This window comes from Pelmatolapia mariae, linkage group LG6 (genome assembly GCF_036321145.2).
Source record: "Pelmatolapia mariae isolate MD_Pm_ZW linkage group LG6, Pm_UMD_F_2, whole genome shotgun sequence".
In the NCBI taxonomy this organism is placed as follows: Eukaryota; Metazoa; Chordata; class Actinopteri; order Cichliformes; family Cichlidae; genus Pelmatolapia; species Pelmatolapia mariae.
Genome location: NC_086232.1, coordinates 4,321,421 through 4,465,599, shown reverse-complemented (window position 1 = coordinate 4,465,599; position 144,179 = coordinate 4,321,421). Strand labels below are relative to the sequence as shown.

General features: G+C 39.5%; 3 protein-coding genes across 4 annotated transcripts; all 3 read left to right on the top strand.

Moving 5' to 3' along the window:
• Positions 1 to 2,673: 2,673 nt before the first annotated feature.
• On the top strand, positions 2,674 to 23,308 carry slc22a7a (solute carrier family 22 member 7a). The gene is made up of 10 exons (XM_063475675.1): positions 2,674 to 3,118; positions 10,381 to 10,484; positions 16,372 to 16,526; positions 18,369 to 18,537; positions 18,623 to 18,746; positions 20,682 to 20,791; positions 20,880 to 21,094; positions 21,237 to 21,345; positions 21,490 to 21,696; positions 22,056 to 23,308. The coding sequence occupies exons 1-10, from the start codon at positions 2,753 to 2,755 to the stop codon at positions 22,135 to 22,137; spliced, it is 1,641 nt and encodes a 546-aa protein (XP_063331745.1). The 5' UTR covers positions 2,674 to 2,752; the 3' UTR covers positions 22,138 to 23,308.
• A 29,484-nt stretch (positions 23,309 to 52,792) lies between these two features.
• On the top strand, positions 52,793 to 82,547 carry tpcn3 (two pore segment channel 3). The gene is made up of 19 exons (XM_063475057.1): positions 52,793 to 53,131; positions 55,857 to 55,939; positions 56,513 to 56,627; positions 59,838 to 59,966; positions 60,801 to 60,917; positions 62,267 to 62,385; positions 63,168 to 63,269; positions 64,304 to 64,430; positions 65,790 to 65,997; positions 70,000 to 70,144; positions 70,228 to 70,413; positions 72,992 to 73,056; positions 73,794 to 73,881; positions 74,051 to 74,120; positions 74,634 to 74,853; positions 75,798 to 75,888; positions 77,627 to 77,740; positions 81,786 to 81,901; positions 82,149 to 82,547. The coding sequence occupies exons 1-19, from the start codon at positions 53,042 to 53,044 to the stop codon at positions 82,280 to 82,282; spliced, it is 2,319 nt and encodes a 772-aa protein (XP_063331127.1). The 5' UTR covers positions 52,793 to 53,041; the 3' UTR covers positions 82,283 to 82,547.
• Positions 82,548 to 85,078: 2,531 nt separating this feature from the next.
• On the top strand, positions 85,079 to 139,410 carry ttbk1a (tau tubulin kinase 1a). 2 transcript variants are annotated; one of them, XM_063475668.1, is made up of 17 exons: positions 87,711 to 88,310; positions 94,505 to 94,663; positions 95,586 to 95,733; positions 97,840 to 97,913; positions 98,528 to 98,668; positions 99,183 to 99,287; positions 102,111 to 102,203; positions 109,453 to 109,518; positions 110,235 to 110,327; positions 110,671 to 110,796; positions 110,877 to 111,031; positions 111,270 to 111,474; positions 112,767 to 112,939; positions 113,683 to 114,023; positions 115,085 to 115,266; positions 136,542 to 137,950; positions 138,056 to 139,410. In XM_063475668.1, the coding sequence occupies exons 2-17, from the start codon at positions 94,556 to 94,558 to the stop codon at positions 138,465 to 138,467; spliced, it is 3,831 nt and encodes a 1,276-aa protein (XP_063331738.1). In that variant the 5' UTR covers positions 87,711 to 88,310; positions 94,505 to 94,555; the 3' UTR covers positions 138,468 to 139,410. The 2 variants fall into 2 exon arrangements, with proteins under 2 accessions (XP_063331737.1, XP_063331738.1); XM_063475667.1 differs by lacking the exons at positions 87,711 to 88,310; positions 102,111 to 102,203 and adding an exon at positions 85,079 to 85,175.
• The last annotated feature ends 4,769 nt before the right edge of the window (positions 139,411 to 144,179 follow it).

Here is a 144,179-nt window from a genome sequence, read left to right as displayed (position 1 = left end):
GTCTCGGTCAAGTAGCCCTTATATAGTCTATTGGTCATTGTCCTGTTGAAAAATAAATGACGGTCCAATATTTTTTTTTTTTATAAAGAGTTGTACAAAGAGTCTTATTTTGACTTTTAATTTTGTTAGGCCTGATTTGTCAGTTCTATGCTTAGCTGAGACTAGGAAAGTTTAACTGAACAGCACCATTATATCCTGCAAATAAATAAACACAATGCATCAGTTATTTATTCTGGACCATAAAGCTGGAAGTTAGGTGTAACATACTGTTTTCATATCTAAACATCAAAACAGAAATATACCCAAAGATACTGTTAGGTTCCATTCAAAGATAGGTTCCATTTTGGCAAATAAATTAGTAAAGGTCATGCTCAGGACTAGTGCTTGACTTTCTGTGAGAAATGGAAAGTAAACAGTAGTCTTCACTGTCAAAATGATGAGGTCAGCTGGTCTTTTTTCTATTTTTTTTTCTTTTTTTCTTTTATCTCATCTGTTCTTCCCACTTACACACTTTCAGTCATGTGGTATTCAGACTTGTGACTAAAAAACTTCCTTCATCAATAAATGAAGGATACAATAAAGAGTAAGAGTTGGCCTTTAGGAAAGTTAATTTTCAAAGTCAGGTGATATTTTTTAGGCATGTCTTTCATTCACTCTACTTATGTGTCTCCTGGGTTTTGACCAACAAATTAGTTCATTATACTTTGAAATCTCCCATGACTGTCTTTTCGTCACCTGACAGACATCATCGTTTTCCTTGTTTTCTTATTGCCTCTGGCAACAATGCATCTATCCATGTCACACTTTTTATAAAGTGAAAGCAAAATGTGAATATTTTATCTTTTCATGTTTCATCATAGATAATTTAACAGTGTTTCTGATGATTACATAAAGACTTTGAAGATCGTACTTTAAGAGGTACCAAAAAAAATGAATAAATGAGTATATCTGACATGTTTAAACCAACACAAAGTGACAAAAATAGCAGTTCCTCTAGAGTCCACTTCAGACAGAGTCTTAAGTGTGAAGTCAGTTCCCATTGACAGAAACATTAAGATACCAAAATGAACATAGAATAGAACATAAAACATAGATTAATATGGGTGTATTCACAGTTGCCAGTCTGTACAGTGCCTTAAAGTCCAGTTCGTTTTGACTAATGTGATCACTGCACACTGTAAACGGGTCTGTTTTTTGTATTATAGAGTCTCTCCCCCCAGTGTATTTATGTTCCGAGTCCCATGCCGTGAAGCGCTAATTAAGCGCTAGTTAATTGTGCTCTGCTTCAGTCACAATAAATCTGTAAACCTTATTGCTGTGTGTTTTGGTATCTGCACTTGGGTCCATCTGTTGGGTCAGCCTGTGGGCCTCATGACACTGAATACATAAATGTGCAATATGTAAAAACTTACTGTGGATTAAAGAGCAGGTTCCAACAAGCAGATGAAGGGGACTCCTTTATTTTGTTATGTACTCCTGATAAGGACAAGAATATTAAAACAAATTCTACTGTAAAAAAAAAACAAGAACCATGAATTTCAACCTTGATGCAGTTGTTTAATGATGTTAACCAGTCAGAAAAGGGAAAACATAAATATTTTCATGAATGGAAAGCATGTAGACACTGAGCAAGATATAAACTACCATAAAAGGTAGTTAATAGTGGTAAAATAACTACAGCAAGACTAATGTGCTGATTCCAGATTAAATGCACTCCCCCACCCCACCCCACCCCAAAAAAACACTACTATGCAAACTATTACAAATAACAACTTAATTAGAAGGTCGCGTTTTATTTCTCTAATACTTTTTACATTGAAAAGTTAGGAAGAAGAGATTAACCATGCACATTCTGCCTACTACAGTTTTCAACAAAACATGCATATATCTGCAACTAACCAGACATGTTCCAATATTTTCTAGTAGTTTTTTCCATTGTGTAGGTATGATGTTTAGAGATTTTTGGTACCATTTGATGCATTAGCTGTCATTAATAAGGAAAATTTGCTGTGGAAGAAGAGTCATATGATCTGTGAAAGGTTCCTTTGTGATTGGTCAGATTCTGCCAATGCCAGCCCTTTGATGTGAACGCGCTGGGGAAACTCTGGGTTAACTTACTGTGTTGATAACCAGCTTCATGTGACCGCTTATCCTGATTGCCAATGTTAGGGTAAGTGAACTGGATATGTTGAACTTGCTTCATGGTATAGGGCCCAGATCAGTGTGATTCATTTATTCTTGCAGTAATATGCAGTAACATTTATTCATTGCAGAGAAAATCAGGGCAATCTTATTCTAACTTTGACTTTGACGTCACATAAAACAGAAACTAATCTTTACCTAAACTTACAATAAGCTAAACTTACAACGTACATAAACATAAACTTAGCCCCTAAGTGTGCATTATCCTTAACCTAAATATAACTTCACATGAACCTAATTTAAACATATTCTAATGTTAACAAAGTTTTTTTCATTTTTACCAATAGAAAGACTTGCTTCTTCTCCCTGCAACAGTGAATGATTTTACATGTGATAACACACACACACACACACACACACACACACACACACACACACACACACACATACACACACACACACACACACACACACACCATTCTTAAAAAAGCTCTCTCTGTGCTTCATCACCACACGAGAGAGAGACACGGCATTAGATGGAAAGCAAAGAATAACACATTAATTTGATAACTCTGGAGACACAAACCCTCAGCCCTTCTGTCTCACCATCATGAGGTTTGAGGAGATCCTGGATAATGTTGGTGGGTTCTCCAAGTTCCAGTTCCTGGTCCTGCTTATCTTGTGTCTTCCCCGTGCCATCCTTCCACTCCACTTTCTCCTGCACAACTTCATCTCAGTCATACCATCTCACCGCTGTTCCCTTCAGAGTACACAAGAAAATGAGAAGGACAGCTGGGACTCAGACCCTGAGGTGCTTTCCCTTAGGATTCCCCGCCAGGACGATGGCTCCTTTAGCTCTTGCAGGATTTACAGTCCCCTTCCAGCCTTTAACATCAGCCAAGGAAACCAGTCTGCACCTTGTCCACAGGGATGGGTCTACGACCAGTCACAGTTTCTTTCTACAACTGCCACAGAGGTAAGGATGAAAATCTAAGCTCTGTTAGAGTATTCTATCACAAATGATTAGCACAAGAAAATCTCTACTAAGAAAAACTTCTACTAATAAGAAGAAAAACATTGATTTTTTTCTCTACACGCTGCACTTCATAACAACTCACTGCATTATATTACTGAGCATTCAGTAATTCTGAATGAATCCAGAGTCTGTTTCCATTCAAACTTAATCAACAAAGAGAGACAAAACATTACTGATAACACACTAGCTGTTGGTTATGATTGACCAAATCTCACTAAAATCAAATTAATGATGTCTGAATAGAACTAGTAATGATCCAGTCTTATTATTTTTAGATTAACACATTTGAAAGGAAACATTGATTATTTTGCACCACTGTGCCCCTCCTGGGCATCAATTCAAACTGAGCGTATAGTGTCCCAGATAGTGAATTTACGCATCATTCATAGCACTATACTAAACTGTTAACATTTCTATTTATTTCTATTTAGGTGTGGAGGCAAAATCACCTGTCTACAATATAGGGAACAATAAATAGAAATATTTTTTAAATTTCCTTTGTTTATCTCTGCTATAAATAAATAAATAAATAAATAAATGAATATATTTAATATATATGTTATATATATATTTAATATATATTTAATATATATATATATATATATATATATATATATATATATATATATATATATATATATATATATATATATATATATATATATATATATATATATGTAGTAGTGTAGGGTCTTTATCTTACAATATAAGGTGCCTTGTGGCAACTGTTGTTGTGATTCGGGGCCATATAAATGACATTTAATTGAATTGAACTGAAAATTAATATGGCATGACATTAATTTAGCTGGTAGAAATAGCTACTTCCTATTTATGCTTACACTTTTATACTATTATACTGTACTTTCATGCTTTTACTTGAGTAAAGAAGCTGAGAGTATCTCAGTTTTCTACTTAAATGAAGAATATCTATACTTCTACTTAAGCTAATATCTGTAGTTTTTCTACTGCTGGTTTTCAGAGATGTAATGAGTGGTTTTTATGAGCCACTGCTGACTTCCTATTTACTACAAGCTAATAGGAACCCAGGTTCACCCTTAGGTTTCCTTAGCCAGTGTCAAGTAGGCCCATTTAGCAATGGCAATGCCTATTTTATTTACTTAACACATTTCATTACATGTAAGTTCAATGTACTCAACATAGAAGACAAAAACATAAAACCTCTGTAGGTTTACAGTGCCTTAATGCAATGGAAGCAGAAAAACAAAACGAAAAAACCCCAAAGCAAATCAACAGCACGTATGAAGTGTAAGCCTGGTTCAATAAAAAACATTTTGAGTCTGTTTCTGAATATGTGCATAGTCGTAACTGAGCTCATGCCTACAGGCAGCTTGTTCCAAAAGAACAGGACCACAATAACTTAAGGCACCTTCAGCACACTTAAATCTGATTTTGGAAACCTAATTCTGGAGATCTGCACCTCATGACCTGAGATGTCTGACTAAACTGTAAAAAGTGTGCAAGTCAGTCACTAACAGGATTTTAAAAGTAATTCTATATTGTACTAAGAGGCAATGAAGTGACTTAAACTCTACGGTAATATCAAATTTAACACTAGAATTACTGAGCCTTTTTTCCCTGGTGCAAGTCCCTACTACTAGATTTACTAGCCTGCACAAATCTGCGTAAATTCCCCCCGACCTTAACACCTCTTGGCACCCCGCTGAGATTTTCACAGGTCTTCAGCTCCATTGTTCTCCTGCTTTTGTTGTGCAAACATACCCTTCCCCAACCCCTAACCATGAGAGATTCAGTTCTTTCCTTCCCTGCAAGGCTACTTTCCTTCCTTACCTGCAGCGTACTATACACCTTGGTAGTTTCTATGTGCAATATTTCTCATATGTAAGATTAGTTCTTGTCAATCCTTGTCACTATATTGGATGCCTGTCCATAAACATATATACACAGTATATATATATATATATATATATATATATATATATATATACATATATATACATATATATATACAGATAGATCTGTGTGTGTGTATGTATGTATGTATGTATATATATATATCTATATATATACACACACACAGATAGATAGATAGATAGATAGATAGATAGATAGATAGATAGATAGATAGATAGATAGATAGATAGATAGATGTGTGTGTATACATACACCAATATTTTTGAATACTCGTGTCCATATATATGTTTCCAGATTGTTTGCATAGTGCACTTTCTATACCTTGCTCTGTCCACTTTTTTGCAATGACAATGCAGATTTTCCACTTGTGGGACAAATAAATGCAGATTTGCTGTGTGTGTGTGTGTGTGTGTGTGTGTGTGTGTGTGTGTGTGTGTGTGTGTGTGTGTGTGTGTGTGTGTGTGTCTGTTTGTGCAACAGTGGCATTTGTTTACTCAGATCCAAGGCAGGCCAAACCTCTGTGTTACAACCTACATACAAAAGACACACATTCACAATATATGGGTACACAAGTCTGTTTGATTTCAAAGTGTTTCAAACTTTACAGCGTTTGCAGACCCAGTGTCCATCATCCCTGCATTTGGCACAGGTGAATTTCTGACATGTTGCACAGGTAAACCTGCTGCGATTCCTGTTGCAGCTCTCTTGCACCTGGCACTGCGTTGTCTTTACAGTCCCTGGCACAGGAGCTGCAGCAGCTTTAGCAGCCTGCCTCTGTGATAATATTTCCTTGTGCTGCATGAATCGGCAACGAAGTTGCTGAGCTAGAAGACTCATAAACAATCTTCTTTTGCCTGTCCACCCTGTAGATGCCTTGTACAAAATGTAGGCATTCACTGCCGCCAGGTCCAGTATATTGTAGAAAACCGCTACTGGCCACCTGCGTGTTGCTGATCTTACAGAATACATCCGTGCCATTTGGTCCAACACGTCTACACCACACTGTAAAAGCAGAGAGAGAGAGTCATGAGTATATGTTTTTTTCTATAGGCCTGTATAGCACACATCAGAAAACATTGTAGCACTGGTGTAAAATTGTACACACATTCACATACCTTCATGTGGTTATAGTCTGTTATCGTGTTGGGTTTCCTCTTTTTGCCGTCACCGATCGTCACGTCTTGGTGCATGGAACTTAGAACACACACAGTCTTGTTTTTTTTTTAGGTGCATAAATTGTCAAGGAGACACTGCCACTTCTAAGCACTGAAGTGGAGAATACCTCTCGCTTTGCAGTATCTTTTGCAAGTTGAGGAAGTTCACGCCGGACTTTATTCACCGTGCCCAGTAACGTTGTTTTGCGCTGCAGCAGTCTGTGTGACAGTGAAGTAAAGAAATTGTCCGTTGTGACATTTCTCCCATCATCCAAAAACGGCTCCATCAGTTTCATGACCACGTTCTCTGCCAGCCTCTCTCCCTTCTGACGACTGGGGTCCTTTCCCAAGAAAGGAGATGCACTACAGACATATTTGGTGTCCAAATCCGTGGCCATCCAGAACTTGATCCCAAATTTGTCTGGCTTGGTTGCAATATACTGTGTGAATGGACAACAAACCTTGTTCTTTGCTTGGTAGGGAACAGCTGTTCCCTACCAAGCATTTCTTGCAGCTGGCAACAACGGTCGTGCATTCAGTACAGCTGTGACTTCTGCAAGAAATATGGTCAAAATCTCATGAGTAAGTTGAAGCATTTCTACCAGGCATTTCTGAAAGTTGTAACACAGAGGTTTGGCCTGCCTTGGATCTGAGCAACTCTGAGTGAGAAAATGCAAATGTGCCAGGCCTCAAGGATAATGGGTGGTTTGCACAACAAAAGCTGTAGGAGAAACAAGCTGACGACCTGTGAAAATCTCAGCAGGGGTGCTTAACACCTCGGGACTTGCACCAGAAAATAAAAAAGCCAGTAATTCTAGGGGGTGTTGGGTTTAGGGAAGTTACGCAAATTTGCGCAGGATAGTAATTAAACATACCAGTAAGGATTCTCTGTGTTGCATTTTGAATGCAACAAATATTTCTGTCTTGTCAATATTCAGTTCTAAAATGTTTCGAGACATCCAGCAGTTAACATCATCATTGCAACTAACATTTGTACACAAATGAGGAATTTGTCTTGGTGTCTTGGTGTAAAAATGTTGCATCCTTTTTCATGGTGTGTTCTATCAGTCTGTTTTGCCTCTTGTTGTTTTTTTTTTATTATTATTATTATTATTATTATTTTTGTTGCTGCCAGCTGCCAGTTGTTTTGACTTTCATCATCTATGATGAGTTTTGAATTTGGGCCACTCTCTAACTGCCACACATCTATTTTTATGACATAAAAAGACAGACGGGGGGAAAAATGGGGATTAATGGACCAATGCCTGACCTTGAGGAACTGACTAAATTTTGTAATGTAAAACTGAAACAAACACTTCTGTATTTAGATAAGATGAAAGCCAATAAAGAACCTGACCCCCAAACCAACTGAGTCATGGAGCCTTTGAAATATAATTTTATGATCAACAGTGTTAACAGCAGCTGTAAGATCAAACAGACCTAAAAGTGAAACTCTCACTGTTGATCTTTAGGTTAATGATGATTTTAGGAAGAGTTGTTTCTGTACTGTGATTGGACCTGAACCTTGATTAGTACTTAAGACTGTGAGATGAAAAATACTAATTAAGAACAGAATATATATAAAGTTCCCCTCTTGCCCCTTTGGACGGTCTGTCCTCCAAGCTCAGGTCTTGTGCCAGAGGCCTAGCAGCTTGAGGCTCCTAGGCCTGCACAGCATCCTGCACAGCATCTTTGCTGTTCTTAGGATTGCGCTCTTCTGGACAGATATCCCAGTTGTTGTTCCTGGGATCTGCTGGTTACACTCGCCTCGCTTGGGGGTCACTGGGACCACTGTTACCTTCATCTTCCACATCCTCTCAAGTTCTTCTCTCAGCCCTTGGTACTTCTCCAACTTCTCGTGTTCCTTGCTCTTGATGTTGCTATTGCTCGGTATAGCTACATCTATCACAACGGCAATCTACCTCTGTCTATCCACCACTAGTCTGTCTGGTTGGTTAGCCATCACCAGTTTGTCTGTCTGTAACTGGAATTCCCATAGGATCTTGGCTCGGTCACTGTCAACCACGCCGAGGGGCGTGTCCCATTTTGATCTAGGGACTTCCAGGCCTACTCAGCACAGATGTTCCTGTGTACTGTGCTGGCCACTTGGTAATGGTGTTCCCTGTCTGTAAGCATCTTGCCCCCTGCTGTTATGTGCTGGATTTTCTCAGGGACTCATGGATGCTTGTTGTCTCCTCCTGGACAGTGGTTCTGACACTCACCAGTCCTTGGCCTCCTTCTGCTTAGCGTACAGTCTCAGGGTGCTGGACTTGCAGTGAAACCCTCCATGCGTGGTCAGGTACTTCATTGTCTTGATGTCAGTGGCTCTTCTCCTTTGGCCAGCTTATTATTTCTTTGGCTGCTAGTTGGATAGGACCGGTCCCTTCTGGGGATTCTTGAGGATCAGCACTGTTCGGCCTTCAGTTGAAGATTCTGGGTGTCTCTCATTGACCACCAGAAGGTTGATTTGTGCTGCCAGACGCTCATAGAGAGCAGGCAGCTTCTTCAGCCAGTAGGCATGAATAATGTTGGTGCCTGGTGCTGTTCACCTTCTCATATTAGAGACCCTTTCTTGGATGTTGCACTCAACGCTCCTTCTGTCATTCTTGGGGCTTGGTACCTAATCTCGGATGGGTATCTGACCCGACATCTTGGTTCCCCCTTGCCATAGCATTTTTGTTGTACCTCATTGATCTCCAGCTGTGATAGCAGTTCTATTGAAATGTTGGAACACTGAGCTACTAGTTGTTTCGCAGTCCCTCTAAATGCTGGATATTGAAGATTCCATAGGTCCCACATCTTCTTCATGTAAACGCTTCCACTGGGGTTTTATGCGTAGTAGTTCTCCAACAGTGCCCTGTTGTCATGTCTTGCCCATTTTAAGGCTTCTTGTTCCAGTAGTCCACTTCTCATCATTGTGTCCTGGTTCCTCAACAACTGACGCAGACCTTGTTAATCTGAGTGACGATCAAGCCAGTGGCTTCAATTACCTGTCTCTCACGCATATCTGAGGTAGGCTTGGTTAGCATGGGCGGTTTATCCTACGGACCCTTATGGTATACAGATGCCCTGGTCAGGAGTTGAACCCCGAGTCTGAAGTTCTAAAGGTGTGTAGTGTTACCAGTATATCTATCTATCAATCTATATGAATGTGGTGGAATTAAGGCACGGCGGGACCACAGATTGTACTTATGAGCCATTTATTTAGAGGCGTGATTAAGGATGCCGTGCAGGTGCGTCCACCCTCCCTGCACGGCACCGCAGACCACGCCCCACCACATATCCCCATCGCCAGATCGAGGACGGGGAGCCATTCGGCCGGACCCCCGCGTGCCTCGTCCCCCGCCTCCGGCTGCCGAGGTGCCCCACACAGCTCCTCCACCGCTTCCCCACCACCAGGTTCCACCAGTGGGGTTGGCGGCAGTGGTGTCGACCACGCCTGGAGCAGCATTGCCAGCTCCGCGATTCACCCCAGGTGGCGCCCAGCCTGGTCCCGTAGCTCTTCCTGCCGGCGGCGCGCCTCCGCCGCCTGCTCCCGCTGGGTGGCCGCCATTTCAGCCAGCATCTGGGCCAGCTCCTCCCTTCCCTGGCTCCGGTAAGGACCCACCGTGTCACCTCCTGGGTTTCGGCACCAGTGTGGTAGAATTAAGGCACCGCGGGACCACAGATCGTACTTATGAGCCATTTATTTAGCTCACATCACACCACAGCACACACCAACACTCAGCGGGCGTGATTAAGGATGCCGGCACCACAGACCACGCCCCACCACAATGAATTATTTAAAATTCTTTTTCTTTTTCTTTTTTTCTTTTTTCCAAGTTGTCAGCCTTGTGCTTGTGGCAGGGATTTGATCAGATGTGAGGACGTGCTAAATAAATTTCCAGGAGAGGCTAAGGAATTACCTCTAATATTATATACGCAAATAATTGTTTAAGCAAAAAAAAAAAAAAAGTAATTTACAACAGTGTACTACTGATAGGTTTTGGACAGCCTCTGAAGAAACAGAAATTAATATAGACTCTTGACAGATAAATGTAGTTCTCTTGGTGTCATTGCTGCCATAATCAAAGGTACTTAACCTATCATTCTGTGATCACAACCTCAGTTTTTTATCTGCTTGCTAACTGCCTGTTGTATGTTGTATTTCTGCAGTGGGATCTGGTGTGCGACAACAAACACCTGAATCAAGCTCTGGCTACTTATTTCTTTCTTGGGGTCACATTTGGAGCCATTCTGTTTGGACAGCTTTCTGACAAGTGAGTTCTTCAGTATTCATTGTTATTTTAAACCCTCAGGATCATCTGGCCCTGTAATCCAAACTGCAGGGGAATTTATACAGTCTATGTCTGAGAAAGAAGTATCAACATGCTTTAAGAAAAGCAATGTGAACAACATACAAACAACAAGCAAAAATGTAGAATATATCCCAGTCGGTGGTTTCAAAGCGTATCATCAGATCTGTAGCAGTATGTTGTAGACAGTCCAGTGAAGAGAGGGGCTGAGCTATCAACTGACCACTGCCTATTGGTGAGTTGGATCAGGTGGTGGGGAAGGGTGCTAACCAAAACCCGGCGCACCCAAATGTATAGTGAGGGTGCACTGGGAATGCCTGGCTGAGGCCTCGGTCGGCCATGATCAGCACCTCTATTGCTGAGGCTTCTGCACTGAGCTGTGGCCACAAGGTGGTTGGTAGGGATGAGAACTTGGCGATTCTGATTCCATTATCGATATCACTTATCGATTCAATTCTTCATTGATTCCCTTATTGATAAGTAAAGTAAAAATGTTATTATGCATGTTAAAAAAACATTTTTTCTTAAAAGTAATGCAGTACATTACACCCAGACATACGTTATACTACTTGTTAAGTTGCTTTCATGTTTCTCTGTAAAATGATCTGCAACACAATGTCTCATAAATACTATTTAACAATAAAAAACAACAAGCTACAGCCCCACACATCAACACAAATCCCAACACACATCTTTCTCTTTGTATTTAGGTATGAACACAAAGCCGACAGCACAAAGCAAAGATGAAAACCAGAACAAAGACACTTCAAAGCAATCACCACAGTGTTTCTACTTTGGACACTCGAACATGTAAAAACAGAGGCTGTAGCCTGACTGCTCATCAGTTTGTTACCTGTTTAAGTTCAGCAGCGGCTTTGTGGCAAATGACGGCTCACTTTATCACAGTGCTGGGCTGGGCTCAGCATTTACTCAGCTTTAACATCACTCTGGATTCTTGGCGTTAGCATGCTGTCTGTGCAGGTGCTTGTGAAGAGCCGAAGTTGTGTTAACAGTGTAAGGCAGTTATTTCTGTCCTGGAGTAGTCTCCACTTTATCATCCCCCTCTCATCCTTTTGTGCAATAAAATTAAAAGTAATGTTATTGTGGTGCAGGGAGCAATCGGGCAGAAGAAGCAGTCGTATCAGGCTTGGTTAGCCTGTAGGACTTCAGAGGCAGCTGATAGGCACCAGCAGGCCAAGCGGAACACAGCTCAGAAGGTTAAAGAGTTGCTCTACCAACTATGTGTGCGAGTGGAGTGTCGCTGACTTCAACTGAGGATACTGTGGAAGGCGGTGGAAGGAACACTTTGAGGACCTCTTTAATCCCACTGACAGAGGGAGGAAGCAAAGACTTGGGACGAGGGGGAGGACTCAAACATTACCTGGGGCGAGGTCCCAGAGGCAGTGTGGCGGGGTGTTTTGTGGCTCAGCTACAGGGGAGGGGTTGGGTTCCCTATTTCAGTAGCTGACAGTGCCCAGAGGAGAAAGCTGTGTGGTGCGTGCGAGCTGAAGAGGGCAGCTGAAATGCAGATGGTGGAAGATTTGGCGGTGATGCACCATGAGCAGGCGCCTGTGCATAGTGAACAGCTAAAGAAACTGCAGGTCCAGGCAGATGCAAACGGTTTCATCAAACCTTTTTGGTCACTCTGGCTCCTGCCAGTGGTGCTCCAACAAATAGAGGAAAGTGACGATTCAGAGGCTTTACTTGAGATTTTCCAAACCAAAGTGAGAGGTGTTCCCATGACTGGGCGAGGAATGGGCCTTGACACTGCTGTTGGGGGAGGTCCAGGTGGCCGCTCTTAGCCTCCCTGTCATGGTTAGGGCCTCGTTTGAAGATATTTGGCAGGCAATCTTGGGCTGACTGGATCTCTCCCTGGAGGTCCATCGCCGCTGCTTCCGGGAGGATCAGACAGAGCCGGGAGACATGCCCCTCGCCTACGCTAGGTAGCTGCATGATGTCGCAGGCAGGTGGGTGCAGCCAGGCTCCACACCAGGAGAGGTGTGACTGCTGGACCTGGTAGTACGAGAAAGGTTTGTTGAGTGGATGGCCATCCGGTGATAGCAGACCAACCCTGCCCTCCTGGCCGGGAGGCCCTCGAGATTGCTGTAACCCAGTCAGAAGATCACTTGGCAGCGCAGCTGGCACGCGGCAGGAAGTCAACTAATTCCAGCCCCAAGGAGGAGGTTCCATGAGGCTTCCCCAGCCCAGCCAGCTGCTGGAGCACCAACACCTTCCTTCTCCGGTAGAGACCTACTCTATACCTGGGCTGCATGCAAGACCTGGTCCACCTAACCCTGGTTCACCTGGGGCAGACAGTAGACATAGTACTGTTTGGTCATGGTACTTGTCACGGTATGATAGTAGGCACGGTAGTGATGTTATCCATATATGACAAATAAAACTTAAAACTGAAACTTGAAACATTTCACATAATAACAGATGGTTTACCGTCTCTTCTGCTCCTGACCCTTCACTTAAGCTCTGCAGCCTGAAGTCCTTCTTTTACCTTTGTGAAATACAGTGGTCTTTCTATGTAGAGAAGTTCTGAGTGATGCAGAGCCAACAGCTATTCTTGAGTGTAAACAACTGAATGGGTTCCCTGCCACAGTTTCAAAAATGTCCAAATAGTAGGAAGATTCATACTACTACTATAATAAATTGAGCAACCATATTCAAAAAGGTTGATACTTAACAAGGTAATAAAATACGGAGCTGCTGAATCAGATATAGTGAACTGTGCCACAGACAGTGAAAAAATACTACACTGCTCAAAAAAATTAATGGGACAGATTTCATTTGGAAAATAAAATGTGTTCGATATCTAAACAGATATGGACTGGGTAATATGTTAGGAATGAAAGCATGCCCCAATGTTTAATGGGAATGAAAATGATCAACCTACATACAGCTGAATTCAAAGATATCCCAAAAATCAAAGTGGAAAAAATGATGCAGCGGGCTATTCCATTTTGCCAAATTTATTTTGCAGCAATGCAAAATAGTACTCAGTAGTACAAGTATGCATGCATGGTGCATGTTCCTCATGAGATGACAGATGATGTCATGGAGGATCATCGCCCAAACCTGGACCAGGGCATCACTGCACTCCTAAGACAGTCTGAGGTGCAACCTGGCAGCGTTGGAAGGACTGAAACATAATATTCCAGAGGTGTTCTGTTGGATTTACATCAGGCGAGTGTGGCGGAGAGTGGTATTGTTGGGTCTATCTAGCACAGGCCCACCGCTGGAACGAGACAATTTAACTACACAAAAGCATTGAACACCAAGTAGGCAAAGTTCGTTGTGTTACTCATGCATGAGGGAGACCTGCCTAGAGCCAAGTGTCGTTCCACCACTTGACCTCCATCAGACTCTCAGCCAGGTTCCCCATAGCACTCCTTTTATTGTGGTTACATGAATATGCATAGGTTCATTAACATATGACATCTTACATAGGTATACATGTGAACAAAGAATACCGTGTGTGTGTGTGTGTGTGTGTGTGTGTGTGTGTGTGTGTGTGTGTGTGTGTGTGAACCCATAAATGACTACCTAACCCTGCTGGCCTGGAAGTCCAGCAGTTCATCTAAACAAAATGCACTTAGCCTAAAACAGATATAGATACGTTTATCCTACCATAAAACAATTAAGACAAGGTACGACCTCTCCCATGCTCCCAGAGTGTGGGTGTGAAAGCCAGAGCACTCTGGAATGCACACAAAGCCTTTTATAGCCTACTGAAGATCACACATCCTATCACTACACAATCGATTATACACCTCTAAGCATATATGGTTAAATATTCCTAAGCATAAATGACAATCAACATTACAAAACCTAACAGGTATCAGTTCCTCTAGGAACTGCATACTCTTACCACATTCAGCCACTGTCATACACTAGGAGGAACCTAGGATCCACTGTACCAGTATAGGGTCTAACAATGATTTCATCCTGATATCTAATGGCAGTCAGGTTGCCTTTGCCTAACCTGTAGAGGTCTATGTGTCCCTCTATGGATATGCCTTCCCAGACCATCACTGACCCACCTCCAAGCCAAAGACCCACGAGCCAAAGAATTTCATTATGGGTAAATGTGGCTACAGTGTTTATCTGTATATGACAATAAAACTTCATGCTGAATAACACGTCATGCTGAATGATGTTACAGGCAGCATAATTTTCTCCATGTCTTCTTCAGACTCCAGATTCTCCAGAATCTGTCACATGTGCTCAGGGCGAACCTGCTCTCATCTGTAAAAAAAAAAAACATAATTCTGATATGCTATGTTAGTCGCACTCCCTCAGTACACCCTCATGAAGTCTGTGTCTGATTGTTTGGTCAAATTCATACCACTGGCCCGCTGGAGGTCATTTCATAGCTCTGGCAGTGCTCATCCTGTTCCTTCTTTCTCAAAGGAGCAGATTCCAGTCCTTTTCATGGGTTAAGGACCCTTTATGTCCAACTCTCTTAAACTGCCCTTCTCCTGGAATCTCTTCCATGCTCTTGAGACTGCTGCGAAACACAGCAAACTTTATGCCAATAGCACGTATGGATTTGCCATCCTGGAGGAGATGGGACTACCTGTTCAACCTTTGTAGGGTCCAGATATCATACTACCAGTAGTGACACTGAATGTAAAACTAGTGAAAAAACCATCAGATAAGATGAAGAGACATAAAATATCATTGGCCTGCACCTGTAAAACTGTTCCTGTTTTGGGGGTTGTGTCATTGTTTCCCACTAGTAAATCTGTTGTTAATTTCATTGCCACCAAAGCAGCCAAAACTAATTTACAACCCCATCTGCCACTTAACTGACCAGAGCAATGCCCCAGAAATTTAACTGACTTGGGATCCTGATTCTGGGATACACTTTTTCGGCAGCATATTTAAAGAAATGAAAACTTTCAAGATTAGAAGTTTGAAAAGTTGAGTTCTATTTAGTAAAAATCTAAAGGATAATAACTAAAGCTTTAATTGAGCTGTAATTATTTTAGTTAAAATTATGGCTTTATAACAATCAGATTGACACAGATGTTTCTTCATCTAAGCCAGGCATTGCACTACGTCATTGTTGTCCTGTGACTCATTATTACAACCAGCCTTTGTTCAGACAAAGTCAGCTGCTACTGTACTGATAAGAAAAACAAGCATGTCTGCTTATGTGAGGAAGTGGAAGGGAGATGTGGAGGAGCTTGGGGGTAGGTCCAGATTGTACTTATGTAAAAAAAAAAAAAAAGAAGAAGAAGAAGAAGAAGAAGCTTAAAACATAAATCATTCCATTTTGTAGTAATGACAAGTTTATGTAGTCTTCTTTAATATACAGCTGTGTGAAGAAAAAGTCATGTGGAGACTGTTTTTGTAATCACTGACATGGACTTATTAGGTAACTAACATTTTGGGATTATTCAACATGTCACATGAGTCACACACAGACACACACACAGAGAGCTCATATTTCGTGTTTCTGTTAAGTTTTAGAATCATTTTTGGCGCCACACAATCAGTATAATCTGGCTGATATCATAGGGACTCCATCCATTCATCCATCTGTCCATTCATTTTCTACAGAGTCACATAAGCATTTGTCATATTGCCCTCCATTTCATGGTCTTATTTATTTTTTTCAACTAATTAAGTAATTTCTTGATCTATAGAAGACACATCTAACAAGTGACATTATAAGTCGCATTGCTGCAACTGTAAGGTCCATTTAGTGCCATGCTAATGTGTTTAATCTCATTACATGACCTTTAATTCAAAAAAACAAAAATGTCCTTGGAATGTAAAAAAAAACCCAGAAATTATCCTGCAGTTGAAACTCACTGCTAAAATTTGTATGTTGCAGGTTTGGTCGTAAGTCAATGATTCTGGTGGCTTTCATTGCCTCCACGACATTAGGAGCCACTTCTGCCTTCTCCACTTCCTACACTATGTTTGCAATCTCCAGAGCAGTCTGTGGTGCAGCCCTCAGTGGGATGTCAATCATTGGTGTGGTCCTCGGTAAGAAATTTATGAAACACAAAGTCTAATGGCCATTCACTTAAATTTCACTTAAATACATTTCTGCAGTACCCCTTTAATCAGTGTAAAACCTGCTGTGAAGTGTTGTGCAATGTTTTTTGTTTATTGGATATTATTCTTCGTAAAAATATAAATCATATCATCTGAACTCTTTCTTTCCTTCAAAAATATGTTTCATCATTATGCATTGATTTGATCGTTAGCAGTCTAAAGATAGAGAGAAATGTAGCGGCAGTCTGCAAATGCTTTTTGTGTTCTATTATGCAGAAGGTGTCTTTTGGCACTGGTGGGTCAGTGATGAGAGCAATATTAGCCTGCTTTTAGTCGGAGACCTACAAAGTCCACGTTAGGTTGGGAGTAGCTCTGGCATACTGTGTAATTCACAGGTTTGTCAGCCAGAAAGATGTGATATATATGCCCTTGCTCACCATTCCTCTTTTCCAGTTCTGAAATGCCCTTCTGAATTTTTTCCAGTGTTTCACAGTACCTGTCAGCATTTATTGTGGTCCCAACAGGCAGAAAGTCACCAACAATATCCCCTTTCGGTCCAAAAACACAGTTGCGCAGTGCCCGCACTGCGCGCACTGTGCGTAAGCATTCTCCATAACACCGCGCGTCCACACGTCGCCCGTCAAACTGTCGCTCTCCTGCAAGACTTCGGTTGGAAGTTCATCGCCCACCCACCCTATAGTCTGGACTTCGCACCCAGTGACTACAACCTGTTCCGAACGCGATTCTGCGAAAGCAGCGAGCGGATATGACATGGGCATTGTAAAACTCCCACAGCGTCTACAAAAATGCATCGACCGAAATGGCGATTATGTAGAAAAATAAATAAATGTGTTTACCCACACCATCTCATTTAATGTTTTTACTTTTTTTTCATCATTATTTACATTGTAGATTTTCACTGAAGGCATCAAAACTACGAATGAACACATTTGGAATGTCGTAAACAAAAAAGTGTGAAATAACTCAAAACATATTTTGATTCTTTAAAATAGCCATCCTTTGCTTTGATTACTGCTTTGCACAGGAGTTCCCAGAGATACTGAGCACTTGTTGACCCATTTGCCCAGTAGCGGTTTTTGATACGGGCGACACGGGCGGTTGCCCGGGGCGGCATCATGGTGGGGGGCGGCATCACGCCAAGTTTTTATTTGCTTCATATATTTGATGTCTCCAGTGTGTCTATAATGTACAGTACTATGTGTAAACTTCTGATTTTTTTTAATTTAAATTGGTCTATCTATTTATATTTTTATTAATTTGGTACAACTATTCTGAATCCAGCATGAAAGTGGAATGAAAACAGCATTTACTTAAATTCTGTTATGCAGAATTTTGTTTTAAAAACATATTCTACATTTTCTCTTGCATTTTTGGGAAATATAACTATATATTTTTCAGACATTGTCAGTAGTTGTCTTTTGCAATGTTAAGTTTTTTTTTATTAGTGTGTGAAAACATGGGACTTTGCAGGACTGCTAGATTATTTTTTTTTAAATATTTTAACTATTCAATAGTGAGACATTATTTGATGTAACAAAGACAAGTGAAATTTCAGGCTTTTATCTTTAATAGTTTTTGAGATATTCATGTTGAAACATGGCCTCAGACTTCAATGTGTGAAAAAATGGCCTGATTACAAAATATATCTTGAACAGTATTTGATTTATCAAGTTAAAATTTCAGAGCAATCACGATGTTTTCAAACTTTGTATGATGAAGACGGAAATGGTCGAGCAGAGATGTTGATTTGAGATGGAATGATGCTTATGTAAAATCCAACTTGTTCACTTTCTTTTACTTCCTCCTCAGGTATTGAATGGACGGATATAAAGCATCGTACCTTTGCTGGTACTGTTATGAGTTTATCTTGGAGTGTTGGGAACATGTTTCTGGCCCTGCTGGCCTACTTTATACGAGACTGGAGGCATTTGACTTTAGCAGTGACAGCGCCCTGCATTACTGCCATCATTCCCTGGTGGTAAGGAGTTTCCATTTCGATACTAACAGAAAACATGTTATTGTCTCTGTGTTTTTAAAATCCAGTTTCTTCTGCCTCACTTCAGGTGGCTTCCTGAGTCAGCCCGGTGGTTGCTGGCTAATGGGAGAGTGCAGGAAGCCAAGAAATATCTGATTCAGTGTGCTAAAGTCAATGGGAAGAATGAATACATATCCAAACTGGATAGTGAGGTGAAGCTAATGTTACTTGCGTGCAAAATTAACATCTACAGCTATATAAGGTTTAGCGTAGCATTTCAAATACGATTGCTTTTACACTGGAAGAATTCAGGATGTTGATGTCTGTTAATCAAGCTTTCAATCCCCCCAAACCATTTTTAACCTACAATCAAGCTTTACACCTCAGTGCAATTGTCCAAAACAAAAAGTTCACAAAAGGCACTGGAACTCCAGAAACAGTTCAGAGGGCTTGCCTGGAGGTTTGACAGCACATGAGTGCAAAACAGAGCAGTTCAAGGGGCCGACGGCACGATAGTTTGTAACAGAGCAGTTCAGGGGGCCAACCTGGATGTTGACAGCACAGGATTTCAGGCCAAAACATTTCAGGAGGCTGACTGCATGGAAAAATAGTTCAGGAGGCCAACTGTGGAGCCAGCGCTGGCGGCAGAGCAGTTCTGGAGGCTGACAGCAGAGCCAGTAGCAGCAATGAGACAATCCAGGTTGCCAGCCGTTAGGAAAGCGGCGACGGCGCAGGTGAAGCAAGTCCAGACGTGGTGCTGGACGTGGACGAGCAGGACACAGAGAACACAGAGACCTGAAACGTGGGGCAGGAAGGCACAGAGTAGACGTAACTCGAACACAGGGAAGGCACATAAACAAAACCTGAAGACTAGAGATGATGATGTACTAAGGAACTAGGGAGCTAGAAATACTGAAAACCAAAACCAAGAGACTAGCAGTGAAAAAATTCTGATGAAATCAAAGATCAATAATGGTACAAACTCAAAACACTGGATCACAGACCCAGGACCGTGACTTTGGTAATGAAATAACATGGCATGCACCTCAAAACACGACCAATCAGACAACCTAATGTTGACGCCCATGACAAATGTTTTAAGGGTACAGCTCTGCATTCTAAATTGGTTAAGCAGTGGTTTGACCCATACTGAAATACTACTGATAGGGCTTTACCTCAGGTCACAGTCTGACTATTAAAACATTATGAACAGTGGGAAATGCAGTTTTTTTCCTCCAGGACCTTTCAAAGGTGCTATTATAAGTCATGTTTGACTTTGTGCCTTTCTATATAGTTCCTGGGACACTATTCACAATAATGTCTGTTTTAGTTTTTGCTGAAGTTTATAAAAAATTAGTGTATCTCAAAAATGAAATTATCAAGACATGCAAAACACATTTCCTGAGTTTGAAAACTATTTTGCGCAGCTTTCTTGCATTTACAATTTTGAGGGATATACCTTTGACATATCTTTAACTACAAAATGTGTAAAAAAAAAAATAAAAATCAAAACAAAAAAAAAAAAAAAACTTTTTTGGTTTATTGTACCAGGTTTATTTTTTTTTGGCAATTTTGCGTATGTACTATGGATTTTATCATACATATTATTAACAGTTGTATTGATGCATAGCAACTTGAAATGGTCCAAAAACTTTAAAGAGTAGCTCAATTAATATTGCAATTACTATTGTTGTTATTCAATTAATTTTATTAAAATAGTGTCAAATCACATCAGCAGGTGCCTCAAGGCAAGCCAAATAAACCTGAATTAAGGCAAGGCAAGTTTATTTATATAGCACAATTCAACAACAAGGTGATTCAAAGTGCTTTACAGAGACATTAAAAACAAAAACAAATAAAAAGCATGATTTGAAATTGATTAAAAAAAAGAAAAAAAAGAAAATAGAATTGAATTCAATAGTTAATGGATTTGCTTTTCTTGCAAAAGATCTTTAATTCACGAACAAGAATAGACACGCTCAGCACCAGAGGGTCACAAGCTGAGTGTTTCATCCAAGGGGTATCTGGCATCAAATCTGTGCCAATTAAAACATATCAATCCATCTACTGTGGTGACCCCTTGGGAAATAAGTGAGCAGCTGACTGCACTTTTTAAAATATATATTTTTTACTTTTCCGTACTGCAGGTTCTGGTGAAGGTGACAGTTTCTGAGGTGGCTGAGAAGAACCACTCCTATCTGGATTTGGTCAAAACACCTAAGCTGAGGAAGATCACACTTGTCTCTGGATTCTTCTGGTATCAAGTCATTCTTTGAAAGCACTACTTGCTACTGTTGTCATTTCATGTATTTGTGTGTTTTCATTTTGTGTTGCTGAACCTCCAGGTTTGCTGTTGCTTTCCTGTACTATGGGATTAGTTTCAAGATCTCAGGTTTTGGAGTCAATATCTACCTCACTCAGTTCATCTATGGTGCCATTGAAGTTCCTGCCAAAGTCTTCGCCTTCTTCATCTTGGACTGGATTGGTCGACGAAATGGCCAGGCGTGGTTTCTAATCATAACAGGATCTCTGATTGGAATAAACACATTCATTCCTTTAGGTTAAATAGCTTCCTGCCTTATTTACACTTAAAGTAAATGAGACTTGCAGACCTCTCTTTATTTAGTTAGTTTTAGTTAGCTTCATAAATACACTCCAAGGTTTCTGATACCTTACACATCTTTGATCTGTTTCTTGCTCAGAGTTCTCTGTGCTTCGTACATGCATTGCTGTTGTGGCAAAGGGTTTCTCTGAGGCAGCTTTCACCACCGCATTCCTTTATTCGGCTGAACTCTACCCAACCATCCTCAGGTATAACCCCTTGAGGGTTCTGAAGCATCACCATTTAACATAAAGTGCGCAGAACTAATGCTCTTTTAGTTACAAATTTTATGCAGTAAATGTACTTTGTGATGCAGCATTAAAACCATAGTTCCTGGTTGTGTTGTTGGGCAGGCAATGTGGTATAGGTTACACCTCATGTATCTGTCGGATTGGGAGTTCCCTGGCTCCATTGATCATGCTGCTGGATGATGTCTGGCATCTTCTGCCCCCCCTGATCTTTGCTGGCACTGGAATTATCAGCGGCAGCTTGGTCTTCCTGCTCCCAGAGACACTCAATGTCCGTCTGCCTGAAAACATTGTTGATGTTGAAGAGGGAAGGTACAGTATAGACAAGACAGCAAAAAAGCAAATCAGAGAGTAACATTCAAACATGAGTCATAAGTTAAATTTAATCTCAAAGGATCTGTGCAAGTGGAATCAATAAGCGATAAGGTTGATAGGCATTCAGAATAACTATTCCAAGGAACTGAACTTGGTGCCCTTTTATTATATTTTGTCCACCCAGACCTTACAGGTCACTTTTGACAAGTTCTTGACAAGTACTGGATTTTGTTAAGAAAAGTAAAACATGGAAAAGTCATGTCAATGTTGCTGTCTTAAATTACTGATGCTTTCTTTTACTCTTAGCAAATAAGAGAAAAAATGACTGTTTTTCTCTGTTTTTCTTTTCTATGTAGACACAGGCAGGCTGATGCAAAGGAAGATGCAGAGATTGAGCTGGTAAACAGTACAGAGGCAGCAGCATCAAAAGAAGACTGATCAGCTGCTGGCCAGAGAAGACTTTCTTTTTGATGGTTCTGGTTCATCTATTGGGAGTTTACAGACTAGTGACTATTCTGCTCTGATCTACATTTTGACCTCTTATTGTTTCAGTTAGGACTGTTCAGTACAATATAGCATGCATCATCATTTGTCATTTTATTGTTTTAAGCCTTGAAGTCTAATTTCAAAATTGTCAACCAACCGCTACTCATACTCAGCTTTCAATGTGCCTAATGTTAATAACAAACACTTCTGTTTGAGGTTGTCTTTCCTGATTTGTTCTGTGTTCCCTGGTATCACAGTCTCATCTGCACTTGTCTTTTGCTTTCCATGTTCCCCTGTCTGGTCCTCTATGTTAAGTTAACCCTTGTTTCTCGTTCAGTTGCGTCTTCCTGGGTTTTTTTTTTCCAGTAACTGTGGCTTTCTGTGACTCTTGTTGTGTTTACTTCCCCTTTCTCATCATGTTTCTAGTTACAGCTGTGTGTTTCACCTGGTGCCTTTCCTCTTATTGTCCTGAGTGTATATGTTTTTTTTGTCTGCACTCCATTATATGGAAGAGGTGCTCTTTAGAACGGATACACACAGGTTAAAAATATCAACAAACTCTGAGGTACTCTCTTTCAAACAGACTCTTTTATTTTCATAAAATGGGTATAATTTATTCAAAAACAAACAAACAAAAAACTGGATCTGAAGCTTTTCTAGTTGTGGTTCATCAATAGTGATCTACCACATATGACTTTCCACCAATAGTTTCTACTGTTGGGAGAGGTGGGATTGAAAGAAATTGAAGATGTAATGAGCTTACCTCTTATTACATCAGAGAGAGGGTAAAAGAGTTTAACATCCAACCTTTTAAAGTGATAATCAGTGCTAAAACAATTTATCTATATGTGATTTTGCTGTTGACAGTTGACTGTTTTCTGATCAAAAATCTAATCAAAGTAAATGTAATTATTATGTTGAATGAGGCTGTCTGTAGACTCCTCTTGTTAATGTTTCTGGCAAAGCAGATATTGTTGGCACGAGAAAGCATTCAGACCATGAGCTTGCTAAAACAGGTTAAAAACAAGTTAAACACTTTATAGTCTGTTTAAAGTCTAGTATCATATTCTATAAATCATGTTTGTGGTGGATATCCTGTAAGCAATAAAAACCAGTTGTTCATGAGCACCGACACACAGGTCCATATCTTGATTATTATATAAAACATAAAATGTATAAAATATATCAATGATGAGAAAAAGGCTACGTTCACACTGCAGGCGAAAGCGCATCAAATCCGACTTTTTTGACCCTATGCGACCCATATCCGATCATGGTATGACAGTGTGAACAGCACAAATCCAATATTTTCAAATCCAATCTGGGTCACTTTCGTATGTGGTACTGAATCCGATACATATTCAATTCAATTCAATTCAATTTTATTTATATAGCGCCAAATCACAACAAAAGTCGCCTCAAGGCGCTTAGTCGCCTCAAGGCGCTTAACATATCACATATCTGATGTTTTAGAAAGCGACTGCTGTTTGAATGGTCATGTCGCATTAAATCTGTCTTTTACGTCACTGACACAAGATTATCAGAACCGGAGAAGCGCCCAAGAAGACATCGTGAACGCTTGCTGGCCATCCAGTGAAACTGTTGGGAAGACAATGTTGGAGAAACGTAAACATTTTATTTGTACTGTATAATCTGCAGATTCTGACAGAAATCTGTAACTATCCTTTGAAGCACCGCTCCTCTCTAAAACAGCAATAAGGATCATTATTAGGCCATATGTAAATAACAAAATAACTTTATAACTTAAAGCAAAATTGGGAAACGTAAAGTCCAAAACAAGTCTTTATATTAAGGGCCATCAGTCAAACAACACTGTTTGGTCTGGGTCTAAACAGAGCGCGTTGTGTGTGACGTCTTCTTTTGCGCATGCAGGCCGCTTTGAGGGTTCACACTAGTGATGTTCGATTCGTGAACGAATCGTTCAATACTCGAGAATCACTTTACTGACTTGTGAATCATGATTCACAAGCGCAACTGACTCACTGACTCATCCCTGTTGCTGTTAGCAAACTAATTCCATTAGTAGAAATATATCTAGCTTATAATTAAAATTGTGGGGAAATAAACAACATCCAGTATCTTAACAAAAACATTTCTGCTCTGAACTGGAAGAAAAAACCCTGAGTAGAAGCTCACATCAAGACAATAGCTCCTCGGTTCACAGTAGCATCGCTCAGCTAGCATGCTAACAGCACATTTGAGGTACTCACCCCCTCCCTTGCTGTGCTGAATCATAGCATAAGCGAATCACTCAGGACTCACTAACCCCCTTCCTCCTGGCTCACAGCTCAAACGAGTTGAATGAATCACTGAATCACTCACCCCCTCGCTGTGCTGAATCATAGCGTAAGGCGAATCACTCACCCCCTCCCTTCTGGCTCACAGCTCAAACGAGTTGAACGAATCACTGACTCACCCCCTCCCTTCCTGTTACGAATCACTCACTTTTTTTTTTTTTTTAATTTTTTTTTTTTAATAAACTTTATTTAACAAACAATGAGTATACAACATACGAACGGATGAAGTATACAAAACAACAGAACATGAACACACAAAGCCAGGGGTAAAAGAAAACAGTAACAATCATAAGAATACACGCAAAAATTCACATACATATATTGTTTTGAGAGCCTTTTTGTTGGTGGAGTCTGATATTGATTGTATGTAAAATTCCACATCCTTAAAAAAATGACAGAAATATGGTGTTTTGTTAGTAAACTTACATTTATGAATAAAGAATTTAGCTAAAAGTATTAACAAATTTATCATAAAAAAACATTTATCATTCTTCTTGGGGAACTTAAAGAAACAGAATAAAACATTTTCCCATCGTAAAGAAAACTCCCTTAAAATATGGACAATAACAAAACTGCTAAATTCCTTCCAGAATCTCTGTGTAAAAGAACAGTACCAAAAAAGATGTGTCACAGTTTCTGGATGATCCCCACAGAAAGTACAATTAGTATTTATGTCCCTTTTAAATTTTACCATGTAGTGACTGGCTGGATAACATTTATGTAGAATTTTAAATGAGACTTCCTTCACCTTATTTACAATCAAATATTTATGGGGGATCATCCAGACTGTCTTCCACTTGATATCTGGAACATATCGGTTCCAATAAGATATTATATACGGGAGAGAGACGATATCTTCCTGGAATAAACTACGTATTCTCTTATTGCTGTTACCAAGTTCTTGTGAAAAGCAGAGTTTTCCTATTGGTGACTCAGCTGGATCAGGGAGAGTGACTGAGGTAGATATTGAGCTGTCAGTGTTTCTATATAACATTAAAGTCCCTGAGGGTATGGCACAAGCACCATTGAGAATTCCTGAACACTAATTGGATAATTATATAGTGCAATAAAGTCGTTGTAAGTAAGTAGTTGTCCCTCTTTATTAACCAGCTGAGCCACCAATAGGATCCCATTCTGGACCCAAGTTTCCAGGAAAAGTGATTTATTTTTAAATAAAATATCTCTGTTGTTCCAGATGAGGTATTTGTGAGGTGAGAAGTTGTGTTTATAAATGAGGGTCCACGCTAAGAGGACCTGCTTATGGAAGGATGAAAGTTTTACAGGGAGTTTCTCAACATTGTAATTACAATTTAAAATAAGATTCAAGCCACCAAAACGAGAGAAAATATGATATGGTATAAAGTTCCAGATAGAGGTAGGATTTTTAAGAAAATGTTTAGCCCAATTAATTTTGAAAGTGTTATTTAATGTAGAAAAGTCTAAGACGTTAAGCCCACCTGATTCGTACTTATTCATCACAACAGTTTTTCTAATATAATGCGTACGGTTTTTCCATATAAAATTAAAGAGCATACGGTCAATATCTTTACTAATTTTCTTATCCAGATGTAAAGAGAGAGCAGCATATTACGAATCACTCACTGACTCACCCCCTCCCTCCTGGCTCACAGCTTCTTCTTCTTCTTCTTCTTGGTTGGCAACCAATGTTAAGGCACTTTATCGCCCCCTGGCTCACAGCTCAGTGGACATTTAGATGAGAAAATATATATTTGACACATTTAACCCTTTGACTGCCTGCTCAACCATTTGGTTGAGCATATACATTTGTTTGTTTGATTGTGATCATTATTGACCTAAAGTATTAGAAAATATGGACAAATAATTCTTTCATTGTATTTTTCTTGGTGAGGCAGTCAAAAATAAAAATTAATAAATGTTCCCTTTAGAATTTTTTTGTTCTTTTTTGCTCTAAAGAAAATAGTTGTTTTCTTTTACAATCATTCATCTTAGCAGTAGGATTTACATTAAAAGATAAACAAATTAAGTTTGAGTGAAAATATACATTTTTGCACTCTCTGGTCAACTGACTCAGTGACTCAAATGACTTGAGTCACTGAAACCCGATTCACTTTGGTGAGTGACTCATTAAAACTCGATTCAGTAAAAAGAATCGAATTTACCATCACTAGTTCACACTAGAGTGCGTTTGCTGTCACATTTTATTTGTAGTGTGAACAAGACAAGACAAGACAAGACAAAAAAATCGGATTTGTTCAAAAAATCGGAATTGAGCATTAAGACCTGCAGTGTGAACGTAGCCAAAAAGAAAAACCCTTGTCTCTCCTTGGTCTGCTATCAAAGGGTTAGAGTTTATCCACAATCTGCATGCGCAAACCACCTGCAGGCCTCACAGCTTTCCTGTTTTCAGATGGACATGCTCTCAGAAACAAAGCTATGAAACAGAAATAAGGTTTCGGTGACAAGAGCCAGTTGTGGCAACAAGATGGCATACACATACACACACACACACACGCACACGCACACACACACACACACACATATTATGTATTAGTTATACACACACATAGACAAAAATCAACAAATCGAAACTTACAATGCCCTCTTACAATATTTACAATAATTAAAAACTGTGTAATTAAGCTTTTAAATGTTTTCTAAAATAAGGAATAGTAGCTAGTTCTCTATTTGCATGAGGCAGTTAATTCCACTTAAAAGATGCTCTAAATATAACAGTTTTTCAAAAAGTTACTTTTAACTTGAGGAATTACTAAATTGCAGTTTGTTAGAAATCGTGTTGCATGATTATGTATTTCATCTGGATACTGCAGCTGAGCAGAGAAACAAATGTGATGTGCTTAATAGTCACACATGGAGGTAACAGTGTCATGTCCGGTGTGGCAGACGTGTGGAGTTGAAGATAGGACCCAAAATGCGGCAGCTCTGGTGCAGGTGAGTATTTATTGAACAAGGGAAGATACAAACAGAAATGGCGCTATATTGAACAACACAGACGAACCAGCAACGAGGACGGGTGAACACACACTATAAATACAAACACCAGTAATCAGGGGATGGGAAACAGGAGGGAAACACACCTGGGAGACATAACATCTGACGAGGCAGGGGAAACGTAAACACACTGACATAAGACAGAGACCTTCAAAGTAAAACAGGAAACACATACACGTAATGACACAGACTCAGAGACGCGGACTAAACACAGAGACCTACTACACTAAGGGGATACACAAGCAGGGAAGATACTAACAGAGGGAACACAACTAAACCCTAGGAAACCCAAAACAACAGTCATAATACAAAAACTATCAAAAGTAAACGTACATAACCAAAAACACTGGGTCACAGACCCAGGACCATGACAAACAGAGACTGACCAGTAACAAGCTGAAGAAAACACAGGGCTTATATACACACAGGAGCAATCAGGGAATGGGAGACAGGAGGGAAACACAGCTGGGAGAAATGGAGTTAACGAGAAGCAAAACCAGAAACCTACACACAGGACAGGGACTGTCAAAGTAAAACAGGAAATACAACAGGTATGCACAGACACAAGCTTAACACAAGACTTCAGACATGGCAACAGGGAGGGAACACAGAGACATGGGACCAGGGCAGGAAAAGAGACGCAGAACAAAAGGAGCTCAAAATACAAAACAGAAACCAAACCTAAGAACAAGAAAATCCTAACAAAAATTGACTTGAAACCTAAGATAATAATCAAAACCACCAAAACCACTGAGTATACAGCCTCAGGACCATGACAATTCTGGACTAACTGAAGTCTGTTAAGGCTTGTCTTATTAGCTGCTGGCCAAATAATTGAACATTCTGAATGAGATAATACTAACAATCAAACCTTTATCAATCAAACCTTTATTAATCACATGCAATGTTTGCACCTGCCATGAAATTGAATAGGTTGAATGGCATTAAAACACAAAAGCAAAAGAATTGCATATAAAAGCATAAAAGAAAACTAAGTGTAAAGGATAAAACAGTCAAAAAAAATTTAAAATGGTTAAAAGTAATTAAGAATAAGCCGAAGATAAGAATAAGCATTAAGCTAACTAACAAGCAAGCGTTAACTGGTAGAAAAGGAGAGGCTAAATAAGTGGGTTTTTAACCGCGATTTGAAGGAATGGATGGAATCAGACTCGCGTATAGCGATGGGGAGGTTATTCCATAAATCAGGTGCAGCCAAGGCAAACGCACGGTCACCTCTAGTCTTCAGGCGGGATCTCGGCAGTACCAAGAGTGACTGGGAAGATGATCTTAGTGCTCTAGTAGGGGTGTATAAACTAAGTAGCTCAATGAGGTAGCTTGGCGCTATATTGTTAATAATTCGGAAGGTAAGCAGCAGGATTTGGAATTGAATGCGATACTTAACGGGAAGCCAATGCAGATCAGCAAGGACAGAGGTAATAGAGACACGCCGCCCACTACCAGTAAGGGGACGAGCAGCCGCATTCTGAACAATTTGCAATCTATGGAGAAGAGTAGAGTTAAGACCGAAGTAAAGTGAGTTGCAATAATCAAACCTAGATGTCACAAAAGCTTTCCAAGGTCCCTATGCGGAACATAATGTCTGGCCTTGCTAATAAGACGCAGTTGATGGAAGCAAGATTTAACAACAGAAGACACTTGTTTGTCGAACTTAAAAGAGCTATCCAAAAATACACCCAGATCACTAACAGTGTTGGTGAGGAAACTGTTAAAGGAACTGAGGGCGTCACGGAGTTGGCCACCGGGGACTCTACTGTCAAACACGATAATTTCAGTTTTCCTGTCGTTTAGAATAAGAGAGTTACCTGCGAGCCAATTTTTGACCTCACGTATGCACTCGCGAAAGCCGTACAAAGACATAGTGGGATCATCAGTTAGTTCGACATACATCTGTATGTCGAACTAACTGATGTGCAATGTTATACTTCTCAAAGATTGCGCCTAAGGGGAGCATATACAGTGAGAAGAGCAGGGGGCCAATAACAGATCCTTGAGGCACGCCGCAGGAGACAGGTGCAGCAGAGGAGAGATATGGGCCAAAACTGATTGAGAAGGACCTATTAGAAAGGTATGACTTAAACCAATCTAGGGCGGCACCTCCATTGCCAACTGTGTGTTCAAGCCTCGCTAATAGGATGTTATGATCTACCATATCAAAGGCCGAGGATAGATCTAGTAGGACCAAGACTGAAGAGTGTCCAGAGTCAGCAATCAGAAGGAGATCATTGAGGACTCTGAGCAAGGCCGTTTCAGTACTATAACAGGGTTTGTAAGCAGACTGAAATTTATCATAAATGGCATTCGCATCCAAATACGGCTGGAGTTGTGAAAGAACGATCCTCTCCAGTATTTTGGGCAGGAATGGAAGCTTAGAGATCGGCCTGTAGTTCCCAAGATCGTTATGATCAAGGTTCCTTTTTTTAAGAACGGGCTGGACAACAGCGTGTTTGAAGGCTAAAGGAACAGAGCCTGCAAGTAGGGATATATTCATTAGAGATAGGATGCTGGGTCCAATTACGCTGAAGCAATCCTTAACTATACGATGGGCCTCCCTGCTGCCGCGGAGCCTGGGGCGGTCTGCTTGCCTCCACCCCGGGGGAAAGGGTCACATCTCTTGGGTCTGGGTGCCGTTTCCCCCTCTGGGGGTGAGGGTACCTGGACCCGGGGTATAGAGTAAGTTTGGAGAGTGTGATTGTGTGTACATGTCCATGTATGTCTATTACTAAGTTGGGTGAGTGCTGAGTGTTTGTATATGTGTGCATGAGGGTGGGAATGCATGTTTGTGTCTGTGTGTGCCTGTTTGTCTGTGTCTATATGTCAGGTCGGGTCTTAGACTCCACCTCTCTGGGAACACCCAGGCCCTCCAAAGTGTGGAGGCCTATCTCCCCTCACCACACTCCCTGCCAGTGACTGATGCCCTCAGGGGTTGGTGCATTGGTGGTTCTTGGTGTCCGGGGCTGGGCGCTCAGGTATGCACCAGCTCACTCCCGGTGGCTACTTGGCGGGGCCTGGTGCCTGTCGCTCGGTCAGGCCTCTTCCGGGGCAAAGGGGACCCCCCGGGCCTCCGGCCTCGGGGTCTGCGGCTCGGTTCACTCTGGCACAGCTGGCTGCCGGCAGAGCCGGCGGGCACGCCAGTGCAGCCCCCTCTGGCTTCTGCTCCGTGGCTACTGGGTGACCCCTCGTCTGGGGATCTCCTCAGCCCTTCCCAGGAGGGTGGCACGGATGCCCCTCCGGTGGTCCACCTTGGGCTCTCGCACTCTGGGGCCTCTGGATGTCTGAAGCCTGGATCTCCTCCATGCCTGCTTCAGGCCCTGGGGGACTGGGCTATGGCCCCCCACACCCTCTAGCAGACCGTTACATGGAGAAACCTTTTGTATACAAGCGCGCTGATCCACACAGGTGTGCACATGGGTGTTCACTGTTCATAGACATAAACTACACCTTTCTTAGCTGCTACTTCAAAGCACATTGTGCGCTGTCTGTGCTGCACAACATCATTCAATATTTAGTATTTATTGCTGTTTACACTTAGCTAGATTAACGGGATGGTGTTGTGTTTAGTATGTTGCTTTGGTTTTTTTTTTGCTTGTTTTCTCTTCTTTTTCTCTCAACAGGTGATCCAGGAGATTTTTTTTTTCTTTTTCTCCTTGTCTTTGTAAGTGCCCTTTCTCACTGTCCCTCTTCCCTTCTGTTTTTCTTTTCCTTCCTCTCTTTCCTATCCCCCAGTCATGTCTGTCCCATCTGTAGCAACTGAAAATAAAATAAATAATAACAACAAAGGTTGATCAAATGGACCAATACGGCAATGCCATGATGATCCATTTGGCAAAATAAATCCATTTGGTATCCTTGTTGGTCTTCAGACAACAATTCTGACGGCTAAAGAACCAAATGGGACAGACAAAAAAAAAAAAAAAAAAAAAAAAAGAAAAAGAAAAAAAAACTATACGAGATGGAAGGATATCATAAGCAGGAGAGGTGTTCTTTGATTGGTCAATAAGTTGCTTGAGAGTATGGAGTGACACTGGCTCAAACTGTTGAAATGATGATGAACAACCAGGGGTGGGAATAAAACTCGGCACTGAAGGGAGCGAGGATTTAAGATGTAAAACTTTATGTATAAAATGAGTTAAAAAATTTTCACAGAGAGCAGGAGAGCACGCCAGTGGCATTTCAGGACAGGGGTTAACCAACGAAGCCAGGGCCAAGCCAGGGCCAAGCCAGCTCCGATCCGCAAGAACCCTGTTATCATGGTTCCAAATAGGTAGATGTCTTCAATGTCCTCGATCGACAGTCCCGCCAGGCACACGACTCTCCAGTTTTTCCACCCGTCCATCGTGTATCCAGCAGGGAACGTCCCTTCAGAACACTCGGCTCACCCCAGGCTTCTTGTTGAGAAGAGGGTGTCAATTGCATTCAGGGACCAGTTGATCAAATCCATAATTCCTCTTTTAGGTTTTAGAGAACAGACCGTGAGAGTTTTCCAGGGCAAAAGTAGAAAAGTAGATGGGACTAGACAAGGACATTGAGAAGCCAAGCAGGAAAGATAAGGAAGAGGGAGAGGAGAAAAGTGCGACCGCCTTCGTCAAGAGCCAAACGAGAAATCTACTAGTGCATTAATGACATCATTCATGATTGAAGAAGTGATATAGAAAGAGCATTTCCAAGCCATAGCTATGCCCTGTCCCATTTTCTTAATAACAGAGTCCATGTGCTGAGACCATGAAATGTGGTGATTTATGGTAACACCGAGTAGTTTAATCTGGATGACCTGTTCTAATATTGATCCGACTATGGAAAGATTCAGTTGTGGACTGTTGACTAAACGTATTCTACCTCCAATTAACATAGATTTAGATTTAGATACATTTAGAATCATGTTGTTTTTACTTATTCAGTCAAACAAGCAAATCTTCTTGTAATACGCTGGTCAATTCGAAGTTGTCACTGGCTGAATAAAACATGGTGGAATCATCGCATACATAACTTTTCATCCAGCACAAAGCAGCTGGTGAAAATTCATAACATTTTAGTTTATCAATCAAAAGATCATGATTTATTAAATCAAATGCAGCAACTAAAGTCCAAGAACACAACCCCAACCACTTTCCCATCATCTAGATCTTTGTACCAGTTATCTGTCATATGAATGAGAGCTGGGCTGGTAGAATGACCAGGTTTGTAAGCATGTTGAAATTTAAAAGTCAATAATTTTCTGTTAAGTAATGTTGAATTTCTTTATAAACAATTCTCTCCATAACTTTACTTAAAACAGGGAGTATAACAGACTCTGTTTATACTCTTTGCCCATCCCGTGTCCCCCATCCTGGATTCCAAACGCCTTGGAATGCTTATGGCTGAGGTCAGACGGCGGGTCTGGGCCCAGCACATGCTGCAGGACCGGATACGCTGTCTACACTGGCTTACTCTCACCCCTTGCCCACCCCTGTTGCTTGTCATGTGTTTCTATGGTGTATTAAGATTCATGTGCTTTTATGCTGAGGTGGGTTTTTTCTCTCCTCAAACTGTTCCCCCATCAGTCTGGGTGGAGCTTTTTTCTCCTCCTCTTACCTCATGTTGTGTACTTTCGTTGTATCAGCCTACTCTCTGACCTGTCTCCCCAATGTGATGTTTGTGTAAAGTGTATTGGTTGGAGGGTTCTTTTGTGAGTGCGCATGCGCCAACCAGCATACAACAAGCCTGCTGTAACCCATAATTTTCTTCAGGATTAATAAAGTATTTCTGATTCTGATCCTGAGTAGCCTATTGACACCATTAAAAACAACATTCTTATTTTTTGGAATAGGAATTATTTTCAATTCTTTCCACTGCAGTGGAAATAAGTTGCATGCCAAACGTCTATTAAATATGTGACATAGGAAGGGATACAAACTTGGTTGCAACTTAGAGCAGTTTACCTTCTATATTATCAGAACCTGAGGATGCATCATCAGGAAGTGATATTAATAAACGCTCCACTGTCACAACATTCACTGCCTCAAACTTAAATTGCTATTGCTTATTATTCATGATAACATCCTGTATAAGACAGTGTGATGGGGTGGGATCGCTTCTGCTCTTATTAGATTTTAAATTTGTTATTTTATTGCTGTTGTAATTCTCGAAATTATTTTCTATATCCTTATCCTTAGCTTTACTTATAAACATTCCATCCGTGTTGATGTGTGACACCACCAGAGCGAGCTCTCTACCCATTATATTATTTAAAACTTTCCACATCTTCTTGCTGTCCTTTTATGGACTCCTTGAGCTTAAGCTGATAATATACATTCATCTTACACCTATTCAGTTTAGTTACTTGATTTCCTATCTTATGATAGCTCACCCAGTCTTGTGGGCTGAAAGACTTATGTGCCTTTACTTTTGCAGTATCGCTTTCTGACATTGCACCTTTGAGTTCATTATCTAGCCAAGGTGCGTTAAAAGGGGGCATGTTTGTGAACCAGGTAGCAAACATTTTTGATAAATATAGATAATGCCATACATTTGTATATATGTGATCAATACATGATGATGACCTATGACCTTCTTCATTGACCGTGACCAGGGTAGGAATCGTGACCATGTGAGACAGACAGCATGCAGATGCTGATGAACTTTTTTTCCTTGAAGCAGATGCAGATGATCAATTAATATTAAGGTCTCCCCTAATAAAAATATCTCCTTATTTTCCTCATTTACTCTTTCCAACATTTCACAGATTTGTTCTACATACAACATATTGCTACTCTGGGGGTCTGTAGCAGCAACCCATTAATACAGGCCTGTCGTAGAGCAGGTGTGACTGAACCCAGTTACCCAGTTCGGCCTGATGGCTCCCCAGCCTCAGTCAGGGAATGGGGGTGTGTGGCGGGGCGTGGTCTGCAGCGCAGCTGTGAGGGAGGCGGACGTACCTGGACGGAATCTGCAATCACGCCTCGCCGGCATAAAAATTCTGAATTAGGTCCTGGAGTTGTTGTTGTGTGTGTTTGGCTGCGAGCTGAAAAGCTGCAGCCATGTTTGTAACAGCAACCGTGAATAAAAGAAGTATGCTGAAAAGCATGGAAACTTGGTCGGGTCTGCCATGGATTTATTACATAGAACAAATTCGAGTTTTCCAGGACACTAAATTTTAACCCAGTTAGGTGCCAAGTGCAGGAATTCAGAGGACAGCTGCTGATAACGAGTATGACACTCTGTGAAAATGACTGAAAACGATAGTGTGGACGCAGAGCGTTTTCAGACGAAAACGCCGTTTTCAAATCTCAACACAGGAAGATTCCACCAGCCAGATGGTGGAGTCAAATTCAGGACCTTGTTGGAGTGAGGCAACAGGTGGACCAAATGTTATCTTCTTGTTAGGCTCTAGCATGTATCTAGATTACTAACTAGCTGCCTACATGCTAGAGCCTAACAAAGGTTTGATATGGCAACCATTAAATATTCCATATCTCCTGAACGCAGTCACCTCACTCCTGAATAACTTGAAGTCATTAAATCACTCTTCTTCTGCATAGCCCTTGTTATGTAAACCAGGCCTCCCGATATTTGCTTCACTCGGGCGGTTTCTCAATACTTAAGGTCACAACTTCATACTTCTGTTCTTTTAGCTCATACTTCTCAAGTTCACACGGGAGTTCGGACTTCCTGAGAAAGCAGGTTGATCAGTCTATGGAACGACAGTGTACTTGATGTACATCCCCCCTTAATTCAACTATGGTTAATATTTGCAATGAAAATTTACACATGATATACAAAGTTACACGTGATGTAATTAGATTTTTTTAAGAAAAAAATGCTAAAACTAAATGCTTTTATTTCTATTTTAGTAGAAACTCTTACAATAGAAACTTACAATAGAAAGCTTCTGTTCAGATGAGAATTGAACAAATACTCAAAACATAATTTGATCATTTCTGGAGCAGTCTTCAGGATCTCCACATATCAATATGCCAATGATAAAAATGCGTCCTCCTAGATTAAAATATTTTTAATCTTAGATTTAATTCACAGTCAGCTCTTAAAAATAAGATCAGCATACCAAGGAATAAAGAAGAGCAAAATATTTATATTTAGTTCAAAATATGCTGACATAATATATGTCAGCATATGTTTTACTCTCCAAGTAAGACTTTAGAATTAAATAAAACGATCCAGTAATGGATCCCAAAAAAGTTGATCCTATTCATCTGGATGTAGCGTTTTCAGCGGGAGAAACGTTTCTCCTCAATTCAGAGATGGTCTTTCACATTTCACACTGATGACCTCCTTGACTCCCCACTCAAACCAGTGTTCCCCCCTGTCCATTGATCTTTGACCAGTGGTTGTTGATCAATGGCCATGACAATTTGCATATTAATGATCAAGAAACTCACCTCACAGCCCAATGTTAGCCACTGGTGCTAACATTGTCACTTGGATGAGTGACGAAACGTTTCTCTCACTGAAAAACGCTACATCCAGATGAACAGAATCAACTTTGATTTGCTCAGGAACAAAAACTGAAATAAGTCCAACATTAACATTCCTACAATGCACTTTGGTGTTTTGTCTAGCTTGTCTATGTAGCCCATTTAATTAAAAACTTTCAGGTGTTATGGAAATGTAATTAACAAAGTCTACAGACACGATGAGCAGCAGTTAACACCTTTAAATCTTGAGCATACTTCAGGGAGAGAGACATTCAGCGGGGCACTGACAGCAGTCTCTGTAATCAGCCCGGCCCAGCCCTGGTTTAAATACAGTCAGAACAAAAGTATTCCACAGCTGTTTTTTAAACCTTTGACCCTCACCAGAAGGGGGGAGATTTTTACAACCTTAATCTCCTCTCACAGTGATTGCCCCTTGTCTCTTCCCCCCATCTTCAAAGACGTGGTTAATAAAAGGCTTCACCCCCTGTGGAATTTCATAATCAGAATGAGAATCAGCACACTTTATTAATCCCTAAGGAAATTATGTGGGTTACAGTCGCTCCAGTACAGTAACAGTAACAGAAACAGACTAGACTATTTAACAATACAATATGCTACAGATTTAAGATAGCTAAATATATATATAAATCACTCAATAATAAATATCAAGGATTGACAGAGAAGATTATAAATAAATATCAAGAAAATTGACAGCAACATTACTGAGTAGAAAAGAGCGTGTACAAAAAGGTGTAACTACTGCAGAGTTTACAGTGCATTAGATGGAGGAGCTGTACAGGCAGATGGCATTACCTCAGCTCAGGCACAGATAGCAGAAGAAAAATACAAAAAATACAAATAAAATACAACAAATACAAAATAAGTAGGATAATACTAAATGAAACATTAGTCATTAATTAACTGCTTTCTTGTTAAAAAAAAAAAAAAGGCACAACATGTCACGGTAGCCCTGATGCTGATGTGCTCCAAAAAATGTAGTTGTAGCACCTGATGACTTCCCATGAAAAAAACAAAAAGAAAACTGTGTTGATGATGATTATACCTGCATCAAATATGATGGGGGTGAAATCCAGCTGTGACTAAACATGTATTATTCAAACATATTATTTTGTTATAATCAAATTAATTGCATTATATACATATTTTTTCATTCAGCGCTTTACCATCAGCTTGTTATGTAAACAGGAACATTCATCCCTCATGTGGCAGAAAAAAAATGAACATAGCTCAGTCTCTCACCACACTCTTTATCCAGGTTGCCTGCACTGATTTTTTTAATCCAGGAGATGTCGCTATTGAGCGACACACCAAAAGTGTTACAACACGTCATCTAGCCACCACTACTGTAGCGCATCAAATGTTGTACAGGTGATACATTTTTGTATATACACCGAGATAATTACGAAATGACGATGTTTTATAGATGCAGTCATATATCAAAACCTACCTGCACCTTTTCACTAGTAATGCAAAACTCAACCAATAGCCGATGGTTACACAGTCACATGATTATTTCAGGCTTCTAATGTGTTGCCCGAGTAAAAAAAAATATTTATAACATCAGCGGCACATTTAAAGGTGTTTATTTCAATTTGGATTCCATGAAAAAACATAATAATTAATAACAATAAGCGTGTTAGTATTTAGCACTAACGTTTTGAGCAATTATGCTTATAATTAACGTAAATTAAGTTCAGGCACATGTTTAGTCTTCCTCATCCCGGTTACCACGTGATCTTCAGCATAGAAAACACAGATGGATTCTGAAGGTGAGGGCTTCTCTTATGTCACCACAGGTTAGTTTATGTTGCTCATTTTAATTTTGGTTAAGTTAAATTTTTCTTGTGCAATTTCAATACAGATAATCGATGGGGTTGAGCAGGCGATAGGGTTTTTTTGGCTTCCTAAACTAAACTGTGAGCATGTTAAAAACAGCTATCAAATGTACTAAAACGGTACTTTAATAGATATGAATCAGTTCCTTACTGCGTTGTAACATTGTTGATGTCTCACTGAGTAAAACTTTACAATATTCTGTGCATATGCAGCATACAATATCCTTTGCATGCGTGTACGTGTATCGTTCTAAATAAGAAATCGATTGAATGTCAGTGTTCCTATAATTCTATACATAGGCAGTAGCTTTGTTTACTTGCTTTACTTTGCTTTTTACTGGACTTGTCAGGATCTTCCAGCAAAAATAGTTAGACTCAGAGTATAGTCCTTTGATCAATTGATATTTGTTTCTTTTTTGCACACTTGACCATTGAATGACCAGTGATGGAAAATGATTGTCACTCAACTATTGCTTATAAGTGTACTTTCCCTTTAATGCTGCCTTGTACTTTAATTCCACTTCCATTTCAGTATGTATTTTTTGACTAGTTACTACAGTATACTTGAAGTAAGAATCATATTAACTGTCTATATGAATGCAGTGATCATCTTTGAGATTTTTTTTTTTAGCATCTTAGTTATGGGTCTGCGGGATTTGTGGAGTAACTACAAAGTGTTGATTGTGATGGGCACAAGTCTGGGGCTGATCCACTGGGGCTGGTACAATCTGAAGGGAAACCCACTGCTACGCAAAGACGGAGACGAGTATATTCCTGAACCTGGCATTGTTACCTACGTTTCCCCTCCTGCATCTGCTCTTCCTTCTCCTCCTCCAGCTGTTGCTCACAAGAGCAAGTAACCCGCACTGAGGTATGAAACTGTTAAAAACACCTGAAGAAAGCGTGCTAAGTTTTTCTGCCCTTGAGAGTTTGTATAACTGAGCACACAAAGGGTTTGTAAAACTCAGAGCAGTTTCATCTAGCTTTAGTTGTATTTTCAGATTTTCACAAGTTGGTGCTCCAATTTAAAAAATAAACGAACAACTCTACAAATTAACTCAATTCCAGTACCAAAGAAAATAACTGATATTTGATACCACAGGGAAGATTATGATCCCATCCTGCAACAACAGAAATAATGGCAAAGAAGTCATATCTTGAAAAAGTTAACTTGTTAAATTTCAGCTAGTTTCCCCAAGTTACATTTTTAAGATTAAATTTGGAGGGTTTTTTATGAGTTATTTTGATTATTTCAGTATAGGTCGTGAAGGTAAGATATATTTTTGAACAAAATTATAGAAAACAATATCTGAATAATTTTAATTATTGTAGAAGAAGAGCGTAATGGAAAAATAAAAAAAATTAACTTTGGATAATGTGTCGTGTTAGTAACGTGAAAATAAAGACCGGTTACTGCCTGCATTATAAAACTGATTACCCAGATGGCTACAACAAAATAAATAGATTTTTATAAGCTATTGGAAAAGTAGAAAATTTAAAGTTTATCATCTTGGCCTCATCTGTCTGCAGCCTCTCTGCCACCCAGTGTTCACACTGCTCTGCCTCATTCGGTAGCTCTTTGACATCCTCAGCTTGGGTGTTCAACCTGAAGTCCCTACACACAAAGTTTAATACTCTACTGCACACCTGACCTTTCTTGGTGTTTTCTTGGGTGTCTGTATCCCATAAGGGTCCCTAGGCAAGATCCCCTATGCTAACCAAGCTACCTTGGATATGAGAAAGAGAGAGATAACTGAAGCCATACCAGCTCAGACAGGATGTGGACAAGGTCCACGTCAGGTGTTGAGGAACCATGACACACAGATGAGAAGTGGGTTAACGGAACAGGAAGGCATAAGTGGGGAAGAAATGAAAACAAAGCACTGTTGGCATGCTACTACATAATTAACCCCAGCGGAAGGGGTTACATGAAGACGATGTGGGACCTATGGAATCTTTGATACCCAGCATTTAGAGAGACAGCAAAACATTTAGTAGCTTCTAGAGGCCAACTTTGAACCAATAGTACAAGTTACATGAAGTGCAGGGTCTACCAAGGAGCTCCTCCTTTCCCACTGCTGTTCTGCATAGGCCTGAACCCCCCATAGCCATTCTTGTCATTGACAAGACTGGCTATGGAGACCAATTACAGAATGGGGCAATCGTCAGCCACCTCCTCTACATGGATGACATCAAGCTGTATGCTTAAACAGACATTGATTCATTCATCCACACCACGAGGATCTACAGCAACAACATCAGAGTGTCTTTCGGACTGGAGAAGTGTAGTCAGAAGGTAACAAAAGGTAAAGAGAGGCGCAATCACCAAGTACCTGCAGAGGGTCAGGCAAGTCCAGAGAAGTCAGCTGAATGGAGAGAACAAGATCCAGGTAATCAACATTGGGATTGGGTAGCCTACTGGGATAATAAGCCGGCTAAAGGAGGAGACAGACGCCACTGACATCAAGACAAGGAAGCAGCTCACCAAGGATAAAGGGTTTCACCCCAAGTCTAGAACCCTGAGACTGTATGCTAAACAGTACAGAACCACTGTCCAGGATGAGACGACAAACATTCACATCAGGATCATGGCCACAACGAACAATGTGCTTAGTGAATACCTCAGACAGCAGAAACCCAAGAAAGAAAAAAAAAAGGAGCAAGTAGAAAATCTGTCATGGAGCCAGAGGCCCCTGCGTGGTATGTATCACCGGCAGACAGGATTTCGGGATGTCAGCCACTTCCTCTGTCAGTGGCTGGACAAAGCTGGACTGAAAGACAGCACAGAGGCACTAGTCACGGCAGCACAGGACAAGCTCTATGTACAAGATCCATAGAGGCTGGGGCTACCACACCAGGCAAGATCCCTGGTGCAGACTGTGTAAAGATGCCCCAGAGACAATCCAGCACATAACAGCAGGGTGTAAGATGGTAGCAGGCAGGGCATACATGAGGCGCCATAACCAAATAGCTGGTGTAGTATACTTTAACTTCTGAGCCGATTATGGCCTGGAAGTCCCGAGGTCAAAATGGGACACAAGCCAAGATCCTGTGGGTCTTCCAGATACAGATAGATAAACCGGTGATTAGGGATGGGTATCGTTTAGGTTTTATCCGATACCGGTGCCAAACCGGTACTTTTGAAATGGTGCCGGTGCTTAAACGGTGCTTGAACCGGTGCTTAAAGAATGGAGAACACAAACTTTGTCCAAAAACCTCTTATGTTTTTATTTTTAGCAGTCTCTTTTTTTCTGCAAAATGATAACCAAGTTAGCCTTTTCTGTTGATACAACATACCTCCTTTGGTTGGAACCGGTGCTTAAACAATGGAAAACACAAACTTTGTCCTAAAACCTCTCATGTTTAGCTGTTTTTTTTGTAAAAAGATAATAGTGTTAGCCTTTTCTGCAGCTATAGGGCATATATGGTATCACTCGATCAAATAAGAAGACAGCCGCATGTAACTACGACGGTGTTTGCTAGTTCACCTTACATGTATTAATTTAATAATGTGGTTAGCCTACTCAGCGTAAATTACACACGAACAACATTAAGCTACTCACCCAGAGAAGAACGGCTGCTGCTGCTGCCATCATCATCCGTCATCATTTCTGCTACACTGGCAGGGCTAGGGGCCAGGACTCTCCTCTTCGGGTTCTTGGGGGATATTGCTAACTCTGGGTCCGATAACAGGCACCACACCCGCAGTAGATGTGCACGGTGTGAGGTCTCGCAGCAAGCTATCAAATACGGTGCATTTCTCGGCTTTTAAAAAAACGCTATGCGTCGCCAGGTGTTTCATCAGATTTGAGGTGTTACCTCCTTTGCACAGTATCATCTTAAAGCACTTGTTGCAGGCTGCTGAGTTTGCATCTTTTGCTGTGAAGTACAGCCAGACTTTTGACCGCTTCACCTTGGGCATTTTTAATCTGTAGCTCTGCTCTAAAAGAACGTACGTACCTGGGCCCGCCTACTATCCTTGGAAAGGTAAAATGATTGGCTAGAATCCAAAGTGTATGACATCTCAGGAAAAAAAAAGCACCGAAATAAAGCACCGAAATGTGCGCTGCTTTTCGGTCTGGTTACTACTAGAGATGGCACGATACCATTTTTTTATGTCCGATACCGATATCATAAATTTGGATATCTGCCGATACCGATATGAATCCGATATAGTGTGTTTTTTAATCAATAAAACTGTTTTTTAATATATTGCTGCATTTTGTATAAGTTCATACTCAAGTTTAAATAAACAACAACACTAAAGCTATTCTGTTATACCTGTATGTAAAAAATACACTGCGCCCAAAATATTTCATAGGTCAGCAACACTGATCAATCTAATAAACTTAAACCTACTCCATCCCCCCTATTCTGGTATTTTAAAGAGTACTTAGCAGAAATATTAAGCAAACTAACAAATAGGGTTGCAAACTCCCAGCAAAAAAAAATAGGGAACCACCCCCCACCCTCCACCTCATGATGCTTAATCGATGTAATCAACTTTAATTTGATGCAGTGTGGAAAAAAAAATGCACAGAATTAAATTATTTTTCAAGAATAATTAAATAGATTCAACATCTTTCTTCAACAGAATTGCAGACTGCACAGATGGTATCTTCCCAAAGGAAAAAGTACTATAGCTTACTAGGGTATATTAGACTTAACAGTTACTATATACAGTAATGGACTTCTATATATTTTACATCAGATTAAAACTTTGGGTGTAAGATTCAGATAATTATTTATTAAAAGCTAGATATTTTAAATGAGAATAAGAAAGAAAAGTATGTCTTTGTGCCCCCTTTTCCCTGTTCATGCCCTATCGGCCCCCCTGGCTAAACTTTGCTAGATCCGCCCCTGCACAGCTACCAGCCGTCAGCTACGTAGAAAAGGATCCTGGTGTAGAAAGTAATATTAAATAAATTCTAACAACAGCTTATCAAGGTTAAACGTGCTGCTGTTGTTCAGCCGCTGGTTTCCTCTTTCTGGCGCAAAGTGGGCCAAAAACAAAGAAGAGAGACGGACTCGCGACAGAAAAGCTGATCAGCTGAGCGGCAGGAAGGTGAGGGAGAGAGAAGAGGTAGTCGCTCCATATATCGGTTGTTAAGCTTAACGTGGGAATGCTTTACAAACATTCAGAGATGAACTTACACACTTGCTTTACTTCTCTCTGGGATAACTTCCTCGGAGATGAAATGCTGGTTTGCTAGCGAGGCTACAAATAAACACAGCCGCTCTATCACATGATGCACACTGCTCCGATGTGCTACGGTTATGAGCCGAGTTACGCCATGTCGCAAGTTTTGTGAGGTGCTTTTTTGATATTTAATGGATCGGATTACATTTTTTATTTCTCGCCGATATCCGATCCAGTAATTTACGTCAGTATCGGACCGATACCGATACGTAATATCGGATCGGTCCATCTCTAGTTACTACCGTTTATGTCAGAATGGCACCGGATACCGGTACCCATCCCTACCGGTGATGGCTAACAGCCTAACATCGTAGTGATGGACAAGCAGAGGAAGACTGCTGTAGTGATAAAATATAGCTATACTGAATGACAGCAAAGATGCTGCGCAGGACCTCTGGGGGCTTGAGAAGTGTATTTGTGTGGGTGGGGGTGTGTTTGTGTATGTGGGTGGGTGTGTGTTGGGGGCACTGCCCTGAGTGTTCCAATTGCAACGAGGACTACTGCTGCTTTCAATCTCCACATCTTCTTGAGCTCTCCTCTCAGCTCTTGGCACTTCTCGAGCTGCTATCATTCAGTATAGCTACATCTGTCACTACAGCTGTCTTCCTCTTGGTTTGCCATCACCAGTTTTTCTGTCTGTATCTGCAAGTCCCACAGGATCTTAACTCGGTCATTCTCAACTACCCTAAGGGGACATTTGGTTATGGTGTTCTATGTATGCCATACCTGCTAGTAGTGCTGGGCGATATGACGATATATATCGTGTGGACGATAGAAAAGTGTCTATCGTGCCATTTGTCGTCTATCGTTTCTATCGTTTCTAACCCGAATTTTACAAATTATTACATAAAATATATCATTAACCCTTTACAACCGGTCGGAGCAGGCACACTCCGTTTTCCCTAACTATTTTTAAATCCTTGTAGAACTGTAACCACGTAAGGTAGCGCAATAATGTTTTTTTTTTTTTTGCATATGAAACCGTAGGAGTTGTACTTACATCTTATTCCATTAGCTTGCCCTAGGTCACGGTTTCCTTCCACATATAGCTTTGCAAAAATTGCATAAAAAGCACTTCCAGCAACAAAAACATAATATTCCAGAAACAGGCTTTGCCGATCCGATCAGCTGTTCATAACACTTCCTACAATATAAGTCAGCGCAACTATCGCATGTCCACCATTACCTTTCCGAAACCGGAAGTGACGTCATTTTCGCGGAAAATATAGTTTTTTAAGCTTCAAAGTCTATGTTGGTGTTTTTAAAAGTCATGTTTGACTTTATGCTCTTCTGTAATGTTTCTGGGATGCTTAGAAGTCAAATTGCACTGTTGTAAATAGTTTATTTTGATGCACATGCTGTGTTTTTGCAAATTTGCATTTATTTATTTTCATTTTTCCTGTAGTATATAAAAATTTGTGTATCTCAAAAATAAAACTATGAAGACACTCAAAATAAATAAATGTAAAGATAGCTCTGGCGGACTTGGTTCTATGGTAGGTCTTAAAGGGTTAAATAGCCTGTGCAAATATATTAGTGTTGTCTTCTCACTATACATACTCTTAACTTTATGCAAGAGAAAATAAAGTATAAAAAAATGATATTTTTCGCAAAGAAACTCTGTCTTGTGGTTTTGCAACATGGTGCTGCTTTACGTGCACCCGGATTTGCGACATGCTTTACAGTAACTCAAAACAAAGACTGCACCCTCTCCACTCGCTGTTTAAAGACTGCATACTTTCCAGATGACCACAGGTCAGGTGGTATATCGTGATATATATCGTTATCGTGATATAAAATAATTCATATCGTGATAAATATTTTTTCCATATCGCCCAGCACTACCTGCTAGCATCTTGCACCTTGTTGCTATGTGCTGAAATTTTCTCATTAGCATCTCTGTACAGCCTGCGGGGTCTTGCCTGGTATGGTAGGCCTCAGCCTTTATGGAACTTGTACTTAGAGCTTGTTCCTATTCTGCCATATTAGTGCTGTCTCTGTGCTCAGTTCAGCTTTGTCCAGCCACTGGCAGGATTTGTGGATGTCAGTCTCTTCTTCTGTCTGACGGTGGCACATACCGTGCAGGTTCCCATCCTTCCGTGATGGTTCCTTTTCCTGCTTCTTTTCTCTCGGGATTCTGCTGCAAGAGGTATTCACTAAACTATAGTGAATACCTCTAAACTAAACTAAATCAAACTAACAACAAACTAAATCTTTGTCGTCTCATCCTGGATAGTAATTCTGACACTGACTAGTCCGCATCTTCCTTCCACTTTGCATACAATCTCAGGGTGCTGGATTTGGGGCTAACCCTCCATGCACGGTAAGGAGATTTCTTGTCTTGATGTTAGTGGCTTCAGTTTCCCCTTTGGCTGTCTGATTATTTGATGACTGGCAAGGCAGCATTGTAAGATGATGAAAGATTTAAATTGGGGCCCCCTCCTTGATTCAGAGATCATGTTTCCCTTTTTCGTAAATGGCCTCCTTGACTCCAAACCACCGTTCCTCCCTGTCCAGGATGTGTATATCCTCATCAGTAAAAGAGTGGCAGCTTGCCTGTAGGTGTGAATAGACTGGAGTCTATTCACAGACATAATTTTTATTGGTAGTCCTCTAATGTCCTGTTTCCTGGAAGTTTAAGTTTGCTGTGCGACTGCCGTGCTCAGTTCTGTCACAAATTTCCAAAGACATCATCCCAGCCCCCACTAGAACTCAGCCCAAAAAGCTGATAAGAGTCACACCCAAATGAATGAATAAATGTTTACACGGAATAGATTTTTTGGTCTGAGTGGTCAAAGTGTAAAGTTTTATCCATCTATTTTATATTTTCAAAACTTAGAGATATTTTTTTTGTAATTTAACAGGTGAAGATTTTCAAGAATGAAAACTATCAAGATAATGTAACATTCTATTTAATTGTATTTATATGGCACCAAATCTAACCTACAACAACTCGGCAATATCCTACAGTAATACTGATAAAACAAATGACCTCCTTTGAGCAAGTACTTAGCCAAGCTACCTATACAACCTTTGCAGATGCAGAAATTTTTCTGTACCTTTCCTCAGATCTGCGCCTCGATACAATCCTGTCTCAGAGGTCTACAGACAATTCCTTGGACTTCACGGCTTGGTTTGTGCTCCAATGTGCACTGTTACATATGGGACCTTATATAGACAAGTGTGTGCCTTTCCCAGTCATGTCCAATCAACTGAATTTATCACTGGTGGATGGCAGTCAATTTTTAGAAACATCTGATATGTAATCAATTGAAACAGAATGAGTGTCAGAGAGTTACAGTGGCTTGAACTTTTCCACATTTTGTCACGTTACAGCCACAAACATGAATCAATTTTATTGGAATTCCACATGAAAGGCCAATACAAAGTGGTGTACACGTGAGAAGTGGAACGAAAATCATACATGATTCCAAACATTTTTTACAAATAAATAACTGTAAAGTGGGGTGTGCGTAATTATTCAGCCCCCTGAGTCAATACTTTGTAGAACCACCTTTTGCTGCAATTACAGCTGCCAGTCTTTTAGGGTATGTCTCTACCAGCTTTGCACATCTACAGACTGAAATTCTTGCCCATTCTTCTTTGCAAAACAGCTCCAGCTCAGTCAGATTAGATGGACAGCGTTTGTGAACAGCAGTTTTCAGATCTTGCCACAGATTCTCGATTGGATTTAGATCTGGACTTTGACTGGGCCATTCTAACACATGGATATGTTTTGTTTTAAACCATTCCATTGTTGCCCTGGCTTTATGTTTAGGGTTGTTGTCCTGCTGGAAGGTGAACCTCCGCCCCAGTTTCAAGTCTTTTGCAGACTCCAAGAGGTTTTCTTCCAAGATTGCCCTGTATTTGGCTCCATCCATCTTCCCATCAACTCTGACCAGCTTCCCTGTCCCTGCTGAAGAGAAGCACCCCCAGAGCATGATGCTGCCACCACCATATTTGACAGTGGGGATGGTGTGTTCAGAGTGATGTGCAGTGTTAGTTTTCCGCGTTTTGCATTTTGGCCAAAAAGTTCCATTTTGGTCTCATCTGACCAGAGCACCTTCTTCCACATGTTTGCTGTGTCCCCCACGTGGCTTGTGGCAAACTGCAAACGGGACTTCTTATGGTTTTCTGTTAACAATGGCTTTCTTCTTGCCACTCTTCCATAAAGGCCAACTTTGTGCAGTGCACGACTAATAGTTGTCTTATGGACAGATTCCCCCACCTGAGCTGTAGATCTCTGCAGCTCGTCCAGAGTCACCATGGGCCTCTTGGCTGCATTTCTGATCAGCGCTCTCCTTGTTCGGCCTGTGAGTTTAGGTGGACGGCCTTGTCTTGGTAGGTTTACAGTTGTGCCATACTCCTTCTATTTCTGAATGATGGCTTAAACAGTGCTCCGTGGGATGTTCAAGGCTTGGGAAATCTTTTTGTAGCCTAAGCCTGCTTTAAATTTCTCAATAACTTTATCCCTGACCTGTCTGGTGTGTTCTTTGGACTTCATGGTGTTGTTGCTCCCAATATTCTCTTAGACAACCTCTGAGGCCGTCACAGAGCAGCTGTATTTGTACTGACATTAGATTACACACAGGTGCACTCTATTTAGTCATTAGCACTCATCAGGCAATGTCTATGGGCAACTGACTGCACTCAGACCAAAGGGGGCTGAATAATTACGCACACCCCACTTTGCAGTTATTTATTTGTAAAAAATGTTTAGAATCATGTATGATTTTCGTTCCACTTCTCAAGAATTGAGAAGAAATTCTCAAGAATGAAATCCTGCAGTGCTGTTTGAAACAGGAAGAAAGTTGGAATATTTATATATCCCAAACAACAGAAAAATATTTTACTATTGGGCAAAATGGACAGTCAGGTGGTCAACAGAGCCCTCTTGTGGCCAAGTAACCTACCTGCAGTACCCAAGCGTGTCAAAACACTATAGAGAAAAGTCACATGCTTCTATGTATGATTACTAACAACTTTAGGTAAATCTCCCAAAATACTGAATATCAGGTACAGGTCTGTAAAGTAATACCTCTAACGCAAAAAAAAAAAAAAAAACCCCATAAAAGATGTAAACAATAACTCCATCTCCTTCTAATTAACTTCAATGGAGATGTGTACTTTAGCAAAGATAATCCCACAGCAGCCCGTTTGCGCAGGAACGCACACGGCTGGCAGTCGCTACTCCCCATCACCCAGGGAAAATGTGCTTAATGGTCATCACACTTGTAGTATGGCTGGACTATCGTAAAAACACGTGATATCATCGAAACAGTGAGAACAAAGTGGCTGTTTGGAGGGAAAGTGCAAGACTTTTTTCTCATCTTGGCTTTAAATGCATTTATCATGTCAGCAGCAGTCTTACCTTTTCCTTGCAGCTCACAGTTCAGATGGTTCAGTTTCCCAGTGCCACAGCAAGTGAGACATACACCCTTTGTTTACCTGTGATTAAAAACAAACTCTTCCTCCCAGTAACTGTGAAATCGTCAATTTTATTTGGCTTTTCTGCCATGTTTTTCTGTATACCAAGTGTTTGTGAGTAAATACTGTTTTTCTTCTTCCCCTGCAGTGGTGTCAGCATGAAACCTCAGAGCTGGCTCAGAAGGAACTGGCTGTGGGCTGTCTCTGGTGCCTTTGTGACTATCCACCTGGCTACATGGATAATGCAGAGAACTATGAAGAGCGTGGTGCGCTCTGAGGTTGCAGTCAAAAAGAAAACTGTTGAAGGGAGACCAGACTGATTTTTATTTAAGTCCCTGGAATGATGGAAGGATAGAAATCAGCCTCCAGACGACTGTGCCCCACATTAACTGATAAAGACTGTACTCTGTCCACATCCATCCACTTGAGAATGTCAAGTTTGAAACGATTGCAGTAAAAAATCAGTTTTGTTGGACAGTTTGACACTTTTCTTGAGTTAGTTCAAAATAAATTGATGTTTCAAGTTGTGATTTAAAGTAATTAAAAACATGGAAATGTATATTTCATTAAAATAAATGTCATGATTAAGACTTTTTTATGTTGATTTAAAGGGTGGACTTACTCAGCTTCACAGTGTATTGTAGGAAGATTGTATTTATTTCTTCATGTTAACCAATTCAGTTTAAACACCTAAAATTATAGATGTCAGTGCTGCTAACAAGAATTGTCTTAAACTAAAGCACGAATAGTCAAATTTTATTTCAACTGGGGCAGACACTTAAAACCACAGTATTAATACGATGTTAAAAATGTATCCAAAATGATTTGTTTCTTGTCATTAAAAAAAAAACATTGTTTCATTAAATGTGATTGTTTTCATATCCATATCAAATAAATCTGTTGGAATCTCCCCTTACCTTAAGTTTCTTGCTTACTGAGTATGTCAAGCCGGTGGTCCAGTCAGGGGAATAATTATTTGATCCCCTGTAGAAATTTGCTCACAAAAAATGAACAGCAATAAATTTTATGGTAGCTTCATTTTGATTGAGAGAGACATAATATCAACAAAAAGAATCTTAAAAAATACATAAAAAGGTTGTTTTGCATGTCATTGAGTGAAATAGGAATCTGTTCCCCTACAACCCAGCCAGAATTTGCACAGGTTGACTACAATCAGTCAATTACAGATACTTTTGATTTCAACGTATGTGTACAATGCACACATGTCCACTGAATTGATCTCTGCTGTTCCAACCTCCTCACCACCATGGGCAAGACCAAAGAGCTGTTGATTGAAGGGACATGATTGAAGACTTGCTCCATGCTGGAATGGGCTCCAAGATCATCAGCAAGAAACTAGGTGACAACTGTTAGTGCGGTTATTTGGAAAAATAAATGTATAAAATAACCATCTCTCATCTTTGGTCAGTTGCAGCCAAGTGGTGAAGTTGGTTTGGTGGTTGCAGGATCTCATCTCAGCTTTTTATGGACGATGTATTATTTGTTTGTTTGTTTTTAGCTTCGTCAACAACATCCAGCTCACACTGGGGCAGTTTGCAACACGTGTGAAGTGACTGGGATGAAAATTAACAACTCAAAATCTGAGGCCATGGTCTTCAGTTGGGAAAAGATGGAGTACCCACTTTGGGGTGTTAAATACCCCCAACTCTTTGATCTTTGGGCTGAAGGAGGAACAACAGGAGCAAGTTACTGCCTCAGGAGGAAGAGCTAAAGATTGAGAGACAACTAGTATGGTGACACCAGTGATGTGGATTCTGTACACATCTGCTATGATGAAGGCAGAGCTCAGCGTGGAAGCTGACGACTTACAGATCGATCTACCGTCACCTGTGGTCACAAGCTCTGAAAAATGAACTGAAAGAATGATATCTCAACTACAAATGGCAGAAATGAACTTACAGGCTTAAGGATCATCCACAAATCCACACAAATCCAAAGCTTCACTCCTAAAAACATAAAACAGGTCAATGCTCTTTAATTAATTAATAATCAATTTATTGAATTCATTTCAATTCAATTTTATTTGGATAACACAAAATCACTAAAACAGTTGCTGCCAAGTGGAGCAGTTTAAATATCTTGGGGTCTTTTTCAGGGGTGAGGAAAGAAGGGTGCAAGATAGTGCACCAATCAGTCTGTCAATATCTGCAGGGATGTGGATGCTGTATCGTTCTGTTGTAGTGAAGAGAGAGCTGAGCATAAAGGGGAAGCTATTAATTTACTGGTCGATCAATGTCATTTCCCTCATCTGAGGTTATGAGCTCTAATAGTGGCTGAAAGAATGAAATAGTGGACACAAGTGGCAAAAATAAGCTTTCTGGCCTCTCCCTTAGAAACAGGGTGAGGAGTTCAGTCATTTGAGAGGGGCTCAGAGTACATCAGCTACTTCTTCGGGCATCTGATTAGGGTCCCACTTGCGTGAGCTGTTCCCACTGTTTACACTATGTGTCTACACAATATTTGTGGTTGAAAAACAGTAGGATGAAGTTTACACTTTTTCTTTTCCTAACCACTTTTTTCAAATCCCATTGTTTATAAATCAATATTCAGAATTCAACATTATATTATCCATGCATGTTTAACTATATAGAAGTCTACACTCATATACAATACACACATAAAACAAAATAAGCACATAAACTAAAACAACAACAAACTACAACATCCTATGATTAACACTCCAATAAATCTCTGATCTTTGTGAAAATTGTCTCTCTCTCCAATTTTATCCTCCGGCTCAGTGCTGGTGAAATTATTTTGGGTCTTCCACTTGACTTTTTTGTTCCATAACCCTCAGGATCATTTAAGAAATTCCAAATGACTGTCTTACTGTATCCCACCTCAGCAGCAACACTGCAAGAGACCCTGCTTATGCAGTTCAACAACCCAAACACATTCAAAAAGGGAATGTTTTTTTGCCTTTGCCATCAGAAAGTTATGACAGTGTGACTACCTGACAGAAAATGAGAACGAATCCACATTTTTGCACAGAATTGGCATTTTAAAGGCATGTGGTTCTAAAATTTTGATAATCTGTAAAACAGCCTGTTTCAAAAAAACGTTTTGTTTCTCCTTGTTGTATGTTGAAGCTCTACTTGGAATCTTGTTAAGACCCAACCATGCAAAATATGAGTTTTTGCTATTTTTCAAGTGGTCTTAAACTTTTGATCGGACCTGCATATTCAGTTTTAGAATTTATATTCAATGTTAATGTAGCTAGGCTCAAAGTTTTAATGCTAGCTTATTTTAATAAACAGTACTGTCATATGCAAAACTAGGGTGGCACTAGGGGTGGCAGAGATCACCACCACAGTAGATCTGCCCCTGCTTCCAGATACAGATGAACAAACTAGTGATGGCTATCCAACAGCAGGGGAAGAAGTCTATAGTGACAGTGCAAAAGTGCAGTATATATATATATATATATATATATATATATATATATATATATATATATATATATATATATGGCGACTTTCTATGTGTTTACTGCCCTTTCACAAAAGTACCAGGACCTTGCGCTACAAAGTAAGTTCAACATGCCATGGACAAGTATTTTTGTTATGTGGTTCACTAAATGTAACATCAGCAAACGGGCTAAATGGGTAAATTCAATTTCATTTATACAGTGCCAAATGACAATAAAAGTCGCATCAAGGCACGTTATATTGTAGGATAAAGACACTACAATAATGCAAAAACTTGTATTTCTGTATATTCTCCTAATTTTCCCACTATTTTAAATGCCTCTGACTCTCTCTCCCAGTTTCCGTTATCGTGCTGAGTCACATGATACCACATGGTGCTTTTACTGTCTCCGAGTAATGTCTGAAAAATACAACAGCATAATAATACGAGTTCAACAGTGAAAACGGTGGGCATAAAAGAAAAAAGCACCAAAAATAATTCTTTTATAGAAACCACTACAAAGGAATAAGTATAGAACAAATTAAATTGTAGAGGCTAATTGGACAAGAATAAAAAGGGACATGCAACAATGACATGTAGCAACAATGCTACGAAAATAGGCTTTTTCCTTTTACTTATTTATTCAAAGTTTAAAAAAAAACTTTAACCTTTTATGCATTTATTGTTGATTTTCATTGAGGCATTTGGTCAACTACTCTAAATCTGGTTAAAACGTAACATTTTGTCTATTATAGGCCTTACTCGCTATTTGCAACTTTGTCATGAGGGAATATGAGATAGTTTGCTGTTGCTTTGTTTAATGGTAATCAGCCTGTTTTACACATCACTGTATTTTTTCCCTCCTTATTCATTCCGCTGGTCCGTGAAGTCAGCAAGAGTCGTGGTTTATTAGAGCAAGACTTGAAGCGGCTCTGACCAGATATCAGTAGGCTGAGATGGATGGCAAGCTGCTGTCATTTTTATGCCACTGGAAAGAAATCCTCTGATGCGAATCTCGTGGATGACGCTTGATGTGACGTTTACATCAAAAAGTGCGACTTAAACTAAGTTTGGATATATGTTTTTCTTTTTTTCACTACTTAGAAACGCCGAGGAGCTGGTAGTGAAAGTTTGGAGATATTTCGAGAGTCGTTAAAAAAGTTAGAAGAAACATTTTGGGACGTTTTGTGTCGGTCGTGTTGAGAGATGTCTGAACCAGAGAAGAATGAAAACATTCCCGAAGCGTCTGCAAGAAAAGGAATTTCACACACAGGGAATACAGCAAAAAGCGAAGAGGTATGACACAGCTGGACGCTCCTGTACAGCTACAAGTGAATATAATGTGATTGTGCAGGTTTTTGTCAGCGGATGGCCTGGAAAACGTGCAAATGATTCCACGACTGCAGTAAACTGTTGGACTCTTGTCCTTTAAGCCCCATAAAGCACCCATCTTTAGTATACAGCTTCCAACTTCCCTAGTTAGTTCTCTGTTAAAGATGAATTTATTGTGCATTAAGTGAATCATTGACAAATAAAATAGATTTTATTCGATAGCTTTGGACGACTGTTTAAAAACAAAAAAGGGGACCCCTTTTTTTCACGGACCATTTTTGACAGATGGTTCAATGCTTGAAACAAACAATCTATATGTTCCTTCCACTATTTGAGTGAACTGCCTTCTATATTAAATCACTGTAAATCACCTTAAAACTCTCTCGTCCCAGCTCAGGACCTGCTTGCCAGTGATTCTTACCAGTGGCACTATTCTTTGCTAGCCTTCAGGCTCATGCACTGTGGTCACCAATTAAGACAGCAGACAGCATAGACTTGACCTCAAACACAGTTTTGTGTTTAAGTGCACTAGTCTTTTGGTGCTTGGGATGTATATTGGCCCTGAACCAAGGATCCGTCACTGAGGTTCTGTCTGGCAGGTCACTGCTGACCCTGAGTCTGGGCTTCCCCAAGTTGTTTTCATTTCCTCAACCTTTAGGTGAAGCTGCTGATAATTACAGTGGGTAAAATAAGTATTGAACGTGCCACCAATTTTCTAAGTAAATATATTTCTAAAGGTGCTTTTGATGTAAAATTCTCACCAGATGCCAATAACAACCAGTTCAGTCTGCACATGTAAAGAAATCTAACCACAGATTACCATAAATTATGTGTAATAATGAGAAATGACAGCGTGGAAAATGTATTGAACATGCATACTAACATTTGCCTTTGGTTTTATTATTAGTCCTTTATTTAACCAGGTAAAAAATCTCATTGAGATTAAAAATCTCATTTTCAAGAGAGACCTGGCATCATGGCAACAAAAGTCAAAATACACATACCACACAAGTATATAACATTTAAAACAAATACAATATCCCATACCAACATGTGTAAAATATACAATAACAGATCAAATTAAGAGTACATTAAAAACAATCACACTGTAAAAGAGTTATTCTCTCGTTCCTTTAAGACAGACTTAAACTCTCCCAAGGTAACCAATTCTGATAATTTCAGTTCCTTCTGCAGATTATTCCAGGAAGCAGGGGCAGCGTATTTAAAAGCCTTTTTCCCCAATTCTGTTCTGATTTTTGGGACAATCAATTGTATGATATTGTGAAAACGAAGGCTCATGAAGCTTGTGACAGCTTCATGTGTTGCACAGGTGTGATTTTGGCCCAGTCTTCTACACAAGCAGTGTTCAAATCTTGAACCTTCTGTGGGATTTTCATTTGGATTCAAGTCAGATTGGCTGGGCCATTCGAGCAGTTTTATTTTCATTCACTGAAATCAGTTGAGATTTTCTGTGGCTGTGTGTTTGGGATCATTGTCTTACTGAAACACACACCCTTGTTTTATCTTCAACATTCAGTTAGATGGCAGCAAAGGTATCTGTACATTTTCCCATTCATCACTCCTTCAATTATATGAAGCTGCCAGTGCTGTATCCTGAAAAACAGCCCCACACCATGATGTTCCCACCTCCACACTTCACTGTCAGGAGGGCTGTGCAGTGCAGAATGCAATGCCCTTTGACCTTTGAACATTGTGTGTATTATGGCACCCAAAGAGTTCAGTTTTGTTCTCATCTGACCACACCCTATTCTATATTCTATACAAGTGGTTCGTGACTCTCTGAAAACTCTTCTGAAAAATTCTTTTCACTTTCTCTGTCTGAAATCTTGCAGTGAGCACCTGGTCGTGGCCGGTTTATGGTGAAATAATGTTCTTTCAACTTCTGGATATTGGCTTCAAAAGTGCTCTCTAGAACCTTCAGTAGTTTCTTCTGTAAATTCTTCTGTAACCAGTGCTATCAGTATGTTTTGCAACAATAAGGCTTCAAAGGTCTTGAGAGTCCTCATTGGTTTTACCCATGTTTCCCATGTTTCTTAGACATGTTTTTATAGGCCATCAGTTTGAATGAACCAACATCAATTTGAACCAAGTGGCAGGACTGCTTACTGATATTATTCAGCTGGTGTCATGACTTTCCATGCCTTTTTGTACATCCCTTTCTTTGTGTGTTCAATATGTTTTCTGTATCATTTCTTATATTACACATAATTTATCGGGATCTGTGCTTTGATTTCTTTGCATGTGTGGATTGGATGGTTTCTCTGGTGAGAATTTCTTATCAATAGCAACAGTTTGTCACATGGTCAAAACTGATTTTACCTGCTGTATCTCACACAGAGAAATGGCTTAGGTAAGGCTGTTGTAATTCATGCTGTGCCTTAGCCAGTGTCCCTATGGATAATACCATAATGATGGTTTACACTTGATCTCATACCATTTATATATGTATCACACAAGCCGGCCGAAAAACCAAAAAACAACCCACTAACAGACAAAGGAAATGTGAGTATTAAGGAAACGAACAACTATACGTAACTGAAAATCAATAAGATAGTAGATTTGTTTTAATTTTTGTTAATTGTTCAGCATTAAATACCTTTTATTTTGCAGATTTTCTTATATTGAGAGTAATATTTAAATGCTTTAAATGACCTTCTGTGTGTTTCAGGATTTTAACTTGGCTGCCATCTATGTGTCAGATGCCCAGTACAACAGAAATGTCTACTTTGACACATCACCTCAGGCTGTCAGGTGCGGCTTTCACACCCATCCATATTAAATATGAAATTGAAATTCTATAATTATTTTGTTTGTCTCTGCTGTATTTCTGTTGTGCTGATTTCTGTACACACGTATGTTTCATCTGTTCAGCCTGGAAGATGTTTCATTCCTCTCCGTCTCCTCTTAAGGTTTTTTTGACCAGCAGTTTGAGCATGTCAGACTAGAACAGATTCTTTTAGCTCTGTTTACAATGATTTTCTTTGCCTGTGCTGACTGGTTGGTATTTTTTTATTCTGTATATTTACTGTAAGGTGTCATAACTTTATATTTAACTTTTAATAAATACATATTAGTCTTTATAACAGCTTTAAATCAACATTGTTGAATGGATAATTTTTCATGTAGAACATATTGTCCCAGCAAATGCAACATTTTCTCCGTTTTATTAGTCAATCTGCTATGGCAAACTATGAAGGACGTGAAATGACTTCCCCCTAATGTGAAAGGCATTTGGATGTGAGGACTTTAAGTTATAGCATGCAGTTTGGATTGAATAATGAGTGTGAGTTGATCTAATATCCAACTTTGTGTGTGGGTTTTCAGACTGTATATGCTCTATAATCATTGGGCCCTAAAGGTACTCCTCTACTTCTTCATGCTGGTCAATCTGTCTCTGGCCATCTTCGAGGATCCAGCTGTATACCCGCTGCCTATATGGGTAAGACTGCAACTGCCACACAGAGACACTGTCCTGTTTTTATAGTTTCTCTTTTTAATGTGCAGGCTGGTGCTGAGAGGAATAAAAGGTTTGTCAGCAGAGCCAAATGTCCAAACAATCGTAAGTGCTTTTTGAAAAATTCAGAGATGCAGACAGTATTGGAACTGATATATCTGAAATATCTGAGCCTCTGTCATGCTGATTGAAGCAGAGTCTATGCAAAAACACTATAGGAGTTATTCTGATATAAACTAAGTACTAACTAAGTGATGTTCTGAGGGCTCTTGTAAATCTAAGTTTCATTTTGGTTTAAAGGCTGACTAGTAATTAAACTTATACAGATGTTAAATTTAGCAAGTATGTAGCAAAATTAATGAATGCAAAAAAGTGAAATATAGCAGTTTACATAAACATCTAGCATACTTTCTTACTAGTTTGTTTGTTGTTGTTGTTTGTAAGTTTTTTCAAGGCGCTTTTTATCGTAAGGTAGACCCTATAATAATACATACAGAGAAAAACCCAACAATCATATGACCCCCTGTGAGCAAGCACTTTGGCGACAGTGGGAAGGAAAAACTCCCTTTTAACAGGAAGAAACCTCCGGCAGAACCAGGCTCAGGGAGGGGCGGGGCCATCTGCTGCGACCGGTTGGGGTGAGAGAAGGAAGACAGGATAAAGACATGCTGTGGAAGAGAGACAGAGATTAATAACGAGTATGATTCAATGCAGAGAGGTCTATTAACACATAGTGAGTGAGAAAGGTGACTGAAGAAGAAATACTCAATGCATCATGGGAATCCCCCAGCAGCCTACACCTATTGCAGCATAACCAAGGAAGGATTCAGGGTCACCTGGTCCAGCCCTAACTATATGCTTTAGCAAAAAGGAAAGTTTTAAGCCTAATCTTGAAAGTAGAGATAGTGTCTGTCTCCTGAATCCAAACTGGAAGCTGGTTCCACAGAAGAGGGGCCTGAAAACTGAAGGCTCTGCCTCCCATTCTACTTTTAAATACTCTAGGAACAACAAGTAAGCCTGCAGTGTGAGAGCGAAGTGCTCTAATAGGGTGATATGGTACTACAAGGTCATTAAGATAAGATGGGGCCTGATTATTTAAGACCTTGTATGTGAGGAGCAGGATTTTGAATTCAATTCTGGATTTAACAGGAAGCCAATGAAGGGAAGCCAATACAGGAGAAATCTGCTCTCTCTTTCTATTTGCTGTCTGTACTCTTGCTGCAGCATTTTGGATTAACTGAAGGCTTTTCAGGGAGTAAGACATTCCTGCAGTTTAATTAATTGGTGTGTGAGACCTGGCTTCATGGATGGATAAAGCTGTGTGTTATCTGCAAAGCATTGAAAATGTGTGACGTCTATTAGATAGATATGATACAAACCAATGCAGCGCAGTACCTGCACTGCACTGAGGTCTAGCAGGACAAGCACATAGATGAGTCCACTGTCAGAGGCCATAAGAAGATCATTTGTAACCTTCACTAAAGCTGTTTCTGTGCTGTGATGAGCTCTGAAACCTGACTGAAACTCTTCAAATAAGCCATTCCTCTGCAGATGATCAGTTACAGTTACAACTACTCTTTCAAGGATGTTTGATATGAAAGGAAGGTTGGTGATTGGCCTATAATTAGCTAAAACTGCTGGGTCTAGAGATGCTTTTTAAGTAACAGTTTATCTACTGCCACCTATTTTGGCTTCACTCCTTGACAATGCGAATTAGCAATAATTCCTCTTCCATTTTTATATAAATAGACTTCTCCCAGAGCTTGACAGACTTCAACTCCAACATTTTGGACTGCACCTGGCAATTGTATTTCTTGGTCTGCTCCCCAGTCTTGGTGAGTCTTGCTGCTGCTGGTTCTGGCTAGAGTGAACAGCGAGCTCACAACAGGTGTCTAAAGCACAACAAGAATTACTGTTGCCAAGTACAGTCAATACGCTTGGATGGATGAGGTCTATTATGGAGACACTATCATATGTCTGATCTTTGGTAATGATTGAGACGCAGCAGCTCAAGATGTTTAGTTCTAGTATAATGTTCTAATCACTTAAAATAAGCTGCTTTTCTATCAGCAGTAATTTTTTACAAGCTACACACCGCTATAGTTTTTATGAAACTGGGAGATAGTGGTATTAGGGTATATATTATATTTTGATGTAGCTACAGTCTTTCTATGTCTTTCTATATCAGTCTCGTGGCGACTGAGCCTTCTCTGTGGCAGATCCCACATTAGATCTGCACAAACACTTGATCAATTTAAATCATTACTGAAGACACATTTTTTATCGTCTGGCTTTTAACAAACTTTGACCTAAACATTTTGGTTTTAACAGCCTTAGTTGTTGTTTTAGTTGTTTTTATTGACTTACTTTATTTATTTATTTATTTTTTTCCACATTTTACTGCATCATTGTTTTACATTTTATTTGTTTTAGTGGCATTTTACATGGTTATGCACTTCGTGCAGTATGGACGGTTTGGAAATGTGCTATATAAATAAACTTGACCTTGAACTTGACCCTTGACCTATATGTGATATGAAAAATGTGCAATCATTGAAATTCCAAATTGGAGTTCAGTAATAGCTGATAATGTAAAAGTAATTAATAATACCATCAACTTTGACTGACTCTAATGTAATCTTCTGTGGCTTGTATGAATAGAAATACTAATTACTGTCTACACCTCAGCATTTTATTATAAAAAGACTGAATAGATTTTCAGGCCATTCAACATTTTACCAGTCCTGAAGAATAGAATGCAATAGAATAGAATTCAACTTTATTGTCATTGCACATGTCACAAGTACAAGGCAACGAAATGCAGTTTGCATCAATCCAGAAAGTGCTTTAGCAATAATATATAATACAGAATTTGGATCTATTATAGTTATGTTACATGTACAAGGTATGAAGGTATGTTATGAATATACTATAAGTATGCACAGGCTATGAACAGGTTATACATATGTTTAAAAATATGAAAACTATACAGATTGTAGATATACAATTGCAAGTATTAATAAACAGTTGGAAACAGTTGGAAAACTATAATTATTGTATTGTACAGTATGATGGTCTATACAGCAATTACAGTAGTGCAGCTGAGATCAGTGACATAGACTAGCTACTGTGAAGTCCAAGAAGTTAAATTATTATCAGAAGTATGGTCATGTGTTGTGTTATGTTGTTTTTCAGGCCACCATGCTGGTGGAGATACTCTGTCTGCTCATCTTCACCATTCGAGTCATTCACTATGCCAAGGTGATTCTCCGTGACAAGTTCTGGAAAGATCCCAAAAATATCTGCATCATTGTCATCCTCACGGTAGGAGTGCCAATCTGCATTATTATTGTGGGAGGGGTTTATACACATTATTAGTATATATGGATTTTTAATTGGAAGTTTTTGGAAGAAGGCTCCTCTAACTCAGACAGAACCAGAACAAGTCATTGTAAAGATGTTTTTGACTAAGTACTTAGGAAGAGGTTATACATTCCTGTCAGTTGGTGAGTGTGCAGTGTGGACCCAGAGGACTTCCTGGTTTAGGGTCTGAAAGCTGAAACTGTTAACGTGTGCTGAGCTGCAGAGACAGGATGTGCTGAGGCGGCTTTCCTCTTGTTGTGAAACAACCTTTAGCCTAAGATGTTGCTTTCTCAGCACTACCAAAGTAGTAAAGCTTCCTTGTGACTCAGTGATTCTCAGTCACATGGAATAGAGCCAAATTTTCTTGCACAACTTTTTATTTTCTGGAATATTTGGAATAAGTTGTTATTTTGTTTGTATTTTATATGAAATCATTTTTGTTTCAAAGAAGACTGTCCTACTACTGCTCAAATAATTTTATCTTAGAATAATCCTGTTTATTCTTATCTAGCTAATTTGGTCATGGAAACACTTTAAGTATTGACATATGCATCTTGAACTGCATCTGACTCTTTGAAATGCAAATAAATAGTAAATACTAGCATTGAAGCTGGTAATTTTTCAATGTGTGTGAATGTTAGAAGCACTTGCATAGAAAAAAGTGCTTGTGTGACTGGGTGAATGAGGCAAGTTGTATAAAGCGCTTTGAGTGCTCAGAGTAGAAAAGCACTATATAAGAACCAGTCTGTTTACCATTTACCATTAAATGGCTTTGTTCTTTTGTGCATTGACTAGCTCACTTTGGTTGATATGATCATTTATGGAGCACTGAAAGCTGCAAATTATTATGGTGTCCGCTGGTCCAGAGTCCTGCGGCCGCTTCTACTGGTCAACGTCACAGAGGGACGGCAGGTAATGGCTGAATGTTTAAACAATCCACAGTCAGTAATCAAAGCTTCATTACCATTAACATTTCAATTTTTTTCCTTTTTTTTCCTCATTAAATCCTCTCTGGAGGATGATCCATTTCAGTTGTAATGAGCACCACCTTTAGAGAGAACTAGCTCTGCTGAACTGATATGGGAAGGCTTGAAGCACTAAAAGTAAAGTGAGGATAAGCACTGTAGTCAAATGTAGGTCATTGGTTACATTTTTCATGGCTCTACTATAGACTGTCTCGGTGTCTTCTTTCTGTGATTACATTCCTAGGGTTAAACTCAGAAACTTGGTGTACTACAGTGAAGATTAGGCTAAGAGAAATAACATATATCAGAATAAACGTTATAGAAGAAATCATCCCTGTTAGGAGGTCATTCTCAAAATATGACGTCTACATTAGCTCAGTGTTTTTTGACACCAAATATAATGTGTTTGTGGGGATTATTAATGATTTGGCTGTAAGAAATATTGCAGAGACATCACAAGATGGCTGTATTTAACAAATTTTTAGGTCTTATTTAACAAACTTCTATTATTTATACACTTAACTTATTTATTTTATTTTTTGCCTGTCCTGTCCGGCAGTGCAGCAGTCAGATTTGTTGTCAAACAAAATCCCCAACAAATCTATTTTCACAAGTGGACCATTACAGCTTTTGCTATACTTGTCCGCTCGATAGGCATATTTTATTCGATGTACTTCAAACACTATCTATCTCACATCCATTCCCAGTTTAGAATCACCAGTTAACCTAACATAGTAGTGGTGGAACCAAGAACCATCTTGCTGTGTCAACAGTACTAACCACTACATTTTTTGGCATGTTTTTTCCCCCAGTCTTTTTCCCAGTCTCAGCCCTGGAGGTGATTAGGCTCATACAGAAGTTTTATGCATGTATGTTGTAAATGACAAATTGCCCAGAAATCCAAGTGACTCATGTTTTGCAGACATTTAGAAAGCTTTGGTCCTAAATTCAGTTTAAGTCATACTTGAAAATGTTTTCACATCTGGTCAGAGTTTGAGCATTTGTTTGTGTTCAGGTGATTGATTGATTGATATACCCTTTATTAGTCCCACAAGGGGAAATTTCATGTGATCAAGGCTCTCAAAGTGGTGTTTTGTCTGTCATGAATTTTCTGCGGTTGATCAATGGATCATGTTTAGTTTTTCTCTGTGGAGTGTTTGAGGCAGACATAATGTTGTTAAACATGTAAATGTTTGACTTCACGAGCCAATGGCACTTGAAAACATTGTTGATAAGTGTATAAGGAAAGAGCTTTTGCATGTATAACTGTGTCACTGTGTGCTCCTTTGTGTTCAGCTCCGCAGAGCATTCAGGAGCATCCGTAATGCTCTGCCTCAGATTTTCTACGTCTTCCTGCTCTTCATGTTCAGTATCCTCATCTTCTCCCTCATGGCGCTGAAGTTGCTGGGCAAACGGTGAGAAAGCTGTACCTTTTTATTCTGAGGTTGGCTCTTGACATCAGTTTTCAAATTTTCTTTAAACTTGTTTTCAGTTAGAATCATTCAAGTCATTTCATTCCATCTATGTGACTTCTTTTTGGCCTGTTTATTATCTTTTAAAAGGCTGTATGTACATTGCTTATAACTTGGGAGTCTTTGAGACCCATGCAACTTGAAAACACTTCTTACAAAAGCTAAAGCGCTCTACACGAGTAACAGGCAGGTAGGTAACAGATGATAGCTTTCAGGCAGTGTAGTGAGAAGCCTGGAATAATGAGAGTAAAAGGGACAATAGTAAGCAGCATACAGACAACAGACTTGACAGACTTGCTGGGTCATTTTCTGACATTTTGTAACAAGCTGAATACATGTAAAGATCTGAGATTGAGTCCAATCCAATCCAAATATATTACCTGGATTTCTTTCTTTCTCTATGTAATAAAATCTTGCATGATGCAACCAATGAAATTGTAATTTATAACATGAGCTTGCACAGACAATTGTGCAAACACCCAGCTATGTCATCCATATAAATAAGCAAAGATTTTAAGATTATGCAACATTTACAAACATGTTCTCATGGTCAGTCAAAGAGCCACAACACCTGGCACAGTTAGACAGTGGTCAACATTTTCCCAAAGGCTCTACTGAGGCCATGTGTTTTGTTTTTTTGTTTGTTTGTTTTTAGTGAAAAAGTAGAGGACTTTTTTGAGTTTTAGCAATAGTTTTTAAGTGTGTTTTTCTCTCTCTCTCTTTAGAGGTTTGACGGACATAAATGGAACACCATATTTCACCAGCTACCTGGAAATCATGTTTGACTTGTACGTCCTCGTCACCACTGCCAATAGCCCTGACGTCATGTAAGTTTGTATTGTAAATCTCAGTTTGTGTTCTTTGAGATCAAGCAATTTACAATTATTTCAGTCTTCATGAAGCATGCCTTTTTCTAAAGTATGTTAAATCCCTGATTGTGTTTGCATGACGTTACTTTATATAGTATTTACTTTGAGATGATTCAGTTTGTGAAAATACGTGGAAGTCAGATTTTGTGTGTGATTGCAAAATGGAATGTAGTTTTGGTTCATTCCACTTTTGTTTTATGTGCATTTTGTCAAACAATCAACAAAATCAAGTAGACAAAGAGGACTGTGAAACATGGATGAAAATAGATTCACAGATTAATGATGGATGATTAAATATTTGGAGAGCAATTAAGATGCACTTTATCTCACATACTGTACATATAAAACTGGCATAAATGGCACATTTTCATCCAGATGCACATTCTGTCTTTTTAATCTAAATTGGACATCTTCACATCATCTTATACATCATTCAGTGACTCTGACTGAAAGAAAGAAACAGCACTGTTGTTAATAGTGCTTATCTCGTTGAACCAACTATTAATATTTGAAAAAGGACAGTTGATTAAAAAAAATAAGCAGATTTTCTCATTTCTGTTAAAAAAATTTTTTCAGCTGAAACCCACTGAATGTAATTTGTGTTGCATTCAATGTTGTGCATGTATTCGTTGAATACTGGAATTGTTTATATGATCAATAAGGCGTAATGTCTGACGAGCAAGGAGACGACATGAATAACACAATTCAGCCAAACTCAGTTATAATTCTCAGATTTTTATTAGTGTATTTGACATAATGTATTTTGAAACTGTTTGTGAAGTAAAAGTAGTGTTGTTATTTAGATAGCACTTCAAACCACACAAACTCTTGTGTTTCTTTCTGGCGCTGACCTCTTGGTTTGAGAGGGAACTCTCTGAGCTGTACAGAAAAGAAGAAGGAAGTGAACACTAACCGTTTTTTTTCTTCTTCTTTTAGTATCTATTTGTCTTTGTATCTTAGCCTGACTTCTTTTTTCTGCTTGTTATTGTCAGGATGCCAGCATACAACGCCAACTTCTTCTTCGCAGTCTTCTTCATTGTGTACATCCTTATCAACACTTACATCTTCATGTCCGTCTTCCTGGCTGTCGTATACAACAACTATAAAAAATACTTGAAGGTACAGCCATGTGACCATTTCCTGTCCAGGTTCTCTATATTTTTATAATTTCTTTAAAAAATACCATACTGTGCAAAAGTTTTGAGCCACTCCGCGTTTAAAAAAAAAAAAAAAAAAAAAATGCCACAAAGGCTTGACACAGGACTTGAGAGATGTATCTGGACCTGCATTTGATTTATCTACTGTTCACTGAAGCCTTATTACAAATAGTCTCAGTGGAAGCGTGGCTATAAAGTCATTCTTAAGAGAGGGAAACCAGGAGAAAAGGCTAAGCTATACCACATTCCACAAAAACTGAACGGAAAATCAGTGGGACAGGTCTTATGGTATCATAAATCCAAAATAAAATTTTAAATTTAAATCAGTATGTTCAGAGGAAGTTGGCAGAGGGGTACAGTAAGTCTCTATAGTCATCTGTAAGTCACAGTAAAGGTTCTGTCCTAGTTTGAGCATTTCAGCCAGTGGTGTTGGGAATCTTGTCAAAATTGATGAAACTATGTACATAAAAATGCACTGTCAGATTTGATCGATCATGCAATACCATCTGGCAGGCATTTTTTTGGTGATGGCTTAGTTTTTCAGTATGGCAATGATCCCGAAAACACTGACAATGCAATAAAAGCATGCATTTTTAGAAAAACACATGGTGGAACACAATCAGTCATGGATTGGCCTCCCTAGAACCAGGACCTCAACATTAATAAAACACTTTAGGATCCTCTTGACGAATGGAACCAACGTCACCCAACATCTAAAGAAGACCTTTGGAATTTCCTCCAAGAAGCCTGGAGAACTGTTTATGAAGACTACTTCAAGAAAGCTTCAAGGAAGCTTGCCTAGGAAATATCAGGCCGTGGTAAAGAATAAAGGACGTTGTTACCAATATTGACTTTTAGGATCGTTAGGATTGTACAAAATCACGCAACATTCACACAAGCATTGCCACTCTGATGCATACATCAGAGAACAACTTGGGGCTCAGTATCTTGACTAAAGGTATTTTGACATGCAGACTGAAGCAGCCAGGGATTGACCGCCAAACGTCTGATTAGTCAATGACTTTCCATACCTCCTGAGAAGCTGTGCAAAGGGTTTTGCAAAATACTCTATATGCCATGTAAGATTATATCAACCGAAATGTTAAAGTGGCAAGCAGATCTGATTAATATTTGTCAATTCAATCAAATAAGATATATCCCGAAAGTTCCTTTGTTACAGCAGCACCTGGATCTTGGAATTATTTATTAAACGTACTTATTTTTCTATAAATTTATGTTGCATCTTTTGTGAATACAGTAGATTTCCTTTCATCTTTGCACATTCAATGTCATTTAAGAAGAAAATGATCATTTCCAACAGGAAGAGGTACGGCAGCTAGTGAGAGCTAAGAGGCACAAGATGGTGCGAGCATTTGGTGTTCTACAGGAGCAAAGGGAGGAGGGCGGCGAGCCAGTGGTGACCCAGGCCAGCTGGAACCAACTGGTCCGACTGGTCCAACCTAACCTTAGTAATGCTCACAGAGAGCTGCTGTGGAGCGTCTCTGATGACAAGAACCAAGGGGCCATTGGTGAGTGATATCCAAACCAACATACACACCTTAAATCCAAAAAATGCTTAGGGAAGTTGAGTTCAGTAAAGTTTTTTTATAAGTACCCAAGATGGAACGGTTGAGATTTATTTTTGTTTAGCCAGTTTGTTGTCAGCTGTTTAATCTGCATGTCACATGTCTAGTCAGCTGACAAGTAATTGTCACAATATGGAGAGTAACTGAGCATATTTATGTACATTTTCATGTGTTAGAGCTTTGACTTAATTTAAGGAGATGAGGTTGGAGATAAGGAGGAAGAAGAGAGAGCAGTGTTGGAAGAGAAAGGCATAATGAGAATGACATGATGAAACGCAAAGACAAACATTAAACTTGTGGTTAATGCCCCTGAAATTGTAATTTAAGCAAGTAGGCAAAGTCAATAATGTGGTAGACATCGCAAAGTGTAAAATTTCTGTCTAGCTTTTAATAAACCCCTGGTGCGTCACTATGCAACTTGGCAAAATAGTTCATTTGATCCCAGATCCACAGCTAAGAAGCTATGAGAAGAGTGTAATATTCAGGCCTTCTTTACATTTTAGCAACATTTCAAGGCCAAACTGGCTCTGTACGACTGAATATGATTGCATGTCATAGACAAACTATGGAACTGCATTACATCTTCTATTATTCTACACAAATATCTCAACATTTTGTATTTGCTTTGGAATAAGGGTAAGGTTATGAATAAGATTAAATGTACATGCATTTTAATTGCTTAAAGCCGTAGGTGACCAGGCTGTCTCACAGTTTTGCGTGTTCATGTGTAAACAGAGTACAGCTTGCATGCCCTAAATCTACCTAAAGGCCATTAAATTGTCACCAGTCCAGTCTAATCCTTGAAGCTGAGGCATTGTTCAGATGTCCAGTATCATTCAGCTCTGCATACTCTGCTGAGTCAGTGTCTTCACACTCATCTTCCACATGAAGGAAGTCAAAATGCATTATCATTGAGCGTTTCTATTTTTCCACCAACCACAACATCTGATGTTATACAACCCAAGAAGTAAAAAAAAAAAAAAATCTAATTGATCTTTACAGTTATACATTTTTCTCTGTGTGTGCTCTGCACGTGTGGTTGTTATCCCTGAATTCGTTTAATGATTTTGTCTCTATCAAGTTATACGCTACTGCCTCTTATGCATGTTGTTTTTTTTTTTGTTTTTTTTTTTTTAAACCATGCATCTTGGTTTTTAACCTCTGCTTTGTGAACATCCAGTGTGTTTGACTTTGCACTTGAGCAATAGCATGAATTTGCTGTTTCTGTTTTCTTTTTCCTCACTGTGAAAACCATTTTTGTGCTACGCTTTAGACATCCTTTCTAAAACTGTAAAACTTTGCATTTTCACATGGGAGTCTTGCTTACAGAGCAAGCCTCAAGTGGCAGTTAGAATTACTTCAATTTTTGGCATTTTGTCTTCATTTTTCAGTCTTGCACAGGGGATAAAAATTTCCAAATATGCTGCTATATACGGGAAGGAAAAATGAAAACAGTTTGGCGGGGCGTACTGCAATTCCTGCATTTAACAAACAAAAGGTTGTTACATTAGATCAGGGGTCGGCAACCTTTCTGATCATGAGTGCCATATAATATTTCCTCAGAAGTCAATGTGCCATAGGATTGCATTAGCAATAAATGTAATAACGTTCTATATTAACAGTTACACACTATATAGAACAACTTTATAGAATTATATTTGTTTGCAGATGTTGGCAGCTATCAGCGAATAGTTATCAGCTATTCTGAAACAAAAAAAAGACACTTTTTATCCATAACAGCAAATGAACTGTACAACAGTAAATGCAAATGCTATTTATGGTCTCCTCACAACAATGATAAGAAAAATAAACTGGGCCAATATGGCACGTTTGTTAATACAGAGATACACATGTTAATGTGATCTCTGGTCTCCCACTTAGAGACACAGGTCTCCAAGTGTCCAGCATTCAGACGGCTACCTGAGGACACTCATGTGAGAGAAAATCTGCTCACACAGATATGTAGAGCCAAATACTGTCAATAAGGCCTCTGCAATGTTCTGAAGACAGTTAAACTTGTCAGGTAGTGATGTCCAGCAGGTGAAAATGCAGCTCCATGAACACGCACAGCTGTGGATTCCAGTTGCGTCTGTAGTTCTGCAAACTTTGACCCCCACAGAGTCGAGCTTTTCAGTTCAATCAGCTGCATTTCGATGTCCTCTGTGTCCAGCCAGTTAATGTGAGACAAATCCAGCTGCTCATTAAAACTGCCAGCTAGCAACGTCCCTCTCACCGGTAGGCTAAGTGATTTTTAGCCAATTACAAGCTGAATCTGGTAGTTGGGGCTGTTAGCTAAGATACCGTCATTAAGAAGCGACACAACTAATGTGTCTATGCGAGCTAATTTGCGATGTGCACTGCTGGCGCGGCCATTTATTTTTTTTAATGCTCCTGCTCAAATTAATTCACTGCGTGTCGTGCCCAGGGCTGGACTGGGACAAAAAATCGGCCCAGGCACTTTGACTTGAGACCGGCCAGGTATTATAGGAAAAGCCATAAAGTCTTTGAATGAAAACAGACACTGTTGTAACAGTGATGTACGCTGTCTTGTTGGTATATGTATGATTTCTATACATTTTATATCAGATAAAAACTTTGGTTGTAAGATTCAGATTATTTATTAAAAGCGAGACATTTTAAATGAGAATAAGAAAGAAAAGTATTTCTTTGTGCCCCCCTTTCCCTGTTAATGCCCTACCTGACCCGCCCCTGCACAGTTACCAGCTGTCAGCTACGTAGAAAAGGATCCTGCTGTTATTTGTCTCTCAGAAACAGTTCATAACTTCAACTCATTCATGTCACCTAAAAGGTAAACCTGTTTCTCCATCACCTGTTCAGCTCTGATGATTCAGTAAGGACATCTCCTGCTTTCATCTTCATGTTTCCCTCTCACCACATAACCAAACCGACATCATGACCAGCAGCTTTACAGCTGTGGCTCCAGCAAACATCAGCTGATACTAAAAATTAATATTAAATAAATTCTAACAACAGCTGATCAAGCTTAAACGTGCTGCTGTTGTTTAGCGTGACATCCGCTGGTTTCCTCTTTCTGGCGCAAAGTGGGCGATAAACAAACAAGAGAGAAAAGCCGATCAGCTGATCATTGATCAGTTTCATGATTGAAGTAGCAACAGGAGAGAGAGGGGGAGAGAATGAGAGAAGAAGAGGCAGCTGACAGCGTAAAGACGCAGAATAACTCCAGCTTTGTGTCTTTTTTCATTCTAGCTGAAGTACGGGACAAACTGTTGCTTTTCAGCTCAATACGAAACGCGTCATATTTTCTCTGAATGAGGGACCATTCCATTTTTAAGGAGCAGTTGGCAACTCTACTAACTAACCTTATGAATAAAATAAAGTTCACTATCAGTAACATCATAGCACCCACCCAGCTGTATAGAAACTCCGTCATGCTAGCTAGTACGCACTACGAGTTATTGTAACTGACTGTAAAAAGTCAGCACAACAAAAATAAACTCCACCTAAACTTGGTTTATATCTGACCCAGATAGACTGCAGGTCATAACTTCTTACCTGAAGTTCAGTTCACCTGACACTCGGACCGGCGGCCGCCTCGGGTCTCTCCTCCTCCTGCCTCCCCTTTCCCTCATCCATCTGCTGGCCTCTGTGGAAGCTCCGCCATAGCCACCACCAAACAACTGAATTATTTTTACGCATCGGCCAGCATCTGGCCAATCCACCACCTCTCATTGTTCATGCCGTTACAAAAAAAAAAAAATCATCGGCCCATAAAAACGAAAAATCACCATCGGCCCACCGGGCCCAGCTATGGTCGTGCCATCAGTTAACCCTTCGCGTGAGCTGGCGCGCGTGCCCAGGGTTGCCGACCCCTGCATTAGATGATTCATTTAAAATAGACCTAAGTTTAAGTTTTTATATTTTTGTAACGTTTTTGATTACAATTCTAGGATGATTATTTTACAGGTAAGGTGGCATTTGTCCAGCTGGCTGACCTCTTGAATATTGAAATAATAACAATTAAGTCAAGACCTCATCCACTTCAAAGTTTGTGCCCTTCCCTCTACCAGTCAGCCCCCAGCAAACTCCTATGCCAACTGGTCCAACACCGGTGAGATACAAATTGAACTTCTTTTTTTCTCTGATTTTGATGTAAGTAGTTACAAACACAGAACTATATGTGTTCTTTTCCAGGGCCTTTATTATGGTATATGACCTGATCATACTGGTGAATGCTGTTTTCATCGGTCTTGATGAGGAGAATCCAATGATTGCGAACTCAGAGTGGGTTTTTCTGGCTCTGTATATTCTGGAGATTCTGCTGAAGCTGTATGTGTTTGAGCCCAGAGTGTTCTTCTCCAAACACAGTTTTTGGAACTGGTGAGAACATGCCGTGAGAACAAGTGTATAACATTATAATGTCATTAATGTGCTTTTGACACTTTGTCTTTACTCACCAAAGATTCTGAATCCCCAGTACTGATTTAACTACAGACAGCTTAAGGTACATTTTAACAGGTGTTCATGTGGAATCAGAGATCCAGACATTACACAGCACCATCTATTCATGGGTGCGATCAAGCTTTTTCAATGAGGCAGATGGTTTAAAAAAAAAACAAAAAAAAATCCACTGTGCAGACCAAAACCAACAGTGTAATCCAAGGCTGTGTGCTTAATACACAAAAACCTTACGTAGACATTTATAAATTAACATGTACTGTATTTGTGTGTCATGTCAAATGTTTACTATATGTGTATAGTATTTTTGAGTATTTGTTGATATAACAAGTAATGGAAGTATTTAAATGAATCAAATCTAAGATCAACAAGTTGTGTTGCGTGCATTTCACACAGCTTATCTACATCCCAGATTATAAGTACGAGGTATGTGACATGATTTAATGTTTCTTTTACATTATCAGCCGCTTCTTTTACCTTCATACGCCTTCAAGTGCTTCGACCAAGTCACTGATGCTCAGCGGGTTGTTTATCTACTCTTTTAAGCTTTGGGAAGTGAACTTTTCCTAATGATGGAGCTTAGTTTAATGTCAAAAGTAAAAACAAAATATGTTGACGAACATAGGATAAAGGATAAAACTAAACAAGTGCTCAATAATGAGAAATATAATAATAAACAAAAAATAATAATATATAACAAAAACCAGCAACTGGCTTACTTGGGTTATGCAAGTTATATAAAGCTTAAAGTTCATTAGAAATTCTACAAAGACAACTTCAAGTGATGACACTGGGAAATCTGATTGTGTTTGAATAGTGTGTAAAGGACAGTGTGAGCACAAAGTTCAACCATTTAAGAACAACAAGAATTGGACAGACTGAAAAGTCTTTGTACACAAGGGCATTTCTATATTGAATATTGAAAATCACCATCATTGAATTGAATCCACAAATGCGCGCACATTTGTAGACCTTTTCTGAACTTCAAATGAACTTCAGTTTGGTTTAATCAGAAAGAGTGAAAATATAGTTTTTGATGTAATTGATAAACCTAAAGCAGGCAGATCCACTCACAACTAAACTGAAAAGAAAAGCTCAAAAGAAAACATGGTAAAATGGTACAACGTACAAAAACGTTAAAAATTACAATTTTAATGTTCTATTTAAAAAAACAAACAAAAAACCCAACTTTTTTCAGTTAAATTTAGTTTATATTACAGTGAGGAACATAAGTATTTGAACACTCCACTCAAGTTCTCCAAATTAGAAATCATGGAGGGGTCTGAAATTCACATTGTAGGTCCACTGTGAGAGACAGCATTTAAAAAACAATTCAGGAAAACACATTGTATGATTTTTTTTTTTTTAAAGAATTTATTTGTATTGCACTGCTGCACATAAGCATTTCAGCTCTTTGGTCTTGCCCATGGTAGTAGTTGGAGTCTGACTGACTGTGGGGTGGACAGGTGTCTTTAAAGAGCTCAGACAGGTGCTACTAATTTAGATTAATAAGTGGAGTAGAGGTGGACTTTTTAAAGGCATAGCAACAGGTCTTTGAGAGCCAGAATTCTTGCTGATTGCCTGGTGTTCAAATACTTATGTGCAGCAGTGCAATACAAATAAATTCTTTAAAAATCATACAATGTGATTTCCTGAATTGTTTCTAAGTTCTGTCTCTCACAGTGGGAATGCACCTACAATGTGAATTTCAAACCCCTCCATGATTTCTAAGAGGGAGAACTTGCAAAATCGCAGGGTGTTCAAATACTTATGTTCCTCACTGTATTTGCCAGTTAATTGCCTGATTTTCTTGACTTTTTGCACTTAGTGGCCACTTTATTGGGTATGATATTAGTGTGTGTGTGCATGTGCGTGTAGAATGACAATAGGTTTGTCTTTAGATCCATCTTGGTGCACCTAATAAAGTTGCCACTGGGTTTTTAAGCTCTGATCCTTCTGAAGGTTTCTTGCTGCAGCTTTTGAAATACTTTTTGTCTTCATTGTTTCTTATGCTATCATTTCTTTTTTACAGTAGTGTTACATTTGCTACTGAGCAGTGTAGCTGCGATAACTTCAGTCAAAAAAATATTCATCATTGTGTTTGTATATTTTCTGGATGAATTGCTAGACCTGGATCCAGTCCGTGAATGAAAGCTGCTTGTTAGGCACAAATGGTTTCATGTTCTGTTTGCTTCCACACTATGCAGCCCCCTACATGTGCTTGTTAGTTTTAATGTTCCTTAAATTTGAAATACTTGGATAAGAATACAAAAGATAAAGTCTTTTGATTCTTTTACAACATGAAGATTTTCTCACACTTAACTGATGCTGAGAAAGAGGTCGTTTTATTTACATTCATGGTATATTTGTGTTTTTTGACACGTTGGTGATGTTAGACTGACGCCATAAGAAAAAAGGGTTTTGTTTTCAGCATCCTTGTTCATAGCATTTCTGCCTAAATTAAAGTTTGAATTTTCTTATTTCTGTTTTCTGTCTTCAGGTTTGACACAATCATTGTCATCTCTGCTCTTATTGCCACCATCGTAAACTCTGTGATGAAGTCATGTAAGAGTTTCTAATTACTGTTAAGCTTTGTTCCAACAGGGTCAAAATCAAGGTCAAACTTAACCCTTGCCAAATTTACATCTGGCTGGCACATCACTTTTTGTTTGTTTGTTTGTTTTAATGCAATCTGTTTCATGACTTTGAATGTACACACCAGCATGGAGTCGGGGAACAGAGGCAGAAAATCACTGAACTGAAAAGAAACATGCAACTACAACAATAACAAATTAGATGTTGTAGCTATAAAGGCAAATTTCGCCATGGTAGAGTCATCAAGTGTAATGTAGTCAGCCCCCCCCCCCCCCCCCCCCGCCCCCAAAACTACATTAATTGTGCAGTACAATTTTAACCAATAAAACAAACAAACAAAAAATGCAGACTAACTAATATAATACAAATTAAAACTTTGGATATGCAAATTCACAAGTTTGTTGTTTTTTGTTTTTTTGTTTTTTTTTTTAAAGTTTGAAAATTAAGTTATAAAATACTAAAGTATAAATGCTCAATTTCCCCCCAAAAATGATTTCATGATTTAGCCTTTAAAGCTCCTGCTGTTCTGGTCTTTGAACTGTTGGTAGTACAATTCAAGAAAACTTAATTACTCACATTTTAGATACATCTTTGAATGTTTACTTTGAGTGTCCCTGTCAATCACAATAACTATTTTAAAACACAGGATGATACAAGCTATTGGTCTTTGTTAATTCATTAATTTGTTAATTCCGTTTCCATTATAGCGAGTCATTTCTCCAGCCGGCAAATCTTGGACATTGTTTTCATTCTACGAGTCCTCAGACTGATACGGGTGGTGGACAGCATCAAAAGGTTTAACTACATTTCTTAACTTATTCATTTATTTATCCTTGTATAAAAATCATCTGTATTTGTGGTGATCCTGCAGTAATCCTTAGATGCATCAAATGAAAAATGGATGTCACAGTAGGAAGGCATGAGCATGTTGCTTTACTAACAGTGAGGTCTATTTTCTTGCTAGGTTTCGTACGATCATCAACACCCTGATCAGGATTGGACCAGCAATCCTCACATTCGGACAGCTTATCATTGTGAGTTTGTGACAGCAGGCTGGTTTGTCATAGTAGCATTTGTTAACAAACACTAAAACAAAGCACAGATGACGTTAGCTGCCCTAATGATGGTTCTGTCTTAAAAGATCCATCACCAATATGAGGGCAACCTTCAGTAGAGACTTCACTCTAAAACAGGGATGGGCAACTCCAGGCCTCGAGGGCCAGTGTCGGGCAGGCTTTAGATATCACCCTGGGTCATCACACCTGAATCAAATGATTAGTTCATTACCAGGCCTCTGGAGAACTACAAGACATGTTGTTAATTTAGCCCTTTGAATCAGCTGTTTTATATCAAGGACACATCTAAAACCTTCAGGAGACCTGCCCTTGAGGCCTGGAGTTGCCCACACCTGCTCTAAAACATAGTGAGGACCAGCCAACCTACAAACGCTGCATTATGCAGAGCCTCAACCTGCTGAGGGGTCTGAAAACTGAAGCTGACATTATGTTTGTGAAGATGGTTCTGTCCGTTGTGGTGTTCCTCCACAGGTGGTGTACTACATTTTTGCCATGGTGGGGATGGAGCTCTTTAAAGGGAAGGTGACGTTTTATGAACAGAGCTCCACCGATCCAGCGAAGGCATATTGTGGTAATCCTCTGCTGAATGGAACAGACTTTGCAAAGCTCAACTATTGCAAGAATAACTTCAACGATGTGGTCTCCTCCTTCATCCTGCTGCTTGAGCTTACCGTGGTCAACCAATGGCATGATATCCTTTAGCTGAATGTCTCAGCATTTTCTGTGTTTAACCTCTTGTTTTCAGTTACCAGCAGCGATTTGAATTTTTAAGACGTCTTCAAAACTACAAAAACTCCCCCTGAACACAAAAGTGTTCTGAGGGCCTCTGGATGTCTGGAGTTTTGATCTCCTCCATACCTGCTTCATGCCCTGGAGGACGGGGCTGTGGCCCCCCACACCCTCTAGCAGATCATTACATGAAGGAACCTTTTAAAAACAAGCGCGTTCATGCTCACAGGTGTACACACGGGTGATCACACACACAAACTACACCCTTTTTGGCTCCTACCTCAAAGCACACTGTGCGCTGTCAATCTTACGTGCTGCACAATAATGTTTAATATTTAGTATTTACTGTCATATTCCCATATATCATTCTGATGTTGTTTATTCTATTATTCTCGTTTTCTTCTGCTTGTTTTCTTTTTTTCTTTCTCAACAGGTGATCCAGGTGATCGATATATGTATTTTTTTGTCTGCTTATTTTGTTGGTTTTTGTTTTTTGCCCTTTATCACCGTCCCTCTTCTCAGCTGTTTTTCTTTCCCTCTTTCTTTCTCCCCTTTCTTTCTCCCAGTCAAGTCTGTCCCGTATTCAGCAAGTGAAAATAAAATAAACAATAAAAGGTGAATCAAATAGACCATTACGGCAAGGCTGGGATGGTCCATTTGGTAAAGTAAATCCGTTGGGCATCTTTCTTTGCCTTTAGACAATAATTCTGATGGCAAAAGAGCCAAACGGGACAGGCAAAAAAAACAAAACAACCCCCCCCCCCCCCCCCCCTTTTTTTTTTTTTTCCAGTGACGTTCATTCTACTGCAAATAAAATCATCTGCCACATTTATGAAATGTTTGAGAATAATTGCTTTGGCCAGGTTTGATTCCTGTTTGTGTTATCATTTCTTAACAAGACTCCACTTCTCAGCAGCGGCTTTGCCACCGTCACCCACATTTCGGCCAGGATCTTTTTCGTCCTCTTCCACATCATAGTCGTCATCGTCATTCTCAAGTAAGGCTAATGGTGTTGTACTTTCATCACTGGTGTGGTGTCGGCCACAAAAACAAGTCCTGCTGTTCCCATAATCTAGAAGAATATGTATAATTATTTATATTTATGTCTGACACATTTTAACCACTAGATGCTTAAAGGTGAGTTGCACTGGGTGTTTTATCATAGGACTCTATAAAAGTAGAGTTTCCCCCTCAAACAGAGTCCTAGAAGTAGGCAACTCACTGATTCACAGTTCAACAATATTAATTACCTGTTGCAGTCCCTCAGATATCCATTTTAGCTCCTTTTTCTTTAAGTGAAAAACTCAATTTAAACCACCTTTTTATCCTCCTATCCACCTTTAAACCTCGCCTTTTATCTTGTGTTGATAACTCGGCCTACTCTGACACCTTTATTTAAACAGTAGCCATGTTTATTAATAGTGGCCACTATTGTAGCAGTGTCAGTGCCATAAAGTAAGGAAAAGGTTTAGCAAAACACTGTTTCATTTATGTTGAAATTCCCCAAAGTAGAATATGATCAGTGTAAAGGCTTACAGGATTAATGTATCAGTGTGAGGGTTTTCAAAGTGGGATGTGTGTATCATATATAATACACAAAGTTTTAGATTTTGTGTGACTTTTTTGGTACTTTAGAATAGAATAGAATAGGATAGAATAATCCTTTAATTGTCCCACAAGGGGAAATTTGGTTGTAACAGCAGCCAGAAAGACACATATACAAACAAACAGTACACAGGACACAGAACAGGAACATACACATTTTTTTTCTTACATATTTACATTAAGGACAATGGTTACTATAAACAGAGTACTGTACAGTTATTAAATTAAATAAAATTAACTACAGATAAGAGGCAAACCCAGGTTGTAGTGCAAATCGGTTAATTAACTTATTGCAGTTACAGCGCAGATGTAAACATCTATGATTGTTGGGAGCAATTTTGATTGTACAGTCTGACAGCTGCAGGGAGGAAGGACCTGCGGAAACGCTCCTTCAAGCATCTAGGATGCAGCAGTCTGTCACTGAAGGAGCTCTGCAGTTCAGCAACATTTACATGCATGGGGTGGGAGACTCTGTCCATCAGAGATGTTATTTTGGCCAGAGTCCTTCTGTCTCCCACCACCTGCACTGGGTCCAGGGTGCATCCCAGAACAGAGCTGGCCTTCCTGATGAGTTTATCCAACCTCTTCCTCTCAGCTGCCGATAAACTGCTGCTCCAACATACAACACTGTAAAAAATGACAGATGCCACCACAGAGTCATAGAAGGTCTTTAAAAGCGCTCCCTGGACTCCATGACCTCAGCCACCTCAGCAGGTAGAGTCTGCTCTGACCCTTCCTGTAAAGAGCATCAGTGTTGTGGCTCCAGTCTAGTTTATTATTCAGGTGAACACCCAGGTACCTATAAGAGTCCACTATCTCAATGTCCAATCCCTGGATGTTCACCGGTGTCAGTGTGGTGGGTCTGCGTCTCCAGAAGTCCACCACCAACTCCTTGGTTTTCCCAGCGTTTACAAGCATGATAGAAGAAAAAGCTTGTGATATTTAAAAAATCACAAATTAGAATTCTAAAATGTTCTTGGATATCATGGAAATATAAATGGTCCCGGTTCTGCCTCAGAAACATGATGTCTTCAATATTAAACTGATAAAGTGGTTGTTCTGAGTACATGCAGTTATACAATTTGGACAAGAACTGCTAAATGTTGCATGCGATTGTTCTTGTCTTTCAGTATCTTCGTGGCGTTTGTCCTTGAGGCGTTCTTTGTGGAGTACTCTGTGGATAAAAGTGACTTGCAGACATCTTTGGAGAGGAAGATTGAAGAACTGGAGCTTGCTGTGGCACAGTATGTTACCTTGCAGAGAGTGGTGTGTGGTGGTCATATTGAGTGGGTGGGCTAACAAACACATATAATTCACAACCCCAATAACTGCACTGTCACATCCCTGATAGGACGTTACAGCACCACCTTGTTATAGCAACACTTGAAACAGATTTACAAATTGGGGCAAAATAGCATTGATGGGTGTGATTTGTTTTGCCACACAGTCCATTTCAATATAACACGTGCAATATGTGAAGAGCCAAGCAAATTGGAGCAAGGTCGCAAACTAAGAGATGATAGTCAGCTGTGACCAAACAAGGTGGAACCTTCAAACACACACCGGCTGGATTGGTGATCCAATCACATGACTAACATCTAACCACCCAGTGTGCAGCCACACCTCATTATCCTCTCTAGCTGTCTGACTTTTCCACATACATCATGTAGCACAGGATTTAACTGTAAACTTCAAAATCACCTCACAACATTTTCTTCTTTTGTGTGTTATTGCTAACATGCTATATTACTATATAGTATAACAGTCATTTTCACTCCTCAAACTACATTTAACATATCAATTAGACTTGTACTTTGGTGATATATTTGATTAAGAATAATGATGTTCTACTATTAGCAAAGAGTGAGAGAAAGAGAGAGCCAGATATTGTGTGGCAGAAACTTTCCTTAAACAGCTGGGAATCAACAAATGGCATTAAGTGCTGGACTTTCTCAAAGCGAGCCTTTGACTGCTCCATCAGTATGTCACATTACTGTGCAGCTACTGAGTCCACAGCATCCTACCCAATCTTGATTCTGTCAGGCGATTTGAACTGACCCATTGTTTCAAGGCTTGTCATTCCAAATGTTTTCAAAACACCGATTCAGTGTCTCTGTTTGTTGAAACACCGTGTGGACGGTGTGAGTTTGAAGGCTCCACCTTGTTTGCCCTGACACTGGGCTCCTCCTGCCACACACTTCATCTAGGACTATGGTTCTCTTAGGGGAGTTGAGAGAAATACTGCAAAAATGCTGAGTTGCTGGCAAAAAATACTCTGTACACTGCCACGCCAATCAGTTAAATCTGATAATGCAGCAGGACTGCTGTTCTCTCACACATGTCAAAGTATGCATGAGGCAATGTGATGAGCTTGTTTTAAAAATTAGAGGACTAGGGCTTCTAATTATGGAGTTTTTCAAGTTTCCTAGCAGTTCTGCTGACTAAAGGTGAGAAACACAGCAATCTCTTTTTTTAGTGATGTATACTACCAGTCAAAAATTTGGACACACCTTCTCATTCAGCATTTTTTTCTTTATTTTTACTACTTTCTACATTATAGATACAAACTGAAGACATCAAATATATGAAGCAAGATCTATGGAATTATGAAGCAAAGAAGAAACTGATAAATAACTCTACATATGTCTTATATTTTAGATTCTTGCTTTGTTTATAGTGCTGCAAACCCTCAGCCTTCTGTCTATGAGCTTCATGATGTAGTCACCTGAAATGGTTTCACTTCACAGGTGTGCCTGTCAGGGTTCATTGGTGGAATTTCTTGCCTTCTTAATGGAGTTGGGACCATCAGTTGTGTTGTGCAGAAGTTAGGGCTGTTAGCTGTGTACCAACCTATTTGACAACTGTTCGAATTCATATTATTGGCAAGAACCAATCAGCTAAGTATAGAGAAATGACAGTCTATCATTATTTTAAGAACTGAAGATCAGCCAGTCTGGAAAATTGCTAACACTTTGACTCAAGTTTGTCCCCAAGTGCAGTCGCAAAAACCATCAAGTGCTATGACGAAACTGGCTCACATGAGGACAGGAAAGGAAGACCAACCGAGTCCCCTCTGCTGCTGAGGATAAATTCGTCCAAGTCACTAACCTCAGAAATCACAAGTTAACAGCGCACCTCAAATTAGATCCCAGATAAAAGCCACACAGAGTTCCAGTAGCAGACACATATGTTTGAATCAGGCTTTTATGTTCAAATAGCTGCTAAGAAACCACAACTAAGGAAAAGCAACAAGCAGGAGTCATTTATTTGGGCCAATAAAACACAAGGAGTGGACATTAGACCAGTGGAAATCTGTGCTTTGGTCTGATGAGTCCAAATTTGAGATCTTTGGTTCCACCTGCTGTGTCTTTGTTTGATGCAGAAAAGGTAAACTGATGGTCTCTATGTGCTTGGTTCTCACTGTGAAGCATTGAGCAGGAGGTGTGATGGTGTGGGGGCACGTTTTTGGTGACACTGTTGGGGATTTATTCAAAATTGAAGGCACACTGAACCAATATGGCTACCACAGCATCCTTCAGCGACAAGAGTTCCCATCCGGTTTGCGTTCATTTATTTTTCAACAGCACAATAATCCCAAACACACCTCCAGGCTATGTGAGGGCTATTTGACCAAGAAGGAGAGTGATGGAGTGCTGCACCAGATGGCCTGGCCTCCACAGTCACCTGACCTAAACCCAATCAAGATGTTTGGGATGAGATGGACCGCAGAGTAAAGGCAAAAGGGTCAACAGGTGCTCAGCATCTCTGGGAACTCCTTCAACACTGTTGGAAAACCATTTCAGGTGCCATCAGTGTGCAAAGTAGTAATCAAAGCAAAGGGTGGCTATTTTAAAGAATCTAAAATATAAAACATGCTGAGTTATTTCACTTTTTTGTTTACTACATAATTCCAAATATGTTCATTCATAGTTTTGTAGATTCTCATTGAAGACATCAATGAAAACAAAGAAAAACCATTAAATAAGGTGTGTCCAAACTTTTGACTGGTAGTGTACCTGAGCACAATTGCACAACAGCTTAAACATCCTATATATGTTGTGTCATCAGCTCACACACAAATGGTATCTGCAATTTTTTCTTCAAGCAGTGGATTTTGACTAGTTTTAGAGGTGTACTTGACACCTGTGTGTCTGAAAGATAATCAGCTCACTGGCCATCCAAAAAAGAGAACTGGTCAACCTAGTGATAGTGAATCAGCTCGTTGTGCCATTATAGTGGTACGATGTCAACTGGACCTAACATTAATAGCACTACACCATTTCCAGTATGACTTTTGCTACTTTCATAATTTTGTTTGATATCTTTTTAGATCAAGTTTATTTTTGGTGTGCCTAGACTTGCTCTTAGCCAGTTCTTTTGTTGAAACCAAGTAGCACAAAATACAATTAGAATTTTGCTGTTGGTTCCTGGCTGTAGCTCAGGAGGCGATGGTTTGATTCCTGGCTCCCCCCAGTCTGCATTCCAAATATTCTTGGGCAAGATATTAACCCGAAGTTGCTCTCCGACGCGTCCATCGGAGTATGAATGTGTGTGAATGGTAGTTAGTGAGCAGTAGAAGACAGCTTAGAAGACAGTGCTTGTGTGAATGGGTGAATGCGGCATGTTGTATAGAGCGCTTGAGTACTCCGAGAGAGTAGAAAAGCACTAAATAATAATCAGTCCATTTACCATTTACATAATTTAAAAATCATTTGGACAATGTGGTCCTTGTCTCTTAACTTCATTTTTTTTCTCCAAAGAAATCAAAGAAAATGCACATGAAATGAAAATGAATGACTAAGTAAATGATCAGCTTGGTTGATCATTGCCGCTATAGTCACGTTGTCCTCTGTGCTCTCAAAGTTCTGGGTTGAGCAAATTTTACTGAAATGGCAAATCAAAAAGGCTTGCAATGACACTTGTCACTCACTGCATTATGAAGATGAATGGAAGCTGATGCTGCTGTGCTTCAGTGTTTAAAAAATTTAATACTTTACCTTAATCTAGTGGGCGGTTTTTCTTTTGACTATTTGGTGCTTTCTTCAAAGCACCAAGCTTTAAAAAGATCTTTTCTAAGATGATTAAAAAAATATTTCTCTTATCTTCTCTTTCTGAATCAAATCCAAATTAAGCTTTAATTTTCAACCTCTGTTATGCACAATGTCTAATGGACTCTTGGCTTCATGGCTTCATGTTATGATTATCTTGCACATCTTTCATGCTGTTTTATATCTCTGATTATCACTCTCATATTTCTGCCTGATCATCTGTATTTTTTTTGTTAACCAGGGAGACGATGGAGGACAACTTGGTGAACGCCATGGAAACTATTGACAATGACCTGGGAGGCAGCCAGTCAGCAAAACCAAACTTACCGTCCCTGATGTTTAAAATTGCTTCAAAAAGTAAGTTGACAAGTGGAGAAAGACAGAAGGTGATTTTTAAAAGATAAAAAAAGAGAAGGAACACTTTTGGCTAACTTTTAATTTGAACATTTGCTCAATCGATTGTCACTAATTTTACGTCAGGCATTCTTGTTCCCTTCAGGAAGAAATGCAAAAATGGGCAAAGTATTTGAGGACAGACAATAATAAAAACTTGCTCTTGTTTGTTAGAGACAATATTTATGTAAGTGTGTGTGTTTTGTGTCAGGATATCGAACAGTGGACGCCTTGTTACAGCGGATATTTGAGGCTGATCTGGACCCTGAAGATTTTGCTGAGAATGACGATCCTGAAGCTCGGGGCAACGAGAATTTTGCAAATCCCTTATTCAGCCATGCATAGGCATTTGTAAACATGTATGAATGGATACAAACTGTAGTCATTTTACACTTTCAGAAATGTTGAAATCTGATGTTTATCCAGTGCAGTGTGTCAACAATATGAGTGGGTGCTAATCAGTCTTATCTAGTGTTAAATGTTCATATTTCTGTTTTGTATCTTTGTGTAAAAATGCAAGAAAACCAGAATTTTCACATAAAGAATTCTTGCACAGAAGCCTGATTTGTTCAAAAATGTTTTTAGACCTTTGTTTTTTGTTTTGTTTTGTTTTTTTTTATAAAAAGTCTTAATTGAAGCTATATATTATATATGTATATTTTATATATTTTCAGTTTAAAAAAATGTCACTAGGCTTACTTTGCATTATGCTTGTATTGTATGTGTGACGAATCACACTTTTCTGTTTGCCAAATTGATATACTGGTCTGGGTTTTCAATTGCCAGGAGACTGCTACTTGTCTGACTACATTGTGCCAAGTGTAAAGAAGGAGGGGAGATAATTTATTTGTTTTTGGTTTTTTTGTTATTGTTGTCTGGGGTTGTTTTTTTTTTTGGGGGGGGGGGGGGGGGGGGCAGGGACCTCGTAGTTTCAGTGAAAGGAGCTCTTAATAATTCAACATACCAAAACATTTTCCAAAAATTTCCTGCTCGCAACTTTGTGGGTGGGAATAGGGGAATGGTTCCTTCCTGTTTCAACATTTCAACATGATTGTGCACCAGTGCACAGGACAAGGTCCATGGAGACATGGCTGAGTGAAGCTGGTGTGGAAGAACTTGACTGAACCGCACAGCTTTCTGACCTCAACCAAAAGAACACCTTTGCCATGATTACAGTGGAGACTGTGAGCCAGGCATCTCGTCCAGCATCAGTGTCTGACCTCACAAAGGTGCTTTTGGAAGACTGGCCAAAAAATTTCCATAAACACACTCCCAAACCTTATGGGAAGCCTTCCCCTAAGCTGACAAGGATTGGAAGACATCATATTAAACCCTGTGGATAAAGAGTACGATGTCACTCAACGATTACATGTGTGTGAAAACAGACAACAGATGGCAATATGTAAAATTGGCAAATGAGGCCTCTGTTAATCCCTGGAATATACTGGAAAATATGTTGATGCCCCTTGAAAAGTAGAAAGAATGACTTCATCATCATTCTTTCTTACTGTAATATGTTCTTATGTGTATATGTACTCTGACCTACCCAGATAAACATTTCACGAACAGTCACACATACGATAATTAACATCTGCATTAAAAAAAAAAAGATTGGATTTTTTGGAGTGTGTGAGTGTGAGTGTGAGAGTATGGATAGATCGATATAGATAGATATATATCATGTTCATCATACCCCTGCAAATGTAAAGTTACTGTATGTGTTGTTCTCTATTTGCGTTAACAGAGTTTGTAACCACCACAGAATACACGCATTCACAACTAAGTGTGGAATGAGGAATTTGAAAAAGTGCTGCCTGCAAGGCTAATTAATAAGAACCATAGTTAGTGTCAACCAGAACTATTTTCTCTTATATGGCTGATATCTTTCTTGGACTCTCTCACCATAATGAAGAATGCATCAGGAGCAATCTTCAGGAGGTGGGTAGGTTTGTTGGTGACTGCTGCCAGAAATGGAGTACGATACAACATGTAATCACTGCTAAATTATAACACGATGTTCAGATTAGTTTGCCATCTTCAGTGTTGCCAGTTGTTTAAAAGAGCCTCAGCATGCCCAGCATACGACACATGCTGCCTAATGTATAATTCCTTATTGCTGCAAAGAAAAAGGAAAGAGTCTATTTCCAAGGAGATGACCATTAGTGATATGGTTAGCCTGCCAAACCTAATGTGTTAAGTTGTTGTGATGTCTTGCAATGGATGATGGTTGGTGATTGTTTCATCTGTCCTCAAGCCCAACATGCACATCAAAACAAATCAGGAAGTCAAAGTTTGTTTATTGGCTAGAAATATGTTCACTTTGTAGCTCAGTTCTGTGAAAAAGAGTTTTTGCTGTGCTTTATGCAGTTCTGTGAAAAAATAAGTACAACCTTACTGCTTCCATAAGAATTAAGAGGGTTAGGTGGCAGCCAGGTCCTGTAAATGCACTTAATTTAATGATCATCAGTAAATGTGAGCACCTCCTATAAAAGTTTGGTGGTCTTTAGTTTGCTGGTCTGGAGCAGGTACGTGGCTGTCCCAGTAAATTCACCCCAAAGTCAGACTGTACGATGCTCAAAAAACAGAACGTACATCTCAGATTCTATAGGTCTTAGTTAGCATGTTAAATGTTAAAGGTCGTCGGAGTTCAAGGTTGCCAATAGAAAGCCCCTTCTCTCTAAAAAGAGTATGCAGTCAATGAGTCAGCCATGAACTCTTGATGATTCTAGGTGCATCTAACCACTAAAGCTGGACTGAAATTGGGTGATGCAACAGGACAATGATCCCAAGCACACCAACAAATCGACAATTAAATGGCAAGAAAAAAAGAATCAAGGTGTTACAATGTCGCAGTCAGAGAGCCTAACCCAACTGAAATTCTATGGCTTGAACTACACATAAACAAATGCCCACAAGGTTACAGTTTACATACACTAAAATTGATTGAAAAACGTTGCAGTTTTGGATGAAGAAATGGTTGTTACATTTAAAGTACTTCTAATATTTTGTCTTTAGGAATGGGAGCTTATTGGCCACTTCTATTCAAATAAAGATTGTTAAGAAAAAAATTGAATCCCTAAAAACTCCGCGACAGCAGGGGGCGGTGTGTGTGGCACTGCAGCTTAGACATGGCGACGCCAAGGGGGTGTGCGTGTATGTGGTGCTGATGCTGAGAGATGGAGGAGAGGGAACGGATTTATCTCAGCTCTCTGGTGTCCGGACGGAAAACAATACTCAGGTAAGAAGAAACGGATTGACATAAGCATCAAATGTCGAGAGGTATACCAAATTTTCAGATGAACTGTGTGATCAGGCTGTATGTGTGTGTGTGTATGTGCGTCTATGACAGTGTTAGTGGGAGAGTGTGAGGCCACAGGCAGGATGTCGGGTCAGTGAATCGTAATCGTTCGTTACTGCGTGTGTTCCTACACACACAGCTTTATGTGTGCGTGTGTGTGTGTATATATACATATATGTAAAAGCAGAACAGGATTGGTGATCTAGGTTCTGCCTTAGGGTGGGATTAAACAGCGCTCATTCAACTGCCACTGTTTGATAATACATAAAAGACTGACTGTCAAAATAACAGTCTGTATGGTCACAGCGTTAGGTTGATTTTCAAAATAAATGTAACATTATACAACAAGACATTGACTCAAATGTCTATTCTCCGGGTACTAATTATACTCATACACAAACAAACTATAAACCCTGTATGAGCGTAGAGCTGCAACTAATGATTATATTCATTTTTTTCTTTATTCTTTTTTCTGTTTTTTTCCTGTAATGACAAAAATGAAAACAGTTCACTTCCCAAAGCCCACAGTAGTCGCTTTGTTTGAAATGGTTATCATCCATTTGCACTGTAAAACTCCACATAGTCAGTCTTGCATGGAGAGAATTATGTGTCAAAAGGGTTACAGACATTTCTCTCCATAGTTTTGCGGCATTTGGCTGAATCTAAGAATGGAAAATAGCCCTGTACACTTTATAATCCATCTTCCTTAATTTTTTGTGTTTCTGAGCTTTGTCACTTTAGCCCTGCAGATATTTTGCTATTTCTCTGAAAGGTGTATTTTGGCTTTTCAGCCTACTGATTGCTGCCTTCACTTGCACTGACAGTTCTCTTAACCTCTTGTTGAGGGTTCCAGTGAACAGCCACCAAAATGCAAGATCAGCACTTTTAATCAACTCCAACTCCAATGTGAAGAGAACTCTGATCACTTTATAATTACTCCTTTATTTATCCAGTTAAAAATCTCATTGAGATTATAATGAAGCCAGAGAGTGTCAAATAGTGCTTTATTATTGTTGTATATACACTGTATATGCAGAATATTACCAAAAGTATTTGCTCATCTGCTTTCAAACATCTATTACCAAGAGTGTCATCATCCCATTCTTAATCGATAAGGTTTAATATGATGGTCAGACACTGATGTTGGACAAGAAGGTCCGGCTTGCAGTTTCCACTCTGTTCTGTCTACATATATATGTGTGTGTGTGTGTGTGTGTGTGTGTGTGTGTGTGTGTGCGCGCCTGTGTAGGGGTGACTTCTGTGGTTGCATAAAGACATGATGAGAAAATGGCTCTTGGCTCACAGTTTACAATGAGCTCAGTAAATATTTCCCTGGTGAGTTTATGGTCCCTATCTATTATTGGAAGCCTTGCTAAACAGAACATTAAGTTTTTTAAATTATGGAGAAAAGAGAAAAGAGAGAGAGCTAAGTTTAGTCAGAGCTGGAGAAAGATATTGGATCTATATATGATGTGTTTTGATAAATTATGTATTTTTCACTTTGTGAAGCATCCTGCAGAACAAACTACAGTACACTAACTCTGTGTTATTCAAATGTTGCATGAAAGTTCTGGGTAGTTTTGTTGCGGATGAACAGGTCAGTTTGTGTTAATGTGACAAATTCACAGTAAAGCTCTGTGTTGGACTGATGCACAGTGGCTGTGGTGCTCATGATCAGAGTTGGGTTACATCAAGTGAAATAGAGATTAATTTAAAGCTGATGATCCTTAGATTCATTTACTAATTTCAATCGTTATACTGTGTCTAGTATAAAGACAATGTACAATATACTGTTAGTGAGAGAAACAGAAGTAAGCCGAGTTAGCTGTGAAGCATCTGCTTACATCTTGTTGAATTCAGCTGTGTAAATCCACAAAGAGCAACTGGTCTGCTGATCACAGCATATACACTAAGAAAATCTACTAAAGCTTATTTCTGTCTAGGCCTGGAGGCCTAATGTACTAATATCATAGTTGTATTATATTAATGTAGCAGAAGGTCCAATTACATATGCAAAAAAATAGGTGGTAGAATTGTCCTTCAAGGAGATACTTTTTGCTTTCTTACTTTGAGTACACGTCAGAGCCTGTACTTTTTCACTTTTACTTGAGTAAAGACGGTGATTCAGCACTTAAACTTATTGGAGTATTTTTAACACAGGTCTCTGTACTTTGACTTAGGTGCAGAATTTGTGTACTTTTGCCACGTCTCACCCCTGCTCATAAAATCCATCACTGGAACTGGAAAACACAAATATCTTGAATATTTTAACAGAACCCATCTGTAAAGGTTTAGCATCTGTTTTTGGTATATTGGTAACCATTATGGTGAATAAAAGTGCATCACACACCGATGCACTGATATAAATTGCTATCAAATGAACTGCCGTTTTGTTCATTAACGCGAGGAAAGCGTTGAGGAGGAGGAGCTTTATTTTGAAAGTGGTGGCCGGATGTTGTGTTTGGTGGGGATGATTTGACGCTGGTGGAGGCAGCGCTGCAGTGCGGACAAACAGCCTGGAGCCGGAGAACCTGACACCTGCAGACCGTCCCTGTCAGCCGAGCCGGGTTGTCCTGAGGCGGGTTTCGGGATCTGGTTTTGTCCTGAGTTGGAGTTTAGGATCACATCCAGGAGTAGGCAGAGAGGACCAGTCCGCATCCTCCTCCTCCTCCTCAGCTGATGCAGCGGAGAATCGGAGGAGGATCCGGACAGCGTGGATTTTATTGAGCGTTCCGGGGCTCTGAGCGAAAATAAAAGCTGCTATTGTGTGTATGTGTGTTTTTGTTTTGTTTTTTTTAAATTTTAATTAATTAATGTATTAATTTATTAATTTATTTATTCTTTGGACTCTGCCTTGGATGGGACTAACGGTCTGAGGATGGACCGTGTCTGGTTTGATATGAGGCACCTTTGTAGAAGAAATAAATGGTAATTTAATCCTGCGGAACCCTGAGGCCCAAATTCTGGCCCCACGTAAGAGGAACGGTGGGTTTTCTGGATCAGGACGTTTTGTGCCGAAATAAAATCCCAGATGAAGATTCCCAAAAGGCGGAAAAGGAGCGGACGGTGCGCCAGGTAGGCCTGATCCGAACTCTCGGCCCATACAGAAATCATTCAGTGGGTGTGAGTGTTTCGCAGAGATACGCTATAACGAAAGTGGCATGATGGTAATTAGACCAGGACCGATAGGGGCTCTACAACTGTAATTATATTTATATTTAATTCAGAACTTGTCCAGGCCACATTGATTGATCAGCAGGATGTGATGGTGCGCATGCGCACGGAGCATCCATGACTGTGCACTGCAGAGAAGAGATATATACAGAGGGGGGAAACGGGGTGGTAGTGGGGGGTTAAACCTAAGCGGAAGCTCCATTCAGTGTTTAAGTCATTTAGTCCAGGATTATTTTCCATAGCATAAAGAATATATATCTAGTGGTTGTTCTGTGAAGATCAAATATATATGAAAAACAAAATAAAACTGTCTAATATAAAGACAATTTACAGTATGCTGTTAGCGACAGAAACGGAAGTCAGCCGAGAAAGCTGTGAAGCATCTGCTTACATCTTGTATAAATCCACAAAGAGCAACTCGTCTGCTGATCACAGCATGTACACTAAGAAAATCTACTGGAGCTTGCATTAGAAATTATTGTGAGTTGTTGGTTATATTATTATATTTGTCTAGGTGTGGAGGCAAAGTCACTGTGCACTGCAGAGAAGAGATATACGGGGGGGGGGGGGGGGGGGGGGCACATGCTTGTAGTGGATGTTCTGTGAAGACCAAATATATATGAAAAGCAAAAAAGGCAGTTCTTGAGAAAAGAAACAGACCTGCACTCTTTGCATGTTTTATTAGACCAGGCTTGGCGAGAGCTGCCATCCCTCTCTATCAATGTCAGAGCTTTCCTTGCTAATGTAGTGTAATAAAACATAAATTTCTTGTTTGTCTTAAACAGGTAATGCTGCCACCGCCTTTGGTAAATCTGTTTGGTCTTCAGAGGTCAAGAAACAAACAAATACTTTCAAAGCAAAATCTTTATTTGAAATCTAATTCATTAAAATGACCACCTTTATTAGTCTTTAGTAAGCATTCCACAATTTGCAGGTCTTTACCTCTCAGGACTCATACATAACACAGCAAGCACTCAAACTCAAAGAGCCAGTGTCAGCTTGCCTTGATAGCTGCTCTCCCATCGACTGATCAGCGGTTTATCCACAGTGCGCATGTGCAAATCACCAAAAGAAGCTGCTGGTCTCTCAGCTTGCTCAGCTGGAGACAGACATGCCTGTAAAATGAAGACGGCTAAAGTTTATTATGAGTTTGAAACAGTCAGAGCTTTCAATGACAGTAGCTGACTGTGGCCACAAGATGCAATGTAAAGGATGGATGCAAACCATACAAGGAGCTCCATGACAGATGAAATGAGAGAAACTGCTTTGACAAAACAAGCTTGTCCTAGTGATATACACGTGTCTTTAAAAGAAAAAAAAATATATATATATATATCTGTAGTCAGTCTTTTCATATTATTCATTTCATGTTGTCATGTAACTCTGTTTAGACTCGGGGCATGCTTCTGCAGCACCGTCTGCTCATAGAAACACTAAAGGTCCTGTTTAATCTCAACATTCATACGCAGTGAATATGAAACTGTACTGTGATCTAATGTCATATTAACCTGAATACTTTAAGCTTAGTTTTAAAAATTCTGTATTGTCAGAAAACTCACAAAAGACACATCATCATCGATAGAATTCCTTGCAGGTGCAAAGAAAGTGTATGTTAATTGTTATACTGACTCTATGAGGTGGACCTTTGGAGGTGCAGAAGTTCAAAATGCAGGAAACTGTAGCAGCTTATTAGCTGTGCTTCACCATCATTTCCATTGATACTCTTCTGTTAGAGACAATAGAGGAGGTAGATGTGAACTAATAGAGTTGCTAAAAGTTGTGTGAACCTTTTTCCAAACAAATTGTTTAAAAAAACAAAGGCAAAGGCTCGTGATTGCAACTGGCACAGCAAGAAGTACATTGTAACAGGAGTTTCTACATTTCTGTTGTCTATAGGGGCACATTGATAAATTACTCTGGGCTATACACTGTTTTCACTGTAGGAGTCTGAAAACAAAGTGCTTCCAAGTTTTTAGTCTATGAAGGGTTTAAAGTGCTGGAGTTGGAGAAAATTAAACAACCCACCACTGAGCAACATGACTGTTGTTATACATGGCTGATTGTTACAACCAGCAAATGAACTTGGGACAAGATTGACACGGTAAATGAGTACAGTTTTTCGCATGTTAGATTATTTCGCTGCTTCAAGTTTTCAAGGTTAACATGGTGTATATAGGCCCTTTGTACCCTACCCTCCTATTATGTCTGGTCAGAAGACTGCAGCACTCACTGCTTCTTCTCTCCTGGTTAACTGTACCCTCTGTTTTGGCTTGTAGGCTAACAAAGGAACAGGAAGGGTTTTGCCACACTCAGGATTTGTTGTAAATCTTAAGGTTTTCCAGGAGCTCAGAACTATGGTGAGCTCTGACCAATTTTATCCGATTCAGACTGGAATGATGCAAGCCCAGCTTCTGGCAGAGCACCCCTCCCTGTCCCACCCACTAGCAGATTAATAGAGCTGTAGGTGACGAAGGAAGAAAAAAAGATTGAGGTTTAATAAAAGGTCTGTCTCTCCAATCTGCTGCTGAGACGCTTGAAAACAGCAGAGTTCTCTCTTTTACACTTATTTCATGCCGCAGTGCAGATTATTAGTGTTAATGTAAATAGTTAAATGCTACGGCGAAAAAGTAAGACATAAGACAATGTTGTATCTATGACATATGATGGTACTACATGGTACTATTTGATAACTGGCTGGTGATAGTAACCTGTTCAGATCATTCAACAATATCTGACAAAATAATGGTATAGCTTCATATAATAAATATAGCATATTGTAATTTACGTATTTAAGATAATTGTACCAAATCTAAAGTATACCATAAATACTATACTAATTTATGCTTTGTATCTGGTAATAACATACCACTGTGTAGTGCTGGGCGATATGGAAAAAATATTTATCACGATATGAATTATTTTATATCACGATAACGATATATATCACGATATACCACCTGACCTGTGGTCATCTGGAAAGTATGCAGTCTTTAAACAGCGAGTGGAGAGGGTGCAGTCTTTGTTTTGAGTTACTGTAAAGCATGTCGCAAATCCGGGTGCACGTAAAGCAGCACCATGTTGCAAAACCACAAGACGGAGTTTCTTTGCGAAAAATATCATTTTTTTATACTTTATTTTCTCTTGCATAAAGTTAAGAGTATGTATAGTGAGAAGACAACACTAATATATTTGCACAGGCTATTTAACCCTTTAAGACCTACCATAGAACCAAGTCCGCCAGAGCTATCTTTACATTTATTTATTTTGAGTGTCTTCATAGTTTTATTTTTGAGATACACAAATTTTTATATACTACAGGAAAAATGAAAATAAATAAATACAAATTTGCAAAAACACAGCATGTGCATCAAAATAAACTATTTACAACAGTGTAATTTGACTTCTAAGCATCCCAGAAACATTACAGAAGAGCATAAAGTCAAACATGACTTTTAAAAACACCAACATAGACTTTGAAGCTTAAAAAACTATATTTTCCGCGAAAATGACGTCACTTCCGGTTTCGGAAAGGTAATGGCGGACATGCGATAGTTGCGCTGACTTATATTGTAGGAAGTGTTATGAACAGCTGATCGGATCGGCAAAGCCTGTTTCTGGAATATTATGTTTTTGTTGCTGCAAGTCTGGAATATTATGTTTTTGTTGCTGCAAGTCTGGAATATTATGTTTTTGTTGCTGGAAGTGCTTTTTATGCAATTTTTGCAAAGCTATATGTGGAAGGAAACCGTGACCTAGGGCAAGCTAATGGAATAAGATGTAAGTACAACTCCTACGGTTTCATATGCAAAAAAAAAAACCATTATTGCACTACCTTAAGTGGTTACAGTTCTACAAGGATTTAAAAATAGTTAGGGAAAACGGAGTGTGCCTGCTCCGACCGGTTGTAAAGGGTTAATGATATATTTTATGTAATAATTTGTAAAATTCGGGTTAGAAACGATAGAAGACAAATGGCACGATAGACACTTTTCTATCGTCCACACGATATATATCGTCATATCGCCCAGCACTACCACTGTGCATCACATATTGCTTTTGATAGTATATTTCCAAGATGGATTTTGTTACACATTGTCTGTTCTCATAGTCTGTAGCAATATATTTGCATATAATAACACGTAATGCATAGTATCGCCATTCTGATTGGCCATTTACTCTGCACTGTGCTTACTGTTGTCCAAGACTATTCCAGTGTATCCGGGGAGACTGTGTGGTCCCACCCTCTGCAGTGATTGGCGGCTCAGCAGTGTGTTGAGGCCTGCAGCAGGTTTCCCTACCTCTCCAGTGTTACAGTGACTCCCAGCTGCCTGGTCTCTGTGCAGCTGCTGCTGTTAAACAGATCTGTATCACTGTAGGTGCAGAGAAGCCTCCTCCCCACCTTCCCAGTCTGTCCAGTTTTCTATCAGAGTTGGCCTGACTGAAAATGCAGTGGACACGCTCCCTTATTATCTGCAGTCCGCCTGAGCTCTGCATGCACTGATGAAAGCCCATGGCATTGCATGCAGAACAGCATGGTTTGGGGACTCACATGTATCACTCTGAACTTAAGATTTCTTCTATGGATCCACTGAAAGCTGATAACCATTCATGGCAGATATCCTGTATAAAAGCAGAGAAAAGCCAGAGTTCTGTTCAAGTTGAATGGCTGGAGAACACTAAGGTAATGGCTGACTACATGAATTAAGTTTTTGGCAGTGCCTGTTAGACTGATGGTCAGTGAGCTGACAGTATTTAACAGGGGAACCACATCCTCCAGTCACTACTGTTAATGAACTGTGTTGCCTGATTCAGACTTATCACCTCCTGAAGCAGTTCACTGCTTTGACAGTGCAACAATTAACTCAGCATCGATGAGTCCCTGCACTGTTTGTAGGACTGTCCCATTTGCAATGATCAAAGCATGGTTGAATCTTGCAATAATAACAGGTGATATTGTATCAAACAGACATAAGGATTTGTTTTTCCTGGAGTATTTTTCTCAGGCAGCGCTCACTCCAAGGTTGTTTTGTGCCCAACAAGCTCCTTATGATCTTCCTAGTCTCATGAAACTGTTGCTAAGCTTAAACGCAAACACATCCAGCGCATTGTCAGATACCTCATTCCAATTGCCTGATTTATGGAGTTTTTGAGAGCAGTACTGCCAACCCTTATTTAATTTCCTAAAGTCAACTTGGATAGTTTCTTTGAAAAAAAAAAGAGTTTTTTGACCCCAACAGTAAAACATGTTATTAGTAAATGCATTATAAATTATTCTGGCAGTCCTATATGTGTGTATGTGAGAGAGAATTAAACACAGAAGGTGAAGTTTTATAGATTCATTTTTATTACCTAAAAATGTCTATTACTCCAAATGTTAAAAGACCACTTAAAATAATGCAGTTTGCACATATTTCTTAAAATTGAAGTGAAAAGTGTTCCCATGCCATACTCATGGTTGTTAGAATTTTTTGTTGATTAAAAACCATCTTGTTCTGATCTACAGTAAACATTGCAAGGTGTTGGCTGTTGGGCTGTTGCAGCATCTGACCTACAGCTGCAGTCAGGATAAGAATAGAGCATTAGACTGCTTCCTCTGCAGACATGATATTTGCTCCAGTTACTGCAAATACCATCACGCCATATGTCCGTGCAGGTTCTTAGTCATCCAGGTCATGGTAGTCTTCAGAGCTTGAGAAAACAAGGCAACTGGACCGCTTTAGGTTTGCAAAGATGTTTCCCCTCTCTTCTGAGAGAACTAAAGAAGCTTCTTGGAGAGGTAAAACATCTTCTCAAACCTAAAAAAGTCCAGTTGCCTTCTTTTCTCAGGGTCTCAAGATCACGCCATACCCAACCCCTCTTGCACCCCGCACCCCACTGACCTGTACCCTGATCCAGCTGAAGAATGGCTTCTAATGGCAACCAGCCACCTCTAATGCCTGTTGTTATAATAATAATAATATAATAATGTTGCCATGACTGTCAGCAGCAGAGAGCTCTGGTTAAACTGGAAAAATCCCAGTAACAACATATTGTGTATAAAGTATTGACTGTCTTTTCTTACTTCCTTTTTCTCCTCTCATCCTCCCTGCTCACAGATAAATGGCTCTTTTAAGTTGGGAGCTGCTCGTGTTCTGTCTAGCTGGCAGATGCAGTGCCTAGTCCCTGGCCTCCAGGACAACGCCAACATGAATGGAACGTCCGAGCAGGCCGACATCCTGCCTCCAAACTGCATGGTCAAGGATCGATGGAAAGTGGTGAGTCTGGAAAGCTCCCATTCCCCCAGTTCAGTTTCACGTTCTGCAGTAGTGCATTTGAAAGATTTGGGTGTCTGATTTCCCCCATACAATTTTGTATTTATATTTTCTTAGCTGGTATGCATATTTGTTAACTGTTTGCTATCTATTCTGATTTCATCCAAACCTTCTTTCCCCCAAAATTTTAAATATAAATAAAACAGAATCCAATCCTATATTCAACTGACAGCAGTACAAGGCAAATGTTAAACTATGCATGTAGCATTTTGCATTACATTTTATTTGATTAGTACTTGGGAGCTGAGGAGACCAGCAAGAATTAGAAGCAAAATATTACGTATCATGTAAATGTAAGCTTTTTCCATGTATGAATGATACATGATACACAGTAAACCATTTTTAAACAAATTTTATCCTGAGTTCTGATTTTATTTTCATACAAAAATGTCTGTATCAGGATCAGAATATGTTCTGTTGTTCTGGTTGTGATAAAAAAAAAAAATGAAATCCCAGAGAAAAACACAAATCCTTTATAGACGATATTAAAAAGATGAGATGACTGTCGAATCACTGATGCCTCATGTTCAGCTAAATAAATTGACATTTAAACTGGCAAAGAATTCAAACATTTAAACTTGAGGGTTTAGTGGAAAGACAAACTTTTTTTTTAATTTTCTGTTTGAGCTTCCTTTGGATTCTGAAGTACAAGGTTGCTTAATATAGCTCATGTCTCAGACAGTCAGGTTGCAAAATGAAGGCTGTTTGCACTTTACTAATCAATCTACTGTCTCCACTGAGCTGCAAAGACCCAACACATCATGAACTAAAGATAAAAAAGAGTAAAGAATGAAGTTTTTTTGGAGGTTACAGTATGTTACTTTAAGATAATTAAGAGCTCTTTGCCCTGCAACCTGTGTTCCAGCTAAAGAAGATTGGCGGGGGTGGGTTTGGGGAGATCTATGAAGCCTTGGACTTGCTTACGCGGGAAAATGTGGCCCTAAAAGTGGAGTCAGCCCAGCAGCCCAAACAGGTGCTAAAGATGGAGGTAGCAGTGCTGAAGAAGCTGCAAGGTAAGCACTGCCAAACCATCTCCTACACTGATTGCTTTGGGCCACTGGTCCACAGTGGAGGTGATTAGGTTTAATTATTAGGAAAACCATAACTGACTGCAAAGACGTTGTTTATACAAGCTTCCAGTTGTGGAATTGTTAGTGAGTAGAATTCAAGAATGTTTTTTTTAGGTCCAACTTTCAGAGTGTGATTGAGCCCCTTTTATCTTCATCACACAAACTGTTTTTAGCAGCAGGGCGGTGACCTTTCAAGAGTCTTTGTCTTGTAACCCTCATATGCTGCTACATTCCCTCTTCTGCTTCACACTTGGTTGTCTTGGACTTGTGTTTCACTTTGTTCCTCTGATTTTCTGTGAACTATTACCAGTACATCTACAAGCTGGCACTGAAGTGGCAGGTGAAGTGGTGGGAATGGGAATTAGTACCTCCAAGTCTGAGGCCATAGTCTAAGCCAAGAAAGGGTGGGGTCCCCACTTCAGCTCAAGGACAAATTGCTTCCCCAGTTTAAGTTGTGTCGTGGGTGTCGCGTGACGATTTTCACATCACATCCTGTGTCATGAGACACAATCTTTGTGGCGTGTCGGACGGCTTTTTGATTTTTGTAACTTGTGCATTGTGCTGCAGTCGTCGCAGCTGGCTTGAAGACACAAGTGTATGATCATCCTGCCTATTTAATCAGAATCCTGCACAGAAGCTCAAAGAAATACTGACACACAGAGAGATAACGCAACAGTTTGAAAACCTGAGTTTGTGGAAACACTTGACTTCTGCTCCTCCTTATCAGCACGTATGACGTGATATTGTCTGAGTGGCAACAACTATTGTCTACTGAATACTTAAACATGTGTGTGATAATGGTGCGTTTTTAACAAAGCGATCACTGTGGAGGGTGTATTGGCACTTTTATAATCTCTGAAAAATAGGATAGCCCTTTATTGTGATTGTATATGTTCAACAAAATTTGGGTGTTCCACACTAACTGTGCAGATATTAAATATAAATAGTAAACAGCAGGTTTAAAAAAAACCCATGAGAAACATACACAAATATATTTCTCACTGCTCACCGCCACACCTGCATCGCACAGATGCAGCCATTTATACCCGCTAAGGTGCAGGAAGCCTCTGTAGTATTCTCCTAAACAATAGGTGTTGCCACTCAGACAATATCGTACGCACTGATGAGGAGAAGTCAAAACTAGAAGCCAAGACTTTGTCGAGTGTTATTTTGTAAAATTCTCTCCACAAACTCAGGTTGTTCTCTTTTTAATTTATTTTTTCAGTGTTTATTTGATAGAAAGAGTGACAGGAAAGTGGAGGGGGAGAGAGAGGGTAAGACATGCAGCAAAGGGCCGCGGGTCAGATTCGAACCTGGGCAGGCTACTCCCAGCCGCACGGCATGTAGGCGCCTGCTCGTCGCAGTGAGTTAAACCAGCACCCATAAACTCAAGTTTTTAAACAGTTGGAATGTCCTCCCCTTAGTGTTAGTATGTCTCTGAGCTTCTGTGCAAGATTCTCAGTAAACACCCGATTATACACCCATTGTGTCTATTGTGTCTAGCGACACAGGATTTGATGTGAAAATTACACCACTACACAAGCAATGTGGCGAGCATAAAAATGGCCTTACGTTGGTCTGCTGTGGTGATGAGGGAATTGAGCATAAAAGCGTAGCTGTTGATTTACTGATCAGTGTGCATCCCTACCCTCCACTGTGGTCACAAGCTTTGGCTAGAGCTTTCTCCGAAGTGTGGCTGGCAAAGAGGATGAGAGGGGCTCAAAATAGAGGCACTATTCCTCCATATTGAAGGAACCCAGTTAAGGTGGTTCACATATCTGATATAGATGGGCACCTCCTGGGTCAGGAGCTTTAGGCATGAGAGAGTAAATCTCTCAACTGGCCCAAATAACGTGGAGGAAATGGCTATTGAAACATAAAATAGATACATCTCTGAAAGAATTTAATCCAATATGTAATTTTCAGTGTGCTAAATATATAAGTCTTTCTAAATCTAATTAGTTTAGTAGAACAATATTTGTTTAGTTGAAGTTGTGGTACATTAGGAGAGTGTTTATTAGCCTCCTCTCTCTTCTTTTTCCCTTCCAGGTAAAAACCATGTTTGTAAGTTTATTGGCTGTGGGAGAAACGACAAATTCAACTATGTCGTCATGCAGCTTCAGGTGAGTCACTGTCTGGATGCATGTCAACCACAGTCTTTTACTGGGAAGCATAACAGTGTAGAGGGACACATAACACACAGTAATAAGGTAGATTAATTCTTTAGCATTTAAAAAATTCTGCTTTGAGGAAGCACACCAGGAGGAAGTCTTCATGTTGCTGTCATGTTAAGATCTACCAAATGTATAGGTTTTGCAGTCTTAAAAAAACCTTTACCTGCTGGAGTGCAATTACATTAATATAACCCCTGCTTCAAGGATTCAGAATTTGGTATTTTGACTTCCTGCAATGTAACCAGAAAAAATACATAAAATAATGAGGATAAGTGTAATTGACCTTTAATAAAGTCATAGCCAGAATGCAAACAGATGAATTTACTGGTGACAACCTTTTAATGTTGCCTTTGCTGATAACAGCACAGAACAGTCCCAATTTATTTGAACCTGGTGTATTTCTCATTACTATTGCCACTGTGACTCCTGTGAGTCATATCCAGCTTTGCATTTTCCACGTTATTATTAGATTACTTTTTTGAAACCTGATTTTTACACATTTCAGTCTGACTAAAAGCAAGCAGAAATTAAGTCCCGCTGTCTTGTCACTGTCCCTCACCCAGGGTCGTAACCTGGCTGACCTGCGAAGGAGTCAACCCAGAGGAACCTTTACCATGAGTACCACCCTGAGACTTGGGAAGCAGATCCTGGAATCCATTGAAGCCATCCACTCAGTGGGCTTTCTGCACCGCGACATCAAACCGGTACAGGTTTCTTGAAAAATTCTGCAACATTGTTCTTCTCCTGTAGACTGAGTTCCTGAGTTAAAAGTGATTTTAGGTAGAGATTATTTACTGATATTAACTTTTGATTTTTCTTGCCTATTTTCTCGCCTATATTTGGCCTGCAGAAAACATAGGCGACTCCATGAGCTGGTTGAGCATTATTGATTAGTTTCTGTAATACCAGTAGAACAGTCCAATTGTCTGCAATTTGGTAACAATTTAAAATAAGTAGCTGAAAGTTTCTCCATTTAAAACATCTATCTGGTTTCAGGTGAACTTTGATAATTTAGATCTTTAGGTAATCTAAATATCAAAGCAAGCCAATAAAACCAGAACAGAAGGGGTGTTAATAGGATGTCGGATGAATAGATTTTTATGTAAGTGAGCAGAGGTAGAACCAAAATTAGAGGACCAATATACCCTTCACGTTTCTTGTGTGCAGATGCTTTTAGATTAAACTAGTTGAGTGATGCACTGTGTTTTATTTCTGCAGTCAAACTTTGCAATGGGACGGCTGCCCTCCACCTACAGGAAATGCTACATGCTGGACTTTGGTCTGGCAAGGCAGTACACCAATACCACAGGAGAGGTCCGCCCGGTAAGACACTTTTAGTCTGTGAAAGCGAACCTTACCAAAAGCTGAAGCACAGCACTGAAGCTCATCTGTTACAGTGGAGATATTGTTGGAGAGAATATTTGTAACTCAAGGTTCATTTGCTAGTTTTTGCTAGTGTTTTTTCAAAGAACAGCAATTATTATAATAAAGTCACTAGAGGTTTGGAGAATGTATGGAGAATTATTCCTGCGTATTGGATGTTAGGGGAAAAAAATAATCAGAGGTAGGACATATATACTTATACTGACTCTGCGTATACTCCAAACCTGATTAAACAACACATAAATTAATTGTTTATACAACATTTGTCAGTGATTTGTCCTCGTTTTGGCAGAACTATACCATATGATATTGATCATAAATCAGAAAGAAAATCCTGGCTTATATATTACTATGTCATAATTTTAAGCATTTAATAAGACTAAAAAATTTTTATCATTTTAAAATACTTATGACATTAACTTAAATAAACGGACAACATATTAAATTCTGAACCTGATCAGGTTCAATCATATTTTTTTTAAGTAATTTCTCAAGCATCATTTTTTTTAGCGTTTTCTTACAACTTTGTTATATAATTTCTTATTGTGGTCCTATACACAACACATATGTCATTTCTTTCTGTGTTAAGATTCAACTTTATTGTCATTACACAGGTGTAAATACAGGGTGACAAAATACAGTATGCATCTAATCACAAGTGCAAGAGCAGTGAGTGCAATAGGAGCAGATTATATGCCGATAAGGGTAGTATAAAAGGTGGGAATAGTTATGAACAGATTATGTACAAATAAGTCAAGTACACAGATGTTTATATTGCTATACAGAGAGCAAATGTACAGATGTAGTTATGTATACATATGTACAGATATGTACAGATGATCTGTATAGCATACAGACGGACAGATATACAGATGTATCAATGTGTGGTAAATATATGTACAGTAGTGGGAGCATAGTGCTATGAACAGACTATAATAGTGAACAGTGTACGCACCATAACAGAGACTATGCTATATCAGTGTCCTAAACTATAGCAGTAACCAATATGAGATAGTTTCCTTTAAAGCTGCAAAAAATACCAAAGTAAATAATAAAAAACTACACAGGTGCACAGACTGAGGCAGACAGATGGGTGTGTTTGCTGCACTGCAGTACATTCTCTCTCTGTACAATATCTGTAGTCTGTACAATATCGGATCAATGATTCGCAATACTCAATACTCAGGGATTCATGTGATAGTTTGCTGTAAACTGACAGAAGTGGTCGTTGGGCTTCTAAACAGCTTTTGTATCGATCAGGTCTCTTGGTATTTGTAGTTTCAGTGTGACCAGACACAGCTGCTGCTTTTAGGCTCTCTCTTGCTTTTTTGTCTCTCTACCACACTCAACACAGCTATTTTTAGATCAGCGAGTATGTATAGTGCTTCCATTTGCTGTCAGCTTGCTCCTCTTCACTTTATCTCCTTACTTTCATTTTTTTCTCTTTTCCTCCTCTCCTCATCCTTTTATGCCCCCTTGTTCCTTACCTCTCCTCACCTATTCATCTTTTAACCAGCTCCCCTGTTCTTCTCCTGCAGTGTTGTGTTCCTTCTGTTGCAGCAGTCAATGAATATTTGATGCTGTAAAATGCGTCACTGGGTGAGAAACGTTAGCCCCCTCCCCACTTTCTCTCTGTCACTTCCAGTCTCTCTACCCATCATCTATTGTCTCCCAGTCTCTCTCTCTCATTCTACAGCTGAGTCAGCTTCAGTGCAGTGATCTGAGCTCGCTCTTTCTCACTTGATTTCACCCCTCCCCCACTGTATCTTCCTGCCTTGCTTCCTTCTTTCCCCATTACCCACTCTCTTTAACCAATCCATTGTCTCTTACATAGAGAGAATTGGGCACTGATCAAAGAAGAACTCCTTCAAGCTTTCATTCAAGTAGAAACATCTGTGTTTTAGCAACAGCAACGTTCTCAGTGTTTTGTCTTTTCATTTCCCGCCGGCACCAGAACTTGCAATGTCCTAACCCTAAGTCTCATTGACTACAACATGATGGTAATTTTGTAAATCATGGTACCCTATAATGTCCAGATTTGGGGGTTGGTGTACCTGATAAGTTGCTACTATATGCTTGTAGTATCTCTTGGTTTCTCAGAGCTACCCCTCCTATCTGGTTTCATAACACCCAGAAGACAACAACAAAAAACACTTAGCTGAGACTTCACCTACTTACAAATGCAGTGTATGAAGTACACTCAGTAATTTCTCAAAAGTGTCATTATTGTTTGCAACAGCTCTTGTGTTCTGTAAATGTCCAGCACTCATTGTGGGACTGTTAGCAGAAAGTTGTCATCACATCTTCAACACATCCACATTTTTAGCCAGACCTACCATACATTAATTTTCAAAAATTTGACACTTGATCTGAAAGTGAACATATCCTGATGCAACACATGCTCAGCAGATGCAAACAGCAGCCTGAATCAGTTCTTACAATTTGCACGTATCAGCACTAGCTTTATTTTTTCATCTTGACTGTTGAGATTGCTACGTAGTGACAAAATTTTTCACTTGCAGTATTTGGAAACTAAAGTATGTTGAGTAAAGTACTCTGTAGAATGAACCGGTTGTCCAGTGAGGCAACCTGTCCAGCTGCTTGTGGATCAGGTCACCCTTTACTGTGAAAGTTTGTATGATGTTCACTCTCTACTGATCACTTGCCATCAGTTTTTTTTATCAAAGATTTATGTTCTGATTTTTTTCTTGTTTTGTTCTTATCAGTTCAATGTGATTTATGTTCACCTTTTTTATGTTTCAGTGTTGTGTTTGTCTTTCTTACAGTTCCTTTGGATTTATGATTTTGACGTGCATGCCTCCTGTTTCTCCATCATCTCCATGGTTACCCAGGGATGTGAGTGGTTTCTATAGTGACAGATGGGTCACAGCCACATCGAAAGCTACGCACCAAAGTGAAAGCTGAATTAAAAAAAGAAAAGGAGCAAACATGACATAATGTCTACTAAGAGTTTTCTAAAATCCACATATAAAAATAATCATGATCGTTACAATAACTGTAATGAACTGTGAATGTGCTAGAAGCCCTATCAGAAAATGGTCTGGCAGCACAGAGAATTTAGGCACTAAATTATACAACTTGTACTTGAAAGTGAAATTCAGATTTGATTTTTGTACAGGAAAAAAACCCCTATATGGTGAACAAAAACCTAAGTATACGGTAAGTCAGTTCTATAAACTAAAAAAGGACACAATATAAATTATTTTTTCAAATTTATGTAGGTCATGAAGCCATCTTTATTTTTACTTTCTGTTTTTATGGGTATTTTAATTTGTGTGTTTCTACTTTTATTTATCCATGAGTTTCCCTCCCATGTAAGGTAGGACATTATTAAAAGAGAAAATATCATGTAGATTTTATGTAGGGCACCAGATAACAAATTTTTACACATACATGCAAACTTTGATGGGCTCGTCAGTGATATTTGAGGGTTCAATATCTTCCCCAAGAACACTTTGACATACAGACAGCAGGAGCTGAGTTCCATCTTCTGAGTAGAAAACAACCTGTTCTAGATCATGAGAAATAAAAAACCAAGAAAATTTGTGAATGCCATAGATGACAATTGAGTCAGTGAGGAGTATAATGGGCCCATCCAGGAGTTGTGACTGAAACAACTGATAATACAACACATAGTACAATGTGAACTACTAAATCCTACGTCCCTTTCTGCAAATTGCTAACAAAAATGTCAGGGTAGTTTCAGACTTCTACAGTTGACTTCTACTTATTTAAATGTGTATAATTTAAAACTTAGACATTCATAAAAAAAAGAGTGTAGTTCACTTTATGTCTTTGTTAACAAGCAACTTGAAAATGGTCACCGTCTTGAATTTTTAAATGTTAAATGGACTTTTATCCACCTGTCAAGTACAGTGGTGTGAAAAAGGTGTTTGCCCCTTTCCTGTTTTCTTCTTTTTGTCACACTTAAATGTTTCAGATCATCCAAAAAATTTCAATATAAGACAATGATAACATCAGTAAACATAAAATGCAGTATCTAAATGAAGGTGTTTATTATTAGGGGGAAAAAATCAAAACCTAAATGGCCCTGCTTGAAAACCTGGTTGGGCTGCCCTTAGCAGCAACAACTGCAACGAGCATTTGTGATAACTGGCATCAAGTCTTTTACAGCACTGTGGAGGAATTCTGTCCCACTCATCTTTGCACAACTGTTGTATTCCAGCCACACTGGAGGGTTTTCGACTATGAACCACCTTTTAAGGTCATGCCACAGCATCTTACTTGGAGGTCATGACTAGGCCATTCCAAAGTCTTCATTTTTTTTCCTTAGGCTTTTGTGTTTTGGCTGGTTTGCTTTGGATCATTGTCCTGCTGCAGAACCCAAGTGCGCTTCACCTTGAGGTCACAAACAGATGACCAGACATTGCCCTTCAGGATATTTTAGTAGACAGCAGAATTTATGTTTCCATTTATCACAGCAAGTCTTCCAGATCCTGAGGAAGCAAAACATCCTCAGACCATCACCACCATATTTTACTATCGGTATGATGTTCCTTTTCTGAAATGCTGCATTACTTTTATGCCAGATATTTGTCATATCAGTCCACAAAGTATATTCCCAAAAGTCTTAGGGATCATCAACATGTTTTCTGGCAAAACTGAGACAAGCCTTTGTGTTCCTTTTGCTTAGCAGTGGTTTTCGTCTTGGAACTCAAATGGTCACAAAGGCCATGTCTGCCCGGTGTCTTTCTTACGGTGGAGTCATGGACACTGACCTTAACTGAGGCAAGCGAGGCCTTTAGTTCTTTGGATGTTGTTCTGGGATCTTTTGTGACCTCTTGGATGAGTTGTCACTGCGCTCTTGGGGTAATTTTGGTTGGCTGTATACTCCTGGGAAGGTTCACCACTGGTCCGTGTTTTTGCCATTTGTGGATAATGGCCCTGACTGTGTTTGCTTGGAGTCCCACAGCTTTAGAAATGGCTTTAAAACCTTTTCTGAGAGCTCTCAGTTACTTTGTTTCTCATTTGTTCCTGAATTTTCTTGGATTGTGGCATGATGTCTGGCTTTTGGGGAGCTTTTGGTCTACTCCACTTTGTCAGGCAGGTCCTATTTAAATAGATTTCTTGATTGAGAACAGGTGTGGCAGTAATCAGGGCTCGGTATGTCTAGAAAAACTCAACTTAGCTTTCCAAAGATGTGATATAGATTTTTATTCTGACATTTCAGAATTATACAAAAAGGACCTTTTCAGGGAACACAAAATGGGTTAACAATTTAAAGCTGTTCCGCAGCAATGGAGGTTGATCAAGCCTTAAAAGCTGGTGCTACTAATTCCTACAGGTGTTCTAACTTTTCTAGATTACTTACAACCCCCTCTGTCTGTATAAAAGCAGTGGTGGAACACACTGTGGTACCATACCCTCGTGAGCTTTAGTTGAACAATATTGTACAGCAAAAAGTAGTGCGTTGCTACAAAGATGGCTAGAAAAAGAAAATTAACAATGGAAGAGAGACAGACCATCATAGCACTTAAAAGTGTATGTCTTTTCTACAGAGAAATTGCAAATAAAGTCAAGGTGTCAGTGAGTACAGTTTCCTTCATCATCCAAAGGCACTCAGAAACAAACTGACAGGAAGAGGTCTGACAGACCCAAAGACACAACTGATTCAGAGGACAAGTTTCTGAGAGTTAACAGCTTGCTTGATAGGCGGCTCACAGGACAACAGCTTCAAGCACAGCTTAATAGTGGTCGTATAAGCAAGTCTCAGTTTCAACTGTGAAAATAAGACTTCAAGCTGCAGGTTTGACAGGATGAGTTGCAGCAAGAGAGCCATTGCTAAGACGTGAGAATAAAACAAAGGGACATGCCTGGACACCGCCATTGGACTACTGAAGACTGGAAGAAAGTATTATGGAGGGATGAATCAAAATTTGAAATCTTTGGTTCATCATTCAGGATCTTTGTACACCGTCGTGTAAGCGTGAGGATGGTTCCACAGTGTGTGGCATCAACTGCCAAATGAAGGAAGGAGGAAGTGTGATGATCTGGGGCTGTTTTGCTGGATCCAGGGTTGGTGACTTGTACAGAGTGAAAGGCACCCTGAACCAAAACAGCTACCACAGCATTCTGCAGCACCATGTAGTACCCTCTGGTATGCACCTAGTTGGTCAGGGGTTCATCCTACAGCAAGATAATGACCCAAAACATAAGTCCAAGCTATACCAGAACTACCTCAGGAAAAAATAACATGATGGTGAGCTTGAAAACATGAAGTGGCAGCACAGTCTTCAGACTTAAAGCCTATCGAGTTGGTTTGGGATGAGCTGGACGGAAGAGTGAAAGCAAAGCAACAGACAAGGTCCACATTTATGGGAACTTCTGCAACAGATATGGGAAGAACTTTCTGAAGAATATTTGATTTCTATTGTAGAAAGAATGCCATGGGTGTGTTCAGCTGTTCTATCTGCCAAAGGTGGCTGCTTTGATGAGTCAAAGTTTAGAATACATTTTGGTCTATAAATTGATTCCATGATTTCTTTTTTAACTCCAATTGCTTATCTGTACTATGCTTTCATTTCAGAGTGCAATGGGCCAATACACTGCATAGTTTTCAATAAAAATTGGAAAAACTTGTGTGTTCTTAAACTTTCGTCCTGTAGTGTAGGTTTGGATTTTTTTGACTCTTAATAATAAACACCTTAATTTAGAAACTGCATTTTGCATTTATTTCTGTTATCCTTCTAATTAATTGCTTTTTCATGTCACTGTATTAAGTTATCGGCTAGTAGGTGTCTTGCTTCTGTGTGGCAGAAGCAAGTACTTTTTTATGGTGAGACTAAAGGCCCCCAAAAATTGAATGTGTCAAGAATATTTTTCAGGCTCACCAAGTCAAGTATTCTTACTCATTAACACCACCAACACAAATTTGTGGCATTTATTTTTTCGAACCAAATCGATTTTTCCATGTTTTTGGGATACCAATGAATAGATCTGACCAAGATCACTGTATTTGGCAACAAGTGCACTAATAGCACAAATCTTGCACCTTTACTGAGTATACAAGGATATGGTAATAGTAAAATGATACAATTGTGTTCCCAAATCTGCTAAAAAGACTTCAAACTGCCTCACTGACATCCTGAAATATGTACGAATGCAGCTCCAATTCTGGGATCAAACCATAATATTCTCTAGCTGCCGCCTTCTTGTGGGAACTGGATGAACCCAGAATATCAGTTTGTTCCTTTTCTCATTTAGGAACATCAGGACCAGTTCGTTATCCCTTCATTTAAACTTCATTTTTTCTGTCTGTTTTATGAGGACGAATTTTCCACAAAAATACAACACGTTTGGTGTGTATATGGGTTACATGGGAAGATCCGTAAAATTTGGAATTTCATGTTGTTTTTACACAACAAATTCAGTGTGCAATCGCCTTTAGACTAACTGTCCAATAAATGTATAGATAGAAAAATTCATTAACTGATGTAAATCTAAAGACTCAAAGTTGAGTCATAAAAATGATTAAAAGTTAATTGTGTCTTTTTAAAAATGTATTTTTATCACATAAAGTTATTTATATAAACATATATACATAGATAAAGGCATTACGCAATCTATATATAATATCCAAACGCATAATCAGATTTTAACACTACTATTAAGAATAGGTCATAAAAAACAGCCCAAAAAACAAATATGAATAATATTAAAGTGGAATTATGTAAATTGATACTTGCGTGTGCAGATCACTCTGATGCAGTGTGTTCATCTGCTGGTGTCTTTGTGTCTTATTTTGCTTATTTTTCTTTTGATGTCAGAAACACATGTATAAAGATCACATTGATGTTAAACAGGATTGCATCTGTTTCTTTCTGAAGCTCCTGTACTACAGAGTTATGTTGACACTGGGTTGAATGTTTGATGCTATATATCCACTTGATCGTTTTGTTTACAAGTTACATGTTTTTAATGATTTATTTTGTCACAATACTTACAGTTTATTTTCATGCCAACACATAGGGTATGCTAAAGCCTGACCAGCACAATGTTGCTGTGAGTCAGCTGGGCACTAGATTTCAGTTTGCCAGAAAGAGCAGCACGTGCCTCTGGATCAAGTAAACAGAAATCCACATGTACCAACAACAATAACAACAACAATAACATAAACATAACACACAAATAGTTTGTAGAGGCTGAATCACAGTAAAATGGCTAGGCTAGTGGCTTCTTAACTGATTATCTGTTTACACTATTGACTTGCTCTTATTTGTACGTATTTATTATTTTGTCCATTTAGCCTTTACGTCTACACAGTAGTTCAGTAAGAGCACTTTCTGAATTTGTTTTTTTGCATGCACACCCTCTGCTGAAATACAGCACTTCAAAGTCCAGTGTTAAAAACATTTTTTATGTTTGGATTCAGCCGCAGCAAGCTACAAATGATATTTGATTAGTCTTATAGTCAAAACAAGCCTCCAGTCCATGTCGGTATTGGCAGTATTTACTGTTATGTGTGCCGAGTTAAATTGAAGTAGAGAGCATACCCAACTGAGAAGATAAGTAGGTTCAACTTCCAGTAAAATCAACAGCTCGAGGAAACTTTTCTCATCACAAGAAGAATGTTTTCCTCATAAAACAATTAATGAATAATAATTAAAAATATACAGTCAAGGTGTTAATAGTGTATGTAGCAGGTAAAGTTTGGGAATCCCTCTCACCCTGCATAATAATTCACTCTCCTTTCAACAAAAAAGATAACAGTGGTATGTTGAAAATAAATCAAATGTGAAAATCTGCAAAAACTACCCTTGTGTACCCTTGTAATTTTGATGATTTGAATGCATGTAACTGCTCAATAACTGCTTGATTACTTGCAACCCAAATTGGTTGGATTAGATCGTTAAGCCTTAAACTTCATAGACAGTTGTGTCCAATCATGACAAAAGGTATTTATGGTGGCCCATTGCAAGTTGTGCTTCTCTTTGACTTTCCTTTGAGAAGTGACAGCATGGGATCCTCAAAGCAACTCTCAAAAGATCAAACATCGCTCAGTATCATGGTTCAGAGGATAGCTACAAAAAGCTATCTCGGAGGTTTAAACTGTCAGTTTCAACTAAACCCAGGTCTGGCAAGCCATGAAAAATACAGGAACGGCATAGGCAGAGGATTGTGAGAATGATCACCCCAAAAGACCTGGAAGAAGATCTTTCTACAGATGGTGCATCTGCAGCACAATTTGCTCAAAGAACATCTGTATGGCAGATTGATGAGTAAGAAGCCCTTTCTGCGCTCACGCATCAGAGTCAGTTGTTGTATGTAAAAGCTCAAACCAGATTCATTGTGCTTTGGACTGAGGAGACGAAAGGCTTTACATGGCAGAAGAAGAGCACCCCTTTCTAAGAAAAACACCTGCTACCCACTGTCAAATTTGGTAGAGGTACCATCATGCTGTGAGCCTGTGTGACGAATTCAGGCCTTTGTTAAAGCTGAGAGTGGGATGAATTCAACCCAGTTCTTCAGGATAATGTTCAAGCAGCAGTCACAAAGTTGAAGTTGGGGTTGAATATTCCAACAAGACAATGACCCGAAGCACAGTTCAAACTGTAGAAAGGTGTTCAGAAGTAGAATGTTCTGGAATGGTGGTCACAGTCCCCTGACCTGAATATCATTAAAAATCTATGGGATGATTTGAAGCAGACTGTCCATGCTTGGCAATTTAACGGAGAGATTTAGTATAGAAAAATGGTCAAACATACCTCCATCCAGAATCCAGACACTCATCAAAGGCTATAGGAGGCGTCTAGAGGCTGTTTGATTTGCAAAAGGAGGCTCAACTAAGTAATGATATATCTCTATTGGGGTGCCCAAATTTATGCACCTGTCTAATTTTGTTATGATGCATATTGTATGTTAATCCAATAAACTTCATGTTATTGCTGAATCACTACTTTTTCCATAAGGCATGACATATATTAAAAGGAAGCTCACCCAATGATAAACACAAATTCAAAAAAAAAAAAAAGAGAGATTCCCAATCTTTTTCATATTAGTGTAACTGGATGTGAACTGGATGCTTGTTGTTGCAACTGCTGACTTTTTTGTATCCTCTTTTTAGCCAAGAACTGTGGCAGGTTTTAGAGGGACCGTCCGCTACGCTTCAGTCAATGCTCACAAAAACAAGGTCAGTACTGTTTGTTTGTCTTTAAAGTATAACCTCTGAGTTGGCCGCAGAGTTGGTGGTGAGCCTCTGTCAGCCTCTTGTACCTAGAAATGGTGCAAGAGGCTGGGAGAAGCAACGTGGATTTGTGAGGTAGAAGTTACCACTCTACCATCTACTGAAGAACACACTGTGGTAGAGGACCTTGGTACTCCCTAGCCCAGAGCTCTTAGTTCAAGTGCAAGAGACGGATCATTCTGCTCCTTTTTATTGATAAACAACAATGCACGTGGATGGAGGGGAATGTTAAAATGCATGAAGCATGTGACTTAACACACACTACTAGCTCCATCCCATTGGACACAAAAACCATCGGACATGTGCAGTTAACAAATATACAGATCAAATTGCCATCATCGTTCTATATTTTAGTAGGAATTTTGCCTTTTTGCAGTTTTGATGATTATGCTCCTGAACACACAGCCAATGTGCAGATTTTGTTTACAAAAGTTGCTTCATACTTGTGAAAGATAAATGCAACTCAAGCTAGTCTGATTTGATACTGAAACACCTAACCTTAATGCATTAAATATTCCATTAGATTACCTGTCACCCCACAACACCCTCTTAATTAGCAATTTTAATGACAGTCAGAAGTCAAGTCAAGTCAGTCAAGTCAGAATGTGAACATTCTGTTTAGAATGATATGCTAACAATGTCTTCCTGTTGTGCTCCTCCAGGAAATGGGTCGCCATGATGACCTTTGGTCATTGTTTTACATGTTGGTGGAGTTTGCTGTTGGGCAGCTGCCTTGGAGAAAGATCAAGGATAAGGTCAGAAGGTTTCTTGTTTCTAGTTTTTATATCCACCTTAGTTACTATTACTTGTTTTGGTAGTCCCTCCATGAATCATACAAGATGTTAAACATATTTAAAGGTCTGTCCTGCTTCTTTAAATACATCTATGTTTTACTTCTATTTAAAAAAGTCTGTCTGTGACCTTACATTATCCAAAAAGCAGTCAGAATTTGATCTGTTTTGATCAAAACTGATCAAGTTTTGAGTATGTCTACTACTGTGCCTATATATATATATATATATATATATATATATATGTATATATATATATATATATATATATATATATATATATGTTCTTGTCTTTTTTTCTGTTTAGGAACAAGTTGGTCAAATTAAAGAGCGTTATGACCATCAGCTGCTGCTCAAACACATGCCTTCAGAGTTTAAAATCTTTCTGGACCATGTTCTGGCCCTGGACTACTACACTAAACCAGATTACCAGGTAGATATAATAAAAGTTCAGAGGAGCAGTCTAATATTGAGACTTTGATTCACATTCATAAATTTGTGTATTTTTTCCAGCTGCTGATGTCAGTGTTTGAGAACAGTATGAAGGAGCGAATCATTACAGAGAATGAACCCTTTGATTGGGAAAAGGGAGGAAGTGATGTCACGTTGTCAACCAGTGCCTCCACCCAACCACAGCACAACACCCGACCTACTGCAGCCATGGTGGGGTAAGAACAAGCTGCAACCTCCTGTAAAATAAGTCTGAAATAGAAGTGCCAAAAAGGGAAGTTTCTCTAACAGCCACTAGCCATTTTTCTTTGATTTGTAAAGCTATGCAGACTGTATTAGAAAAAATTAGGTTAATATACCATAACAAAAAAGTTTTGTAAATTGCATGATTAGATTCAAAAGTATTTCTGAAATAACAGCATCTATGTAAAGATTTGTTATATTCTGTGTCCATAGAGCCATTGTGACTCCAGTTCCTGGAGACCTACAGAGGGAGAACACCGATGTTCAAGACGAGCATCTCAGTGATCAGGAAAATGCTCCTCCACCTCCACCGAGCCGACCCCCTGGGGAAACCGGTGTCCAGCATCCTGGAGAGACTGGAGAAGGCTGGGATGACACAGACTTTAACCGCAATAGACTCAGGATCAGCCTAACCAAGGTCTGAACCATCAGTTATAGGTTTTGGTAATGCCACAGTCCCATTAAATCGACCCCAGACTCAGGCCTCAGACACTAGAGGCCTTAGTTAGCATGCTAAATGAGGTACTACAACTAGGAGACTTAAAATGTGGCTTGTTTGGAAGAATTTACAGGAGGGGAAAACCTTTAAAAATAAAAATGGTAGCACAGTTTATATTTGCTAAACTGTGTCAAACCACAAGCCCTCTAGAACATTGTCCATTGGATAGACATGACCAAAGTGGAGGTTGGGCCACAACACAGCATGTCAGTACAAACACTGACTGTCAAGCAGAGTGGTGATGATTTGGGGTTTTTTTGAACTTCCAAATGGGATCATACAACAGATAATGATCCCAAGCACACTAGCTTGGGATCATTCTCTACAGCAGAATGACTGTGAATAATCAAGGTTAGCTCTCTCGTCTTGCCTGGAAACACCTCAGTGTTTCCCTGGATAAGCTAGAGGAGGGGGTCTGGATTTCTCTGCTCAGATTGCTGCCCCTGAGTAGCAGAAGAAAATGGATGTATGTCTCTCAATTTGAGAGACCGATTAAGCTATAGAGAAAACAATAACTTCGAGTTATTGCTGCTAAAGGTAGTTCTACCTGCTACTGAATCAGGGAGTGTACTTTTTCATAGGACTGCATGAAGTCCTGTGGAAATCCCTGAGATTTCACATGGACTTGTTTCATTAGAAACATAAGCAACATTTTTATCCAATTATTAGTTGATAAAAACAAAAAGTGGATTGCCTGAAAATATTTTTGTCATTACAGCCTTTTAGATGATTCTAAAATGTGTTAGTTGTTTAGTCTTAAGACATTTTGGTTCACATGAACCTTCTGCCATCGGTGGCTGCCCTTAACTCTACCCATATACTATCAGAAAATGTCATTTTTCTTTTTTCTTATTTTTTCTTCTTGCAAGTTTTGAAGTCTTGTACAAAAAAAAAGAATCACTGGTATCAAAATTTATTAGTTTTATCTCCAAAAAACATTTCTTTTGCTTGTCTCCAAAACATCATGTTAGCTTTTAGGCTTAGGGTTGCTGTTATTTATGCTGCTGAGTTAATTCCAGAAAGTTGATTCTGTTCATCTGGACGTAGCATTTTCAGTGGGAGAAACATTTCGTCACTTATCCAAGCTCGCTCACCCATTTCCTTACCTGGATGATTGAGCATGCATCAAGACAAAGTTGACTTAAGGAAGTCGTTTTAGAGTTGCCTTCCAGAGTGTTTAAATGGTTGCTCACTTTTTTATCATTCTTCAGGGGGCTCAGGAAGAGGAAGCAATTCGAGGGGCCTGTCCAGTGTCTCCTGTACGAGGTGTAGGACCCGAGTCCCCAACAGGACAGGGTCGGTCCTTACGATATCGGCGGGTCAACAGCCCAGAATCTGATCGTCTTTCTGCAGCTGAGGGCCGGGCTGACGCCTATGGACAGAGGTGACAGTAAAGTATAGAAAACAACAAAGGTGGTTTTAGGTGAAGAGACAGCATTTCATGTTACTTTTGGTAACAAACAACAAATATGAAAGCATTTTCCAGTTTAAAAAAATAAACATAAGCCAAACTCAACCTGCCTATTGAAAAATAAAATCACACCAAAGATTAGAATTAATTAATTAAGAGGCCTTTGCTCTAAAAGAATTTGATCTCAACTTTTTGAATCCACATAAACCAGAAATGTACAAAAGAGATTCAACTTTACTGTTTAGTCTTCAGAGATCTGAGAGTTTCACCCGTCTTAACTAGATTTGAATGACTTGGATTTGGCTCTGAGATTTTGCTTGATTTTGATTGTTGAGAATTCATTTGGATACACTTCAAAGACCGAATCTTTTTAATGTGAAACTTGGCTTCAAAGTTTCTGTTACCATGACTTGACTTGGACGTGTCTGAACTGACCGAGGTTTGTAATGAACTTCACATTCTGTATGTCATATGTGTTATATGATATGGATCGGTGCTGAACCGAGACTTAAGATTTCCTTTGAAAAATCAACTAGTCTGGGCTATATTTAAAATCGACTTTGCTTTACCCTTAAGAAGTTTAAACCTGAGCTTTAAATTGAACTGAATAATGAAACAAAAAGCTGAAAAAGTATTTTTACCAGGTTGTTAAGCTGTAGAGGAGTCATAGTCCCATATCCTTCTATTTTGTACACATTTGTTTGTGTGTCCACCAGGTCTAGGATGGACATCCTCGGTTCTCCATCTCGTCACGTCTACTCCTCCCAGCCGGCTCAGATGCTGTCTGTTGACCCCGGCTGCCGTGGAGATCGTCAGGTCAGTGGCCGCCAGGAAGTGTCCGTGGCATCCGTCGACCAGGAGGCCCACAGCAACGCCTTTATTCGTTCTGTACCGCTGGCAGAGGAGGAAGACTTTGATAGCAAAGAGTGGGTGATCATTGACAAAGAGGCAGAGCTGCGAGACTTTCTTCCAACCACGTCAGGAACTACTGACGAGGAGCCTGAGGAGCTACGCCCTCTGGAGGAACAGGAGGAGAGGAGGCGACTCAGGGCTGGAGGTAGGAGATAAAAAGAAGATTTTTAGTCATAAAACTGAAATGAACAGGATAAATATAATAAAAATGGTTGGTTCATCAGGGCAGGGCACTATTTGAAATGTTTCAGTGCTAGTGTTAATCTGAAACCTTAGCTTTGGTGCCATCTTCCATAAGTTTGGTTGTTACCTAGGAGCCGATAGGATAGGAGCCCTGTTCTATTGACAAAATAGATCTCTTTAAAAGTGGTGAATTCTAAGTGGATTGGAAGCAAGTCTCCATTTTATCAACAGTCATTAATAAAAAAAATAACAATAAATAATAGTGAATTATTAGGAAAACAAAAATGAAAACCAGACTAAATAAAGTGCTAAATCTATCAAATAGAGGCAGAATGAGGGAATTCAACAAATAAAACAAGTGTTTTGATGGAAATTATGAAACAGGTAAAATCAGGCAATCTAATTGGGTTGTTGTCTGTGACAATACCACCCTGAAAGTCAGAGTCATTCCTTTTGGGGAAATATTGTATTATCAGTGGAATTGCTTTCTGTAGGTACCTTTGCTGAATTTAGGACTCTGTACCTAAACCGGCTTTGTTCCTAATAATATCTCCATATTGCTAAACACTGAAAATAACTCGAAGATTCATTCGCTGTAGCAAAGTTACGACTAACTGGCTACCCGTAAATTGCTCAACTGCTCGCTAATGTTATCTTTTTTTAAAGACACTGGACAGTTTTGCAGTGGTTGCACAATAAATCTCAAGATGAATTAAATAGCTAGATGTTTTAATTAATTTTTTTAAATACATTAAAGCATAATTATATAAAAGCAAACTAGAAACTGAGACCATTTGCCTTCAAAGCAAAAGTTTTAAACTTAAGGCACAACTTTTACTTTGAAACTGAATGTTCTCTGTTTCTGGTTTGCATCACACTTTTTCACTACCGCTCAATGGTTCAGTGAATGTTTGCAGACAAGTTGGCATCTTGCAAACTGCAAGTGACTGTGGCAGCCTGTTAGTGACTAAAGTAAACACAAGGAGGTTTTGACTGCAGAATTGTCTTTGGTTTCCTTTGCAGGAGCGGAGCCAGTAGTTCGTCCAAAGACTCACACGCGGGAGAGCAGCCGGGGGATGCTAACGCTAACAGAGGAGGAAGCATCAAGGAAAAGTGGTGGCAGCCCAGCACAGTCGCCCTGTCATTCTCTGCCATCAGGACGTCCTCGCCGGAGAGAGTCTGAGCCCACTGGACCTCAGAGACCGGTAAGAGACCCAGCCAGCCAATAACACAAGAGTTTAGTTCTTTGATGGCATGTTTGCGGACAAATGAGCGGACTTGACGACTGCAAAAGAGGTTTATTCTTTGATGTCAGTACTTGATTCTGAATGCTCAGACACTGACATATCGAGGCACAGTGCACGCTCCGGCTCATTTATCTGCCTGCCAACATACAACTTAAAAGACAAATCCAGCATGATCAGAGGTTTTGCAAATTTATATTCTTCCCTCTTTATCAGTGATGATGATTTACAATTTACTTTAAGAGTCTTTAAAATGGTGCCAATTTATAAGTTGGTTGTGCAGGAAAAAAACAAGTGTTGGAATGGAAACACTTATTACAAGTGTAAAGGTGCCCTTAGGCATTCAATGGCCACTAAGTCAGACTGTGGTGGTGCTGAGAAACAAACTGCTGGATAAATGAAGCAAGAAGAACTTGAAACTTGAATTTAGAAATTGGACACTAATATTTTCTGTTTGTAGACATGAAAGAGCATGTTGAGGCAGACCATTTTTGGAACATCCAGCTGTCCCATCCATCTCTATGTCCATCTGTCCATCCATCCATCAGTTCATCCACCTTCTTCAAACTTATCTCAAAACCTTTATTCTTATACTGATGAGTATATATTTTTTTTAATCACAATTAGTTAATTCAATCAGTGTTTGCCTTACTAAAATATGATCTAAAGTTAACACACAAACAGACTAGTTAAATTAAGAAATGCCTAATCAAACAACAAGTAATCAAGACGAGGAATATGTGCTTTCCTTCTTCTTCTCTATATCCTTCATATCGTAATCATGGGACTGCTACAGACTTCAAGTGCAATAGAGCAATAGTGCAGGAATCTGTCTATAGATTGCAGAGAATCAGACAGTCCACCTACTTTTTGGATAATGAGCAAAATATTTCGGGTCATGCTGGACTTGTCCTAAAAAGACCACGGTGATAAGAGGGGAACAGACACCTGCAGGAGTTTGTTTTCAGATTCGAGGCAGCTCTGTCTTGACCACCAGTCACATGTACAGTAGTTGTTCTGTTCAATTACCATCATCCAAAAGATCCTCTGGCAGGTTAAATGCTGACCTTTTTTTTAGCTAATTTTAATTAGCCAATTTTTAAAATTAAATAGTTGTAAGCAATGCTGAAAATATAATGCCCAGTACAGAAAAAATCAAAAAAATCACCAGACCTGGGAAATCAAAACAATAGTAATTTTGATAGGATTTAGCTACAGAGTGAGTTAAGACAGCTACATTTTAAAATGCTTTACAGACAGGAGATGTCTATACCAAGTGCCTTAGTTCATTTCTTCCCACCAAATGCCAAGATTTGAAATACTCTCTCGCTTAGGCATGATACAGAAATAAGACAGACATTAAAAACCAGCAAAATATACTTTTTTCTGAATACATTATTTATTACAAACTACTAATCTTTATCAAGTGATATCTGCTATGCAGAATGTATAAACAAGAGGGAAGATTTTTCATAGGTTTCAACTATTTAGATTTTTTTCTGTAGGCTAAATTCTGTTTAATAATCATATTAAACAGAACCACCACCTTTCTCTGAGTGTTTTTTTCTCAGTTTTGTTGAGTGAAGTTCTAGTATTTATTTAGTCTTTTACTAATTAGTATCCACCTGTGAGGTGCACCTGTATTAGGCAAATCAAGCTTGTTAGCATTAGCTGCTAACTGAAAAATTTACCATCTTATCCAATTATGGCCACTTGTGACAGCAGCTGAAATTCTAACATCAAAAATTCAAAATGCAGAGTTGTGTAAAGTCACAGTGGATTTGTCCATATTGCACAATCTATGAGACTGACTTCCATTTGGAGTCTGTCATTCTTTGCATTTTTGCATTGTTGTTCATTGGTAAACTACAGTAAAGTAACTACAAACTGCAGTTTGTTTAACTAACTCTGTTTCAGATATCTAATTACTGTTGCCACAATCAGCTTCATTTTGACCCAGAATATTACTGATGGTTTATTTTTTACAACTGCCCATGACTCATGAAATACAGATTTAACTGTGTAGCTGTGAGACTTGTCTCTTTCTAGTCCTTGAGACAGATTGATGTCTTTTCACACAAACACACACTCACGTCTGGTGATATTGTGATTGGGGAATGTAGACAGATGGAAATTTACTCCAGAATAAAAATGGCCGATTTTCCAGAGATTGATGTCCACATTGAATACATTTTCAGCTGAAGCTGTACATCCAGTGACAAAATTCCCCACTGGAGGAAGTAAAGGTGTGAAGGTTGTTGTAGTGTTGTGTGGGTGGCATTTACTGTTATGACAGCCTAATCTTTATGTTTAGTTGCGTAACCCTATCATTATTTCAATTGATTGTTTATTTTTCATGATCAAGCTCTTTTCCTAATCTCTGAATTCTGGCTTTGTGACATAAAGTTTGAAAAGTGTGTTTTGCAGAAGCAACCAATAATGGTGTTCTTGTCTGGTTATAGGGTGATAAAAAGAAAACACATCTTTCTTGTGCTTTCTTCATGGTGAAATGCAATAGATTTGTGAATGAAAGCTGTAATGTGGATGAATGTTGTTGCGATGGTTGAGTATGAATATTATTATTTCGTTTTTGTGTGTTTGGTGTAGGGAAAAAAAGAAAAAATTGTGAAACAAAAAAAAGGTTTTCCAAATGTAAAGCACAATCAAAATATATTTTGTCATGTTAGAGAAGTTTTTCAAAAGTCTGATCATTTTTATGTTGCACTCTGCTCACTGTAATGTCTCATAGATTGAGTCCAAAATAGTTAGCTAAGAAGCCACTAATTATAGTCGCTTGTGCTGATAGCTGATTGTAACCCATTGCTTCACTGTTTTGTTGATGGGCAATGTAGGCTTTTCTTTGTCGTGTGAGTGTCCTGCAGAGGTGGCAGAAGAACAGACATTCTGTACTTAAGTAGAAGTACAGATACTAGTGTTGAAAAATACTCTAGTAAAAGTTGAAGTAGTGATTCAAATTCTTTACTCAAGTAAAAGTGAAAAAGTACAGGCTCTGAAATGTACTCCAAGTAAGGAAGTAAAAAGTAGCTCTTTGGAGGACAACTGTGCAAAGCTAACTGAACCTTGTGCTATATTAATGTATTAATGTAATAATAAAATTATATCAGGGAATAAAGACTTTATTTCAGTCTAAATTTGAATTCAAATAATTTACTCAGCTTGAATTATTTATGTAGAACATGAGCAGAGAAAAAGACAAGCTCTATTTTCTTTCTTTGTACTCAGGAAATGAGTACAGTCAGGGGTTACAGTGGGATTCAGTGGGTGGGGGAACCCTAAAATCAGTTTTGATGGTTCAGCGTGGGGAAAAGAAGCACCGCTCACAATAATTTCTGTTGAGAGCTCCAATAGATTTTCTTAATGAAGAGACTGTGATCTGCTGAACTGCTCTTTGCAGATTTATACACTTGAATTCAACCAAATGTAAGAAGATGTTTCACGAGTGGTCCTGGCTGACTTACATTCTCTGCACTAATAGTTAGGGCTGCCACAAACGATTATTTTGATAGTCGACTAGTCACCGATTATTTTTGCGATTAGTCGACTAATCAGATCATGCAGCCATTGGACGTAAAACGTACAGCTTATTGCACCAGCAGCATCTGCTCTTATATAACTATCATTAGCTTACAGCTTGAAGTGTTTAAGGTATGTGCTAACTAAAAATAAAGACAAGATGATAATTTATTAAATTTTAATTAAACTTGCAGATTGTTTCAGTGGAGTTTAATAAACTCAGCCGTCTGCTCCTTGCTATCTAAAATATAACAGGACACTGGAGTAAATTCTCGAGCATCTCACACTTCTGATAATCAGTTGTCTGCTTGACATTTATTCAGCTGTGTAAAAACTATAACTTTAATCTCAGCCAAACCGATTTACTCAGGAACAAATAAAATACTGAAAAAAGCCAAACAATAACATTTTTAAATTATCTAAGTGACTTATATATCATGTTTAACCTGAGTAGTGAAAGACGGCGGTGGGTTTGAAAACGATTTGCCGGGAGTCCGGTGTTCTCAGCGGCTCTAGTGAGCCTTGAACCCCGGCTAGCTATTGAGCTGGTGGGTAACAGATGTCTCTGAAAACGTCGGAGCGCTTTTGAAAATATGTGGTGTCCTGATAAACTGAGCAGATATTTGAGGTTTACACAGCTACATTCTCGCCTGAAAATATGTTAAATGTTTATTTTGTGACCCAGAAAGAATAATAAGAGTAATATTAAAACTAACTAGCGGCCGCCATTGTTGGAAACGGAGTAGGGCCGCGCTATGAATTCTGGGATAGGTTGGGCCACGAAGTATACACCCGACCCATCCTTTAAATCTGGGGAAATGAAGGGCGCATTTGTCGGCCACATTTGTCGGAGTCTTCGAATTTGGACAGGCTTCGTCGTGTTGCTGTAACGTAATTGGCCTACAAATGCGGGCACAGGAGGATGTGGTTCCTGAATTTGGACACAGCTACGATACCGGACACTGCTTATTCTTCGGGGTTTATCGGCAGCTGGCATCCTTGTACATGCAGTGCTGCCATCTTCTGTTTAAGTCCGTTATTACACTCTTAAATCCTACTACATAGTCCTGCGTCTTTTGGGATCTTACAAAGCTTCAAACGATGTGTCGACTATTAAATTAGTCGTCGACGATTTTGATAGTCGACGTAATCATGACTAGTCGACTAATCGTGGCAGCCCTACTAATAGTACACTGTCTATGCTGACTTTATACTAGATCGCCACTGTGCACCATTCATACACTGTTCTTTACTTTAAATCCATCACAGTACAGCAAACTAACCTGTTTATCCTGCACTAACCTGCAGTTTTATTTGTGCAGCCTTTAAATAACATAGTTAGTCTACCTTAATGTGTTTTGTAGCGTGTTTCACAATAAGAAAAAACATAATGTCATATGTAAAGACCCAATAGCTGTTTCCCAATTCCTAAGCCGCATCCTTCGAAGGACCTGGCCCTTGCGGTCTACGTAGGCCCGGGTTCTTCGAAGACCGAGAAGGCTGGAAGTCTCGGTGAAGTTTAATATACTCAGCCATCTTCTCCTTGTTATCTAAAATATAACAGGACATTGGAGTAAATTCTCAACCATCTCACACTTCTGTTTAAGCAGTTTTCTGTTTGACGTTTATTCAGCTGTGTGAAAACTTAAATCTCAGTCAAACCAGTTTACTCAGGAACAAATAAAAAAGCCTTACAATAACATTTTTAAGTTGTCTAAGTGACTTATATATCATGTTTAACCTGAGTAGCGAAAGACCGCAGGGGTCTGAAAACAATGTGCCAGGAGTCCAGTGTTCTTGCTGGCTCTAGTGAGCCTTGACCTCCCAGTCAGTTATCGAGCTGGTGGGTAACAGATGTCTCCGAAAACGTCAGAGCACTTTTGCAAATATGTGATGTCTTGATAAATCGAGCAGATATTTGAAGTTTACACAGCTACATTCTTGCCTGAAAATATCTTAAAAGTTTATTTTGGGACCTAGAAAGAGTAATATTAAAACTTAGTAGCGCTATAAATTCTGGGATAGTTTGGGACACGAAGGATACACCCGACCCATCCTTCATATCTGGGGAAATGAAGGACGCATTTGTCGGCTGCATTTGGAGCAGCCTTCGAATTGGGATCAGCCTTCGTCGCCTGGCTGTGATATAATCGGCCTACAAATGCGGCCTCCAGCTGGACCTTTAGCTAGCAACATGTTGTGCATCAAACTGCACACAAACAATTTGTGTGTTTGCTGATCTTTGATGAGTTGATAGACGCGCCATATTTTAAATTACCTGCCACTTAAAAAATGTTGTTCCCTTTTATGTTCTTTTGTAGTGCTAGCTAGATGCTAAAGTACAGCAACCACAACTTATGGACACCTGAAGTCGTTTGAGTGTCTCCCCCCCCCCCCCCCAAAAAAAAAAAATTTGATTATAAGACTACTCCAGGGCAAGTATATTCTTGAGAAATATATTTTCTCAATTATAATTAGATTACCCTATACAATACCTTCTCAAATACCCTTTTAATATCAAAATACCTTCTTATACAAATGGTACTGATATTTTTATTTTAGTGGTACAGCTTGTCCTATTTGCTTAACCCAGCATGAAATTTGAAATTTGAATGAAAACTCTAAATTTTCTTCATTTTTCTTAGTAAGAATTTCATGTTGTTAAAAGCAGAAAATTGCCATGACATTCGTGCACATGACGAGTGTATGGAAACCTAAGATCCCAACGACATTATGATTATAAACTTGGCAGAAAAAGTAAGGAAATGTGAGTTTGTTCTAGTATTTCTTTATCATACTGCTTCTTGGTAATCAATCCTCTGCCTGTTTATTTCCCCTTAAATGGTGCCAAGTGCGTGAGGAAAATGAAATTCGGGCTCAGCAGAGCTAAGTATGTTGGCTACACCAATGAAAAACTTGCTAAATCGTCTCTTCCAAAGAGCTTATTCTGCTATTGACTCTTGTTTTGAGGTTCTGGTACCCCAGTAACTAAGAATCTGGTGCCTGATTAGCAGTGTTTGTGAGCATGGACCCAGTGGTCCGCAGCGGTCATTGGTTTCTACCAGCTGTCTCTGTGAAGCTGTCAGCTGTCTCTACCATGCCATGTTTGATTTACTTGGATCAGGTCACATGTCATAAGGCAACTTCAAGCTGGTGTTCCACAAAACCAACCACTTTTTGGAGTGAGGCTTATTGGCATCTCCAAGTGAAAGAGCAAGATTCATATATCAAGGGACGTCAGAGACAGGCTGCAAAATATGTGTCCCAAGAAGATGATACCACAAGAATACTGTTTTCTTACCCCGACAGCACTTAGAATCTGTAGGCTGTCTTCTATATGTACCGGAACAAACTCCACACAGCCAATCTTCAGTCCCATAGGTCAGCCAGGAGGCCTGCCATGACTGTACCCATAGGGTAACAGTTTTTGGTTGAGGCAATGTGATGGTGTGGGTGGGTGCTATTGAGATGAGGTTCCAGTAGCAAACCCATGTCTCCACAGTCCACCTCGTCCCTACAGTGCAGGGTTTATCAGAGACTTCTTCTTGAATTTGGGAGTGGAGAGGATTGAATGGCCTACCTGCAGTCCTGACCTTGATGCTTAGGTGTGCTGTTTGTGCCAGAATGACCAACACAACCACACTGGCTTACTTGCAACAAATGATGGTTGAAGAATTGGATACCATCCCACAACTAAGCTGGTGACCGGCATGAGGAAGAGGTGGTGCCATGCTGTTGTGGCTATGTATGGTTCTTCCACATGCTGCTGTTTGTTAAATGAATAAACTGTTAAACTGCCAGTGTGTCTTGTTTCTTCAAACTTAATCATCCAATACAATGAAACAACACCAAACAGGACTCAATAACAGAATAAACTGTTTGGCATTGGCAGAGGGGATTTGGCTAGTTTTTTATGGGTGCAACCCAAATACTAAACTCTGCTGCTTAACCAATGCTATCTAACAGCATAATATTTATTGCCAGGAAGCATTGTTACAATAAAGCAATACTTGAGCAAACAAAAATTTCCTTATTTTTTATGCTAAGTTTATATATGCTGAGTTTTGACCAAGTTAAAGTAAACAAATAAAAACATAAAAACAAACAGCACTTTGTTATGGAGGACCAAACTAGGGACCAAAAAGAAATTAAACTTCATTTTAATAAATAAATAGATTAAATACATTTTAGTACATTTGTCTTGAGAATGGGGCTAGAAGAAATGTCATGGGATCATCTAATGGGTTCATTCTCTGAAAACCAAGAACTTTTCATGACACAGGATTCTTAGTTGTGTGTGTGTGTTTATTGTGTGTGCTTGGGAATTTCTCAAGAATAATTTCTATGGAAATGGCACAATAGAAGTAGAGGAAAAGGTGGGGGGATGGGGTTGGGCGGTGGGCGGTGGGGAGGTGAGCACAACAATTGCTTGGTTCTCCTTAGAGGAAAAACTGAACTGAATTCTGCGTATGAAGAGCCGGTTATGTGGAAAACTAATGTGGAATCACTGAATTTCACATTAAGCTCACTTTGTATTTTCACATCATTTTCATTTTCCTTAGCAGGATTTTCTTCATGGATGTGATTTTATATTAATTTAAATCTACGTTTGATTTTTTTAGTTGAATTACAAATTTGTGACCATTTGAGTTGTCCATTATTTATTTACAAATAGGTCAGGTTTGGTCCTCCATACTTGGTGGCTGCTGTTTACAGGCTGGACGTGCAACATCATCACTGAAATTTCACTTTATCTGCAGTGAAGCAGGATACCTTTTAAGCCCGTGTCAGTGGAAAATCCGTATGCACAAATTAATTTTAGCGCTTTTTAGTGAGCTCTTCTTTGACTTTCCTTTGTTTTCGCGACGATTGTCATCTCTAGACTCAGAGCAAGCTTGTCTGCTGCCAACCATCGAGGACTGCCATTGTCTTTTCTGCGTCAATTCTTTTTCCCGCTCCCACATAACTACTGATGCCTTTGCCCCCAACCTATCGCTTTAAAAGTACACAGTATGTCAAGTTTGACTCATCTGAGGAGACAAAGAAAAGAGCGAGGGTGCCATTGGGACAACACAAGAAGAAATAAAGTGATGTTTCGGGGTAAGCACAGTTTAGGAATAGTCCTTTACCTCTGTTCTCTCACTGAATTTCTGTTCTTCCTCTTCCTTTTTCTTCTGTTCAAACATATTTCCTCCCTTTTCCCTCCATTGTGTGTTTGTGTTTTGTGTGCTTGATGACTCATCTCTTTTTTGTGTTCCCTGTTTCTTTTTGTACCTCCAATGGTAATTTTTCATTCAGAAAACAAAAGCTCAAACTGACCAGACTAGTGAGATACAGTATGTGCAGCGCTTGTGCTGGTGCCTTTGTGTCCTTTTAAGTGCTTTGTCGGGGAAAGTGTCTTCATCGTCATTTTCCCAGTCTGATCCAAAAAGCTAGTCAATTGGTGTAACTGTCCAGTTAAGTTTCTAATAGCTTCTAAATAGTTTCTGATAACTGTAACTTTAGAGTGCCAGGTTTACACCAGCACTCCACCAGCTTCTCTCCCCAAGCACCTTTTCTCACAACATTTAAGCTGAGGGCTTTTGACAGAAGTGAGCATCAATCAGCTTTCTCCTGTCTAACCTGTCTAACGTCATGGAGGGGTAGGAGAAAAGGGCAGGAAGTCAAACCAATGTTGGGTTGTAGCTGTAAGAAAATCTGAAATTTATTGTTTGCTTGTTTTTTTTTTAAATAAATAATTAATTTAAACTTTTTTAACCTCACTTCCCTCTTTCTGGTTGATCTGTTTGCAGTTGGAGGAGGACAGGCACCAACCACGGCCCAACCAACTGAGGAGGCTGGCCTCCTATGTCTTTTCTTCCTCCACCCTTGAGACAGAGCAGTATCCTCATGGAGGAGGGAACTTTATCCAGAGGAGCCGCTCAGCTGAGAGCAGCCCAGCACACGTCAACGCCACTGCTACTTCAACCCGCCGGCGGCATGCTGGCACTCTGCCGACCCCTGGCAGCCCACGGAGCAGACACTCTGTTCTGAATATGTCGAGGGCACAGCTGCAGCACGTGTTAGCTAAGCTCATGAACAAGAACAACAGCTGAGAGATGGACTCAAACGCATATTAAATTAACACATGTGTTAAGTAGACACATACACAATACACACATACTGTATGCAGGGTTGGTCACACCAACTTGGGGCCCGGTGCAGTTTGGCCTCTCACTTCCTTTCGTTCCACTACATGTTCCACCATTTGTGTTCCACAGTCAAGATCATCTCTGGTGCATTTGCTCTGATTAAGAGCACCAACTTTTAAAATACTAATTATTTTATTAGTATTTATCCATAAATCTTTAAATTTCATTGGCCCTAAATAAAATGTGTAGAATGCTTCAAAAGGCCCTTAAATTACGAAGCATCACTGGTGAGCTGGGAAGACATTTGACTTGTGTCAAAACAAGGAGTATACTTATTAATACCAAAATAAAACACAGCTTTGCCTTTGTATTTGGTTTATTAGATATTTCTGGCCAGCTCTGCATATACAAATATTCTAATGAATGTACACATAAATAAATCAGACGTGATACAAACAGCACACTAAGAGCCAGACATGGTCATGAAACAAAACAAGCCATATTACTGGCAGACAGCAGCACTGCTAAGCTGGTAAACACTTAGTATCACACACACATTCACAGTCACGTAGCTCTATCAATTGTAAGAAGAGGAACAGAAGAAAAGAAGAAAAATGCTCAAGATGGGGAATATTTTCCATGCAATAAACTCTAACAAGCCTCTACAAACCTGATGTTGCACATGCCACAGATCTGGCAGACTCATGTGAATAATGTGAAACTGAATACATCCTTCTTGCTTCTATGAAGAAGAGGAGTGTGAAACAGAGTGGGGCTGCAAACAGACTGTTAAGCTTTACAGTATCTGTGCATTTATTTATTTCAATTATTTTCTGCTAAAACGAAAGTGTGATTATCAACAAGTGCAGGTTATCCCACCAAGGTTTTGCACCAAGACTTCACAGTGTCGCAAAACATCTTCGCCATCACTCAACCAGTGATATAAACATCTCACTCTGCTTCTGCTTCATTAAACTCTGTGTGTGAAGAGAGAGGGGTATGTGATAAAAGTCTTTCTCAAGGTGTGAAAAGGAATTCAGCATTAACCTCTAATTACACCTACACCTGACACCAAAGAAGTACGGTGTCCCTAAAAGACAAATATTTCACAAAAAATAATAGTTACTAAATAAATTGAAACTAATTAGTTAAAGAAACCAACACACACTGGCATGTCATAAATGAATTAACACCATAACAAATTTACAAATGTATGAAATCACTTTTTTTTTTTACATTAATTTATATACAAATTAACAACTACCACTACATAGTAAACACATTTACAATAAAGACAATATTCTACCTAAGAAAATAAAAAGATTCCTTTTCAAAACAAGCAAAAATCACGAAAAAGACCAAAAAAAGGTTGTTTTTTCTTGAATGGATTTATTATTTATAGTTTATAGTCTTATTTATAGTTTTAATACGCTAAAGAGTTTATTTGAAAGAAATCATTTTCTGAACTGTTTTCTTTGAGATTAAGGGCCACCTCTTAACTGGAAAATGTATAGGGCTGAAGAAGGCTGCCAGATAGGACCTAACAAAGTTAAAGCCTGTTTTATGACATTTTTAAATTTAACTTTTGCACTTTTTTCTAATGACTTCTCATTAGTATCAGACGACTGTAAAAGAAGTGAACTTACATTTGGAACATTTAAAATTACATGTCAGTTTGTGAAGTGTTTGCTGGAGCTCTTGTTTGACTCTCCTTTGATACATATTTTGAGGTGATCGGGATCCATTCAAGTACACAAATGCTGACAAATTGAGCTAAACAGAATGTGCTTGGATGTATTGTTCCATCAAAAGAATCGTGCACGTTAGTTGTACAGAATCTTGTTTTGCACAACATATCTGTGATTTGCTTTTATCTTTTTTCTTTTTCTGTTTAGTATAATTTGAGCACACTCACTGAGGTAGCAGATTTCCATGGAATGCATCCAGCATTGCTATTTGCATTTGTGTGCTTGTGTGGAATGAGTTTGGGGCATTCACAACAGTGCCAGTCAGTGAGCCCATTATTGAGATATTTTAACATCTATTTTTCATAACATCATGATCCTTTTGAATTCATTCAAACAGATTCATTCAAATTCTTAAATGTTTTAAATTCTACATTTAAATTTGTAAACTTGTTTGAGTTTGAGTTAAATCCAGGTCTTCCAGAGGATGCAGTCAATCCTGTTATATTTATTGTTAGTTTAAAATATATTCAAAAAGACTTATTTTATGTATTGTATGTTGGGTTTCTGTTGGAAGTACTGATGTAAATAGACACATAGATAGATATCACACCAACACCTAAGGTTACTTGGCGAACTGCCTGAAGGGGTATACCAGAGAGATAGAACCCTGAGAATAAACTGGATGTTCTCTACTGAACCATCCAAGGTATACTCTTAGTGACAGGGGAACAATATGGGAACAGCCCCACCAAGTCTGGAGACACAGCAAAACAGGAAGATCAGATGGGAGACGAATGCAACAAATAATAAAATCCTTAGTCGTTAGTGGTTCTAAGAGCAGGCCACAGCGAACTTGAACAATTTCCAGTAACTATCACAGTGGCAGACATCCAAGAAAGAGTCTCAGGCATGAAGAGCTGGACAGTACTAGGCCCTGACACTTACTGGCTGAAGAAGCTAATTGCATGCCACGAGCGCCTGGCAACACAAATTAAGTTGCTGTTTATGGATGAGACATACCCAGAATGGCTAGCCGGACAGTCCTGATCCCCAAGTACATCCAACTACCGACCAATAACCTGCCTTACGGAAACTCTTGTCAGGTATCATAGCAGCTAAGATGGACAGGCACATGGCTCAGTATATGAGCGAGGCCCAGAAAGAAATTGGAAGAAACACCACTGCTGCAGAACACCAGCTTCTGCTTGATAGAGCAGCCACTCAAGTCACTTAAGACCAGACTGACCAACCTGTGCACCGCCTATGACAATACCTGACACATGGATCCTGGAAGCCGAGAAATGTATAAGGTCAACAGGACCCTAAGAGCCTTTATCAGGAATTCAATGGGGATGTGGCAAACAACACTAGAGGACAACTTCAATCCAATTACACAAGCCACTATTAAGTGTGGTATTTACCAAGGAGGTGCTCTGTCCCACTGTTATTCTGCATAGGTATGAAACCAGCCAGATCATTAACAAGACTGGCTTCGCATACCTACTAAAGAATCAAGCAATGTCATCAAGCCACATGCCAGGAGTGAATTAGACCTTGATTCGCTGATCCACGCCAACATCAGAATGTCATAGTCGAATGGTAGCAAAGAGAGGAAGAGTAAATGGTGAATGGACTGGTTCTTATATAGCGCTTTTCTACTCTATCTGTGCACTCAATGCGCTTTACACAACTTGCCTCATTCACCCATTCACACAAGCAGTTTTTTCCTTGCTATTTCTAAGTGCTTTCTGTCTAACATTCACACAGCAGGCGGCATTGCAGACATTGAGGATAGGTGCAAGTACCTTGCAATCCCACCTGAACCACGAAGAGGCCCCAGGAAAGCTGCAGGCACCAAATACCTGCAGAGATTAAGAGAAGCTGAATGAGAAGAACAAGATCCAAGCAATCAATACCACCACTCTGCCAGTTGTAAAATACCCTGCTGGGATAATAAGCCATAACCATACATTGAGGGTTTCACCAGAAGTCCAGCACGCCAAGACTGTACAATAAGCAGAAGAAAGGAGACCAAGGAGTACATCAGGAAGATGGTCACAACTGAGAAATCCAATGGCTGGACAAAGCTGGACTGAGCATAGGCACTAATCATGGCAGTGCAGGAACAAGCTCTAAGATCGATAGAGGCTGAGGTCTACAACACCAGGCAAGACCCCAGGTGCAGGCTGTGTAGGGATGCCCCTGAGACAATCAGGCACATTACAGCAGGGTGGAAAATGCTAGCAGGCAGGGCATACATGGAATATCGTAACTAGGGGTATAATGACCAATCTAAGATCCTGTGGGATTTCCAGATACAGACGGCCAAACTGCTTATGGCTAACCAACTGGACATAGTAGTGGACACGCAGAGGAAGAAGGTCATAGTGATTAATGTAACTTTACCAAGTCAAAGTGAGAAATATCAATGGCTAAGAGAGGAGCAAGAGGAAATGTGGTCCTGTGGTAACTGGAGTGCTTAGGGCATTTACCCCTAAACTGGGTGAGTGGTTCAGATCCCAGGAATGGAATCAGAGATCTCTGTCTTGAAAAGTGCAGTCCTAGGAACAGCAAAGATACTGTGCAGGACTCTCAAGTTCCCAGGCCTCTGGTAGAGGACCCAAGCTTGAAGCATAAAAGACTGTCTGCAGGCCAGCTGCGCTTTTTTGATTTTTTGCACCTAATATCACATAATAGATCCAGTAGAGCAGAATAAGGGATTTTTCTTTTTAAAAATGCAAAGGTCCACTTTATCTTTTAAACAAACATGATGAAACGTAACATTATCAGTTACATTATAAGGTCAGTGCCAGGGTGTCAGTGCCAGGTATGATTGACGAAGAGGTGCTTTTTGTTGGGAAATTGAAATGGTTCAACGCTGGAAAGATAACCAGAGATAAAAAGAGAGAATACAAAGTAAATGGTTTTTCATTTTGGAGAACTTGTTGGAAAAACTCTTATCTCTATAAACAAAAGAATTTGTGAGCAATGGAAAAGATCTTTGAAACAGAATATTTCAAAATATTTATATTTGTTTTCTGTTTATAGTTTGAGTAGCATTCAGTTTCAGCCAGGTCTGCAAGCAATAAGTGACAATAATGTAACTTTTTATTTGCTTTTTAACCATCACAAATATCAGTTATCCAGATATCTGCTGGCTTTTGCCAGAAGCTCAGAAATATTGGTCTTCTCAATGTGTCTGTGTAGGTTTTCAGTCATCTGGGTCATGGTAGTCTAAAGAGCTTGGAAAGAAAGCAAGTGGAAGTCTTAAAGTTTCAAGAAGATATTTCACCTCTCATCCAAGAAGGTTTTTGAGTTCTAAATTAAAACGGTTTAGGGTCCTAAGAATTTTAAACCCTATTTGGGGTACCCTAAGAAGCTAACTGACCAACCACATGAACCAAGATGTGAAAAAACATGGAGGGTTTCAGGAGGAAAGACATACAGTATATATGTCTTTCCTCCTGAAACCCTCCACTTTATTCATGTCATGGCTTATATAATATAGTCTGTTGTATGCTGCTGTTAAAAATTTTCTCTTTAGTCTTAAATATACATAACATTAGATAAGATGGCCATGCTGTGCAATGAAAGACATGCTCGGGCAATGTCAGGGCTACAAAGGGCTACGTTAACTAAATACGCACCACTTGCGCTTTTATTTAGCTTCTATTTGAGGCATTATCTCTGTGCCGACAGTTATTCAGATCCAGCCTGATGGTAAGACTGAGTTTGTTTTCATGCTGCTTCACACTGAGTTCAGGACACCCTGTATATTTTATATTACCATAGCATTACAACATAAACACTTTGAGAATGTATGAAGGGGACTAGCTGCTAACTTTGAACTTTATTTTGCATGCAAGCAAAATGATTCAACTACCACACAGGATTGTCACTAGTACAATCCTGTATCACCATTAAGGTAATGCTACATTTGGTTCCAAACAGGGAGTAGAAATATGTCAGTGTGCTTATTCTACTAAAAACACCTCAAGTCTAAAAGAGTGATCTGCAACAGGTGTCATCTTGTACCAAAACTGTTTGCCAACTGTGTCCATTCTTTGCATGAGATCTGCTATCTGAACAACATGCATTGCCAACTGTAAAAAAACAGCACTGTACAGTAATCATGTATACAGCTCTGACTAAAAGAAGTCTGGGATTGTTCTGTAAATAATTCACATCTACATGAGATACTCACGGATCAGACAAGTCTTTTTGATTTGAGTGTTTTTGAGTGATTATGTGAAAATATATTTTAGGTGTTCTCCAGTTAGTGGAGGAACAACCTGCGATTAACCATACATGTATATTATGAGGTTTATAGTTTTTTATTTTGAAAACTCCACATTTTTAAAGTTAGAATTAACTGGAAGAATAACTGTTTCATTACATAAAATTACAGCAGTTGTAAAGCAATTAGTTGATTGAGTAAAACATATTAAAACTGTTAAGGTCTACCATAGAAAATATGGCATGATTCACAAAAAATTATAAAATAAATAAAGAGATATGTCTTTCCAGATATACATACATACGTTTGCATATTTAATGTCTTCCTGATATTCTTTAAGGACTAACAAAAAAATGTGAATATACATAGAGAGAGGTATATACTGGTGTCCAATTGGTATATTTCAGCACTATGCCACTTTCATACATTTGTTGACACAGTTAGCCTAGCTTGGTACAAAAGCTAGAAGCATGGGGATACTGCAAGATAAGTTCCTGCATGTGTCTCCTAGCTACCTTAGGATGGTGTGTAGCTGGAGGAGATTGCTTGCTGTTGCCAGTTGAAGATAATCAATCGTGCAATTGCCTTGGACACTTGCAGACTGTTGCAGTTGGCCGTAGTTGGCAAGAAAGGAAGGATTTTGTTAACTGCTTGCTCACTGCTAGTGAAACTGTGAAATTCCAACCAAACACGAAACAGTAACTGTTTGGCTTTGAATTAAAAGTTGGGACTTTTAAAACATTTGTTCTGGAAATAAACCACAATTTTTCCTTTGAAGGTGAACAGTTTAAGTTTTTCATTTGCTTTGCACTTTTTCCAATTTTACTGCAACTGTTCTACTGCTTGGTAGCTAGCTAGCAAGAGTTTGCAGACAAATCTGCATATTCCATGCAAACTATGGGTAACTGCAGCAATCTGAGTTTTTTGGTGCAGAAATTGGTGCTCTTTGTGACCAATTTCAGCTGGTAATAGCCAGCAAACATTCACCAACTGGTTGGTGGAATATGTTTTTTCCCACCTAGCGATCAGAGGGAAAAAAGTCTGCAATAGAATACTATAAACTACTGCTACTAAAATAAATAAATTAATCAATTAATTTAAGTCAGCATTTGAATTAAGAGATTTTCGTTGTTGTAGGAGACAGAAACTGTTCCTATTTTGATGGAGCTAGGCTTACACGTCACCCTTTGCTTCTAGTTTTTGCTCTGAGCTACGCTTCAAGGCACCGATCTTTAATTTGACTATTGCAACAACAGAGCAAAAAAAGAATATTAAATTGTACCTGAATGCTCCTTCATCAGTTTTGTAGTCTCAGCAGATTGTAGATAAGGAAAAGATGACTGAATGCTCACAATATTTGTTCAGTGTAATGATCCGTGAGTGTCTTTCACATGTACAATATATGTAAGCATTTTTTTCTATCACTATATGATTGTACAGCATTGCTTGTATAATTTACAGGTAAAGCATGTATTTTAAACTTTTGTAAATCCAAAAAATAACCCTGTACAGATATATATAGAAATGTAGAAAGCAATTAAGAGAAATCAATTTTCATTTAACCTCTAATAAGCATGATAATAACCGGGGTTCAGTATGTATGTCCAAGCTGTATGTTAAAGATTGAACGAGGGAAACACTTGAAAAATCACCTGAATATCAAACTGTGTGCTATCTAAGGATGAACTCTGCAATGCATTTTTGTGCCTTTTATATCAATTTATGTAATCTAGACAATCTTGAAAAGCTTGTGTTCAACCAAAATGACATTAAAATGGGTTTTGGGAAAAATGTACCAGTTTTTGCTGTCTTTGCTTCTTAGAGAGAGTCCATTACAAGCTTTTAGCTTCCCCATGTATTTTTTTGTTTTGTGATGATCCCAATGTTTTTAGGTGGTGAAAGGCGTGGACTGCATGCACGTCAGTTAAACAGCTGGCCTCTTCTACTACAAAGCTGTTGTAATAGATGCACTGTTTAGCTTAACATTGTGTTGCCGTAATATGTAAAGCCTTCCCTGAAAAAGACATCACCTGTCAGTGTTAATCTTGTTAAAATGAGGTTAACGCCATTACCACATTAACGTGGCAAATCTCCGTTAGCGAGTTAACGTGGGGCTGCACAGTGTTAACGAGCTAACCACGATAACACATTGACGCACGAGGCGATCCGCGTTAACTCGCTAACAGAGATTTGCTGTGTTATGGTGTTAATGTCACTTTAATGAGATTTTAACGAGATTAACGCTGACAGCACTACTTAAGCAATAAGTTATTTTTTTCATTGTGGAAATTTGCTCCATGGCGTCTCGCCATTGCTTCAATTGCAAAGGATCACTTTAAAGCCAGTTTCTTGTAATAACTTTTGTACAGGCATCAGTTTAAACAGGTAAATGTCCTCACCATGAATTACTTCTGCGGGTAGTAGGCCTAGGTACAAAATCTGTGGATCATTTGGTATTTTATAACTTAAGATATCCTCAGGTATTTTGACAATTCCCAGAAAGGTTGAACCTTTTCACATTTCCAAAAAATGTTAGTGATTCGCACTGATATGACTGCAGTCTCCACCATTGCTGTGGGATTCACAACTGTTTACTTGTGATGTGAGGTGTGATTGAAAAAAATCTTGTCAAATTTTTCCAGCCAGATTCTCTCCATTGTCCACAGCAAGTAGAAGTGTGTTGTAACAGGCAGATCATCCCCTGAAAGGTCAATCTTCAGTTCTGATTCCCACTTTGTGTTATCCACAATGAATAATTTCTGTTACATTTTTGGAAGCATTTGTACATTTTTGACACAACCTTTGACGGTAACTTCTTATATGCCACAGTAACCATTTCTATTAACTCAATGCCCTCTTGAGAGACAGAGTTTCTGCTCTCAGTGTCTCAAATGAAGATACCTAAATGAGTCAGAATTATCCTGCTCAAACTCCTCTTTTTGAAGGACTTAAACACTTTCCCGTCTGTTAACGTACATACTGCTGTGATTTCCCCGTCTCTCCATTTCGTGAATGTATTATCCAGTTGACCAGTTCTGAATTCTGGAGAATGTGAGGGCCAAATCAGCATTTTACAATCTCCTTCGATTTTGTATTTGATTACCAGATCCCACCAGACCTTTAATGTTGTTGCAACAATGGGATTTTGGTCCCTGAAATGTGTGTACATTTTGTCTGAGGGCAACTCACTCCATCATTGAGCTCAATATGTTTCCAGTGCATGTCAGCTGGGATATCTGATAATACTCTTTTGGAATAGTCAGTCCTCCTCTTCCCTTTTCTAGTTGGAGAGTTTTCAGTTTTACCCTCGGTTTTTACCCCTTCTAAATAAATCTACTCATTTGTTTGTTCCATTTGGCAAATTGAGCATCAGGGATATGCACTGGTAGTGAAAGGAATAAATACAACAATCTGGGTATTACCTCTATTCTTGAATTGAGATCCATAACTAAGGGTGTCCATTTTGTTAAATCCTTTTGCATTGCATTATTAATCCTACTGTAAATGGTCTCATATAATGTGTTTAGTTAGATTCCTAATATTTTTAATTTTCTGAATCCCATTTAAGTTTGTATTTATGTCTGATAAATGTGTAGTTTATGCACAATATTTGAGTCTTAGAAATATTACATTTTCCTCCAAACTCTTCTAGAATAGTCCAGAGCTTTAAGAATGTATGATCTGGGTTTTAGAGGTATATTATTACATCATCTACGAAGAGACCTACACTTTGTTCTTCCACTGCTAACCGCTTTCAACTCATCACTTTGTCTTACATATTGGGCCAGAGGCTCAATAAATAATGTGAATAGGGAGGGGCTTAAACAGCACCCCTGACGTGTTCCTCTGGAGCAGGGTACTCAAACACCAACCCCTACTTGGACTACACAATTTGGCCCTTGAAGTTATGTTTTTTGTTAGGGAGGATTTGTCCGTTGTTGAGTGCAATGTTAAAATAAGTTATTTTAAAAGCAAAAAATTATTTAATATGAAGGTAACATGAGCAGAGAGTAGAAACATGTTGACGGATTGGCTGTGTTATTTGAGAGAGTTATTTGTAAAGAAAACAGTTTTCACTAGCAGTCAAAAACTAATGTGTACACTTGTGCCTGGCCAGAAAGAGAATAGTAATTTGTTTATTTGGTAGTTCAATGAAATGCTTCAGTTAGTTAAGAGTGAGAAAAAAATTGTGTTCACATTTGCACAAATATTTGTTATACAATATTTGAAATTGAAAAAAACAAACCCCCCCCAAAAACCACTACATTTTTGGTAAATATTTTTGGGTGTTTTCTAGTTTGTTTGTTTGTTCGTTTTTTTTGTACTGCTTGAACACTAAAGTGGCCCTCCAATGAAATGTCAGTGCCAGCTGTGCCATTTAAGGTTGAAACCCCTGCTCTGGAGAGCTCAAAGCTGTCTGTCAAGTTTCCATTTATTTTAATTCTAGCCACTGGCTTATGACACATTGCTTGTATACATCTATTGTATTGATCTACTGTATACACTACTGTAACTCACTGTTTATGTGTCTACACATGTGGAACATCTGCAGGTTGTGCAAAACGCTGCAGCTAGGCTTCTGACCAAGTCCTCTAAATATTCACATGCGACATTGTTGCTATTTCATTTACACTGGCTTCCTATTGAATTTAGAGTCCATTTTAAGATCCTGGTTTTGACTTTTAGAGCTTTGCATGGACTGGCACCAGCTTACATTCCTGATCTTCTATATCCCTATGTCCCTAGCAGGTCACCGAGATCATCTGATCAGGGCTTACTTGCTATGCATCACACTAAGATGAGAACTAAGGGTGACAGAGCTTTTGCCACTGTGGCCCCTAGACTGTGGAACTGTCTCCCTCTGAGCCTAAGAACTGTGGACTGTAGTTGCTTTTAAAAAACAACTGAAAACTCATCTTTTTAGAATTGCTTTTGGTTAATTTTTGCCTGTTTGGCAAGCTGTAAAACTGCCTTCATCCTAACTGTCCAACATCTTTACTCCTGTTGCTGGTGCCGCTCCTCTGTTCTAATGAGTTGAAGAGGCTGTGACGTCACGCGTGGAATAAGAATGGCCTTATATCATCTATATCATTATATCATTTATCTTCACGTCTTTGAAACTCCCTCTGCCTTTCTTTTACTCTCTGCGCTGTCGAGGGTCGGTTCTGTCGCTGGGGGCGGGCCACCCATTGCCATCCCAGTATCTTGTGCAGGCGAGAAACTGCAGCGTCTTCCTCCAACGCCGCTGCTGGTGCCACCGTGTTAAAGCCTCATTTGCGCAGCTTGAGGCTGGCTTCATGTGCGCTACTTTAGAGACAGACTCCGTCCTCCTGTAATTCCTTCAATGAACGAGTTTTTAGTGTCATCACACCGGAAGTTTTTGACATCTGATTTTCTTTTTTCTCATTTATAGGCTGAGACACTTATTGTGACTGTTCTCCGATTCCACCCTGATATTGTTTTAAAGGCTACGTATGTTAATATTAAATAAGCTCCTAATTAGTGCTAGACATTGTGCTCATGCATTGTTAAAACTGCTAAAAATGTTTCACTAGTAAAGGCCTTCTATGATATTTCTGTACAGAGCTGGGTGAAGTCTTTGAGTTGACTCATAGGTAATACAAAATGTTATTGCATTGCTTCTAGGTGTTATCGCCTTCAGAGCAGAGTGGTTTGTCGCCTCCCTCTCCAGACTATCGGACAAAAGGCCAGAGTGATGAGAAAGAGCATTTTCACATCCTTCCTCAGCTGCAGGCCAAGAGGGCTGACTTTCTAACTGTCATGCTGACTGGTACTTTGCCTCAGCGGCGGAGTTTTGCCACACCAGACGAAGACGTTCCAGAAACCCCAGGGCCAAAGGATGACGACGTTACAAAGAGTGAGTCCAACAGTGAGGTGAGTCAGAAGAGTACTGAACGTAGCCAGGATGCTGCGCCTTCAACACTGATGGCTGAGGACCAGAGGGGCCAGAAGGAGCATGCCTCCGCTGCTGATGCAGACCCAGACCTAGAGGATGCATCCAAAACCCTTGTTCTATTCTCCCCAGGAGACACTCGCAAGTCTCCTTCTGGTGGCGATCACGTTCTGGATGGTGAGTTGGCTACACCATGTGCTCTAACATCCCGTAATGACCGCCTTCTAGTTGGGGATGCAATACAGCCTGAACCTTCAGAGACTGGCCGTTTGTCCCCAGCTCTCAGGTCAGACCTGAGGCCTTCCACACCCATTGCTCCTGGTTCACCCCCCTTCACCAAAGTTGAGCGTACTTTCATTCATATTGCCGAGACATCACACCTCAATGTTATGTCTTCCAAGGAGGGTGACCGGGAAGTCTTTCCTATCGTGAATAAATCCGATATAGATGCTGACACCCATAAGAAGGTGGAGGGAGCACCAATGATAGAAGAGTATCCAAAGGACTCAGTGGAAGACCAAACTCAAATAGACAAATACCCCAAAACTGAGAATGGTCCATCTACTGAGCTGGCCCAGTCTTTGGAGCCTGTTCCAGAAGCAATGTCACCAACTGACATACATAAAGATCGGTCACAGGAACTTACAAAACAACCACCACAAAGTGAAGACGCTGCCAAACTTCAGACAGCAGAATCAAAAGTACTCTCTGCCATCAAGCCCAGAATCCGAAGCCGAATTCCAGTGCTCATTTCTATGGAGGAGGATTCAGGCTCAGAGCAGTCCTTATCTCTCTCGGCTCGGGTCCGGCTTCAGCATCGGGCCAGGCAGCTGGATTTGGCCCACCTGCTAGTCCAGAAGCAACACACTCGCTGGATGAGGAGGAGAATGCTCTCTGGTACATCATCATCGCTGTCTTCGGGGGACGATGAGCGTCGAAGGCCGTCGGAAACCCTGTCCACTGCAGGCTCAGAGGAAGACACGCATACATCAGATGAGTCCAGGTGGAGCTCTCGTCTTAAAACAACTGAAGAGCAAGGCTTCAAAGAGTGCAGGAGCAAGATCCCCAGGCCAGTTACCCCCATAAAGCGGTCTTCAGGCAGGCTTGGTAGTGCTGCTCCTACTCCTCGCTTAAATAATGGGTATGATTTAGTTTCTTTGTTATAGTGTACCCACAATAATTTAAGCAGTTTGATACATATTTTTAAAGTAAAATAATTTTTCAAATTTTTATGTTCTCTTCACAGGAATCAGAAAATTGGACTAAGCACTCTAGTTACCCCCCAAAAATTTAGGCCTATTTCTCCTGGGTCCTCCTTGACATGTCCCCGTCCCTCAACTGTCCCTGCTCCATCTGGCAGCCCTCGAATGCCCCTACGAGTCTTGTTTGGAACCAGACGCAGCCTTAGCTCATCCCACTGCAGGACTGACAGTCCCTCCCCTCAGAGAGTATGTCCATCTAGGCAGCCCCTCTCGGTACGAGCCCCAACTGTCCCCATGCTGCCACCCAGGACTACAACCACCATGCGACGCAGCGCCTCGCAAGAAGCCACCACTCAGTCCTCTTCTACCACCATGCCCGCTAGGACCAGGCCAAAAACAGCTAGTACAGCTAAGGGGAAAGCAAATTCTAGAGAGAAGGTGGTCCTTGCTAGATAATACAAAGACGCTTATCTCCAAGAATTTGTGAATAATCAGTCTTTGGACCAGCTATGCCTCAAAGGTTTTCACCTTATTCCATATTAGACTGTGATGCCACATTGACTTCTTTCAGTTCATTTACTATATACATACATACATATTTTTTTTCCAAGGACAGCTTATTGAACTGACTACCTGGGCTTCCATTTATCTTATTGTCATACAGGAGCATTACTGCCATGGTGCTATGGATACGTCTGCTGCTCCCTGGTTAGTCCCTAATGAAACTGCTGTCTGAAGCTGAGAATCCTTATTCCAACAAGTCCAGTTTCAGACACTTTCACCTGATACACCTAATACACTACTCCCGGCTTTCCATGGGTATATTACTCTTGAACTGACAATATCCTGTTTGGTTCACATTGCATGGTAAAGTATATCAGAGAAACATTGAATCTGTAGAGGAAACACAACATGTACAAAAATCCGTACCCCTTGCCTATTGGCTAAAGAAAAAAAAAGATTAAATTGGACTTGTTTGAATACCCTTACTGTGATAATGTGAGACTCCTAACCTATATTCATTATGACTGCGGATAAAGTGAAGAGCTGAACGTGAACATATATCGCTCAAATGCTTGCCTACTCCTTATGGTGTGATAATGGCCATGCTTTAATCATTCTATTATATCTTGGTGTTTTAGTTTGTTTATGCTTTGAATTGTACATAATCGAATCATTTCCCATAAAGACATCTTTATTTTTATCTTGGCAAGCAAAATGTAAATGAAGTCTTTAATCTTTGGTTCCAATTTGTTGGCATTATGCCTGGTTTTTATGCATGAGAAAAACAGGGTTAAGCATGAGAAGAAGTTATACCTGCTTTAATTCTGTTGGCAATACAAGTCTCGACTGTGTATATGGAATCTCTGGGACTGAGGCGTGAAGTAAAGTTTTGATCATGTGGCATAGGGTCTTGTCATTCTTTTCTCCCTGGTATCTGTAACTAACATTCAGAACTGACATATATCCATCACAGTGGCGTGCAATGACTTTAACAGAAAGGCAAACAGAGATGATTTTTGCATAAATTATCAAAAGTAAAAGTAGTTCACCTGCAGAAAAATGTTCCCCATCTGTGTTAAGTGGATTAATGTTATTTTTGCAGAGTTTAAGACTGAGCTCATTTGAAATACTGTTTAATTGAGTAGCATCGATGCTTCCTGTGAGGACCTCTGAAAAAAAAGTGTATTAAAAGATTAGTAAGAAAAATATCAGCTGCATTAAATGGCTTGATCATCATGTGACATAGTCAACTGTTAATACTTGAAGGGAGAATTCAAATATGAATGAAAACTTATCATGGTCAAGCCATTTAATTCAACTGATATTTTTTTGGCAAAACAGTTAAATGTATTACATTCAGATATTCTATTAGATGCAAATCTAAAAGTGCTGCTCAACCTGCACCTGGTCAACATGCGTCTTTTATTAGACTGGAAATGGTTAGAGTCTCCATCATCGTTAAAGTTTTCCTTGCTGATATACTAAAGCTATACTTTTCCACACATTTCCTCTACATCACATATGTTGCCCAAGGTGGTTAGCAAGGGGAAACTCCTTTGTTATCTCTTCCACAGCATGTCTTTTTTCCTGTCTTCCTTAGCTCACCACAACCAGTCGCGGCTAATGACTAATCTCAGAGCAGTGAAAGCAGACCAGTGGCTGCTGGCCGTGCATGTTGATCTCCCATCAGTTTGCAGTCGCAGACAAGCAGCTGTTTTTCAACAGGTTCAGTACTGGACCCCCATGTTGCCTCTCCTCACACAGTGCCAATATTAACACCTCCTCAACCCTCCTCCACACAGAGCTTGGGTGCTCAGAACCCCCCACCTTCCTCTCAAGTTTCCCCTTCCCTGTGACGGCTGACCAAGTGAGGAGACAACTGGAGTGACTACACCAAGGCAAAGCTGTAGGCCCTGACAGTATTAGTCAGGAATCTTTTTTTTTTTTGTCCTGTCCAGCAGTTGCCACAAGCATAATAATGGTCTGAATACTTTGTTGTGCCAAATATATTTGCTTTCACAAGAGGAACACTGAGATGCTGGCCGATGTGTAAAAGTAACTCAGTTGTTTGGTGGTGGCTATGGCGGAGCTTCCACAGAGGCCAGCAGGTGGATGAGGGAAATGTGAGGCAGGAGGAGGAGAGACCCGAGGCGGCCGCCGGTTCGAGTATCAGGTGAACTGAACTTCAGGTAAGAAGTTATGACCTGCAGTCTATCTGGGTCAGATATAAACCAAGTTTAGGTGGAGTTTATTTTCCTTGTGCTGACTTTTTCCAGTCAGTTACAATAACTCGTAGTGCGTACTAGCTAGCATGACGGAGTTTCTATACAGCTGGGTGGGTGCTATGATGTTACTGATGTTGAACTTTATTTTGTTCATAAGGTTAGTTAGTAGAGCTGCCAACCGTCCCGTAAAAAACGGAATCATCCTGTATTCAGAGAAAATATTACGCGTTTCGTATTGAGCTGAAAAGGAGCAAAGTTTGTCCCGGACTTCAGCTAGAATGGAAAAAGACACAAAGCTGGAGTTATTCTGTCTTTACGCTGCAGCTGCCTCTTCTTCTCTCATTCTCTCCCCCTCCCTCTCCTGTTGCTACAGTTGTGGTCAAAAGTTTACATACACTTGTAAAGAATATAATATAATGGCTCTACCGAGTGTCCCGTTATTTCTAAAACTCTGATTTTTCTCTGATAGAGTGATTGGAACAGATACTTCTTTGTCACAAAAAACATTCATGAAGTTTGGTTCTTTTATGACTTTATTATGGGTTAACAGAAAAAAGTGATCACATTTGCTGGGTCAAAAATATACATACAGCAGTGTTAATATTTGGTTACATGTCCCTTAGCCATTTTCACTTCAATTAGGCGCTTTTGGTAGCCATCCACAAGCTTCCGGCAAGCTTCTAGTTGAATCTTTGACCACTCCTCTTGACAGAATTGGTGCAATTAAGTTAAATTTGATGGCTTTCTGACATGGACTTGTTTCTTCAGCATTGTCCACATGTTTTCAATGGGGTTTAAGTCAGGACTTTGGGAAGGCCATTCTAAAACCCTTATTCTAGCCTGATTTAACCATTTCTTTACCACTTTTGATGTGTGTTTGGGGTCATTGTCCTGTTGGAACACCCAACTGCGCCCAAACCCAACCTTCGTGCTGATGATTTTAGGTTATGTTGAAGAATGTGAAGGTAATCCTCCTTCTTCATTATCCCATTTACTCTCTGTAAAGCACCAGTTCCATTGGCAGCAAAACAGCCCCACAGCATAATGCTCCCACCACCATGCTTGATTGTAGGCATGGTGTTCTTGGGGTTAAAGGCCTCACCTTTTCTCCTCCAAACATATTGCTGGGCATTGTGGCCAGAAAGCTCGATTTTTGTTTCGTCTGACCACAGAACTTTCCTCCAGAAGGTCTTATCTTTGTCCATGTGCTCAGCAGCAAACTTCAGTCGAGCCTTAAGGTGCCGCTTTTGGAGCAAGGGCTTCCTTCTTGCACGGCAGCCTCTCAGTCCATGGAGATGCAAAACAAGTTTGACTGTGGACAATGTCACATGTGTTCCAGCAGCTTCTAATTCTTGGCAGATCTGCTTTTTGGTGATTCTTGGTTGACTCTTTACCCTCTTGACCAATTTTCTCTCAGCAGCAGGTGATAGCTTGCGTTTTCTTCCTGATCAGTCACCAGCTGTAGTCACTCATAATCACTCACAAGAAGTTAAGAGGCAATGCTATGAAGCTCAGTTCACTGACAACTTTCTAAGTCCCCAAAATTGCTAATTCATGTTGCTGTATGTATATTTTTGACCCAGCAAATGTGATCACTTTTTTCTGTTAACCCATAATAAAGTCATAAAAGAACCAAACTTCATGAATGTTTTTTGTGACAAAGAAGTATCTGTTCCAATCACTCTATCAGAGAAAAGTCAGAGTTTTAGAAATAACGGGACACTCTGTAGAACCATTATATTATATTCTTTACAAGTGTATGTAAACTTTTGACCACAACTGTACTTCAATCATGAAACTGATCAATGATCAGCTGATCGGCTTTTCTCTCTTGTTTGTTTATCTCCCACTTTGCGCCAGAAAGAGGAAACCAGCGGATGTCGCGCTAAACAACAGCAGCACGTTTAAGCTTGATCAGCTGTTGTTAGAATTTATTTAATATTAATTTCTAGTATCAGCTGATGTTTGCTGGAGCCACAGCTGTAAAGCTGCTGGTCATGATATCGGTTTGGATATGTGGTGAGAGGGAAACATGAAGATGAAACCAGGAGATGTCCTTACTGAATCATCAGAGCTGAACAGGTGATGGAGAAACAGGTTTACCTTTTAGGTGACATGAATGAGTTGAAGGGAAGTTATGTATGGCGTTATTTTTGTGCCACTATTCTGAGCGCACGTAAAAAAAATTTGCAGGTGCAAGTGTTGCATTTTGAGGAGAAATTTATTTTGAGCGAAGAAAAGCTAAATTTGAGTGAACAAAATTCATTGCTGCATGCAAAAATTGTATTTCAGTGTTTGCTATTATCCATACATACACACACACAATAGGAGCCCCTCTCGCTCAGTTTTTGCATTTGCGTTTGCTCGCAATGTGTTGCTTGCGCTCTCAACATTTCTGCCCGTGCGCGTTCAACTCTTTCTGTACACCGTTATATTTGTGCCATAAAACCAACCAATCACAGACTTGAATGCAAAAAAATCTGATTGGCTGTTTTGGTCTCCAATCAGCTTGAAATGACGAAATGCAATATCCCAGAATCCATTTTGTTCAAAACTCAAACGAGGCAGTGGCGGAGGAACGCAGAGTGGCGATTTGTTTATCGCCCACTTTGCGCCAGAAAGAACATCAGCTGATATCAGAATAGTGGCACAAAAATAACGCCATACTTATGAACTGTTTCTGAGAGACAACGGCTACGTTCACATGGCAGGTCTTAATGCTCAATTCTGATTTTTTGATCAAATCCGATTTTTTTGTCTGCTTGTTCACACTACAAATAAAATGTGACAGCAAACACGCTCTAGTGTGAACCCTCAAAGCGGCCCGCATGCGCAAAAGAAGACGTCACACACAACACGCTCTGCTTAGACCCAGATCAAACAGTACTGTTTGACTGATGGCCCTTAATATAAAGACTTGTTTCAGACTTTACGTTTCCCAATTTTGCTTTAAATTATAAAGTTATTTTGTTATTTACTTATGGCCTAATAATGATCCTTATTGCTGTTTTAGAGAGGAGCGGTGCTTCAAAGGATAGTTGCAGATTTCTGTCAGAATCTGTCAAAATTATACAGTACAAATAAAATGTTCACGTTTCTCCAACGTTGTCTTCCCAACAGTTTCACTGGATGACCAAGAAGCGTTCGCGATGTCTTCTTGGGCGCTGATAATTGGCGTCTGTCTTGTGTCAGTGACGTAGAAGACGGATTTAATGCGACATGACCATTCAAACAGCAGTCGCTTTCTAAAACATCAGATATGTATCGGATTCAGTACCACATACGAAAGTGACCCAGATTGGATTTGAAAATATCGGATTTGTGCCGTTCACACTGTCAAACCATGATCGGATATGGGTCGGATTTGATGCGCTTTCGCCTGCAGTGTGAACGTAGCCAATAATACCACCAGGATCCTTTGTAGTTGACTGCTGGTAAC

Coding starts and splice junctions, on each gene's coding strand:
- tpcn3 (XM_063475057.1), top strand. CDS start 53,042: ATGTCTGAACCAGAGAAGAATGAAAACATTCCCGAAGCGTCTGCAAGA. Junction 70,145..70,227: donor TGCCAACTGGTCCAACACCG/GTGAGATACAAA, acceptor GTTCTTTTCCAG/GGCCTTTATTATGGTATATG. Junction 74,854..75,797: donor CGTGGTCAACCAATGGCATG/ATATCCTTTAGC, acceptor ACAAGACTCCAC/TTCTCAGCAGCGGCTTTGCC.
- ttbk1a (XM_063475667.1), top strand. CDS start 85,104: ATGCTGAGAGATGGAGGAGAGGGAACGGATTTATCTCAGCTCTCTGGT. Junction 98,669..99,182: donor TGCACCGCGACATCAAACCG/GTACAGGTTTCT, acceptor TTATTTCTGCAG/TCAAACTTTGCAATGGGACG. Junction 111,475..112,766: donor TCAGGATCAGCCTAACCAAG/GTCTGAACCATC, acceptor ATCATTCTTCAG/GGGGCTCAGGAAGAGGAAGC.
- slc22a7a (XM_063475675.1), top strand. CDS start 2,753: ATGAGGTTTGAGGAGATCCTGGATAATGTTGGTGGGTTCTCCAAGTTC. Junction 10,485..16,371: donor TTTGGACAGCTTTCTGACAA/GTGAGTTCTTCA, acceptor TGTATGTTGCAG/GTTTGGTCGTAAGTCAATGA. Junction 21,346..21,489: donor CTCTACCCAACCATCCTCAG/GTATAACCCCTT, acceptor GTTGTTGGGCAG/GCAATGTGGTATAGGTTACA.